At 38.1% G+C, this 125,454-nt stretch overlaps 2 protein-coding genes across 5 annotated transcripts; both read right to left on the reverse strand.

Annotated features, from left to right (window-relative positions):
• Positions 1–7,261: 7,261 nt before the first annotated feature.
• TAF2 (TATA-box binding protein associated factor 2) lies at positions 7,262–97,599 on the reverse strand. Of its 3 annotated transcripts, XM_032316057.1 has the most exons (27): positions 97,209–97,599; positions 96,764–96,818; positions 87,846–88,006; positions 79,342–79,460; positions 77,920–78,061; positions 76,479–76,710; positions 74,162–74,346; positions 72,626–72,739; positions 71,390–71,489; positions 69,719–69,804; positions 67,050–67,185; positions 65,874–66,028; positions 65,080–65,194; positions 64,628–64,737; positions 62,547–62,612; positions 61,118–61,370; positions 59,174–59,314; positions 56,033–56,143; positions 51,225–51,418; positions 50,461–50,600; positions 47,316–47,385; positions 40,286–40,395; positions 30,705–30,934; positions 29,270–29,425; positions 28,677–28,782; positions 19,188–19,310; positions 7,262–8,157 (listed from the first exon to the last, which is right to left on the reverse strand). In XM_032316057.1, exons 1-27 carry the CDS (start codon positions 97,289–97,291, stop codon positions 7,895–7,897), a joined length of 3,756 nt encoding a protein of 1,251 aa, XP_032171948.1. In that variant the 5' UTR covers positions 97,292–97,599; the 3' UTR covers positions 7,262–7,894. The 3 variants fall into 3 exon arrangements, with proteins under 3 accessions (XP_032171948.1, XP_032171949.1, XP_032171950.1); XM_032316058.1 differs by lacking the exon at positions 29,270–29,425; XM_032316059.1 differs by lacking the exons at positions 7,262–8,157; positions 19,188–19,310; positions 28,677–28,782; positions 29,270–29,425; positions 30,705–30,934 and adding an exon at positions 38,108–38,203.
• A 1,051-nt stretch (positions 97,600–98,650) lies between these two features.
• DSCC1 (DNA replication and sister chromatid cohesion 1) lies at positions 98,651–113,626 on the reverse strand. 2 transcript variants are annotated; one of them, XM_032316675.1, is made up of 9 exons: positions 113,126–113,486; positions 110,807–110,972; positions 108,197–108,331; positions 106,856–106,946; positions 105,560–105,698; positions 104,796–104,848; positions 104,458–104,612; positions 101,827–101,975; positions 98,651–99,049 (listed from the first exon to the last, which is right to left on the reverse strand). In XM_032316675.1, the coding sequence occupies exons 1-9, from the start codon at positions 113,302–113,304 to the stop codon at positions 98,941–98,943; spliced, it is 1,176 nt and encodes a 391-aa protein (XP_032172566.1). In that variant the 5' UTR covers positions 113,305–113,486; the 3' UTR covers positions 98,651–98,940. The 2 variants fall into 2 exon arrangements, with proteins under 2 accessions (XP_032172566.1, XP_032172567.1); XM_032316676.1 differs by lacking the exons at positions 98,651–99,049; positions 101,827–101,975 and having other exon boundaries at positions 104,462–104,572; positions 113,126–113,626.
• Between the last annotated feature and the right edge of the window lie 11,828 nt (positions 113,627–125,454).

Consider the following 125,454-nt stretch of genomic DNA (forward strand, 5'->3'; position numbering starts at 1 on the left):
GATTTTCATCTTGTCAAAGAAGCAACTGAGACTTTTCATAAGAGTCAAAGAAAACCACTTTGAAGAACTCTTACTTCCCTCCTTCTGGCCCTGTATTCCATAGAGAGAACATCTGTGTCCCGTTAAGATTTTAGTTCCCCTGCTGAGCAACAGTCTTGCCAGTTTCAAGCCTAAGTTTTGCTTATTCTTTTGAAAAGAGGAAGCCTGAGGAGCGATGATACAAGAGCAAGGCACGGAAGAGGGAGAAACAGCTCGAAAATGTGAGGTCGGAGATCTAGAATAGGGACCTTCCAAGTAGAGGGTTTGTGTATTCCACAGAGCATACAAGAGAAAGAAGACTGTACTCGAGCTCTACTTATATGTATCTCTCTCTATATAAATGGACAGTGAGATCATCTCCTGAACCCTGTGTCAGACAACATTGTGAGGTATTTCACAGCATCAAGGGACTGGGGACAGGGGCGCCTCACCCATTCCTCTATTTTGACATATTACAATTTATTGTGTTCAGTTAAATGGACTTATGGGTTATGTTACCTGTTTTAAACCAAACACCGCAACGTAGACAATCGTCTTTCAAAGATTTCTATAAATCACACCAGATTGAAGACCATACCAATCAGGCGAGCACATGCAAACAAATGAGAAAGAAATAAACCAATGCTTGCTTCATAGCATGAGTTCTACCAAAGCAACACCACTAGACAGAAACGTGATGACCGGCTGCCCGTGTCAGTGCTGCCTAAAAGGACTGATGACAAAATGTTCTAGAGTGGTGCTGTCCAACATGGTAGCCACCACCCAGATAAAGTTATTAAACTTAAAAAAAAAAAGTTATTAAACTTTTCAAATACACATCATGACACTGAAAAACTAAAAATTTTTATTTTTCAAACTTAAATAGCCACTATTTAAATGGCTATTTAAATCTCTAGTGGCTACTATCCTGGACAGTGCAAGTCTAAGAGGTAATAAATAGGGCCAAGTTCTTAGGTTTGAATGCAAATGCTGCCACTTACAAGCTGTGTGACCTTTACCTTAACTTGTCCATGCTTCAATTTCTTCATCATAATCATACTGCCTATGTCATGGAGTTGTTGTTAAGATTAAGTTAGTTAATGCATAGTACTTAGAATATTGCATCATATATGGGGCATTTTTATTGGCCCTTAATCAGACTGGAGAAGAAAAAAAGAAATTCACTTGAAATACAAATTGACAAATGCTTAGTACTAATGAACCTTGAACAAAGTTTATAGTGGGCTGTAAGTTATTAAGTACTATGAAGATATCACAAACTTCAGGACATTTACTAATAATTTGTCTCATATTTATCCTTCCTTGTCTAATTTTCTTACAGATTTTATTTACTTATCTGACAGAGATCATGAGTCAGGCAGAGAGAGAGGGGGAAGCAGACCCCCTGCCGAGAAGAGAGCTCCATGCAGGGCTCCATTTTAGGACCCTGAGATCACGACCCGAGCTGAAGGCAGAGGCTTAACCCATTGAACCACTCAGGTGCCCCCTTGTATAATTTTATGATGAATATTGTAGCTATTAATCCAACTATATAAACTATGTAGTAACTTTAAATGTGAATGACATTAAATACACCAATGAAAAGACAAAGATCGTCAGCACAGATTTTAAAAACCACCATCCAAAACCAAACTATGTTATGCACTAATATATCCTTATAAATATATACACATTAGATACATGTACTTTTTTTTTAAACTAATGGAGTAAACAAACAAAACTGTTTAGAGATTACTGGGCTAAACCAAGAGAAATGTTTATTTTAGCAAAGCAAAACAAAACAAAAAACAGTGCTGGGTCTATTATCATTCAATTACTATGTTTAAGTCATGTAGATAGAGATAAAAAAATTTTTTTAAAGGATCATTGCCAAGAACTTTAAGTCTGTGATCAACAGAGGAGGCTCTCAGTAATTACACTTTGTTTTATTCAACATTAAGGATATTCTTAAGTAAGGTCTGACCATTAAGGGACAATAAATGCTCTAGAATAATTGGTTGAGAAACCTCTATTTCAGTGATAATATAGTCCAAATAGTATAAATACCAGGGAAACATTAAAAAAATCAGACTTATGGAACAGCTTTTTCCAAGATTATAGTAGATGTTCCTTAGATTTTCACAGATGTGACAGAAGAAAGTTCCACATTCAGGTAAGTTTGGGAAAATACTGTGTTAAACAGGGTTCTTTACTACAGAACTTCTTGGAACTTGTGAGGCCTCTGACTGTTAAGTGAAACTGTAAGAGGGCATATGCATTTTCTCAATTATCTCCAATCACAAAAGTCTCACTTTTTTTTTTTTTTTTTTACAGTATCTAATTAGGGAAAAAAAAATTTTTCCTTTTTTATGGTTAGCCCCTCGGCCTGTTCTTCTCTTCTCGTCAGAACTTTTATATTTCTGCTCATAAGCTTTCCAGCTGTCACCCTTTGGGTCTTTATCCTTGTTCTCTGTGACCTCTCTCCAAATATTCCTCTCTTGTAAAATGCTGAGGTGAGGAAAATGAATTTTTAGCTCTTCAAAAAGTAAATAATTTAGGTTATAAAAATGATCAAAATACATACTCATGCCCTAGAAGGAATAAAATTCCAAGATTACAATTCCTTCTTCACAAGTATTCCCAAATACCCTTCATCCAGTTTCCCATTAAGGTCGAAAATCACCATAGTTCATTTGTCCAAACTAAGGAATGAACACCGGTGCATTAACGAAACTCCAGAATGTACTTGGATTTCACCAGTTTTTTCACTAATGTTCTTCTGTTGTAGGATCCGATACAAAAAAACTCACTGCCTTGTTGTCATGTCTCCCTCATCGCCTCTGGTGGGACAGTCTCTCTGTCATTTGTTTTTTTTTTAATTTTTTATTTTTTATAACCATGTATTTTTATCCCCAGGGGTACAGGTCTGTAAATCGCCAGGTTTACACACTTCATAGCATTCACCATAGCACATCCCCTCCCCAGTGTCCATAACCCCACCCCCCTTCTCCCAACCCCAAATTTAAAAGCTTTGAGGAATAACGGTCAGGAATTTTGTAGTGTCCCTCTGTTGGGTTTGTCTGATGTTTTTCTCATGATTAGACCAGAGAGATTGGCATTGTAGGGTTTTATATCCACAGAGGTGTCCTTCTCACCACATCATGCTAATGAGGACATATTAACACGACTTACCACTACTGCTATTTACCATGGTCACTTGGCTAATGGTGCGTCTGTCAGCTTTCACTGGAAAGTGACTATTTTCCCCTTCCATAGTCTATCCTTTGGAAGTGAGTCACTCAGTCCTGCTTACACTCAAAGGCAGGGTTGTCAGAAGTTGAAAGTTTTAAAAGGACAGTTCCACCTGGGCTGGAGCCCATGAGATATGTTGAAATTTCATTTCTTTATAGAGTAAAAGGTTGCAAACAAGAGAGATGAGTTAGGAGAGGCGGATGGGGAAACGAAGGAGCTTCCCAACTATTCACCAGACAAGGATTTCAAAGGAACCATGACACTTTGATCAAAATGTCTTGTTCAGGATTTTCTAAGACTTCAGTAGTAAGGTAGTGTCTCCATTCTCTCCTTGATAATCACCCAAAGGAAACAAATATCGTAAACTTCAACTTCAAACAAGGTGAAGAAGTGTGAAACACAATCCACAACCCATGAAGCAGAGAACGCGAAGCGGGACGCGAGATGATCAGAGACTATGCATCCTGGCAACTCTCAGGCCACTTCAGCAAGAGAAAGAAGTCAGACAAAAAAGTAAATTAGAAAACTAAATTTATCAGGGCGCCTGGCTGGCTCAGTGGGTTAAGCTTCTGCCTTCGGCTCAGGTCATGATCTCAGGGTCCTAGGATCGCGTCCGCTTTGGGCTCTCTGCTCAGCGGGGAGCCTGCTCCCCACCCCCCGCCCCGCCTGCCTCTCTGCCTCCTTGTGATCTCTGTCAAATAAATTAATAAAATCTTAAAAAGAAAACTAAATTTATCAACATTAGACAAGAGGTAATAAAATTATCATCATTTACAGATATGGATGCTTTTAAGTAAAACCCAAGAAATACATGTAATGTCGCAAATAGTGAGAATTTAGTCATATAGTTATGCTGGCTAATTTTAGGTGTCAATTGGTCTGGGCCAATGGATGCCCCCCTACCTGATTAAACATTATTCTGGGGTGTGTTCGTAAGGCTGGTTCATGAAGAGATTTGCATATCGGAATTGGTGGAATGAGTGAAGGCGCCAGCCCTTCCCACTGTGCATTGGCCTCACCAGAACTGCTGAGGGCTTCCACAGAACAGGTGTAGGAAGGTTGAATCCCCTCTCTGACAAGTGGGGACGGAGACCTTCTGCCCTTTACAGTCTTGGTTCTCAGGACTTCAGACCCAGACTAGAATCTGTGCTGTAGGCTCTCTTGCTCTCAGGCTTTGGGACTATACCTCTAGGTTTGCTGGGTCTCTAGCATACAGACAGCAGATTATAGAACTTCCCAACCTCCAAAATTGTCAATACCTTATAACAAACATCTACATATTTCTTGAGAACCCTGATTAATGCAGTAGCTAAGCACAAAATCAGCATAAAATAATCTTATAATGAAAAGACTTCATTTCTAGATAACCAAACAAAAACAAACGACCATATGGTGAAGTTAAAAAGGAACACCGTCCTAATAGATAGGAATACGGACATCACTAAGACAAATCATCAACCTCAAGATACCAATTTTAAGTTCACTCTTGATTTAACACACGACGAATACTCACTAAAAAACAATTTCATGGGAGAGACTAAAAAGCCTAATTCTAGTATTTACGTAGAAAAATAAATCCACAAAAAGGCAAAATTACAGGAATGAAAAATCTGTCAGTGGAAGGCAGGGGTTGGGTGGTGGAGCTGCTGACTACAGAGTGAATTTTTGCAGTGATGGAACTGATGGTTGGAGATACAAGTCCAAGCATTTGTCGAAACCATAGGAATATACAAAAGAAGGGAGTTTTACTGTGTGTAAATTAATAAATCAACTGGAAAAAGAAAACACACAGGAACAGCAAGAAGATCATGAAAAGTAATGAAGGGAGACTAGGCCTACTGTATTGGAACATGGCCCAGTGCTACCATGATCTCATCAGCGTGGTACTGGCAGATGAGCAGACCCATCCATGATACCAGCTACAAAGTCCAGAAATGGGCCCAAGCTATAAGGGGATTTAGTGTGCAAGACTTGAAATCTAGAGAGAAAAGATGCGAGTTTTATTTTTTAATTAATTAAAAAAAATTTTTTTTAAAGATTTTATTTATTTATTTAACAGAGAGAGAGAGAGAGAGAGAGATCACAAGCAGGCAGAGAGGCAGGCAGAGAGGCAGGCAGAGAGAGAGGGGGAAGCAGGCTCCCCACTGAGCAGAGAGCCCGATGCAGGGTCCGATCCTAGGACTCTGGGATCATGACCTGAGCCGAAGGCAGAGGCTCAACCCACTGAGCCACCCAGGTGCCCCTATTTTTTTTTTTTTTTTTAAAGTAAACTCTACATCCTATGTGGGACTTGAACTCCCAACACGAAGATCAAGGGTGATGCACTTTAGCCAGGGACCCCAAAAAGACAGTTTTAAATACATAGTATTGGGTAACATTCTGGGGGAAAAAAAAAAAAAAGGCTGGATCTCTCCACCTCCTATTTTCTATCAAAATAAAATCCAGATGGATTCTAGTTGGATAGAAACTTGAAACATAAAACTTTAAAACCAATAGAAAAAAATGGGAGAATTCTTTTATAATCACAGAATAAGAAAGACATTTGTTAGTACGAAACGAAATGTGTAGTTATAAAAGATAAGCTATACCAAAATTTAAAAAATTTCTACAACTATCGTTTGTTAAAAAAAAATGTCCACACTGCATAGATGTATGTACAGACTAGCTCTGGAAAGACACACGTAATACTGCCCGCAGAGACTCCTTCTGGGGAAGGAGACTGCGGAGACTTACACTAGAACTCTGTGTTGTTTGCATGTAATTACATATTTCAAAAAAATATGAATAATTCTTGTGTTGTCTGCTCCTAACCATCAGTTTAAATAACTGAAAGCTTGCCATTAAAAAAACGTGCCTCACAAGAAACACCCAGTATAAATATCCAATTTAGAAACCCCAGGTAACATACAGTTCCCAGTACAATGCTGGATACACAACACGTCATTAAGTTATACAGCTTTGCTATTATTTGTCACCATCTTCCGACAACACTAATAATTATTTTGAAATACATCCTTACTATTTTCAAAGTTGGGAATTCTGTAAATGGTATCACACTGCACACCGTGACAAAATGTTCCACTTTCCAAAAATAATTTCAGTGGGCCAACACTAAATTAATTGGAATCCTGAAATAACTGCCATGCAGGCCCTTCACCATCTCATCACGTTCCCTTTCGCACACAGCCTCCAAGTCAACTGCACTTCTTTTCAACTCTTGAGCATCCCCTTACTTTCCTCCATACTTTTGGAAAAAACACCGTTTCTTTTACTGAGAGAACTTTCCCCACCTCTACTGAAATCATTCTCCCTAGCAAGACCAGCTCAGATCCCGCCGTAAACAAAGCCTGCAGCTTTGTGGACAGTACGTGATATACATACACAAAGAGAAGGGTAACAAAGATATAAAAAGACACAAAGGCAGAATGGTCAATTTAAAAAGTTATTTATTAAACAAGTTAAACACAACTAAAAGTATATTTACTTAAAAGTCCAATATTACTGGATCCCTTTGAGACATCTATTCTGGAAGAAATACTTTGTCAAGCTAATGGTACGAGAAATGATAAAAATAGAACAGGTATGAAAAACATTTTAAATAAACAAACAATAAAGCACATGGTAAATTCAGAAATAAAAACACACTAACTATTTAAGTATGAAACCAAAATGTTTCATATATTTTTAAATGTTTCTGGTATACTTACATGAGGGCTGACTTGTCTATCTCTGAGTTAGTAAACACCATATAAACACCTTTTTAAGGTATTGGACTTTGCGTTATATAGAAATAATTTTAGATTATGTGTCGGGTGTGTAAACTGTCCACATTTAACAAACATATTCTATATATGAACATATTCACTTATACTTAATGAAAAAAGAACTTAAAATTTAAACATCTTGATTTAAGAACTGTGGCTTTGAGAGTTCTATTAAACATCATAATCCCCAAAAGCACTATCAAAAGTGCTATTCAAAAAAAAAAAATTTTTTTTTAAAAAGAGCTGCTTCTAAAAATTTCAGTGTTTTAGGGCAAAAGAAAATATCATGCCATCTTGTTCACAAATTCTGATGTTTAGCCTCTATGGTTAACACAAAAAATACCATGTAATACAGAAGATTCCTATGGAAAAGCCTCAGTCTTTCTCAGTAGTTCCCAATAGTGTCATACAAGATTTCACTGGAAATAGTGGTTTCACCACAGATCTGGCAGTAGCTTGTTTAAAACATCACTTTGCCCCATAACATCCATCAAAGACTTTAAAACATAATTGATTTTGGCAGTACACATGAAGACCATGATGTGAATGGGAACTGCCAGTGGCTATGAGGGCCTTTACGAAGTTTGGCTGAGGGTGTGTGCGTGTGTGTGCACGTGTGTGTGGTCTAAGGAGGAAATGGGAGGAAACGGTTGATTCGGAACTATAAAACATTCTTCTAATTAGATCTCAACTGCATAAATAGCACAAGTCAAATGTTTAGAACTTACATAGATTCTGAATTTCTGTGAGAAAGGCAACTATTTTTTTGTCGGTTTCCTTTTATCCTTCTTTACAGAGAACAAAGCTTTAGTTACACATATTCTTCAGGACACGGAGGCCAAGTGCCCTCTGTGCCCCTCTCAGTCTGAAAGAGAAGGAGAACGGACAGACCTGCCGCTGGCCGGGCTGGAGAAGGTGAAAGGCTCTTTGTCCTTCTCTTTACTCTCGTGCTTGTGCTTGTGCTTATGCTTATGTTTGTGCTTCTTCTTCTTCTTCTTGTGCTCGTGGTGATGGTGGTGGTGGTGGTCGCTATGTTTGGAGGACGCAGTCTCCTTAGTAAACACTGAGAGCGGAGCCGCTGCCACTGGGTGCATAGCCATCTCCAGAGGGGACTGTTCCTTCCCTTCAAGATTAAAGACACCCAGATGAATCCCACCGATAACAAGGGAAGTGAAATGAAAGTAAGAGAGAGCTGATGGGCAGCACAGAAAAGAGGGTCCCCCAAGTGCTTACCACGTCCGTGAGAATTATTAGGAATGGGAGAAGTAGCTGAAGAAGATATCCAGCCGGTCAGTCACACACAGAGAAGTGTTCAGCATTGTGGCCAGGACACAGAATATTTCAATTCCTTACAGTTTATACCAATTACGATATATACCAGTGTGTTACCAAACCATCTTTTAAAAGTTAGCACTTATGTTTTAAAGTACTATAATGGTAAGAATGATTACATGAGTGTGTTATAAGTTAAGACCCACATTCATCCTTCCACTGTAGCCCGTTTAACTACAGCTCGAGCCTAAGGTACTGGGCGGGAAATGGCAGTACTTTACTTCTGCACCGAAGACCCACTTACATACACACGGAACCACGTTACACTGCTTACGGATAATAACAGTGCAGCAAAAGTTACATTTGGCTAAGTTCCTGAAGGTAAGTTCTTGGGAACAGATAGGCAAAGTAAACTTTTAAGTAGGTTTAGCGCACTTAAGAAAACTAGAAAAGGCAGTTAGTGTATACAAGGAACATCTCTACTTAAAAAGACAAGAGTAGTGTCACACACACACACACACAAGAAACGAAGAGAGAGCGGTGAGAGACAGGGAGACCTATGCTCTTGAACAGATCCGGCTATTAACCTTCAGCATGCATCTTCCTTCTTTTTACCTCACCTAAAAAAAATAATCAAATGTTTTGGAAAGTTCTTTTCATTTAGTATTCTATCAGTCCAGGAATCTACAGCAGGAGTTCGTAGACTCTAGTGTCCAACAATTTCTCGCTTCCTGCACTGCTGCAATCCCGAGGAAGACTTCTCTCCATATGACTCTGGACTGAAGGCACTGCTGTACAGGCAGCCAGCTAAGGCAAGCCCAAGGTTCATCTTGGACACCGGCCTTTCTCAATCCGGGTGGTCACCAAATCTCGTTGGCTTTCACATACAAATACGCCATTCGCCTGCCCCTACCCTGTCTGTAACCATATGAATTCAAACCACCTCGCCTCATCTGGATGGCCACCCCAGTCCCCTGTGAACTGATTCCTCTGCCTAAAGTGTATTACACTCAAACCCGTATTTTGCACAGCTGCACCGAAGCTGATTTCACCCCACAGGTGTTAGTCGGCAGTATCTGAAGACACTGTGGTCACAACTGAGGCAGGACTGGGGGTGGAAGTGACATGGGCCTCCAGTGGGTAGAGCCTCGGGATACACAGGACATCACATCACGCACAGGACAGCTCCTACAACAACAAATTCTCAGGCCCAAAATGTTAATACTCTTTAAGCTGGAAGACCCTGCTGCGTAATGACCTTCCTAAACACAAAGCTATCCATAATTACCTGCTCAAAAACTCAACTGGTTTTAAAAACAACAACAATAAAAAGAACCACTCAGTTGGTTCTATTAACAGAATAAAAGTCAAACTCCTTGGACTTAAACACAACAGTTTCTGAAAATACAGGTTTTTACCCAAACTAGCTAAAAAACCAAGCTTTTCACTGAAATGGACTTTTAAAGTAAATTCTCAGCACTAATTTTGATCCAAACTAGTCCCAAACCATGGATCTTACCAAAACAGACATCACCACATAAGTTTCTTAAAAATCAGATTTTACTGACGACTTACAATCTGTCCTGAACCCACAATTCCAGCCTTATGTTCCCCTGTCACTTTCCATGCACTTGAGGGTAGCCCTTCGTTAACCGTGAATTTGTAAATGCTACTTCCTATGCTCGAAACGCCCTTCCCTTATTTGTATGACCCACAGATTCCCTTAACAAGTAACAGGAACTATAGGGGGAACTGGGGAAAATAATGATAAACTGAACAGATCTCAGTCCTCCTGCCATTTACGAATGAGCTGACAAGAAATTGGGTAGGTATAACCATGGAATAAAAAGACAAAAGAGAGTGAACCAGTAGCACAACAGGAAACTTAAATGAGTTGTGTGGGGATCAGAGGCAAACTTCTGCAAGGAAGTAATGTTTAAATGGTAACCTAAAGCAGACAAAGGGATTAAAAAAAATTTCATGCTCTTTAATGATTTAAAATAGCTCAAATGTCATTTCTTTAAGAAGTGTTCCCCAAACTGCCCAAAAAGAATTTGTTCTTTCATGTTCCCACAACATAATACAGAAAGGAAATTCTAGCACAGAGAACTTAAGTGACTTGCCCAAGGCAGCACAGGCAGCTCTAAACCTGCCTCCAGCCTGCATGCTTCCCTCCCCCACCCCCGACTCCCCACCCGCCCCCTCCCCCACACCCCCACCCTTCTCTGGCACTGCTGTGCAGGCGGCTGGCTGCCCAGCTTTTCCTTGGTGGGTCTCTTTCATTCCACTTCCAGCATCTTGAGAACAGGCAGGTCTTTCATCTTTGTATCCCAGTGTGTCACCCGGCGTCTAGCACCCCTCCATTTCACCTCCCCACCCCTGCCAAAGCTTGCTAAACAAATGAATTCATACAACAGAAATATCTAGTAGCTGTGTTTCTTTTAGAGAGGATGTCCAGTGAACTTAATCCAACAAAATGAAATGTGAAGGTCACTAATTTTGCAACGAGAGGGATAAAGCACAGAAACTATTAAAGACCATTCATTCACCTGGTACTGACGGGCTACTATACTTCTTTTGTGTTGGGCACTGTGCCAACATTTCAGGACAAATGAATAAATCAAGATTCTTGATCTCACGGATTCATATTTTACTACTACAAAATTATAGTTTTATATTCATGATACTTTGGTAAAGACATTACTAATAATGATGCATGAGCTAATAACAGAGATTATTTACATACACAGCAAGTTTAGGGATCTGTATCTTTTGCAATTAACTGGTAACCAAGAGAGTATTCAGAAAAATTTTGAGAGATATCAGCCAAATATACCACCATAAGTAAGATTTTAATTTAGATTTTAAATAAATTACACAAGTAGGTTTCCAAAATATGAGAAAATAAGTCCATACCTAACAGGATACAGAGCAAGGTGATAAGAAGAAGTGGTAAGAGACTTTAAAGTCTCATGAACAAATCCCTGCAGATCCTACCTCATAATTTAGTCAGTCTAAAACAACAGATTATGAGGGTTCCAACTGGCTGTCTGCACTAAGAGTCTAGGTCCTCTTCTGCGCTGAGAGAAGTTTCATCATCCTAAACACCTGCCAAGCTACTTGGATTGCAGAAAAACCAATAATTACATTGGAAACTGTACTTCCTAGCAGAGGCAACTGCCAGAGACAACTGAGCGTACTTGGGTATATTCTTTTCCAAGGAATACTTATAATCACTTCAAAGTCCAATCTCTTGTCTAATGGCCTTATACTCAGTATCAAAGATACACTGAGGGGTGCCTGGGTGGCTCAGTCATTAACCGTCTGCATTTGGCTCAGGTCAGGATCCCAGCATCCTGGGATCGAGCCCCACATCGGGCTCCTGCTTGGTGGGAAGCCCGCTTCTCCCTCTCCCACTCCCCCTGCTTGTACTCCCTCTCTCGCTGTGTCTCTCTGTCAAATAATTAAATAAAATCTTTAAAAAAAAATACACTGATTGTAAATCTGGCATGTCTCTTGATTTGTATTTAGCCTATTAATAAGACAATGGATTAACTTGATCCAAAGATAAAGGTGTTAGAAACCAGGGTTCCCAGGACAAATGACTGATTTTTGACTGGGCAGAATATTTACAAAATGAACTTGAAATATCTGGTATAATGGCAAGGAAGTTACATTCTTCTCAAAAGACCCAAGAGTCAACTTCTAAGAGTTTTAACTGTCCAAAGATGAGAAAAATTTGAATAGTGATAAGAACAATAACTAAGGGACTAGAATTAATTAGCTCACCACTGGAGGATGCTAGTTAGCCAACTTACTATTCAGGAAATTATTAAATAAAAAGAGAAGCCATTACCTTTCTCCCTCTGTATAATCTATACCACTGGGTAATAATAGATGAGGGGGACTTCAGCTTTACAAAAATAAACCAGTTTATAAAAGTGGAAAGATGAATGAGAATAGCACCATCTTGCAAGGCGCCTGGGTGGCTCAGTCCACTGAGTGTCTGACCCTCTTGATTTTGGCTCAGGTCATGATCTCAGTCGTGAGACTGAGCCCTGCATCAGGTTCCATGATCAGCAGGAAGTGTGCTCTAGATTCTCTCTCTCCCTTCGTCCCTCTCCCTGCTCGCACATGCACACGCTCTCTCTAAATAAATTAATAAAGTCTTAAAAAAAAAAAAAAGGCATATCAGCATCTTGCAACCCGTAGTGAAATAATGGATCTAGACCTTAATCACCTTAGCAGCTAACCTCATAAAAGAGTCAATTCTTGGGGCGCCTGGATGGCTCAGTGGGTTAAGCCGCTGCCTTCGGCTCAGGTCATGATCTCAGGGTCCTGGGATCGAGTCCCGCATCGGGCTCTCTGCTCAGCAGGAAGCCTGCTTCCCTCTCTCTCTGCCTGCCTCTCCATCTACTTGTGATTTCTCTCTGTCAAATAAATAAATAAAATCTTAAAAAAAAAAAAAGTCAATTCTTAATCACAGGAAACCAACTGAGGGTTGCTGGAGGGGAGAGGGGAGGAGGGATGGGGTCACTGGGGGATGGGCATTAAGGAGGGCACGTGATGGAATGAGCACTGGGTGTTAGAGAAGACTGATGAATCACTGAACTCCACATCTGAAACTAATAATACATTATATGTTAATTAATTGAATTTAAGTTAAATAATTTAAAATATGTAAAAATAAATAAAATCTAACTTCCACTATTTAAAAAAAAAAATAAAGTCAACCAGACATCATACGTTACCAGATGGAAGAACACGACGCCATCTATAAACCTGAATACAATTAAGCTTCTATACCCAACTACAAATTTACAGGAAATAAAGAGGACTCTAACACGTTAATTATACCATGGTATAGAATTACCAAAACACAGACTTGAAAACTACAATTAAAACCCTCATTTCTTGGGGCGTCTGGGTGGCTCAGTGGGTTGAGCCGCTGCCTTCGGCTCGGGTCATGATCTCAGGGTCCTGGGATCGAGTCCCGCATCGGGCTCTCTGCTCAGCAGGGAGCCTGCTTCCCTTCCTCTCTCTCTGCCTGCCTCTCTGCCTACTTGTGATCTCTGTCAAATAAATAAATAAAATTAAAAAAAAAAACCCTCAATTCTTTAACAATTACAATTATAGAAGGGAAGAAAAGAGAGAAAAAGGTAAAACTTGAACATTAAAACGATGTAAAGGATATAACCAACTGCAATGTGAAGATGTGGACAATGATTCAAAAAATAAAGTGTTAAAAATAAATATCAGAATAACTGAAACTTATACAATGACTGGATATTTAAAAGTATGAAAAAAATTAATTTTTTTAAAGTATAAGAATGTTACTGTGGTTAAGACTCTATTAAAGTCCTCAACTTTTAGAGATCTATACGAAGCTGTTCATGAATAAAGTGATGATATGTGGGATCTGTTTCAAAATAGTTCATGAGAGTGGAAATGGATAAGGATATAGACCACACAAGACTGACATGAGCTGATCACTGCAGAAGCTGAGTAACGGATGGATGGGGTTCATTACACTAGTCTGACACCTTCACAGCTTTCCATAATAAAGTGTTTTTTGTTTTATTTTTTTTTAATTTTATTTATTTATTTGACAGTCAGGGATCACAAGTAGGCAGACAGGCAGGCAGAGAGAGGGGTGGGGAAGCAGACTTCCCCCTGAGCAGAGAGCCTGACTCGGGGCTCGATCCCAGGACCCTGGGATCATGACCTCAGCCAAAGGCAGAGGCTTAACCCACCGAGCCACCCAGGCGCCCCATAATAAAGTGTTTTTTAAAAAGGAGAAGTTAAGGCAGTTGAATACTATCCATGAAAATGCTAAATGCCCATACTTTGTGATTTAGAACATTCAGTTCTAGAAATCTATCCCACAGGGGCACCTGGGTGGCTCAGTGGGTTAAAGCCTCTGCCTTAGGCTCAGGTCACGATCCCAGGATCCTGGGATAGAGCCCCGTGTGGGGCTCTCTGCTCGGCGGGGAGTCTGCTTCCCTCTCTCTCTGCCTGCCTCTCTGCCTACTTGTGATCTCTCTGTGTTAAATAAATAGAAATCTATCCCACAACAAATGTGCTCATGCATATGTTCAAAGACACATCTACAAAAAGATTCGCTGGAATACTGTCTATAACAGCAGAACATCTGATAAAACCTAATGCTACTCCATCACCACCACCAACCCTTAGCTCTTAAAGTTTTCACTTATTATAGACAATATATATTTCTATATACTGAGATTATTTGAGAGAGAAAACAGGTATGTGTGCGAGGTGGGAGGAGGTGGCGCAGAGGGAAGGAGAGAGAGAAGTTCAAGCTTGACTCCCCGCTGAGCCTGACAACAAGGCAGGGCTCAACCTCGTAACCCTGAGATCATGACCTGAGGTGAAATCAAGAGTCAGACCCACCAACTGAGCCACCCAGGACCCCCAACAAAATATATTTTTATGTTTGTTTGCCCAATCTCTCTTTCCTGGATAATTTTACCAGGTCAAAGCCAAGGTAATAAGAAAGTACAAATTCCTTCCCATGTGGAACTGTATTAACAGTTGGATTTGGGACACATAGGAGTTGACTTTCACATTAGCATGAGGTCATGTTTAGAATCTCTACTGAGAAAAATGCATATATTACCATCCCTAAGACACATTTACAAACATAATTTTACACTATCATTTCAGGGGTTTATCAGATTCCTGGGAACTTGAGGCCCACCCAAGGTGAGGCAGCACTCATTTTAAGCTTAAGAAAGTCCTTTCAGTGACCTGAAAGATATGTCTCTATGATAAACAGGACATATATCAAAAAAAGGATATATATAATTCAGAATATATTTTCCTATTTCATGTTATATGAAAAGAAAAAACACATGGTCTTTTCTTTTTTTATAACAATCTCACTTTAATTAACTTTTTTTTTTTTAACTTATTTGACAGAGAGAGACAGCGAGAGAGGGAACACAAGCAGGGGGAGTGGAGGGGAGAGAAGCAGGCTTCCTGCAGAGTGGGGAGCCCAATGTGGGGCTTTGTCCCAGGACCCTGGCATTATGACCTGAGCCAAAGGCAGACACTTAACGACTAAGTCACCTAGGTGCCCACCAATGCTCTGTTTTGTTGTTTTACCCAACATTAAATCTTTCCTAGAGATCTAGTAAAATGCACTATGGAAAAGGATTTTAGCTGCAGGCAATTTAACAAATGCAAAATAAACCAAGGCAGTACTTAATAGAGGGCTAATGTAGAAGATTCTCAGCCCATCTGTAAAGTGTTATTAACAGTCAATAACCTGCTAATTCTCTTAAATTCGTTCGCATTAGGTATATGTTTAAACTTAACACAAAACCTGCAGTTTTTATTAGGAAAAGTATGAAGTCTAGTCTTTGGATACTTTAGATCACTGTAAAAAATAAAGTGAGTAAATTTAAAAATTTAAGTTAAAAAACCAAGTCTGTTTTTCATATTAGAGTTTCAAAAGAAAGAACCAGTACTCTCAAGATATATATGTATCTTTTTGTGGGAAAGAGTTCGTGCACTAGCACAGTGCTTTTCTGACTTATGCTAGTGCTATACAACACAGGAGTCCCAGCTCCGCAAAACTACGGGAACTCTCCTTTCTTTCTGCCCCACAGAAAGCACTAGGGATTTCCCTCTGCCCCTGTGCCTGTCCCTCCTCTGTGCTTCATCACAAGCCTCCCAACTTGGAAGATAGACTGGCATCGCAGCTGCAGTGGGGGAGAAATCTTGGGAGGCTCTAAGGCCTCGGTTCCTTGCCTCCGGGAGTGGCTGGCCGCGGTTGGGGGGAGGTGACAGTAAAGGAAGGAAGGAAAATATCCCTGCCACTTCTCTCTTCTTACACCCAGATGGCTTAACCTGTCACACATATCATCCCTAAAATATTCTTCTATCATAAGCAAGGAATGAGAAAACGGGAGGGAAAAAAGAACAAACCGGAAAATATGACCTCTCCACCACTCAAAAGTTTCCACCTCTTCTTTATTTTACCTACAGCCCCATTTGTTCCCTATCCCCCACGCCCCAGATGACATCTGCAACACATGCCAGTTCTCAATTATCACCGGTTTGTTGGCTCTAAGGGAGCCATCTCAGAATTCATCCCAGAGAAGCAGGGCGCCCAGTCTCAAAAGCCTTGGACCGAAGGAGACAGCATAAATGAGTAAGCACTATTCCAAGCACAACACAAAATGGAAGGCACATGCCAGCTTAAGAGGACCTCTCAGTTAACCCTTTTCTGAGAGAAGCTAGAAATCCACATTTTTATGTGTAATCTCTTTTTAGTAAACTACTTCAAAAATTTTTCCAAGACTTCTATAGACCAAGTAAAAAATGCCTCAGTTGGGGGCATCTGGGTGGCTCAGTCATTAGGCGTCTGCCTTCAGGTCGGGTCATGGTCCCAGGGTCCTGGGATCAGGCCCGAGTCAGGCTCCCTGCTCTGAGGGAGGCCTGCTTCTCCCTCTCCCACTCCTCCTGCTTACGTTCTCTCTTTCCCTGTCAAATAAACAAATAAAATCTTAATTAAAAAAAAAAAAAAAGGTCCCTCAGTTGGATGTGCTGAGGAAGGTTCCAAATAAGGGTCATTTGTGAACTCTAATCTAGAATCCCTTAGAGAACGAAGAGCGGTCACTGCTTCCCTTACTTAAACTGGTTCTACGCCTCCACTTCTCAGCCCTCCACTCACAACCCCAGGCCAGACTAGCTACCACCGCAAGGGACCCTGGCTCCTTCTGGGAGGCAGGAAGAGAGGAAGTTCCTGTTTTACTGCCAATTTTGAGCTGGGCTGAAGTTGTGCTTCTAACATCCCAAAAGATGGAGCTCTAAGTGCCCCTTCTATCAAAAACACTGTTACACACAGTGGCTAAGTCTGACTTTTATTCTTCATGTATGGTGTACCTTAAAAGAGATTTTAACTTTGTAGGCTAGTTTGGGAGTTACCTATCAAATGTAACAATGTGTCTATGGGAAAACCACACTTAAAATTCCAAAATAAATACATGTACAGATAATCTTCAGGAACCATTTGTAAAATGAAGGTTTTCTAAATTCTCATAATATCACTATTGAACTTTAAGACTTGCTCACTGGCCACAGGGTACCAAATAGCCTACACATATTTAAAGAAAATTACAAAAGCACATTAAAAATATATTCACAATTAAGGTCTTACAGATCAGTCTAAATAATATACTGGTATATGTGTTGCCTCGTGTCTTTTATAAAAGGGTCCTAGCAACCAAAGTTAACATTCCTATTTCCCAGCATTAGCCCTACGTATCCTCTTCCTAATCTTCCCACACAATGTCATGAGAACTACAAGACCTAGTAAAGTGAGATTCCACAAAAAAGTAAAGATGGGTTTTTTAAAGCGATATGACACTATGATACAACGGCACATCAGTTGGCACAAAAAGGTGTTAGTGAGTGTGCCACATCACAAAGAAAAACCAAGCATACTCAGATTCTTCTCTGGAATAGGAATTCATGCAACAGGCAGAAACTTTACTCTCAAACTATAGCAAGAGGTCTGAAACACCCTGAGCGCTAATGTAATTAAAAATGTGGGAAAGTTTTCATGTTTAGTAAAATTTTAATAAGTATAACGGTAATAAAGCAAAATTAACCAAAATCAAAAATAAAACCAAGAGAATACAAAATTGCCAAGGCCAAGAAATGTCAAAATTCACTTATCAAACGAAGTGCTAAGATCTCCAGCTGATTTCCTTCTGAAATAAATTCTGTATGAATCAATTTGAGTAAATGCATAGAGCAGCACACAGAGAGATATAAGAAAGCAACAGTCTGGGCTCTCAATACCAGAATATTCTGAGATGTTGCTTTGGTTTGAATTAATCACAGTTGACCTTCAGCTCCTCAAATCAATAAACAGTTACTCTTTTGTTTGTATCATAAAAATATGGTTTATGTAAGCAAAATCCATCTGTTAGCATCTTAAAATCTGACTGATGACTTTTGGAAAAACTATTCTTTAAAAATAATTTTGCTTATGTATCCTGTTTTTCACTCCCTGTTCCTCCAAAACTTGAGGACTGAATCTTTGCTCAACAGCACTGAATGTTTACTCGTTATCTAGATTACAACCTTTTTTTTTTTTTTTAGTATAAGCAACTAAAAACATAGTAGCGGAAGACAATGTAAAATAGAACAGGTAAAAAACACATCTGAACTGGATTATTTTTCATAAACTTAAACCCAATTAGTATTTAATAACTGAAAAGACAGGACATCCTAGTTTCATAGTATAGCATCTAGTTTTCAGGACTGACTATGGATGAACAATTATAAAATTTTCAGGGGGAAAGGAAAGGAGAAATAAGTGGCTGACTTTACCATTTTTCAAAAGTATGTGAAAGGTGCAGGTGTCTACTGGCGCTGGCATTTTTAATGTTATAATACTCTAAGAAAAATCACTGCAAAAAAAGAGCAATAATGGGTATTTTTAAATGGTATAACGAGGGATGATTTTTTTTTTCTCCTTTCAACTCTTTTCTCACTTCCAAGTTTTATATAATAGGAATGCCTATTTTCAAATAGTAAAAAGTCTAGTGTAAAATATTCTTAGGGGTACCTGGGTAGCTCAGTTGGCTAAATGTCCAACTCAGCTTAGGTCTTGATCTCAGGGTCGTGAGTTCAAGTTCCATGCTGGGCTCCAAGCTGGGTCCAGAGCCTACTTACAACTAAATAAATCAAATATTCTTTATGTTAGATAAAACAAAGTCAATGTGCTGCAAGAAAAGCAAGTCCCTAGATCTGTATTTTTCATGTATTTTTTTAAGTTGATAAACTCTGTAAAGTTTGTAGCTTTGTTCTTGAGCAAAATAATAATAGTAATAATAATTTCACCTGTTCCCTTCCGTGCAAGTTCCATACTCCACTGGGGTTTTGTGGTGGGTGTGCCATCGCAGCCTGGTGAGTGTTGGGGTATTAAAGCAGATCGGGAGCTGGCTGGCCGGTATTTAGAGAGCCCTAGAATGGCAAGGAAGAGGGAAAAGAGGTATTTATTTCTTGGTTTACTAAAAGAAGAAAAAAGCTTGACCTGTTTTTATCGGTTAACCTTGAAACCAGAAGCAGTTCAATAGTAGAATTCTAATAATAAAAAGAATACTCCTAACTACTAAAGATCCCATTTGATTTTAATCCTTTGTCATGATTCCTATATGCTTAAGTCTAAGAACAACACATACTCAGGAAAGACAGTGAAGTGTGACTGGCCTGCTAAATACATAAAGTGGATTCTGTATTTGAGGTGGAAACCATATTTTATATTATGTGTGTGGAATTTTGCATATAGTCAAGTTTCTTTGCTCCCCTGAAAATTTGCTGATAAATTCTATTGTAATATTTACTCAAGAAAAAGGTAAAAGTAATCTAGGGGTTACAGAAGACATTTCAAATAGGAAATGTTTTAATGGCATGATGTGGACAGCACTGGAGGAGCTATCAGGAGACCTTGGCTCTGATTCCAAATTATCAACAAATTAGATAATCCAGGTAAGACATTATGTCATCGTGTCTCAAGTCCTTTATTTGTCACTTGGAGAAGTTCTAAGGTCAGTCTAGACCTGAGCTGGCTATGAGTCTAGACCTCAGCTGATACCTGAGTGCATCATTTAGGGCAAGTGACCTAATACTTCTCTCTTAAGTTTACTTATCTATAAAATGGATTGAACAGATAAATAGTTGTTAAGATCTCTTAAATCAGAAAAGATTAAGAATTCATGACCTTTCAGTTTTCAAATGTATCTCAGGCTCATATTCTACCTGAAGTCAGTTCTCAAATTCTACTAGCTTATCTCAGATCACTAAATAGTGAAAAATAATTTATGTCTCAAACTAAAATTTAATAAAAAGCAGACCAAGGTTGGTAAGGAGGCCTTTGCACAAATATAGCAAGTTTCAAAGAAAGGAAGAAAAACAAGAAGAATAAAGAAAAATATCATTCAAACATAAAGGTCATAAAAAGATAACCAGTATGGAGTATAAACAAATACTCCCTTTTTTTCAATAAAAAGAAAACAGGAACAGTACCCAGAAAAAAAAGAAAAAAGAAAAATACTCATATTTCCAATAAAAAATGCATTATAAAGTAAACTTGAGGGTGCCTGGCTGGCTCAGTCAATGAAGCATGTGACTCTTGATCTTGGTATCACTGAGTTCAAGCCCACATTGGGCCTAGAGATTATTTAAAAAAAAAAAAAAAGTAAACTAAACTTGATTTATCATTTACAATTAATTAACAAGTATATTTTAAGTTATTACAGTGGTAACAGTACTATGCATACAAAAATGATAAAGGATAAATAAATGAAAATTAATAAATTCCATCTTACATATCAACATGGATGACTTTAGAAGCATAATGTTCACTGAGAAAAGTTAAGCCACATTGGTATCATACCATTTTCATAAAATTAAAAAAACAAGTGCAAGGAAATCCTGTATTTATGTGGCATACTATAAAGAAAAGCAACAGAATAATTAAGAAAAAGTAAAAAAGGAAACTGAAGATAGTTTTTACTTCTAATGCAAAAGCAGGTGAACAGAACCAGAAAGAGGCACAGAGGGAATGACCCTGGCATGGAGCCCAAGACGCAGGTTAGAATGGAGAGTAGGTTCACTGGTATTTGTTTTATTACTGTATTTCATACCTTACATGCAAGTTACATCAACGTTTTATCCCTGAAAGTTATAAAATGATAACATAAACTAGGTATTTACTCTTCATAAATATTCGGCCCAATATATCAAGAACTGTGAAAATCTTCTGAAGGTAAGTATCTCACAATACAGTTAAAACTAATCTTTTCACCAATAATATATTTTGGGAAATTTACCCAAAGAATATAAAGAAACAAAAGCTTTTGTAAGAAGATATTCAGTGCAGAATTACCTATAATAAAAAAAATACTTGAAACTAGGCCTAAACACCTACCAACACAGAAAAATAAAGTACATTATAGTCTATCAACCCAATACTGTCTCCGATACTATTTTCAAAAGGAAAGATTATGATCTTTGAGAAATGCATGCAAAAATCTCTAGGCAGGCAAAAAGAGAAAGCAGTGTTATGGGAGGCATTGCTTCCAAGTTTAAAATTATGATTACATTATTAAAAAGAAAATAGATCTGGTATTTTATTTTGAAGTTAAGCCAACTATTAAAAAAAAAAAAAAAAAGGTTGGGGGGGAACCCTTAAAGCTACTGGTAGAATTGTTGAATGAATTTTTTAAAAAAACACAAATCCAGGAGGAGGAGTCAAGATGGCAGAGAAGTAGCAGGCTGAGACTACATCAGGTAGCAGGAGATCAGCTAGATAGCTTATCAATCCATGGCAAACACCTACAAATCCAACAGGAGACCGAAGAGAAGAACAGCAACAATTCTAGAAACAGAAAATCGACCACTTTCTGAAAGGTAGGAATGGTGGAGAAGTGAATCCAAAGCCATGGGAAGACAGACTGCAGTAGTAGGCCAGCTCCCGGCAAGCGGCGGAGCAATGGAGCACAACATCAGGACTTTTAAAAATCTGTTCCGCTGAGGGACCTCGCTCCAGACAGCGGCTAAACTGGGGTGAAGCCCACGCGGGGTCAGCATGGCCCCAGGTCTGGCGGGGTCACAGAAGGATCGGGGGTGTCTGAGCGTCACAGAGCTTGCAGGTATTAGAACAGAGACAGAGCCAAGGAGTGAGCTCTCAGCTCAGGGTTACCTTGAACTGGTCCCAGGCTAGGTGAGCTCAGAGCACAGCCAAAGGCCAGGGACACGGGAGTGATTGAGCGCTTGTCTCTGAGGGCACACAGAGGAGTGGGGCCCTGAGCGCTCGGCTCCTCAAGGCCGGAGACCGGGAGGCCACCATTTTCATCCCCGCCCTCCGGAACTCTACGGAAAGTGCTCAGGGGACAAAAGCTCCCAAATGCGAACCTGAGCGGATTACTTAGCCTGGCCCCTGGGTAAGGGCAGTGCAATTCCGCCTGGGGCAAAGACACTTGAGAATCACTACAACAGGCCCCTCCCCCAGAAGATCAACAAGAAATCCAGTCAAGACCAAGTTCACATACCAAGGAGAACAGCAGAATTACAGAGGAGGAGAAAGCAAAGCATGGAATTCATGGCTTTCTCCCCATGATTCCTTAGTCTTGCAGTTAATTTAATTTTTTTTCTTCCTCTAAATTTTTTTTAACTTTTACCCTTTCTTCTTTTAATGTTTTTAAACTAGTTTATCTTAACAATACCTTTCATTTAAAAAAAATAATAATCGTTTGAAACTTCATTATTATAGTCATATTTTATCCTTCATTGTATCTACCTTTTTATTTTTTGTATACATATAGGGTTTTTTCTTCTAAAAAATTTGGGGTAGAACTTCTTCTAATAGATCAAAATATGCCCTAAATCTAGCTCCAGGCTTGATCTAGTCTCCAGTCTGAGCAAAATCTCTCCACTTTCTTTTTCTTTAGTCTCCCAACCAACTTCATCAACTCCTTTTTTAGAAATTAAAAAATAAAAAAAAAATTTCTTTTCATCTTTATAGGCATATTCCATCCCTTCATTGTGTTTACCCTTACATATGTTTTTCATTCTTTAACATTTTGGGAGGTAGTTTCTTCTAAGAGACCAAAATACTCCCCAAATTAAGTGGGTGACCCTGTTCTAGTGACCAGTCTAATATATATATTTTTTTCTTTTTTATATATTTTTAAAATTTGCTTTCTTTCTTTCTTTTCTTTTTCTTTTTTTTCTGAACTTCTTTTTATTCCCTTTCTCCCCCACCATGATTTGGGGTCTCTTCTGATTTGGCTAAAGCACATTTTCCTGGGTTCTTTGCCACCCTTTTACTATTTTATTTGCTCCTTCATATATTCTTATCTGGACAAAATGACAAGGCGGAAAAACTCACCACAAAAAAAAAGAACAAGAGGCAATACCAAAGGCTAGGGATATAATCAATACAGACATTGGTAATATGGCAGATCTAGAGTTCAGAATGACGATTCTCAAGGTTCTAGCTGGGCTTGAAAAAGGCTTGGAAGATATTAGAGAAACGCTCTCTGGAGAGATAAAAACCCTTTCTGGAGAAATAAAAGAACTAAAATCTAACCAAGTTGAAATCAAAAAAGCTATTAATGAGGTGTAATAAAAAATGGAGGCTCTTACTGCTAGGATAAATGAGGCAGAAGAAAGAATTAGTGATATAGAAGACCAAATGACAGAGAATAAAGCAGCTGAGCAAAAAAGACAAACAAATACCGTACCACGAGGGGAGAATTCGAGAGATAAGTGACACCATAAGATGAAACAACATTAGAATAATTGGGATTCCAGAAGAAGAAGAAAGAGAGAGGGGAGCAGAAGGTATATTAGAGAGAATTATTGTAGAGAATTTCCCTAATACGGCAAAGGGAACAAGCATCAAAATCCAGGAGGTGCAGAGCACCCCCTCAAAATCCATAAGAATAGGTCCACACCCTGTCACCTAATAGTAAAATTTAAAAGTCTTAAGCGACAAAGAGAAAATCCTAAAAGCAGCCCAGGAAAAGAAGTATCTAACATACGAAGGTAAAAGCATTAGATTGGCAGCAGACTTATCCACAGAGACCTGGCAGGCCAGAAAGAACTGGCATGATATATTCAGAGCACAAATGAGAAAAACATGCAGTCAAGAATACTATATCCAGCTAGGCTATCACTGAAAATAGAAGGAGAGATAAGTTTCCAGGACAAACAAAAACTGAAAGAATTTGCAAACACCAAACCAGCTCTACAGAAAATACTGAAAGGGGTCCTCTAAGCAAAGAGAGACCCTAAAAGTAGTAGATCAGAAAGGAACAGAGACAATATACAGTAACAGTCACCTTACAGGCAATACAATGGCACTAAATTCATATCTCTCAATAGTTACCCTGAATGTTAATGGGCTAAAAGCCCCAATCAAAACACACAAGATATCAGAATGGATAAAACAACAAAACCCATCAATATGCTGCCTACAAGAAACTCATTTTATACCCGAAGACATCTCCAGATTTAAAGTGAGGGGGTGGAAAACAATTTACCATGCTAATGGACATCAAAAGAAGGCTGGGGTGGCAATCCTTCTATCAGATCAGTTAGATTTTAAGCCAAAGACTATATATAACAAGAGATGAGGAAGGACACTATGTCATACTCAAAGGGTCTGTACAACAAGATCTAACGATTTTAAATATCTGTGTCCCTAACATGGGAGCAGCCAACTATATAAACCAATTAATAACAAAATCAAAGAAACACATAGACAATCATACAATAATAGTAGGGGACTTTAACACTCCCCTCACTGAAATGGACAGATCATCCAAGCAAAAGTTGAACAAAGAAATAAAGGCCTTAAATGACACACTGGACCAGATGGACATCACAGATCTATTCAGAACATTTCATCCCAAGGCAACAGAATACACATTCTTCTCTAGTGCACATGGAACTTTTTCCAGAATAGATCACATCCTGGGTCACAAACCAGGTCTCAACCATTATCAAAGATTGGGATCATTCCCTGCATATTTTCATTCCACAATGCTCTGAAGCTAGAACTCAATCACAAGAGGAAATTTGAAAAGAACCCAAATACATGGAGACTAAACAGCATCCTTCTAAAGAATGAATGGGTCAACAAAGAAATTAAGGAAGAATTGAAAAAATTCATGGAAACAAATGATAATGAAAACACAACAGTTCAAAATCTGTGGGACACAGCAAAGGCAGTCCTGAGAGGAAAATATATCGCAGTACAAGACTTTCTCAAGAAATAAGAAAGGTCTCAAATACATAACCTAACCCTATACCTAAAGGAGCTAGAGAAAGAACAAGAAAGAAACCCTAAACCCAGCAGGAGAAGAGAAATCATAAAGATCAGAGCAGAAATCAATGAAATAGAAACCAAAACAACAACAGAACAAATCAATGAAACTAGGAGCTGGTTCTTTGAAGAATTAATAACATTGATAAACCCCTGGCCAGACTTATCAAAAAGAAAAGAGAAAGAACCCAAAAAAATAAAATCATGAATGAAAGAGGAGAGATCACAACCAACACCAAAGAAATACAAACAATTATAAGAACATATTATAAACAACTCTATGGCAACAAATTTGACAATCTGGAAGAAATGGATGCATTCCTGGAGACATATAAACTACCACAACTGAACCAGGAAGAAACAGAAAACCTGAACAGACCTATAACCAGTAAGGAGATTGAAACAGTCATCAAAAATCCCCAAACAAACAAAAGCCCAGGGCCAGACGGCTTCCCAGGGGAATTCTACCAAACATTTAAAGAAGAATTAATACCTATTCTCCTGAAACTGTTCCAAAAAATAGAAATGGAAGGAAAACCTCCAAATTCATTTTATGAGGTCAGCATCACCTTGATCCCCAAACCAGACAAGGATCCCATCAAAAAAGAGAATTACAGACCAATATCCTTGATGAACACAGATGCGAAAATTCTCATCAAATACTAGCCAATAGGATCCAACAGTACATTAAAAAGATTATTCACCATGACCAAGTGGGATTTATTCCAGGGCTGCAAGGTTGGTTCAACAACTACAAATCAATCAATGTGATACAACACATTAATAAAAGAAAGAACAAGAACCATATGATACTCTCAATAGATGCTGAAAAAGCATTTGACAAAGTACAGCATCCCTTCCTGATCAAAACTCTTCAAAGTGTAGGGATAGAGGGCACATACCTCAATATTATCAAAGCAATCTATGAAAAACCCACCGCAAATATCATTCTCAATGGAGAAAAACTGAAAGCTTTTCCGCTAAGGTCAGGAACACGGCAGGGATGTCCATTATCACCACTGCTATTCAACATAGTACTAGTAGTCCTAGCCTCGGCAATCAGACAACAAAAAGAAATGAAAGTCATCCAAATCGGCAAAGAAGTCAAACTATCACTTTTTGCAGATGAGATGATACTATATGTGGAAAAACCAAAAGGCTCCACTCCAAAACTGCTAGAACTTGTACAGGAATTCAGTCAAGTGTCAAGACAACAAAAAGAAATGAAAGTCATCCAAATCGGCAAAGAAGTCAAACTATCACTTTTTGCAGATGAGATGATACTATATGTGGAAAAACCAAAAAGGCTCCACTCCAAAACTGCTAGAACTTGTACAGGAATTCAGTTAAGTGTCAAGATATAAAATCAATACACAGAAATCAGTTGCATTTCTCTACACCAACAACAAGACAGAAGAAAGAGAAATTAAGGAGTCAATCCCATTTATAGTTGCACCCAAAACCATAAGATACCTAGGAATAAACCTAACAAAAAGGGCAAAGAATCCATAGTCAGAAAACTATAAAGTACTCATGAAAGAAATTGAGGAAGACACAAAGAAATGGAAAAATGTTCCATGCTCCTGGATTGAAGAATAAATATTGTGAAAATGTCTATGCTACCTAAAGCAATCTACATATTTCATGCAATCCCTATCAAAATCCCATCCATTTTTTTCAGAGAAATGAAACAAATAATCCTAAAATTTATATGGAACCATTAAAGACCTCGAATAGCCAAAGGAATATTGAAAAAGAAAGCCAAAGTTGGCGGCATCACAATTCCGGACTTCAAGCTCTACTACAAAGCTGTCATCATCAAGACAGTATAGTACTTGCACAAAAACAGACGTAGATCAGTGGAACAGAATAGAGAGCCCAGAAATAGACCCTCAACTCTATGGTCAACTAATCTTCAACAAAGCAGGAAAGAATGTCCAATGGAAAAAAAATAGCCTCTCCAACAAATGGTGTTCGGAAAATTGGACAGCCATATGTAGAAAAATGAAATTGGACCATTTCCTTACACCACACACGAAAATAGACTCAAAATGGATGAAGGACCTCAATGTGAGAAAGGAATCCATCAAAATCCTTGAGGAGAACACAGGCAGCAACCTCTTTGACCTCAGCCACAGCAACTTCTTCCTGGGAACATCATCAAAAGCAAGGGAAGCAAGGGCAAAAATGAACTATTGGGATTTCATCAAGATCAAAAGCTTCTGCACAGCAAAGGAAATAGTTAACAAAACCAAAAGACAACTGACAGAATGGGAGAAGATATTTGCAAACGACATATCAGATAAAGGGCTAGTATCCAAAATCTATAAAGAGCTTAGCAAACTCAACACCCAAAGAACAAATAATCCAATCAAGAAATGGGCAGAGGACATGAACAGACATTTCTGCAAAGAAGACATCCAGATGGCCAACAGACACATGAAAAAGTGCTCCACATCACTCGGCATCAGAGAAATACAAATCAAAACCACAGTGAGATACCACCTCACACCAGTCAGAATGGCTAAAATTAACAAGTCAGGAGATGACAGATGCTGGCAAGGATGCAAAGAAAGAGGAACCCTTCTCCAGTGTTGGTGGGAATGCAAGCTGGTGCCACCACTCTGGAAAACAGCAAGGAGGTTCCTCAAAAAGTTGAAAATAGAGCTACCCTATAACCTAGCAATTGCACTACTAGGTATTTACCCTAAAGATACAAACGTAGTGATCCGTAGGGGCACGTGCACCCCAATGTTTATAGCAGCAATGTCCACAATAGCCAAATTACGGAAAGAACCTAGATGTCCATCAATAGATGAATGGATAAAGAAGATGTGGTATATAGATATATACAATGGAATACTATGCAGCCATCAAAAGAAATGAAATCTTGCCATTTGCGATGACACGGATGGAACTAGAGGGTATTACGCTTAGCGAAATAAGTCAATCAGAGAAAGACAACTATCATATGATCTCCCTGATATGAGGAAGTGGAGATGCAACGTGGGGGGCTTGGGGGGGGTAGGAAAAGAATAAATGAAACAAGATGGGACTGGGAGGGAGACAAACCATAAGTGACTCTTAATTTCACAAAACAAACTGAGGGTTGCTGAGGGGAGGGGAGCTGGGGGGGGGTGGGGTTATGGACATTGGGGAGGCTATGTGCTATGGGAGAGTACTATGAAGTGTGTACAGACCTGTACTCCTGGGGACAAAAATACATTATATGTTTATAAAAAAATAAACAAAATTTAATTATAAAAAATAAATCCAGAAGTATGCCAAATACTTAAAAAGGACCAAAATGAAACATAATTTTTAAAAATCCTTATTCCTTTGCTAATATGCATTATAATCTGATACAATCTAGTATTTGATACTACCTACTTTTCAACTTTATAGCTGTTCACTTGTAAATAAAGCAAGAGGTCTTAGAACAGCAGTACCAGGAGAACTCTCTTCATCACATCCTGATTACTGTACACCAGTCTTACCTGGAGTCGATGGCCTTTCAAGCATGTTCAAATGATGGGAAATGAACGCCTGGCTATCATGAACTGTGTCCATGTCAATTTCCTCCTCATCTTGAGAATTTGAAAACTAAAACACACACACAAAACAAAGGAGAAAAAGAGCTATTACATCGCTTTACGTTTGGATCTTAGCTCTTAGGAAAGGTAGCAGAGAGGCCACAGAACATACCCCCACATCTTAAAAGGAAAAGTAGTCTTTTTCTCAAAAAGTACTACGAGTAAGAAAAAATTAAGTGGGCCAGCCTTTAAAAGAAGCTGAATGGATATTACTGGAAATGAAATAGCAACTAAAATCTACTCCTATGTTGTAGGGAGAGGGAGTGAGCCATGGTAGACAACACACACATAGTTCCTCCCCCAAAAGAGAGAAGAAGTATGTGATAATAGAAGTTAAATAATCAGATGGAAGATCTTAAATGGACATTTGGGTTCTTTTATGATTCAGTCTGCCCCATCTGTTCCTGCTAAGGAAAAACCATTGGAAGTATTCAAAAAGATTTACAAGAAGGTGAATATCCTACACTATTAATACAGGTTGAACCTGTATTTCTTACTCTGATTTTGAGTTTGACTTTACTGCTATCCTCATTCTTCTCCAGTATTTGACCAGGTTCTAGTGGGGACCCCAGTGGTGTATCAGCCTTCCTCTTCACTCCCTGCTGATGAGCTGACATATTACATGTTGCTTCCTTGGCAAGGTGATCATCTTCCTGCGGCAATATTCAAGATCAAAATTAGATTTCTGAAGACAAGTAGCTCATATTATAGCTGAACACTAATAGCTACAGCAACCATGCAGAACAGAACATGCCCAGTGCCTAAAAATTATCAGCAATGGGCTTAAAATAATCTTCACCTTTTCTTGTCTGCTGGTCTTTTTGGGGAGAGGTAGGAGGTATATAAGCAAACTTCTAGAGCTTTCTCAAAAGAATGTATCTTTTGGTATCATTTCCTCCTCTTCTGAAGACCCCAAGAATGAATGTGAGTAAGTTAACATAAATGGGCAAGAATTAGAAACATACTTATGTCTACAACTTTGTAAATATTCAGATTTGAAAGAGCACATTAATGAGACTCTTTTTTTTCCTATGGAAAGATCATCTTACTTCTTCATAACCCAAACTCTAGGACACATTTCAAACTTACAACAAATTCGTACAACTCTATTCCAGAAAATTCTAGGTGAATAAACAAATTTAAAATAATTATCACTAAGTAGCATGAAGAGAATCTCAGTTTTCAAGTGTCAAAACACCAGCAGGGAATTGCCAGGCAAGTAATCTGGTCTAAATATTGGCGAAAAATGAAGCATAAGTTATTAAGGACATTTTGTTATTAATATGAAAATCATTTCTGGAAAACTTTCTTTGAATTACAGTAAAATGATTCTTCAAGGTCTTTCTGCAAAAAGTCTGGTAATTTTCTAATGCATAGCTAGAAATAAAAGCTTTTTTAAAAGGCAAACACAGACACACATACATAAATAAAAATGTAACATATCAACTCCTCCCATTTACCTGACCATTCACTGTTATGTAATTCGAAAAGCATTTGCCAGGCACTTCTCATATGCTTAAAATTGTGCTAGGTATGACACAGAGTAGCAAAAAAACCAAACCAAAACAAAACAAAAACAAAGTCAGGGCCCTTGTGTTCAAATAGTTTGCCAACAGCATATACAGATCAGATTAACTATTCATTTTATTTTTCTACTACTTGAGGAAGAAATTCAACAGTCAAGTACAAAAACACCAGGTCGTGACAAAAGGGGAAAAGGGACTGGCAGGACCTCATTTGCCACGTGCAGCCGTGCAGCTTGTCGGGAGCACTTTCCAGAGTGCTCTCAACTACTGTCAGCTGGCCATTATTTTCAAGTGGCACATGAAACTCTTCGTGGCTTTAAAGTTTGCCAGTCAAAAAAAGCGATTCTCCTCTCTAGAGAGCCCTCTATGATAAAACTACACCTTCCATAATGCATGGGATTCTTACAGGGTTCGGAAATCCAACTAGCTGTGCGTGACTACTTGGATTAATCGCAGCTTCTTGGTTGCCTGCTATGGCCTCTGGAATTATGGTCGGATTCAAGACAGCTTTTTTCTCTTTTAGATTAAGAACCAACCCAAGCTCTGGTAAGGGCAAGCAGGAAGGTCTACTGAGGCCAAAGAGTGTGAAGTACAAGTCCACAGCACCACACCGTAACCTCCAGTCATGTGACGTTCCTAAGAAGTAAATAATAAAGAAATAAGTAAGTAGGTATATTTATCCACAAATTTTTAACTGTTCCACAACCTACAAAGGGGAAAAGATTATGATGTCAAGGGGCCATCTAATGACCTGGGCTCCGCTGGCAAACCCTCTACTCTCAAGACGCATCTTAACATAGATATTCAGAAATCGTTATGGAAGCAGTAAATGCTTTTTTTCTTAAAAAAAAAAAATTATTTGAGAGAAAGAGCGCACGCACAAAAGTGTACAGGGGTGCGGGGAGGAGGAAGAGAGCATCGCAAGCTGACTGGGGAGCCCACGTGGGGCTCGATCTTATGAGCCTGAGATCATGACCTGACCTGAAATCAAGAGTCGGGAGGCTTAACCAACTGAGCCACCCAGGTGCCCCTGGAAGCAGTAAATGTCAGTGAATGAACCTAATAAGTTTTATAACGAAAAAATGTTATCATTATACCATTTTTTTTTTTTTAAGATTTATTTTAGAGAAAGAGTGCAAGTGAGTAGCAGGAGGGACAGAGGGAGAGAAGCAGACTAACTGCTGAGTGTGGAGCCTGACCAGGGGCTCCATCTGAGGACCCTGAGATCATGACCTGAGCTGAAAGCAAGAGTCAGACGCTGAACCAACTGAGCCCCCCAGGGATCCCCATTATACCATTCTTCTTAGCAAATGCGTATTAGACAGTCACTAAAAATTTAATATTCCCCAAACAGTATTTTTTTCTGGCTTTAAATCTTCCTTTTAATTCTTCCTCCTCGGTAACTACTCCACGTTCATTCATTCTCTGTTCATCTTGCTGGATTTTCTTCTTGAACAGCCCATTAGGAAGACAGCACACCATGAGCCTTTATGAACCCTACCACTTGAAACAAATTCTCCTGTCAAAGTTATTACTTTTAGGTTTAAAATATGGTAAGAAATCCTACAACTACTTAAAATAACATGATTCAAAACTTCATTGAGGAGGAGGAAAATGTTTTGCTAAATGTCTTTATATTTGTGTTGCTCTACTAGGTATTTGTTTAAAAAATAAAAATTAAAGAAAAAAGCAAATCCCATGGATAGCAACAGCTGGTAAAACACATACTGACCAGAAGACTGACTGTAGAAATTCGGTTTAAAGTCATTCAGAGACTAGAGACAAGTTCTTTCAATTTCTCTGATGTATCTCGGTTTTTTTTTTACCTCCAAAATAAGGGTTTTGATCTTAGATTACACCTTATCCCATATAATAGCAGATCAGAGAGCAAATCAATACTAGAGTTCTTTCTCACTTTCCCTTTTTTCCCCAAAAGAGCCCTCCAGGAAGATACTGCCATCAAATGGAACTGACTGAAAGGACAAAATCTGTCACCTACGGTTGAAGAATTGCTATGGCTTCTAGACAGAATCTGAAGTGAAGTACAAAATTTAAAATAAATGAAAAGTGACATGTAAATTCTTCTGGATAAGAAAAATCCTATAAATACTTAATTTTGATCAAGAACTGTGATTTCAAAGGAGGACCATAATGTAGGAAAAGAAGTTGCTACAGCAAATTTTAGACAGCATAAATACTAGGTTTTGTGGTTTTCAACAAATATTAGAATGAGTAAATAAACTGCCATCAGTCATGTAGTGGTTCTGATGAGACATACTCAAATAGGTAATAAACATGACATAAATTTTATGCCAAGGAAATTCATATAGGAAGAATATTATTTCGGAGAGCTCATTCTATATACGACACTGGGCTAGGCACCTTACATGTCTAAATCTGATGTACATGCCGACATGATGTACATGAAACAGCTAACATCAATCCTGTTTGAGACATCTTAACTTTGCTACTATGTGAGAAGGTAACAGACAAATAGCATTGTTAAAAGCAAAAGTAAGCAAGAAAGAGCTCCTAAGGAGGATGAGGTTTTTGCCATAAAAACTACAGAGAAACTAGGCACGGCAAGAACAGTATGGATTGAAGAGTAAGGATTTTATGCTGGAAATCCACTTCTTTCCGCGGAATATGGAGATCTGGACCTTTGAATGGCCTACCGCTGCTTAAGCTTTTGTAGGCATCCACTATTCTCCTCCTCAAAGCATTTTCCACACGTAGGTTCCACAAAGGGCAGGTGTTGGATTCCTGAGGCTTCTATTACGAAGCCTGGATGGGCTCAAACCTCTGAGGAAAAGGAAGGAATCCTGCCAGAGCAGCGAGCACGATCTACTCATGGGCGTCACAAGTAAAGGAGTGAACCTCAGGCATTTTATCAGCACAGAAAACTGGAACGGTTTAGGGTACATTTATACTGGAAGAAAACTTAGCCTTGAAGATTGGCATCACCTAATTACATCTACGGAACTACGTTGTGGATGACATCAAAACCAGCCAGGCAATCGAGTGTGAACTCCTAAGTTAAAAAAAAAATTATTAGCAAATGGAAAATGTACATTTTGATGAACTAGGGTGTTTTGTTTTTTTTTCAAAGTCAGCTTGAAGATGATTAGGCAGCACAGTGAAGGCTGCTAAACGCACTGAGCCCCTAGAGTAAGAACTTTGATGCTTTTTATTTTTATGTGGGCTTTCTGGTTTTGTTTTAAGATTTTATCTATTTCAGAGAGTGGGAGGGAGGGAGAGCATGTGCATGGGCACGAGACTGAGAGGAGGGGCAGAGGGAAAGGGAGATCACCTGCCCAGCAGGGAGCCCAGTGCCCGGCTAGATCCCAGGACCTTGAGATCATGACCTGAACCAAAGGCAGACACTTAACCGACTGAACCACCCAGGTGCTCCGCACTTTGTTTCGTTTTTTGAAGATTTTGGTAGATCCTCATTTGGATGGAGGAATGAATACTGTCTTGTTCCTGAGGGAAATTACTGATAGTGTTTCCTCCCTCAAAGAACTGATGTGTATGTATTAAAATGTAGGGCTGGTAAGGGGGAGCTAAAAAATGAAAAGCAATTACAAAAGAGAAAAAAAAACAAAGCTCTATTCCACTTCAAAATCACAGAACAGAATCTGAAAATGGCTGTACTATACTGTACCATACATATATGTACTTATATGTACATATATATATACAGTGCAACTAAGTTGAAAGGCATACTGGGGAAAACATTTCTGCTAAATGACCTGCTGGCTCTGGGATCTTGGGCACGTCAGGTGCCTGGGCCCTCAAAGGAGAACACAGATCTGAGGTAATGCGTAAGGTCCCCTCAGGTTAAAATTCTATGATTTCAAATCAATCAATTCTATTAGTGAGAAGCCCTGAAACAGTTCTTGACTTCTACCCTCAGTTACAGCATTTTGAAGACGCTCTTCTAGCTTACATGGTTCCAATCACGGAAGCAGCAAGGAATGCTCAATAATATATGAACAATACAGTTATTTGCTCCTCTCGGGTCAAATGCTGTCCCATCCTGTCCCCACTAGCGGTTACACTCTGGGACCCACCCTGCTTACCTGAAACAGAAGAACAACACTCATGAAGAACGGAGTACTGATATTCTCTACTCCAATCACGAAGTTTCTAAAGACAAACTCCCAAAAGGGCAAATCTGACACTATAAGAGCATCCTTTCATTTTTTGAAGTGATTGCTACTATAGCTGATCAAGCCAAAACACTGCTAAGAAGAGAAGGAAAGCAAGCCACTGCTTCCAGGACATTTTTCAAGAAACCCAGCATTTTTTATTGATGAAAGAACCCTGGGAAATCTGAGCAGAGCTGAGTCAGGCAAATAACAACTGCCCTAGGGCAAGTCTATCCTGATCTCCCCATGCCTATTACACTAAGTACAAAAATTTCACTCACAGCCATGTGTGTGTACATGGATGAAATTTCCTACAAAATATATATTAGTGTGTTTTCATTTTCCTGACCATTGTTCTTCCTAAAAAAGAGTGTTTACAGGGAGAACACCAGAAGGCCAGAACTTTGAAATCTTCTGACGTTAATAACAAAACTGTCTATTTTCTTACTCTGAAATGTGGCAAACTCCACAGAACAATTTGAATTAGAAGCTTTCATTCTACCCCCGAGAGTATAGTTGTACACTTCCAAACACTAAAAAGTATGATGTAAACAGCCATCAATGTCCCGAGCAATTTCATAAATGCTCTCACGTCATTGTCACAGTATTGTGCCAAACAATGAAAAGCAACTTGGGGAATAATGGCTAAGATTTCTTTCATAATGACATACAATCTAATGGAGGCATCTATCTTGAGAAATGAAAAAACAGTTAATCAGGAAAGACTTGAGAGAGTACTTATATTTTAAATAAAATGCACAGCACCAATGAATAACTCCAAGTCCTAAGTTCTTAATTTTTAAATGTATTTTTAGGGGGCCTGGGTGGCTCAGTGGGTTAAAGCCTCTGCTTTAACCCAAGGTCCTGGGATCGAGACCCACATCGGGCTCTCTGCTGAGCAGAATCTGCTTCCCCCTCTCTCTCTGCCTGCCTCTTTGCCTAATTGTGATCTCTGTCAAATAAATAAATAAAACTTAAAAAAAAGAAAGGAACTTAAAAAACTGTCATGGGGTGCCTGGGTGGTGTAGTGGGTTTAAAGCCGCTGCCTTCAGCTCAGGTCATAGTCTCGGGGTCCTGGGATCGAGCCCCGCATCGGGCTCTCTGCTCAGCAGGGAGCCTGCTTCCCTTCCTCTCTCTCTGCCTGCCTCTCTGCCTACTTGTGATCTCTGTGTGTCAAATAAATAAATAAAATCTTTAAAAAAAATTGTCATAAAAGAAAATCACTGTCATGTTGGTCTACAATCCAATATCTTACATAAAACTGTAAGAGGTAGGATTCTCCTATGTTCTGAATTTTACAACATTTTTCTTTGGGAAAGGAAAATCATTTCTTTCACTGAGAGAAATACATATATACAGCTAATAGAAGAGAGCCAGGTCACAACTCCACCTGTTCCTCACTATATATGGGATAAAATGCAAACTCCTGAGGGCTCTTCACTTTTGCACCCTAATCTATTTTTCCAGATAACCCTGTTTGCCAAACACCCTTTCAGAACTTCAGGCTTTTTTTAAAAAATAGAATTCTCTTACCTAAAACATCTTTCTCCTGTGGCAAACTCTTCCATTCCTTAAGAGCTAGCTCAAAAGTCACCACCCAACAAACATTCTGCCATTCCAGGCAGGGTTCGTGGTTCTATTTGCAGTTTTCTGGAGTTCTTTGCTCTTTTCCTTATTTCGGCAACTAACTCTTTGTATTAAATTCTTGTACATACAAAACATAGTACAGTGGCTACTGGAAGTGCTCAGGAAATAAATGGTGAATAAATGAATACTTGAAGCTTTAAAAAGAACTGCCTATGAACAATGTTATACTTTTAATTGAAAATAAACCTATTTCTTTAAGATTCTTAAGCAACTAGAGACAAAAATGACACAATGTGAAAGAGGTTTCTCTTTAAAAATGTTTGTTCTTGGGGTGCCTGGGTGGCTCAGTGGGTTAAAGCCTCTGCCTTCAGCTCAGGTCATGATCCCAGAGTCTCGGGATCAAGCCCTACATCAGGCAGCGGGAAGCCTACTTCCTCCTCTCTCTCTCCACCTGCCTCTCCACCTACTTGTGATCTCGGTTTGTGAAATAAATAAATAAAATCTTAAAAAAAAATGTTTATTCTTTCTGAGAAGCATTATTCTTTAAAAAGTATATGAGAACAAGAACAACATTTTGCCATAAAACTAAGGAAATGTGGATACGAGATCTACACTGGAGTAGGGCATGTTACTGATACAGTGGGTAGGTTAGAGGATGTCCTTATTCTTAGGAACATATACTAAAGTATTTTGGGAAGAGTATCATGATGCAACTTGCTTTCAAACAATTCAGGGAAAAAAAGAGGTACGTATACACAAAGAAAGAGAGGGAAAAGAAAGTATGTATGGTAAAAAGTCATCTTAGTAAAAACCAAGATGATAATACATGGTCATTCACTGCATTGTTCTTAAATTTTTTCTAAGCTTTGAAAATCTTAAGAACATAATGTGGGGGAGGAAAAAAGTATGTGGGAAAATCAGAGGAATGGGGTAAGATATCTAATATCTGTATGTATGTGTACATACTTGTCCAGGTGTATATATGTGCAAGAGTTTTCAAAACAAAAACAGAGTAGCAACCCAGAACTTAAGACTGAGTGGAGCTACCACACGCCAGACAGACAGCAGAGACCAGGCAGCCCTAGATCTCAAGGCAGAAATCTGGGAACCTTCCTTCGGGTATGTGGCCACTAGAATGACTCAGGTTCCAGGAGCCCCTACTTTCTTTATCTCTCAGCTCTAAATACCTGTAGTTTATTTCTAAAAAGAGTATTATTAATATTAATGACATATGATATAAAAAAGAGCATGAATATAATTTCATATAATTAGTTCACTTGTCTGTGTAATTTCAATTTCTGGAACCCTAATGCTATGTATCCTACCACAATTACTCTCTTATTGAGAATTTTCTGAAACCAGTTAAGCAAACTTTGATTCTTCAGAAACACCTGATGACCACCTTCTAAGATGAGATTTTCTTAACTGCTATGATACTCTCTGTACTATTTCAAATGGGTTCAACAAATTTTTTAACTATGCAAAGTCAACATATCTCAAATCCACTTCGGAATAGGACAGAAATAAATGAATATAATTAAATCCCCATTGTTCACAGTTTTTTGTTCTCTGTATATTTATCACAAATGACCAAATGACCAAGGAGCCCCAATAGGGAGTGAGGGGCAGACAGATTTCGGTAGGATTTAGGGCCTCAGATGATGGTCTGGCTCCATTTGTTACAAGCAGATTCTCACTACCGTTTCTTAAAAACAATCACAAGTAAGAAGATATATAGTAATGTGAGAAGTTATCATGATAAAATGCTGTTTTAGTACATTTATTTCAACTACAACTATGTATATACAATTTTCTTCCCTAAAGGCTGAATATACTTAAGTGTTAATAGTGGGGATGTAATAAAATTACATAATATTTTGTTTTGGTCCAGATAAAACTCTGTAAATGATTATATTAATGTTACCATTTTTTTAAAAAGACACTTTAAAAATTATGGGGAGCCTGGCTGGCTCAGTTGGGGGATTGTACGACTCTTGATCTTGGGGTTGTAAGTTTGAGCCTTACACTGGGTGTAGAGACTGCTTAAAAATAAAACCTAAAAAAAAAAAAGGGATTTCTTAGATCGGATTCATTCATCCCAAAGGTTCAGGAGTGGAAGGGAAATGAGCAATCCTCTATCCAATCTTCCCTAATATCCAACATCCCTCTGAAAACATTAAAAAACAAAAAACAAAAAAACTATTCCCAACTATTCATGCCACTCCCACTGTTCATAGTACTCCCATTTATTTATAACTCTCAAGAGCTGAGCAATAAATTATTTACAACTACAGATCTGTTCTGTTTAGAGACCTGCCATTGAGAATTCCAAGTCCAACCAACAACTGTACTTTATACTGAACACTACCAAAATTAAATACTAAAACATCAATCTGAGCTTGAATGTATATAACCACAGTTTTCCAATGGGTTTCAAATGTCTTAGAGAAATTGTCCCATTAATCTTAAACACATATTTATTTTGTTCAAGAAATCTTCTCTAGAAGGTGATAAGAGATTCTTTATTTCATTACTACGCTTTCCTCAAGGTTGTAACCCAACCCAGTCATGGAATCATGCATCTTGTTAAGAATATATTCAACACAGCACAGTTTGTGCCACATATTAACTGTTAAACGACCCTTTTCAAGTTCCTAAACTTGTGTATCCATCCCCCGGATCTAAATGACAGTAATCATAACACCCTTCAAGGTACAACAAGTAGTAAAATATAAAAATTATGTAAACAGCAGCAATCATTCCTCTAGGGATTAGGGAAACCATCAGAAAAATAATTTAGGTTTATCAGTAGGAAATGGTTTATGTGTTATTTTCTGAATACTTCGAGGACAAGAGCCATACTACTGTGTTTCAATTTAATACCTGCTACAGTGCTTTTACCTGAGGTGCTGCACTACGATTATGAAACTGAGGGACAGAGTTATACAATTACTTAACATCACAATGCTAGTAAATAAAATAATTGTTTAAAAGATCAGAACTCGGTATTTAGTCATGATTTAGAGAAGTGGCCGCCAATATAATAAGGAGGATAAGTTATTTTCTAATACTCTAGAGAGCAGATAAAGTAACATACATATTGGAAAGAACAGCAACTGCTCTCTCACCATCTACCTGGAACAGTTTATCTTTAAGTAAAATAAATTAACCTTTTAATTGAATTTTAAACCAAAACTAGTACTAATTCAACAAATCAGAGCCATACGGCAAATTTTCTTGAAGTATATACAACATTTACAAGTCAACTGGAAAAGATCAAAAATTATTTAATAGAAATGGCAAAGAGTATGAACGACCTACAAAAAAGGAACTACAAACAGCTCAATTATATGAGACGCATAATGATATCACTACTCTGTTAGCTTAACACCACTGTTGGCACTTAATATGAACTAGATACTATGCTTTACAGATAGTAACTCACTGAATTTTCAGTTTGCAGAGGCAGAAATCAGCACCACCCCCATTTCATAAATGGAGATACAAAGGCTTAGACAAGTCACACCTCATAAATCATTCAGCTGGGACCTGACCCTCATCCCACTGGTTCTGGAGCCGATACGTAGGAGCAATACCTCTCCCAAATAAAGTGACTTCAAAGTGTGATGGTATCCACTGTGCAGAACGGTAACAACATACACTGCTCGTGAAAGGACACACAGGAAACTGGTTCCCCTTGGGAAAGGGAACTAGGTGGCCAGGGAAACCAGATGAGAAGACCTATTTCTCAACGTTTTGTAACCTTCTGAAATAAAAATAACAACAGTAACACTTTGCAGGTCCATATTTATAGCTCTTTAGACATGTGGGATACATCCATATAAATTAATATTTTTGTTTCCTCAACCACTTTGTGATGCAAAGGGAGTGAACAAATCCTTTGTAAATGTCACCACGCTCACCACTGTGAAGGCAGATTTGGTAAATATCCGTCTTAAAAAAAAAAAAAAATTAACCATAGTTCTTTAAGTACTGAAAACTTGTTGTAAAATGAAATTTTTAAAAAAATTCTTACCAGAGGGGCACCTGGGTGGCTCAGTGGGGTAAAGCCTCTGCTTTTGGCTCAGGTCATGATCCCAGGGTCGTGGGAATTGAGCCCCACATTGGGCTCTCTGCTCAGCAGGGAGCCTGCTTCCCCCCTCTCTCCCTGCCTGCCTCTCTGCCTACTTGTGATCTCTGTCTGTCAAATAAATAATAAATAAAATCTTAAAAAAAAAAAAATTCTTACCAGAATTCATAAGTTTCCAAAGTTGATCTACCAAGGCTTCATTGCATAATGGAGACTCCATGTTCTTAGTAAATGGTGGGTTCTTTGTCAACATGTTTAGAATCTTATGTCTGAAAGATAAAGAAAAATCAAACTTTTGCTGACCATGAACTAAAAGCATTTGAAAATTATCTGTAGTATCTCCTTCCTATTTTATCATCTCTTCTTAGATTTATCTTTGTGTTTAAGTTTAATTTAACTTCAAAAGACATTATTTCACACATAATATTTACTATCGTTTTTTCACTGGAAAGTTTCTGGGGGCTTCGTTCTTTCTAAAATTACCTTAGTGACAAGGAGGTCCTTTAAAACATGACTTTATGTATTCCTAACCAACCTTTCCCATTTCATTTCTAAAATGAACCTTTTATTCTCCTTAGAAAAATTTTCAAAGAAAAGACTGGTCAGTAAATACAAAAATCTTAAAATGGGGCAAAAAAAAAAAAATTACATATGGACCGAGAAACCAAGAAGCCTACACTGAGGTAATAAAATGAATATACACTTCATTATTATAGTACCTTTTAAAGCATGGAAATGTGCAGAAGCACTCAAAATATGGAGACCAAAAAAAAGGTTTCCTCAAAATGAGCTGAAGTTTAGAGGAGTTAATTAGTAAAAGCATCCTCATGCTAGTAACAGTTAAACTCTGCTACTGGGAGTTATCTCCTGTGAGAGGCCATCTGAACACTTCTGGAGTCTTCTAAAAATAGGGTTGTGTGACCGAAACAATCTCTGAAAAAGAAAATGTCCAAAGCTATGTGTAGGAGACACTAAAGAAAGAGGATCGAGAAAGAAAACGAAAAGCAAGGAAGCTTTGGCAGTAGTCTAACTACATTTAGTGCAGGGGTAAGAGCCAGGCCCAGGCCTAAGAGATTCAAGACCACAGAGGTATACTTGGATTACATTAGGAATACTTGGATATAACTGGAGAAGAAACTTGGGTTGTAATTACAAATGAGATTAGCAAGACCTTAAAGGTGAACTCAGGCAGTTTTTATATTTAATTGCTGGTGGTAAGGCATCGAACTGGATTTGTACTTGAAAAAGAGAAGGGAGGAAAGTGGAGCAAATAGGCTGCAGATTAAGATACTTAACCCCTTTTGGCTTCAATTTTATGTCTGTAAAACTGGAAGATGTGGACTCCCACTTTAACATCCTCTTGTGCTTTGATATTTTAAGACTGCATAAAATAAAAATACTGAAAAGCTTTGAGAACAAAAAGCGAAATGGAGTTAGAGATGCAATTGACAGGTAGGGAATATGAAAGGGGACACACATCTTCATGGATATTTCATATTCTTATTTTCAAACCTTTATTTTTATTTTTTTTTATTTTTTAAGATTTTTTTATTTGTTTATTTGACAGACAGAGATTACAAGTAGACAGAGAGGCAGGCAGAGAGAGAGGAGGAAGCAGGCTCCCTGCTGAGCAGAGAGCCCGATGCGGGACTCGATCCCAGGACCCTGGGATCATGACCTGAGCCGAAGGCAGCGGCTTAACCCACTGAGCCACCCAGGCGCCCATCAAACCTTTAAAAATAAACACAATTTCTATCCTTAAGGACCTCAGAATCTCTATGTAAGAAGAGATCAATAATACAAGTAAACAATCTTTAAAAATACGGATGAGTTTGTTGTTTACAGCATGTTCATGTCGTTATACTTTAAGTCTGCATTAAGAAGAAAACTTAAGTTTCTATTCCGCTGCTTTCTCAGTTATCCTCAAAGACCAAAGTGGTAGCACCCAACTAATAACACTTTGTGGCATTTACTCAGATCATCACAAACTCTTTAGAGCTGTGCCAATGAACTGTAAAGATGAAACAGAGGGTATCTTTGAAACGGTCACTAAAAGAGCTATAATGATCAGCACATGTATTACTATCATCAATTTAAACATTTCTTCAAAAGCTTTGTGTTTCTCTAAAGTTTAGATGATAGAAGAAAGGATTTTACAAAGAAATACTTATAAATGACTAAAATACCCAAAGCAATACTCAGGAGATGAAGTTTAAGAGAAGACAATGAGAATCTCATGCTTAATTTACAGAGATTAAATATAAAAATTCAGAATACGCTTATATGCTTCAGACAACTGGAACAGACCTAAAGCAAATCCTGAGAAAGTCATAGGTTAATACTATTATTTTCCTAAACAGTTGAGAATCTTCTTGGTGGGCCAGTCCAATCTACTGTAAATCACTATCAATAAGAAACTCAAATCAAAACTAAAAACATGCTCAAAATCTCTCATGAGAAAAAGCACAAGATGTATGTGTGTCTCTTGAGGGACTGATATCCTGTAATCATACGGATGCTTCATTCCAAAACCAGAACATAATTCCATGTCATCTTTAAAACATTCTTATCCATTTTAAAGAATATAATTAATAGTTCTTCCTACCCATATAAAAAGTATATTCATGGATAGAAATGACTGGAAAGGAATAATCCAAAATGTTAAGTGTTTCTGGTTAAAATAATTATAGGCTATTTAAAGTTTTCTTCTTAATGTGATTCTGCATATTTCCAAATTTATAGGAATAAAAAAGTCATGGCCAGTGATGAATCACTAAGTTCTGCCCCTGAAACCAATACTACACTATATGTTAACTAACTTGAATTTAAATAAAATCTTGAAAAAAAGAAAAAAAGTTATGCCTATTGAAAGGAAACTAAAATTTTCAAAAATGTAAATTTCATTTCAGTTCAAAAATACAACACCTAGATTTAATTATTTATATACTGCATCTAGATTTTTTTTCTTTTCCCTTTCTGGATTATTTCTCTGCCTAATCAGACATGTGAAATACACAGCAAACTTTATGGAAAAAAAGCATTAGTAAATGGTCAGGTGATTATACAGGTTACCTAAAGTGCATTTATTTAGTTTCAATTCTCAAGATACCTTAATGAAGAACTAAGCTATAATCTGAAAATCTTCTATTGCAAGAAAATGATACAAATAAAGTGGACAACCCTATTATTATATTTAAAACATCAAGCCAACATGAAAGACTAAAAACTTGCCCAGCATTTCAAGATAAACACCTTAAAACTTTTTTCTGTATACAGTTGTCAACATAGAGATAAAATCACTTCTCTTTAACATATGAAGGAAGTTAAACATACATATGATTAGGGGAAAAGCCATACAGATGTTTAGAGGAAAAAGGAAAAAATTGCATCCAATCACTCATTTCACATGTACTGAACCAACTATTTGTAAGGACAATGTTACGTTCCATACACACAGTGACAAAAGGAAACGCGGTCCCTGTCTCTTTGGAACTTATATTCCTATGGGGGAAACAAAAATAATCAAATAGTTCTAGCTATAAAATTAATATTTATATATACAGGAGGTATTTCTTTAGTATAGGAAGAACAGTAGGATTTTTATGGGTGATTATGATTTCAGGGACATGATCTAGTACAAGGAATCAAGGAAGCATCCTCGCAGAAAGAAATTTCAAGTTTAGCTCTAAAGCAGCAAGGAGTAATTATAGGTAGTTGGGTTTTTTTCCCTCCAGACTTTAAGGTTTCACCCTAAAATTCTTCAGAGCTTTATCTAACGCCACCAAAATCAGTAATTCTGACATTTATAATAACAAACACAGAAAGAGAAAATCAACATATATTTTTAAAATTTAAGTCCTACTGGGATGCCTGGGTGGCTCAGTCGGTTAGGCATCCAACTCTTGGTTTCAGCTCAGGTCATGATCTCATGGGTGGTGAGATTGAGTCCTGTGTCAGTCTCTGCACTCAGAGGGGAGTCTGCTTGGTGGTTATCTCCCTTTGTCCCTCCCCCACTCTCTCTCTCCCTCTCTCTGTCTCTCAAATAAATACATAAATCTTTTAAAAAATTTTAGTTTTTATTGAAGACCATTTCATCATTAGCTTAAAAATCAAGCAGGGCCATAAAAATAAAATGCTGTGTTTGGAGTAGGCGAGAATAATGCCAGTGACTATAAGACAGACACCAATATTCACCCATCTTTAAGACTAAGAATTCTATCCCATCAATAAAGCAGAGTACGGTGTATCTGTACTGTAGTTACTTAACGAGTTTAAGAAAAAGTAATAGATTGGTGGTTCCAGGGGAAAGGGGGGCAAAATGGGTGAATCAGGTAAAAAAGTACAAAACTACAATTATAAGTCACAGGGATATGATATACAACATGGTGTCAATAGTTATTAATACTATGTTGTATAGTTGAAAGTTATTAAAAGAGTAGATGTTAAAAGTTCTCATCACAAGAAAAAAAGTCTGTGATTACGTATGGTGATGGATGTTCACTGAACTTACTGAGGTGACAATTTCCCAATATATACTAATATTGAATCACTGTGTTATACACCTAAAACTAACATAATGTTATATGTCAATTATACCTAAAAGAAAGAAAAGAAAAAGGGAGAAAGAGTAATGATGGGAACAACGAGAAAAGGACAGAGTTCCTATTCAAACTATTAAAAACAAAGAAACACAAAAATATGGACAGATGTGCCCAGATACTAAATACACACATACATTAACTGTTACGTGGTAATACTTCTATCCTCTGGCAATTAACAGTAAAGATTTTTAAAGACACGCTGAATTTTTTAACCCACTGAGCCACCCAGGCGCCCCAGGACACGCTGAATTTTTTAACTACGAATAGAACTATGGGCTAGATGATATTAAGTACAGAATTAGAGCTTCCCTACTACTGATGATATAAATGAATCAGATCAACTAAGAAGAAAAGTGTCAAATATAATCATGAAGTGTATCTTTAAATAAGGTTTTCAGTTCAGACTGTAAATAACAGTACTCTCGAAATTTGAATGCTATTAATAGTTCCACAACAGAACTTCAAAAACAATCATTCAGGTTGTATAATATATAATTTAGAAATACAGAGACTTCAAATATTATACAGTACTACAATCTGCTAAAATGATCTTCAAAACACAGTTCCATGATCTCAGAAATACACGCTTTAATGTTAGTTTTGATGTTGTGAACTGAAAACACAAATATACACGATATACTCTGTTTATACTCTATTTTTAATTTCTGTTCCTACTTGCTGTCAGTAGGATCTTATAAACTTCCAAGTGCATGAACTCCTGTCAGGTAAGAGATGAAGCTGGTTTCCTGCTTCTCCTCTTTTATCTGAATATATACCTGAGAACAGATGATCATTTTATCCATGTCAACCATACCTTTAGTACATATCAAGCAGAAAGAAAAATTATTTAAAATACAATTTAGATCACAAATCATGAACTATGAAATATTAACAGCAAAACTTTGCATGAAGGTACACGTATAACAGGCAACATTTAAAACACTGAAATGGGGGCGCCTGAGTGGCTCAGTTGGTTAAGCGTCTACCTTCGGTTCAGGTCATGAACTCGGGGTCCTGCAATGGAGCCCCACATCGGGCTTCCTGCTCAGTGGGGTCTCTGCTTGTCCCTTTCCCTCTGCCCCTCACATTGCTCATGCTCACTCTCTCTTGCTCTGTTCTCTCTCAAATACATAAAATCTTTAAAAAAATAAATAAAGTTAAAAAAAAAAACACTGAAATGGTTAGAGTTGAAAAAAAGACAGACAGACAGAAAGAAAACACTGAGATAATAAGGTCCCTTAACCAAGAGCTCACTGCTACAATCCATCTCAAAAACTAACACTGGTCAAAGACAATGTTGTTATCAGGGAACTATAATCTCTTACATAGACTCCTCATGCCCTGACGCATTTCAGTAAGGGGAGAGAGCAGTTTGCCTGTACGCCTTTTTGGAAGAAAACAACTATCTGCCATCTTACGTGTAAAGCTGAGTAAGACAACATCTCTAGGTTTATGTTCTTGTTTCTAGTGGGCATGACTATAAGTTACTTACCACAGGTCAAATTTTATTTTATGAAGTCATTATCTTAAAAGAAATGACAAAAATTTAAGCGTCTCATATATACAAAGAAAGGAACACAGAAAAGGTAAAAAATTTAATCCTATTCAAATAACTAAAAATTATATGTTAATTAAAAATACACTATGAAGATCCTACTTTGCAAAAAGAAAGCAAGAGAAGTGAAAGAAATGAAGACTAGAAGAAACAGAAAAATGAAGACTTACTAAGTCAGGACTGGGATTTTCTTCTACTTTCCTCTTATACTTTTTAAATTCCAGGTCTGTGTTTTAAAAACGGAGATTTTATAGGAGATAGAAAGAAACAAATGGGATACACCAAGACACTTCTCTCAATGACTTGTAAATAGACTGAATCAATCAGTACAGATATTATAAATTTGGATATATAAGGGATGTTCCATGTATACTACAAACTGTTATATAAGCTTTTCTTTAAATTACAATGGAAGTTGTATATAAAGTTGCAGGAAATAAACTTTGCTTATTAACAATGTATTTTTTAGGGACCCCTGAGTGGCTCAGTGGGTTAAGCCTCTGCCTTGGACTCAGGTCTCAGGGTCCTGGGATTGAGTTGCACACTGAGCCCCACACTGAGCCCCCCATAGAGCCCCGCATCGGGCTCTCTGCTCAGCAGGGAGCCTGCTTCCCCCTCTCTCTGCCTGCCTCTCTCCCTGCTTGTGATCTCTCTCTAATAAATAAATAAAACCTTTTAAAAAATGTATTTTATTTATTTATTAGAGAGAGAGAGAGAGAGAGAGAGCGAGAGCATGCATGAGCTGGGGGGGATTGGCAGAGGGACAGGGAGAAATAGACTCCCTGTTGAGCAGGGCTCCATCCCAGGACCCTGAGATCACGACCGGAGCCCAAGGCAGACACTTAAACAACTGAGACACTCAGGAACCCCAGCACACTCAATTTTTTAAAAAGCACCTTAAAAAGGACATGAATAAATGTATAACATACTCCTCTATTTTTAAAAAAATAAAAACTTGTTCCATGTATAATCTTCCAAAATTACTCAGTTCACTTTAAGACTTGCAAAATCAAAATATAGCACAAAAACTAACCTTACATAGGGTACAGGGTCACTCTGAATCATATTAAGTAGCCACTGCAGTTCTTCATAACTCCTGTCCACTGAAAATAAAAATAAAGAAATGTGTGTTTTTAACTACAACAAATGAAATAATGAGTGACAAGGAGAGATTTAAACTTAGCAATGCATTGGCCATATTTCAAATCAGAGCTGAAGGCTGTAGGCAACTTCTTACATTTTTTATGAACAGGCCACTTTGTAAACTTCACTGGTATTGTGCTACATATAGCCAAAACATAAAACAGGACAAGTGCCTATTTTTTGCTAATGCTCAAATCAATGACAAATACAACATAAGGCAAATTATAATTTAAGATTCCTAAATCAGATAAGTAACTCTAAATGGACAAAATATACTTAAATAAAATTAACAGGAAAATTTGATACCCAATAGTATCTCAACTATAATTACAGTATACCATATGAAATATTGTTTTTACCCAAGTGGTTTCTTTCACTTAAGACTAAAGAGCAGTCTTAACTTAATAGGATAACATAACATAGTGCTATAAATATAAATGACCTGGATAAAAACACTCATTAGCAATTTCTGTTCACCTTTTCAACAAGTTATGCTTTTATGATTTGAAAACCTTTACTATCAGAATTTTATTTCTGATCTCTTCTATTTTTTTACTTTCTAATGATCCAGATATATGGATAATACTAAAGCACCTCAATTATATTTATTAACTTAGCATTCTTTTGGAAATCATAATATTAGCATTTTATTTCATTTCAGGTAATACTAATTCATGAAATCTTCATATTCATGTGGCAGTAAACATCATTCATGTATTTTGGGAAAGAAAGTTGGGAATATTGGCGTATTTGGTAGATCTCAGGATGTCGAGATTTCACAAACTGGTAAAATGTCCAAACAAAATAGGAGACTGATAGATTACATTATTTTTACTTGACAAAATATCCATTAAGAAAAAATCACTATTTTCACTGCCATTTCTTTTTTTTTTTTTTTTAAGATTTTATTTATTTATTTGACAGAGAGAGATCACAAGTAGGCAGAGAGGCAGGCAGAGAGAGAGAGAGGAGGAAGTAGGCTCCCTGCTGAGCAGAGAGCCCGATGCGGGACTCGATCCCAGGATCCTGAGATCATGACCTGAGCCGAAGGCAGCGGCTTAACCCACTGAGCCACCCAGGCGCCCTCACTGCCATTTCTTAAGAGAAAGATTTGTTACCCTCAATAAAAAGAACAAATGACCATCCTTTCTGAACTTAGCCCAACATATATAATACACTATTTTGTTCTACACCTTTATAATTTCTGACTATACACACACATACTTCTATTGAAATTTACAAAAAAATGATAAAAGATTTGAGTAGATTTCCTCTAATATGTAAAAATTAACCAGTATCTATTAAAGAACTTCGCTCATTCCTTCCTCTCTCCAAAGTCAGAAGAGAAGTATAACATACTCTAACTTCTTTACTCTTCCCAAATTTTAGCATAAATCTGGAATTCTATATGTAAATTAAATTACAGGGTTCTTATATTTGCATATTATTTTTTAATTTTTAAAAAGATTTTATTTATTTGAGAGAGAGAGCATGAGCAAGAGAGGGACAAAGGGGAGAGGAGAGTGGAAGCAGACTCCCGGCTGAGCGAGGAGCCCAAACTAGTTCTCAATCCCAGGACCTGGAGATCATGACCTGAGCCGAAGTCATACCCTCAACCGACTGAGCCACCCAGGTGCCCCTGCATATTATAAAGAATTATTTTGGAGGGGTGCCCGGGTGGCACAGCCAGTTATGCCTCTGACTCTTGGTTTTGGCTCAGGTCATGGTCTCAGTGTCATGCGAACAAGCCTTCGTGCGGCTCCTGCGCAGTGTGGAGTCTGCTTAAGACACTCTCTTCCTCTGCTCCCCCCATCCCACCAAAATAAATCAATCTTTTATAAAAGACAAATTATGTTTGGAGTTTGCATTAAATTTTCTAACCATGCCATTAAAAAATATTTAAGCTTAGTTCTAGTTTTTTGTTTTTTGTTTTTAATAGGCATAGTCATTCATCACTGGGTCTTTCATTTCACGCTTTCTTCAATCTTGAGTTATTATTAGATTCACTTCCAGCTCAGCTGAAAATTCTTTGAGAATTTTGTTTTAAAGAGTGTTACAAAGGAGATGTACTTCTAAATCTTTAAGACTATATGAGTGACAACCTGGCAAAAAAAGAAGGCAGGATTGCACTTTTCCCTAAACATTACATTAACCCTTTGTTCACTATCTTTTGAACTCTTCATATTCTGAAGAAGTCACAGGCCACAGGTAAATCATTGTTTTTTTATCCTGTACAATAACGAGGTTCTGATATTCCTAGGAACTTATACACTTTTTCTTTAACCTTAAAATTTTAAATTTATCAGATTTTAGCTTAAGAAGTTTCATTTTACTCTTTCCAAGTATTCTATTTTGGATTATTGTTTTTCTTCTACCTGTTCTATTCTTCTTGACTGAATTCTTAATATTTTCATCTCTTTATTTTTCTGCCCTGTATATCTTTAAATGTTTTGAATATACAATATTCTCTCAGTCACTTTCTGCTCTTACATTTTTTTCAATTTCATGAAGCCTGTTCTAAGGTACAAGATGTTTTCTTGAGTCCTCAGTTAGAAACTTCCCAAAAATCATCTAGCTTTAATAACATGTAATTAGAGCTATGGAGTAATACCACTGATTCCTTAGAAAAACCAAATATACCAATCTCTAATTTTATTCTTTTCCCTCACTTATTCTTATGCAAGTTCTACATTTATCAAAAATACTTTCTAAAGAATTTAACATTTAAAAACCTATTACGTAATAGGAAACCCCAATAACTAAGATGGTTTTAAATATTTAATGAACATCTCCTTTTAAAATGATAACGCATGGGGCGCCTGGGTGGCTCAATGGGTTAAGCCTCTGCCTTCAGCTCAGGTCATGATCTCAGGGTCTTGGGATCGAGCCCTACGTTGGGCTCTCTGCTCAGCAGGGAGCCTGCTTCTCCCTCTCTCTCTGCCTGCCTCTGCCTACTTGTGAAGTCTCTCTCTGTCAAATAAATAAATAAAATCTTTAAAAAAAAATGATATGCACATATGCTTCTAAAGCATTACCTTTAGTATAATCAACAACTGCTTCCAAAGCTGCTATCCTGATGTCCACAAAGTGGCCATACTCCGCATAAGATTTAAAAAGAGCTGGATCACTTGGAACATGCCCATTCTTCTGAAGCACTCGTATGGCTCTCAAACAACTAGGAAAAAGAGTACTTGCAGTTAAGTATTTCCATAAAAATATATCAAATCAAACTTGTTTCCCAGACATTAGGAATCAATCTGTAACAGCAAACTGAAATACTGATGTGATCTGAATCTTTTAATTTTTTAACATTAATTTTTTGCAATAATTTAGTCAATAACATCATAAAAGTGAGAACTGATGATATCTGAACTACTGGATCAATTTTTTTTAGCAAACTTCTAAAGAAACAAGCTTTTACTAGCCATATACAAACAAGCTGACAGAACTAATGTCATCTAAATAAGAAGCTTAATAATACAGAGATGTTTATACTATATCCAATGGGATAAAAACATTTTCCAGACATCAAAAATAATGCTTATGAAGAACTTCCAATGACATGAGAAAGTGTTGTGATAAAAGCAGAATATAAAAATTTATATATACAATATGTATCACAAAATTAAAAATGTACTTAGTTAAAAGATGAAAAAATTTAGAAGGCCATTCTCCAAAATACTAAAAATACATCTGTGATGGTATAATGATAAAGGATTTTAATTTTCTCCTTTTACTTTACTATATTTCCTATAATTAGAATAATTTCTATTATAAAAGCAAGTAACTTTTATTATACCTGACAGTAATGGTGTGTCTATAACTTGGAAGAAGTTTTTCCATATTCAAAAACCTAGTGATTTCTTCAAGAATGAGTCGCACATCTGGATTTAAGTTGTCCAAAGTTCGAACTTCATTATTCACACTGACTGCAGGCGTAACAGAGTTGGCAAGGGCATCGATCATTTCAGCACGATAATAGTTATCTGAAAACTAAGCCAAAAATAATCGCAAGAAGCAAAATTCACACTTCTGTTCAAAAATTAATAAAATATTTATAACTTCAAAACATAATTTATCAGAAAACATACGCAAGTTCTCTGGTAATTATTTAACTATGTCTTTTGTGTAGTTATACATTAGGAAAAAGAGTAACTCACTAATTAGGAATACATTAGTTTACTCAACTAGTATTTACTGCATATGAGTAACCTAGTTAGATTCCTCTCAAAGGAAGACCACAAGCCACAAAGCCTACTGGTAACACACAGCTTGAAATCAGCTGTTTAGCTCTATTCTCACATATAAATTTATAATCACAAATCACCAGATATTTAAGGAAAGCATCAACATAAAAAAGGAAGACCAGAACAAACAAAAGGAAGAAAAGCAACCTGCTGGAAAGAGTTCACAAGGAAAAGAACACTGGTAAGGGGGAAGAAAATCCAAAATCTATCATGAACACTGTCTGAGAAATAACCAAAGGTATGCCTTCCAACTGCATAACACATTTTAAAAAGAAAAAATATGCAGAGATTAGGAAAAAAAATGCAGAGATTCAGAATCAAAGTTAAATTGGAATACAAAATTGAAAAAAGTTCCTTAAATTCTAAGCAAAAAGGAAGATACAAAGTAAAAAGAAAAGGAAAAGAGGCCTGGTGTAGAAGACATAAGGTACAAACAGGAGATCTAGCAAGAGAAGCAGAGATAGGAGAGGAGACAACCATCCAAAACGATTTCTAAATCCATATCCCAGTCAATTCCCAGAGAAACAATTTATCGAAAGGCAATCTAGGGTGGCTTGATTTAGCCTGGGAATTTGAATATGGAGCAATTAATTTTATCATTAGTGGGAATACGGTACAGTTTTATATCATTGGGAATATGGTTCAGTAACACAAACTGCCAGGGAACTGAGGGGGAGCACCTGGCCCCTGTGACTTCCACAGTGGAGGCAGAAGTTCACATTGACAGTTTTAACGACAGAATCCCAACACGTGCCTATGTTTAGATACTGGGCAGAAAAAAATAAGACACAAACAAAAAAACAAAAATCAAAGAAAAAATACTCTGCACATGTTCACTATGGACCAAGTTTTGTTTTCAAATCATTTTCATGATTGCAAAATTAATCATTAAAACTTTAATCTCTCAAAGTCCTAATCTTTCCCTCCGGAGCCAGGGAAAAAAATCATGGATTTTTATCAGCCTAATTTTGTTTTAACATTGTGGCATTTATCAACCTTTTCTTTTCCAGGTTCTAAGTCTTGTTTCCAATTTAGAAAGACCCTTTCCATTCAGAGATTATTCAAATTACCAGTTTTCTTCAAATATTCTGATCTGCTTCTTATTACCTTCTGGTAACTACTTTGCCAACAAAGCAAGAGTCCATTTACTATAGTAAATTTACTATAGTCCATATACGCTATTTCTGACTTAAGTATTCAAATCACGGAATGAACTTGGAAATTAAAAATGAGATGGGGGAGGGGCGCCTGGGTGGCTCAGTGGGTTAAAGCCTCTGCCTTCGGCTCAGGTCATGATCTCAGGGTCCTGGGATCGAGTCCCGCATCGGGCTCTCTACTCAACAGGGAGTCTGCTTCCCTCTCTCTCTCTCTCTCTCTACCTGCCTCTCTGTCTACTTGTGATCTGTCTCTGTCAAATAAATAAATAAATAATCTTTAAAAATCTTTAAAAATGAGACAGGTGAGTGGGTGAACTAGGAAAACCAAAAAGATTTAATATTTATCCCTCTGACCACGTCCAATTTCCACAGCTACTATATAATCCTAATTGAACAAGCTAGATTATCCCATCACCTTACGGTTATAAGAGACAAAGAGGAAGAAATAATTTGCAGAACACATGGAAGGTCGGAGGTATTCGGTATAGCAAAAATTCCTACAAAAAACAAAACAAAAAAAATACCCTGAAGGCATCAGTATCAGTGTACTATAGCAAAGACTGACTGATGTTTTTAACAATGATCTTTGAGAATCAGGAAAAGTTCAACCCATGTTCTGTGTACTGTAATTAACAAAACAGAAATTCCATAAACATATATTATTTATTAGAAATTCACATATATGTATAAAAGATTATCATAGAAAATGGCTATTCACTAGGCTTTAAGGGGGTTTAATTTCAGACTTCTTGAAAACTTATCCAGAGTACTGAATTTCATGCTCTACCCAGTTTCTACCCAGTTAATGAGATGTTAAAAAACAAATTTTTTTTTTAAGATTTTATTTATTTATTTGACAGAGAGAGAGAGAGATCACAAGTAGGCAGAGGCAGGCAGAGAGAGAGAGAGAAAGAGGAGGAAGCAGGCCCCCCGCTGAGCAGAGAGCCCAATGGGGGGCTTGATCTCAGGACCCTGAGATCATGACCTGAGCCGAAGGCAGAGGCTTTAACCCACTGAGCCACCCAGGCGCCCCGATGTTAAAAAATTTTTAAATATTTTCCACTGATTCTCAACTTCTTTTTGGCATTTCTACACATCTGGCTTATTACCCTCAGGTAAATCTTTATTAGCTTCTAATCTCCTCAAAGGAAAATTGAGATAATAGTCTCTATTTCAGATATCTGATGAGAATCATATTAGATGATACATATTTTGGTACTGGCCATGGAACACACAAAAAACAGTTTATTTTATTATTACTATTGTTATCATTATTGTATTTATTCTATCCTTAATATCTTCCAAGATTAGTATGCTAATCTTACAGCCACTTAACTATAACACCTGATTAGCCTTCTTCTCAAAGTTACAAGAAATTGAGTCTTATGTTGTTCTGCAAAAAAAAACAATGGAAGTGTAAAATTTCAAAATGTCAGTATGCACCTTACAAATATAGCGTCATATAAAGTAGCATGGTGCACTAAAAAGATCACCACATAGATGGGTGGCGACAGCTCACAGCACAATTCCCAGATTACACTTACTGTTAATTTTCAACTCTCAACCTCTGTGTTCTTCTTTCATTTGTCAACTCCAAAAAAAGTAAGGTTTAAAGAAATTAAGGTAGATGAAATCACTTTACAAAGTAAAAGTACTATACTGGGGCTACCATGATTTTAATTACATAAGCAACCCCCCGAAACAAGAACTGACATAAACAATTTTACAAAGTATTTTCCCCTTCCATCTGAATGTAATTTTGATTCGATATCATCTGAAATTCTAACCTTGTATCTTCAAATAAAAGAAATTCATGTGTAGAGGAAGAAAGGAATACTACAAATCAAAGTCAAAACAAACCAGAAGACTAGAAAAGAATCTTATAAAAAAAATTTTTAAAAGATTTTATTTATTTATTTGACACACAGAGAGAGAGATCACAAGCAGGCAGAGAGGCAGGCAGAGAAGGGGAGGCAGGCTCCCTGCTGAGCAGAGAGCCTGATTCGGGGCTCGATCCCGGGACCCTTGGATCATGACCTGAGCAAAACCCACTGAGCCACCCAGGCGGCCCTAAAAATGTTTTAACAGTATTCAAAAATGGAAAGAAAAAGTCTATCAACTATAATGTATTTTTAAAGTACTAATTTTTTAAGGACTCTTTTTAGCTTAAATCATTTGAATATTATTCTACGGACCTGAGGAAAAATTGGTCTTCCTGATTTTCATTACCAATCACCATTTTTTAATAAACATATTTGTCGCTTTTTCTTTACTGTTGTGATGTTTCATTAACTTCCTGATTTCGAATTACCTGCCATATCAGATACATGTGTCTTTACATGTCCTGTTCCTTCTTCCTGGAATAACACTGGGAAAATCCTATTCATCTTTAGGACTCAGTTTGACAGTCACCACTTGTATACAAAACTTCCCTGAGTTTGTCTCTCTATACCCTTTGGAAGGCACTACTTTCTTTGAATTGCTCTAGAAAAGTCTAAACATATTTCCACTATGGATGACTATTAACTGTTTACTTGTCTGATTTCCCCATTAGGTTGAATCTGTGAGGGTCTAGAGTCAAACTGTGAAATAACAGCAGTTGTTCAAGAGATGTTTAATGAGTAAACAAAATTCTGGATGCCATCTACCAACTCTTCTTTCTGTTTAACACAGTATATTGCCTAGCATAGCATGTATTTTCAAAAACATTTGCTGACTGTTAGAATTACAAGATGAAATGATTTTTGAAGCATAGCACTCAACAGCTATTTGCTAAATAAATTAATAAACGTACATTATAGTAAAAAGTTAAATTTATTAATGAATAAATTATCCCCGGAGGGAACTGTTTTCTGTGTATCACATGGCAATAGAAAAAAGAAAAAAAATAACTGGGCTGTCAGACTTCCCCAAATCAAGTTTTAGTTGGATTCCTGAAATCTGATACACTACTATTTCCACATTGCAACAGGTATGAGGAACATGCAAAAAAACAACTAATTAAAACAAACAACTAATCTTGGGTTGTCTTCTACTGGTTATTATAATAAATCATATTTGTGTATTATATAACAAATATATACCGTATATAGTCTCAAGAAATTTCAACTACCATGGACTCAACAATGATTTCACAGTCTAAATATTTCTTTAAGAACAAAATGTCACTAGGTAGTTTCATAATATTCGTTAGAGTATCTTACCTTATTTTTTCTGTTGTCATTGTACTTGATTAAGTCTAAAATGAATGTTAAGACTTCTTTGGGACAAAGGTTGTGAACATCTCTCAATAAAGCCATTGCAACTGGCATAGTCTGCAAAAAAAAAAAGGAAGAAAAAAACTTTTTAAGCATATAATAACCTCTTCTGTTACGACAATTCATTTTAGTATATGCAGAAAAGGGTTACTCCAGGACTGACCCAGGTATCTGGTTGGTGCTTAACCCTCTAGTTCTCACCCCTTCTCACTGGGAACATGGGACACATTGCAAAAGAGAGCAGAGTAACAAACCAAGGGCAGAGTAGTCTGTAGCCTGTGTGCCTATGTCTTCGTTTGATGAAGTAAAGTATATGTCATTATTAATTACGTAAATGCAGTTCTGTGTCTTACAGTGGAAAAGGAATGGGTTTTAACACTAGACAGACTATTCTTCAAGTCCTACTCTACTACCAAGACGATTATTTTAGCCAGCTGCCTAGTTAAGAGCCTTGCTTCCTCACAACCATGTTTAGGATCAGATGATACAGTGGCTGGAAGCATGCGACAGACAGGAAAGAGATCATGAGTCTGAGAGACGCTGATTCTGCAGTACCACCCCACTCTCAACCTAAAGAAAAATGGTATATTACCTAAAATCCAGCCTAACTTTTCCCTTTCCAGATTTTCACAGGGAATTTTCCTAAAGAAGTGGAAACCTGACTCACACAGTGGTAACCTTTACCAGTAAAACCAAGCTATTTAAACTCAAGAAAGAACCACAGATGAAGTCATCACAGTCCTCAGTACTCAGGGAGATTTGGACTATGCTCTCATCTGATTCAAACTAACAGCATCTTCCAAACTGCAGGACAAAAAGGAGGGTAAACTCCTTTGCTTGCATGAAGGAGTAGAAGCGCTAAGACCATCAGTGTTACTACAATGTAACAAAAGACAGTGTCCGCGCCCTAAGAATGGAAGGAAAGGCTCTTTTCCACAGAAATACCTGCCTAATGCCTGTTCTGCCCTTAAGAAACTCAGGTTTGACTTACAGTAATCTTTTCTGTCTTTTCTGGCACCAAAGTATTATGTGAAAGAAACTGGTCTACAAGCATTACTTTTCCAACTTTTTTGACCGCAACCCACAGTAAGAAATACATTTACATCCCAATCTACACACAAACAAATGTCATGTATACTAATTAAAACCACAAACACTTTATACCCTTATAAGATATGTTGCCTTCTGATACTGCCTACTATTTTATTTAAAAACAAAACAAACAAACAAACAAACAAACCAAAACTTACAAACTGATCTCATCCCTCTCACTAATGGGACACACCTCCCAATATGAAACACAATATAAGGTATATGGACACAATGGCACAATGAAGGGAACATTCTGGTTAGACACAGAAATTAACTTGTCTCCATACCATGAATTAGTGAAATGGCAAGAGAGAGCTGGGCAACAAGTTAAGTACTAGAGAATGTTCAGTCCTTTAAAATGACACGTCACCTAGACTTCTTTGATCACACCAATATTGGCTTTCCCAAAACCTGGTTCATCCTGAATCTGTTCTGCTGATGAAATTCATTCTAATTATATCATGACTTCTGCTTTCAGTAGGTATCTCCATGTGGCTGGGTAATCTTTTCCCTCTCCCACTGCCAAATATAAATCTCACCTTACCTAACAACCGCCTCAACATCTATCATTTCACTCACTTCCAATTTGCTTTCCACCTGCCTCAGAAAAAGGAATGTTCTTATCTTTTCTAAAATAAACCTCCCAACTGCGTCCCACCCACTCCTGTATCTTTAGAATTGACTTTGCCTTCTCTTTTTTATATTTACTTGCTCCCACTTGAATATTTCATCTCACCCTTTCCACAGATTCCTTTCTCTGTGCCAAACATGCCTCAAGTTTCTTCTTCCTTTATACAAAACTAACCCACTGCTTTATCCACGACATGTCTTTCTCCCACTCCTCAACACCAAAATCATTAAATAGGCTTTGTTAGTTTTTTCTACTTCAACTTCATTCCTCTTTCTAGTTTGATTTACTTAATCTGAACTCTGACTTTATTATATATTCTGGTTTTTTTTAGAGAGCATACACACACACACACACACACACACACACACAGAGAGAGAGAGAGAGAGGAGGAGGAGGAGGAACAGAGGGAGAGGGAGAGAATCTTAAGGAGGCTCCACACCTAGCAGTCTGATGCAGGGCTCAATTTCACGACCCTGAGATCACAAACTGAGCCAACCAAAATCAAGAGGTGGACGCTTAATTGAGCAGGCACCCCTGCCTTCATCTTCATCATCATCATCATCATTAAACCAATCCAAACATTTTACAAGTGGTTTGCAAATTGCCCAAATGTTGAAAATCTTGCCATTTCCATATCCCTTCCTAAAACAGTGACACCATCACACCACTGTGACTTTCTATATATATATAAAAAATTTTCTTTCTGATATAGTGTAAAAACACTTTATATACTTGGTCTATTTGATTTTTAAAAAGACAAATTTTACAATTGAGTAAACTGAAGCTTACAGGGTTAAGAAACTTAGCCACGTGCAAACTGCTAGTGAGAGCAGAGCTAAGACTGAAACCAGAGATGGGTACTGTACTTGTCTGTTTCGGAAGGGCTGTCCACATTCTGGAAGGACTGCCATCAGAAGGACTCACCCATACCTCCATCCCCTAGATGACCAACCAAAAGGTCAAATTATCCATTTCTGTCTACTTTAGTATAAATGTTGATAGCTACTTACACACAGCTCATAATCTCAATGAATTATCAATTAAAATTTGGGGCACATTTTTTTTTTAAGATTTTGATTTTGAGAGAGAAAGAGAGAGAGAGCCTGAGCAGGTGAGGGGCAGAGTGAGAAGCAGACTCCCCAATGAGCAGGGAGCCTGAATTGGGGCCTGAGCCGAAGGCAAACACCTGACCAACTGAACCACCAGGTGCCCCTGGGGAACATTTTGAAGAACCAAAAATAGAACAAAGGCAAACATTTTATAAAAAAGTAAACATACCTGTTATTTAAATAGTCCCCAAGTTAAACTGAGATACACAGATAACAGCAAAAAAGAATTATAACAAAGTAGAAAGTAAACTGTACCTTTTGTAGAAAATAGCTTTGAAAGCTCATAAAGTTGTTTGTTTTCACAATGTTTGGACAAGTTTTGCAACAAAACATTCTAGTAAAAAGTGATTTCATGGCTGGTGGTCCTGTCCATGTGCTCACCATTGAATTTGCAATCTGCAAATAATTAGAATGAAGTAATTTCCATTACCACTGAAAACATATTTTTAAATAAATAAAATAGCTTCTTAAAATCTATTAATACAATTGGATTTGTTTTCAACAATTTTAATTCTCAGAAATTTAATAATTTTAGCCTTTTATTACCATTTCCAAAAAAAATTAACTCACCTCCCCCCCACTCTTATGTACACTTATATTTTCTGTAATTTCTAAGTTGGAGCATTCTGTTATGTTTTAAAAAAAAAATTTGCAAAAGCCTTCTATTCTGAATGTTTGTCCTTTTCATTTAGGAAAATATAATTCTAACACTTCAAATTATCAAACAGAATCATCACCATGAATTTTAAAAAAGGTTTTAAAGTCTACCCTAACTGAAAAATAAGCCAAGTACAGTGCTAATGTTTAAGTCTGCAAGAATGCTCTACAGAAAAACCATATATTGCTACTGAAACTTTTAGAGTATATAGAAATTATGTCTGAAAAGAATAATTTATAATTTTAAATAACAGTCTATAATTTCATGAAACTGCTAAGAATTTAGCATGCAAGAATCACAAAGATCTTTATAGAAGCAATGAAATCATATCCTTAGCAGATGATCTATCAAAGAATACCATGCTGTCCCTCACATATCTGAGCAGGATGTAGCAATGTAACTTCTCAATAGTGACCATTAAAGACAAAACGAATCTAACCATTATAATCTTCAGAAATGCTGGGCAAATGGATTTTAGCAGTGAGGAAGGCAGGGCAGTCACTAAATGCAAATGAACCTATATCAAGACTTTTTAAAAAATACCTGGAACCCAGTATTTCTGGCCAAATTTTTGTCTGCGTTTTTCTGGTTTTCATTTGTTCTACCTTCAGTTTTTTTGCATCTAAAGAAAAATATTTAGTTTTCTTAATAAATTAACTTTTCTAGCACATGAAATTATAGAACCTATCATTTTAAGTTATGTATCACTGATATTGGTTACTAAACCCAAACCAACATGAAATAATCACCACACAGACTAGTTAAGATGAACTGATTTCCTATAATTTTAACGTAAAGCACCACTCAAACTAAGGAATTTCTTGCCAAATGCATTCTGTGCTTTAACAGAATGGGTTTGGCAATTCAATAAAATGGTGAGCAATCCTCTTTGAATTTAAAATCTGACTTTCGGGGGCGCCTGGGTGGCTCAGTGGGTTAAGCCTCTGCCTTCGGCTCAGGTCATGATCCCAGGTGCTGGGATCGAGTCCCGCATCGGGCTCCCTGCTCAGCCAGGAGCCTGCTTCCTCCTCTCTTTCTGCCTGACTCTCTGCCTACTTGTGATCTCTGTCTGTCAAATAAATAAATAAAATCTTTAAAAAAAAAAAAAAAAGAATTAAAAAAAATTTTTTTTAAACCTTGGTCTGAACTTTTGGTATAAGTTCATTCTGTAGGCAGAGAGGCAGGCAGAGGGGGAGGGGAAGGCAGGCTCCCTGCTGAGCAGAGAACTGGATGGATGTGGGGCTCAATCCCAGGACCCTGAGATCATGACCTGAGCCAAAGGCAGAGGTTTAACTCATTGAGCCACCCAGGCGCCCCGACAATTACAAACTTTTAATGCATTATCTATTTTCAGATCAAAATATTTTCCTTTTGAATCAGTCTTATTAAACATATTTGGAAAAAAGCTTTTGAGGGACCAGCTACCAAGTAAAATTAAAGACTTCAGTAAATGCTAATTCATTACCAGAGTTTTTTGGGTTTTTGTTTTTGTTTTTTTTAATGCAGTAATCATGTTTTCTTTCTACTATGCATCATCTCACCTTTGCGAGGCAGAAGCAAGCGGACATTCTTACTCGGTAGAAACACTGCTCTTGTTCTAATATGTCAGTGAGTGCAAGGCGAGATGCTGGCGTAGGGAACTTCTCCAAGGCCAGAATGGACTCCTGCTGTGCAACGACATCCCTCTCATAGCGGAGCTGATACTGCCACATGAAATCAGCTTGCTCAAATTCTACTTTCCTCAGCACTGACATATCTGGGTCTATCCTTATCCACAGCAAAGGGGAATCAGCACTGAAAGAAAATAAAATTTTCTTTTGTTTCAATTTTATATATTTTTAAAATAAAAACTAAGCATTTATTAAACAGATTCTCTTCTCTATGCAATACTCAAGACTGCCTGAACTTTTACTGTATTTTTTAAATCACACTGACAACATTCTCATTGGATTTAATGTACTTCAAACTTTCTCACAATAGCTAATCTTTACTAATGTTACTTAAAAGATCCCTCAAGGATAAGACGACAGTGGTCACAAAGAAATTCCATCTCAAAATATTAATTTGGGGATTTTGATTTGTGATTATATAATGTGAAAAAAAAGAATGAGATCAAATTTCTTCATTCCATGGCCTACAGCCTAACTGACTATGGCTATAAACGCCATCATTTCTTGGAATCAATCTGTGACTAAGAAATGAATTTATTTTACTAAATTAACTGATTTTTAATACTTAAAAAAAATGTTAGATTCGTGATCATCTTTTTCAAATAGCAAACTCTGAAATCATAGTTCAGAGGCATATCATGAATTTATTCTCCCATACTTGTCAAAGTAACTCCCAATTTTAAAAAATCTAGTCTATGTCAACACCATCATCAAAAGGACACTACCTAAAATACTACTTTAATTCACCAAATACTAGTGGGTGCTTACTACAGGAAAGGCACTTGATATGGAAAAAGTATATATAAACAGCAGTAATATTTGGCAACCAAGCCAGTAAATTACAGATATTTAATAAAAAAAAAAAAAAACAGAGGCACAATATGGATGAGCAAAATGAAGTCTGAGTTATAGTATTTTTAAAAATTAAACACTGCCAATCAGTAAATACTACCACATAAAATTTAGAACAGTGATATTTAAATTGTATTTTGAAAGCACGGGGAGCCTCAAAATGCCCTGAAGCCTTGACCAAAGACAAAAAGAACCTGGATCATCTGAGAGCTCCCTAGAAATACAGACTATCAGGACCCACTAGAGAAGTACTAGATCAGAAACTGTATATTAAGAAGATCTGCACGTGACTGACACGCACATTACAGTTTGAGAAACAATGCACTTCTATGGACTTTCAAAGTTTTAAAAGCACCAATTTCAACGCATTTACATACTTTTAGGTGTGTGTAGTAATGAGACAAATGACAACGCATATAATATTACATCCTTAACTCAAGTAACTTACTCCATCGCAGAAAGATCCATGTCAACTTCTTCTCCATTCATGAGTGGAATTTTTTTCTTCTTATTCCTACATTCAGGGAAAAGTTAAGTTTACAAACTGTGACATTTTCAATTCAGAAAGGAGATAAGAACAGCTGAAGTTCAAAATAAAAACTTCAGGCAATGTTATAAGACAGCTTGAGGAAGAAGGGATAGTGAATGTAATGGAATTTAAACACCAAAAAAAATCTATTTTGAAGCTGAAGGGAATGAAGTCAATGATACTGAAAGCTCTTCCTGATGAAAGCTTAACAAAAAGCAAAAATATATAGCTAAATGGCTGGTTAAAACATGGATGTACTTCTAAAAACTGGTAATCTGCAATTTTATACAGAAAAGATCGATCTATCAACAAATCCTTTATAAAAAAATTGAAAAAATAACCAGGCCTGAACCGAGACAAGGAGCAAGGAGCTATCCCATACGAAATGAAGTATGTGGTTAACTATAAAACATCTTAACAATATTAATAAACATGTACAACTGATCAATATGAAAAAGATTTAGGATAAGTCCTCCAAAAAGCAACTACTTCCATGCAAATTACTCTTGAATGATAAAATCTACTAAAAACTTGGGAGACTACAAATTAAAACAGGAACAGAGAACAGTCTTCCCGTGTTCCTCACACCAAAGAATACCCAAAGGACATACTGTTACTATAGAGAAAAAAACCCTGAGGCAATGTTATGAAAAGGGTAGCAATAGGATGTTCCCAATTTCCAAGGCAGAAACAGAACAAAAGAAAGAGAAATTTCAGCCTAAACTAAGAAAGAATTTTTGCAGAGAAAAAATGGTTTCAGGGAAATTTCACAGTCAAGTTTCTGAAGGCCGTCACAATCAACTGACATCCTCATCTGTGTGACATGACCTCAATGTAGTCGTGACTGTAAAACTTCTGTTTCTGAAGTTCTGATATTACTACACAATCCTCCAGCAAAGCACAAAAATGTTCCCATCTTTTTATTCAGAATACACCCTAATGGCTAACAACAGTGGTAAAGAAAAAATATACTACATTGAAGATGAATGGTTGAATACTTTATTATTTTTTATTAACATATAATGTACTATTAGCCCCAGGGATACAGGTACTTTTTAAGGAAAATGACAATGTGCCTTTTTGAAAAACAAAAAGGGTTTTTTTTGTTTTTTTTTTAAGATTTTATTTATTTATTTGACACACAGAGAGAGATCACAAGTAGGCAAAGAGGCAGGCAGAGAGAGAGGGGGAAGCAGGCTCCCTGCTGAGCAGAGAGCCTGATGCAGGGCTCGATCCCAGGACCCTGAGACCATGACCTGAGCAGAAGGCAGAGGCTTTAACCCACTCAGCCACCCAGGTGCCCCAACAAGGTTTTTTAAGGGGTACCTGGTTGGCTCAGCAACTCCTGATCTTGGGGTCATGAGTTCAAGTTCCATGTTGGGTATAGGACTGCTTAAAATAAATACATGAAGGGGCACCTGGCTGGCTCAGGTGGAGGAGCATGTGACTCTTGATCTCAGGGTTGCGAGTTCGAGCTCCACACTGGGTATAGAGATTACTTAAAATAAATAAATTAAAAAAAAAAAAAAAAAGAATGTTCTGTAAAGGCATACAGAAAAAAGGAGAAACATAAAGCAAAGAAAATGCAGCGGATTTTTATGACATAGGTATTCAGCGCCTTCCTTTATATTTAATGATCATTTCCCCAATGTTTACTATAGATATTAATCCAATGGGACTAATAAACCAAGCAATTTGCCTTGAATTTTTCCTGACTCCAAAAAAAAATCAAACTTCTATTCCACCTCCCAATGACCCTATAAAATAAAATCTAAGTTTTTAAATTAACTAATTCAAAGAAAAAAATGTCAAGAACAGAAAGCAAATAAAGAATATTTGGTAATACCAACTTGAAATAGAAGGAAGAAAAAAAGATACCAGATAATATGTTCTTTACTTGAAACTTGGGTATATATTAGGATTTTTATTTTGGCATTTTAATCTGTGAGACTTTCAGTTTAATTATCAACTGCAGTTTAAAGTTATGATTCAATGCCTACCTTCTGCTTTTAGAATGACAGGGAATATCATGTTTAAGGCTGTTTTCTTCGATTTGCAACGTATGATTGAAAGATCCATCTAACTCCTGCACTGTCACTTTAAGTGGTCCCTTTAAAAAGAAACAGTGTTCAAAGATAATGTTAGAAAAATACTATGTATGTATTCTTACATGTACAGGCATATATTTCAAGATATAAAACTGTACTATGGAAGATTTGTATCAGGAGACACAGAAAGGTAGTTGGCACCAAAGGAGGGGAAAACTGGGGTAACCTGTGCCCCCTGAAATCTCCATCATAACCTCCATCATTGATAGTTTGTGTTTTCTCAATTTCCACCTTTGCAAACAAAATCTCATATATCTTCTAATCAGTTCTCCACCCATAAGCTCTTCCTATATTGAAACAGGGAAGAAAGCAGTAAAAAAGGCCACTTGGAAAAAAAATCTTACCACATATTTCTGAGTTCCAGGGGATGTATAATCTTGCTTTATTTCTAATTCCAAAACATTTCGTTTTCTATTAAATGCAAAACTTCCATAAAATTTTACCACTCCACTCTGGTCTCTACAGAATTGTAAAGGAACTTTTGAATTCTGAGATGAATATGTACTAAACAAAATAACTGACTCATTATAGTAGGTGATAACTTTCAGACACATTCTCACCAGTTCAAGGCCTGAGAACACACTTCAGGGTAAACCAGGTGGCAAAGTATTCAAAATTTTTGTGAAAACTGTTTCCCCAGATTTAAACAAAATTTCTGAAATATTAACAAATTTGTGTTTTGAAAGAAGTAAAACCACTGTACTGGTTTATTAATATAATAGTGCTTTGATATGAAAAAAAAAGTAAAAATTGAAAAGTTCCCAGATAGCACTTAAGTTGTGCCAACCCCTAACCACATCTAAAAGCCACCAGACCGCTACATCTAACGAGCCGTCCTCCAGGCCTTTCTGGTGGATTACTCACCTCCCCCACCATCAAGCCTACTGCAATACTCACATACTAAAAAGCAACTCAAAATATGCCAAATTTTACAAGCATAAACATATATGTGTGTATATCTCAATGATTAATAGGCACCTCAGCAGAAATGATTTACAGTTCCTAGTTATTTCTACTACTGTTTAGCAACTTAAATAGTTCTCCTTTGGTCTCCCAAATCTTTCTTTTGCCTCCTTCCCCTGACACATATAACCTTACTCCCTTCCCCTCTTTGGTGAGCTGCTACTGAAAAGGATACACCCACTGCTTTATTAAAGGCTGGATGTCTTTGCCAGAGACATTTGAGATGGATTTCAAAAATCCAGATGTGGAAACCAACATCTGACTCCACATATGTGACTGGAACTTCTGTGATGAAGCAGTACTAGCCAAACTTAGCAGTTTATTGAAGACCTGTACGGATGAAAAGGGTCATTTAGTAAGTTTGTGTAACACAATATACATTGTTTTTAATTCTGTACTATACCCACTTTGCATTATGACTTAACTATAGTAAATTACAAAATTAATACATTTCATATCTTACTATATAGTTAAAGAATATTAGCAATAAAAGTATGCAAAGATTTAAACAGCCAAACTATAAATCCGTTCTTCCTCAAAATATAAGTCAATTTTAATGATGTCCTAGGCAAACAATGAACACTGTTTTTAAGGATTATAATAACAATAATATGTAACACCTATAATTTATTGTATCATGAACTTTCAAAGAAACTAAACATTTTGCAAATTGAGAACACTCATTAAGACTTACACAGCTCTACAAGTTTCTATATGGACCATCTCTCATTTAATACTGCTCCACTTTAAAGGTAAGGTGAAGGACAGAAAGATTAAAGAAACTTAATTTTAAGGCAAACATAAAATGCTTTAAAAATTACTAAAAAATTTTTTTTCACTCACCTGTAAGAATGTTATCAGTCGAAAAAAAAATAGCTGACCATTTACAATACATCTTACTTCTACTACCTCAACCACTAGATCTCAACTATTTACACCAAAAGTTGCTTAAAATATATGACAGAATTTAATAGTAGCATAAATAAACATCTTTTAGACAGGTTTGGGTTTTTTTATTGAAAATACTCGTAAGTGGCAGTTCACCCTTAATATTTTAAATAATGCTAAATACAAAATCATATATACAAATAGGTTTTACTTTCATTCCCACATTCTAATTTTATAACCATGACAATCCAGCATTAAATGGGTAAGTATTGATACTCATTCTACATCTGAGGAAACAAACGAAAAGCACAGATTACTTTGTGAGCAAACAGCTAATTAGAAACAGAATTCCTGCTACAACCCCAGAGGCCTGACTCCTATTCTACAGAATAGCATTCATATTATATAAATAGAATGTATCTTTTTTTGTAACTGTTAAGTCCTTAACTTCAATACTACTTACCTGTAGCATGAATTCCATACTGATCCTATTTTCAATCAATCTCATCACGAGGTGAGCTTTACACTGAAACATAGTGTAGTATTCCCAGGAAAGTGTATGTGGATGCTTTATTGAAAAGTGTAGATGAGATGCCGGACTAAAAATATAAACAACTGTACTTAATAAGACAAATTTGTGTTAAATAAACAAGTTTCATGGCCACATCATGATAATATAACTCAGTAATTTCTTAGCATGAGAGCAAGACAAGTAGGAAACTTCTAAAAATAAATTTAACTGCAAGAAAATTATGAAGTTTCATGAAAAAACATAAAGGAAAATTTTAGTAAAAACAAATCCAAGCTCCTAGATAAGAACAATGTCCATATTTTAGTGCTCTCCAAATTCATCATTATAATTAATACAATTCTAACCAATTCCAAGGTTAAACCATATACACACAAAAAATTCCAGATGCACTACATAACAAAAACAATTATAAAAGTACTAGAAGAAGGAAAAAATTTCTTGTCCTATTTTAGGGTGGGAAAAGTCTTTTCTTAAATAAATAAAAATAAATAAATAAATAAATAAATAAATAAAATCCAGGGGACAAAGACCAGACTGACTAGGTAAAAATTCTAAATTCTGAAATGATCATCATCATCATCATTAAAAGAAAATCATTAAAAGAAAAGTACAGTCTAGTAAAAAAAAATTATAACATATATGAACACTTAAGATGTTCTTGTTTTCACATGTATATGTTTCTTGTCTAAATTAAGTTGGAACCCAGGGTGTGCTTTCTGTAAGCAAGACCTTGTTTTCACATGAACACTTAAGATGTTTAAAATTTTTCATTATTTTAAATAATGCTGTAGTGAATGTCTTTTTACACATGTGCAAGTATTTCTGTATGGCAAATGTCTAGAAGTAGAATTTCTATTACAACAGAGTTAGAAATACAACTACTGAATCTAAAAATCACCTACTTTAAATGGCTATTTAATTGGTACCAACAAATTACCCTTCAAAATTACTGTACCAATTACACTCTCACAATTAATGTGTAAGGGTAGTCATTACACTTGCTTAATAACATGGCATATCAAAACTTAAAGTATTTGTCAATTTGGCAGTTCCACAGTAATGTATGTATGACTGAACTACATTTGGTAATGCCATACATAAATAAAGGCACACACACACACAGAGAAAAAGTGGTTATGGCTATTTTCTAAGAGGAACTGATGGGAGGGAGGTATATTGCTTCCAGACTTTTTTTGCCTTTAAAAATTAAACATACAAGAGCTAAATAAATGGGCAGAACCAAAGTAAAAGCCTTCAGTGTAAATAGTATTTACACACCATGGCAATGCTCTAATCATATGCTGGGACTGCCACATAGCAGGCAGTCAGGAGAAGAAAGTGAAAGGAACTAGTATTTATGAAACTTGATTTCAAGTAATCCTCACAACCAACCTGGTTAAGGACTATTACCATCATTTTACATATTAAAACAAAAAAGGTTATGTGATTTTCTACGATCACTAAAATACTGACAAAAATCCAAGTTTCCCTAACTTTAAATTTCTAAGCTTTCCTCTGAACTTATTCGTGTCTTGGTGACCATGCTACAACAAAGAAAAGGCTACTGATTATACAACTTTAAATTTCTTAACCTCTGTGGTGATTTTTTTTAGACACTGGGGCAGCCTGGTTAATCTTATACGTCCTCTTTTGAGAAACTGCTTTCATATGCACAAAATAAAATATACAGAATTACATAGAAAACCAATTATAATGAAATGCAGTTATAAAAATATTTAAAAATTATGATATGCCAATATATGTGCTAGTTTATTAATACATTAATGAGATCTGGCAGTGGTCTATTATAGTAATGTTGAGGTGGTGATAAGTGCAGGGTATTTCAAAATATCTGCTAACAATTATAACACGACAGGAAAAGATCTATGATTTCTATTGTTGACAAAGTCACAGATAGTACTGTCCGTTGCCTACATTCATAGTTAAGGAAAATATAAAATGTCAGCTAACAATGAGTGAAAATACAGAAAAACTTCCCCACCCATTTCAATCCACATTCCTTTAGGGAATCCATGGACACTAGAACAAACAAGACTGCCTGCCAGTACCATTATTTTGCTGTCAGTGGCTGTCTTCTTTACAGGGATTTGCTACACAACATAAGGAGAGAAAGGGAAAGAAAAAACGTAGGTAGAGAGGGAGGGAAGTAAAAGGAAAGAAGGGAAACAGCGAAGAGTAAGTAAGTGTTTGGGCAGGTGACCATTCAGACAAACAGGTAGACATAGGATGTCCGGAACTTAAAAACAAGTGGTGGTCCGTAAGCGAAATACTTGTTCCCATTATTTTTAAACCTTTCTAAGAACAGTATAATATACTAGCATCTGGAAATCAACATGGAAAAGAGTAAAGCCTTATATTTTTTGAGAGTCTTTAATGTTTAAATCCATTTGTAGCCATCATATGCAGTAAAAACAGTAAAGTAAGGAAAGAAGTAATGAGAGTATTACCACTATTTGTGGTTTCAATATTACATACTATTATTTTGGTCTGTGTGGGCCTCAACACACATCCCAAGTAATCCTCAAAGACTGAACCCATAATACAAGGTTTATAATACCACCTCTGAAAAACAAACATACTTATCCTTCTCTTTTCCTCCACCAAATATGGGATGTAGTAAAACTCCACCAGTTTTTAGTTCATATGCCACTATTTTGTCTAGCTCCTAAAAAAAATAAAAATAGGAGTCAGTGCAAATTTCTTTACGTATCAAATTTTAGAACTGAACTGTGATTTCTCATTTCCTGGAATCAAAATGTAAATTTCTTAAAATACGTTAAATGTATTTACAAAGTAGTTTATGTTCTTATAAACAAAGCAGACTATACAGCCAGCTCAATAATAAAGCCAAAAGCCTTCTCTCCTTTGTGACTTCAGGGCTGGCCAGCAGCCTGCCAATTTTTCTTAATGGCTCTTCCCAACCTTCTCTGACCTGTGTTCCAAGTTCATTTATTCCTTCTTTGTATTTTGTTTCTGGTGGAGGATTTAGGTAAGTAAAAAGAAATGAAAATAAAATTATGTCAGGAATCTACCATTTTAAAACTTCTTCAGTCTTCTCTAATAGGATACAGATCAAAGCAAAAAAGAAAGTTTAAGTGGAAAAAAAAAGACAACAGAACTGTGTTACAAACTCATGATTAGTTTAAATAATATGTAAGCTATATACAGAAGTGGTAAAAAATCATAGTGAAGTAGTTAAAAACCAGGTTTGAATTCTGGCTCTACTACTTACTAGCTGTGTAACTTTGACCGAGTAATTTAACCTCTCTTCGTTTCAGTTTCCTCATCTGTCAAATGGGAATACTAACAAGCTACTTAGGAAAATTAATAGTTAGTATTTGTAAAATGTTTATAGGAGTTCCCAAAACACTATAAGTGCTATATGCTATTTTTGCTCTTCATTAATAGTTTTTGAAATGAAGAATGGACTCTTCCAGTTTAGATGTATAAATTCTTTTCTGATTTAGATGTGTTTGAAATCCTTTACAATTATCTTCCGGCTTACTTGAGTTTAGGTTGGGATGACGAAGATACATAAAATGAGAAAAGGGGAACATGGAGGGGTTTATTTCATAAAGATATTAAAGGTTGAAATTTTCTCACTTGAGAAGGAAGGAGTTAAGCACAAGATGAGTAAAATGTATATGCACGTGAACAGAAAGGGCTAGGCAAAATACACTTGATTTTTTTCTTTTTGGCCAAACCTTTAATGAATAGGAAAAGGACGTGACAATGACAGAGAGCATACATGCACTGAAGGGCTAGCTGGCACATAAGAACTTGTGATGTACAAGGCATCACGCATACTACATGTATGATGTCTCATAGTCCCCATCTACCCTCCTTATAAAGATGACACTGAAAAAGATTAACCAAAGTCACAAAGCTTGTAAATGCTATGAGGCAGACTGAAAAGTAATCTGACTCCAGAAGCTGGGCTCTAAATCTAAACAAATCTAAGCAGCACAGAGTTATGTCACCAATAACTACAAGGAGCTTGGATATATCTAATGACTAATTTGACGCTGAAGGAGCCTAAATATTTCCTTGCTTATTAGCAAAAGAGTCTTTGGAAGTCAACGCTGACAATGGAATTAGCTAAAAGAGACCATTAGTCTTACTCTGTAAAGTGATTTTCATTTTGCTGGGAAAAATTAGGCACTTTCAAATGACAGTGCTTTACAATTATGGAAAGTAAAGGACAAGTGACTTGTTGACTTCTAAATGGGAATGGATCTGGCTGTTTTTACCTCTTTAATCCAATGGCGGTATTCATTAACACCGAAAGTTTTTTTCATCCAAAGTCCATAAATATAGCCAGAAATTCCCTTCAGTACCCATTCATCAGACCTATACAAAAAGTTGAGATATATTCTTTTAATCATAAAAACTCTTGATCATAAAAATTTTCAGGTAAGGCCAAAGAGGATAACAGAACACATAGTGTGTACTTTAATGCATTCTTTAAAAAAATGAAAAATAATTTAAAAAATGTATTAATAAAATATTTGGTTTAACCACTTCCTACCAGTAAATTCTACTTACCCATCCATTACACCTTCCTCACATCTGCTTTCCAGTCTTATTTCAAGTAATGTCCCTACATTTGCACTGCTTCCCTCCTGGCCAACCCTGTCCATACCATCTGCCTCTAAGGAAACACTTGCCCAAAGCCAGGATTGTACTGCTCAATTTGTAAAGTTCACATTTGCCAATCCCATGCAAAATTATCAATGGGATTCTGAGATCGAAAGTTCAATTACTTATTTTTGGTTTTCCAAGAGGAAAGGGAATTAACACAATTCATTCATCTGTTCATTCATACACTTAAACATTCATTCATTCATTTTTTTCAAACATTTTGCCTACCATGTTCCAGGCACTATTCTCCACTGAAACTATGTTATTCTGGAAAAAATTACAAATCAAGAGAACTTAACCTCTGCCAACAAAAAAGAAAAAGAAACCAACCAATATTTGTTTACCACATATAGCACAGAATGGTCAGAAAAATAAATTATAATCTTAAGGGAGTTTCATGTATTTCTTCAAATTCATCTCAAGTTAAAAAAAAAAAAACCTATGTTCTTATCTCTTACTTCTTTCAAGTATATTAGTACAAAGGTAAACACTAACAGGAAAATACCTACATCATTATCACTACTGTAGAAGAGTGTTATTTTGCCTTATACATGATCTTGACCATTACCAGTTACACTGAACACTGACATTAGAATTCTAACCACAGTTTTCTGCACATTCAAGGACTTATAGTATTCATTCAGTTTTCTAATAAATTGTTGCTATCAAAATTCTTTTAAAAATTATAGAACTACAGTGCATTGATAGTCAAAAATTTGAAGTGAAATTTATACTCATTATTTTTCTCTAAATATACAGAGAGAAAAGAAAATACAGGAAAAAAAAACAAAATCAAACTTTCCCAATTCTTCATCTCAGTAGTTGTAAACTATGAAATTACTCACCAAGACATTCTGGATATGAAACACCCAAAAAACTGCTGTGCTAAGGACTGGGCTAAACACCTTCTAGTCAGAGGCGTCTCATCTATAATCATGGCACTATGTAACAGATTTGTGCTGGAATTTAAAAGAAACAGCTAATTATAACCAAGAAATAAATAATTATTCAGTCAAAATAAAATAATCACACTTTTAAAATAACAGAATTCAAGTTCAACATAAAAGAGAAAAAACAGAACATTCTTCCAAAACTTTCCCATCTTTTCAAAATTTAGGTGAAATCCATAATCTTAATTCACTTTTGCCTAAAACAAGGACTGTAATGTTTCCCATTGATTTCTGCGAAAAATCTAAGTATCTTTTTCTGGGGGAAGGGGAAATTATCATTAGCCTGAAACAGGTATGTTCATCAGAAACTGATCCTCCTATGAAGCACTCTTCTAATTTCAAAAACATTTTCCCAAAAATAACTATTAGTTTTTTTAAAGATTTTATTTGTTTGAGAGACAGAGTGAGTGAGAGAGCACAAGCAGGGGCAGAGAAAGAAGGAAATGGAGACTCCCCTGATGAGCAGGGGGCCTGATTTGGGGCTCAATCCCAAGCCTGCCTACCCCCGTTTTTTTAAAGTAAGGTCTACACCCAGTGCAGGGCTTGAACTCAACAACCTCAAGATCAAGAGTCATATGCTCTACCAAGTGAGCCAGGCAGGCACCCCTATTAATTTTTTGTGCTTCATTGTTTACTTTCAAATACACTGACCATTAAGATCTTTCTAACATACTCCAGAAAATACAGGGGCAATAATATTATTCCGCTTCTACAGATGAGAAAATTTAGGCCCAGATAAGAGAAAATGATTGAACCTAAGGCATAAAATTTATAAATCTGGAACTTTCCAAGGAAAGAAAGTAAATAAGGCAGGAGCAGAAAGAAAATAAATGAAGGGCGCCTTGATGGCTCAGTTGTTAAGTGTCTGCCTTCGGCTCAGGTCATGATCCCAGGATGCTGGGATTCAGGTCCACATTGGGCTCCCTGCTTAGTGGGAGGTCTGCTTCTTCCTCTCCCACTCCCCCTGCTTGTGTTCTCTCTCTTGTCAAATAAATAAATAAAATCTTAAAAAAAAAAAAGAAAAAGAAAGAAAACAAATGGAGTTTTCTCTCTTTTATAATTTGCAAAGAAATTTCCGACATCAGTAAATTTTTAAATGTTGCTAGGAAAAAAAGCCCATTAGACATTTATATAAGCTATGTAACTTATATGATTTTTTTAAATGCATAAGAAGAGACTAAAAAAAAAATCTGTAAAATATCACTATCAGTTACATCTGGATAAAAGTAACAGAAGTGTTTTGGGTCAAGTGGAAATTTTCTTTTTTATGCTTTTCTACATTTTGAATTTTAAAAGCATTAGATTTTCTACAAAATGAATCCTATTTAAATGAAAGGGAAAATGTTTGAAACATATCTTAAAACTGATCACAAAATAACCTGTCTTCATAACATTGCCCTCATTTGGGCATTGCAAATCTTAAATACCAACCTAAAAATGCTCATGGAAGCATAAGCAGCCACTTCAACATAAGCCTCATCAATGAATACAGTCTTAAAACAGGAGTATGGGTATCGACATGTAAGAATTTCTTCATAAAATTCAAAAACTTCATGAAGATATGATGTAGTATGTTTAAGCAATGGAAGAAGTTGAGGTAAACAAAAATGAGTAACCTGAAAATAAAAAGCAGGAAAGTTCATTTAAAGACAATGTTACCTTTAGTATTTTAAATTCCCTAAATGTCTCAATTTTAAGGAAAACTTCATTCATATAAATCCTTTTAACAAACTCATGGCAATGAGGGAAAATGCTAGTGTGAAATCAGTGATTACTTTTACTGATTATGTTTATAAAATATTCACTGTACCCAGAAATTAAATTCATGATGAATTTTAAGTCTGAAATGCTTAGATACACTGAAAATAGAACTTTGGTTCAAAATTAAAATGCCCTCTGCATAATAAGCATACAAAAGAAGAAAGATTTAAATTTCCAAGGCTTATTACAAATCCACCTTCAATTCATAAATATCTCACCTAGTGACTAGGTCCACCTTGGACACAGCCACTCAAGTATAACATATCATCTCACCCCATATCATGATTCTGTGCCAAATAAATGGCATCAACAATGACAGAGATCACTCTGTTTAGAATGACCTACTAAGGTTTCATGTAGAGATTAAATCTGAGCTAATCTTTTTGAACTGGAAAAAGTTTGATAGGAATGAAGAGGTAAAGATGACATTCTCAAACAAAGTCAAAGATAGAAAAAAAATACGGTATGGTTAGGAAAATCTAAGTACCTATATCAAACATAATAAACAAACAGGAAAGTAATGGAGAAACAAGCTAGAAAGGAAAATTAGGGACAAATTCTACAAGATCCTGAAAGCCATACTAAAGAATTCTGATTGTTGCAGGACTGTGGAGACAAGGAAAGTTATTAATGTATGATAAAAATTATTCTTCTAACAGTGTCAGAACAGATTAGACACTAACATACATGAGGGATGAGGATCTATGTACGATTAATGGTCAAGGGCCCAAGGTGCATTATAATTAGCACTCTTCTTGGTATACAAACAAAACCCAAAATACTATTCATCAAAAAAAGATTCTCTTTTAAAAAGACCTACGTGACAGCAAATCCGATAATGCAGTAAAAACCATTTATCTGAGACAGAGAAAGACTAAGTGGGCTCTAAGTATTCAAGAAAAATACTTCTTAACGATCATTTACCTTTCTCCCATCCAATGGCCTGGGAGTGGGAAAAAAATTCTTCTGAAACACAAAGTAGGTACTAACCAAATATTGATTTTACAGCTAACCATTTACCAAAGATAATAAAATTCTCTGCCAATCTTATCAGCGAATATACTTTTAAGAGTCACTGTCAAGCCAGTAAAAGCAAAACCATTCATAAAATATCCTGAATATCTTCCACAAGTGACTTTATAAATCTTGTTTCAGGAAAGCAAATATAAGAACATACTGAGGAGCTTACTGACAGTCTAAACCTAACTGCCCTCCATCTTGCTAGCATAACAGAAAGAAATACTATTGAGACATATAGTCATTGTGTATCTTAGCTTTATATTAAGAAATAAAAATCTAAAATTGAAAAGGTTATAGACCGAGAGAGTAAATAAAAAGAGATTCATTCAAATGTTACTTTAAACAGGTACAGAAGTAGAGAGGGTCAATAACCAATACATCACTTCCTGAACACTAGAAGTCTCACCCTTAGGGAGGCCTAAAAGGGCTAACTGGTCCACCAATTAATATACCTTTTATAGCAAGATATGGGATGGAAGAAAACTACAAGAAGCCTTCATGAGTGTGCTGAATAGAATTCTAAACTCAGCTTCAGCCTTCTCTTTCTTCCTCTGTAGCTGCTTAAGTGAGAACAAATCTTGTTCTTTAATTTTAAAATTGCAGGATTTCAGGTTCCAGAGATGGGACCATAACATTCATAAACATACGCCAAACAAAAAGGTGACACTAATACAAACCAGTTACATAAATCAACTCCTATTCTAATCAAGGTACACTTGAAACTCATTTGGAACTCTAAGCTCTCTGTTGAAAAAAAATCTAAAACTTTAATACACCAACATTTTAAAAGGAATTCATTCAAGCATTCACATCAGTTAATATATCAGATAAGGAATCCTTTTTCTCTCTAGTAATATTCTGGATAATTAGAAAGAAGAGTTGGGAAAAAACTCAGTATTTCTTTATATCCTTCCCTTTATCAGGGTGAAAGGCTGGGAGGAGAAAGGAACAAAAAGCTATGACTTACCTCATGCATATATGGATCTACAAGTATTTCAAAAGGTCCAATGGCCAAAGAGATATTTGATGCAGCTGTTGGAATGGTAAGCATGTAATGGAAGGTCTTCTTCCTCATATCATGGGTATACACTGTCTCCACCAAATCTCCATTAGAAACAGCCACCATTGCGGCATCTACTGTAAATTCTAATTTCCATGTACATAATTCAGAGTATGAATCAACACATGGGAACCAAAATCTAGAAAAAATATCAACAGCATAAAAAAATAGTGCAAGTATATTCCCCCCCCATAAGTTATTCTAACATTTATAGAATAGGTGCAAAACGGTCTTATTTGCCTACTGCTTTTTACTGTGTAACTTGAAAGAATCTGATTAAAGACAGAAAATTTTCACCAAATATTATTTGGCAATATCAATAAAATATATCATATGATACTGCCAGTTCAAACGCTTAAAAAAGAGATAAGGAGTTCTTTGCTTTGAATCTTTAAATTAAAAAATTATTTTCACTTGCATATTCACAATAGTTTTTATGTAGTATTCATTTCCGGAAACTAAAAAAACTTATAATAAAGTCTAAAAAAACACAATATTCAGAATCTGAATAAGTTAGAAAATTGTTTTTGCAGAACATGATGCACTGTATTAATTCAAATGGTGTTAGTAAAGCCAGCCATTAAATTTCTATACCACCTTCTATCAAGGTCAGGTTTTACTGTCAGGGTCTGTACCTAATATTGCCACACAAAGAAGTATAAGACATCATCCTTGGCTTGAAGGAGTTAATAATCTGAGGATTACTAAAAATCTGAAGAGACTATGCATACTATAATATTTCAATAACATACAGTGAGCTATTGAACTCTGGGAAGGAACTGTAAGTATACATAACAATGAAGGTAAATCTCACTACCATTGTGTTGAAAAAAACCCAGATATAAGAGCATAATGCATAACTGCCATCTATATAAAGTTCAAAAACAGATAATTAAGCTGTGGTATTTTAGAAATAAAAACAACAGTTAACCTTGGGCAGGAGGACATCAGGTGAGCAAGTAATAAATGGAAATAGGTAGGAGGGACGATTCTACAATGCTAGTCACGTTCTTTTTCTTGATGTGAGATTACATAGGTTTGTTCACTTGTGAAATTCACTGAACTTCTTTTTACTTACAATTTGTATAATTTTCTGTATGATATTTTACGTCAGTATAAAGTTAAAAAATAAAAAACTGAAGTGATTTTAGAAGCCTTGTTTTTGAGAGGCAAAGAGAAAACGTAAGACAGGACTAAAAATGAATGACTAGTGGAACAAGACTCAGAAGACGTAAATTTGAGGATCAAGCTCACACTTCTCATTTACACGAAACACATGTATTGCACATACACAGAAAAAAATGCAACTGGAAAATGAAATTAACTGAAATATATAAAAATAATCTACCTTGTGGAATTTTGATACCCACAAGAGAAAACATGAGCACCTCTCTCTGCCATACTTCCCTCAACACTGGGTACCACAAAATGGAGACCTCCTTTTGGCTGATCCAAAGAAAAATTGATGTGTATCTTTAGGACCTTTAATTCTGCAACAAATAAATATATATATATATATATATATATACATTGATACATAAATACATAATTAAGTAACAGTGGTCTATATAATAAGGGCCAAGACTTACACTAAACATAAAGTGGGAATCAAAGCTCAATTTTAAATGAAAAAACTACACTAGTTACCCTCGTTTAGGCTCTCACCTTCTCTCCACCTACACGAACTCAACAGCCTGCCTCCATTGAGGTCCTTCCTTCCACTCAGTTCCACTCACTGCTAGCTGTGTTCTCCCAAAATACGGCTCAGGTCATGCCAGAACCCCCTCCCAACATTTCTGACAATGTTATACTGCCTCAAGAAAACAGTTCAAAACTAGATTCAGTGCAAAACTTGAAAAATAAAAACTTAAAAAGCCTCCCAGACTTTAGCTGACTTCGGGGAATAGGAGTAAAGGATGAGTGGGAAAAGCTACCTGAGGATTTACATAATGCATTATTTATTATGTTACCTTTGATTTCTACATAACAAATACATGTTGCTTTCATAAGATTAAAAGGGGTTTCTTAAAATTTCCCTTAAAACCCTACACCCATATGGACTATCTCCAATCCCTGAACATGAAATTATAGCCTTCTATGACTGTCCCCTAAATTGGGCAACTCCCCTTAAGAAAAATGCCCCCCACAAACACACCAACTATTAAAAAAAAAAAAGCAAAACAAAAAGTTTTTTTACTTCCTTATCTTGGTTATAGGTTAAATAAAGGTAGGTGAGTTATATATAGTAATTATAATGGCTGTGATTTTATACAAGAGAAAATGAAGGTTTAGAAATAATAAGACAGAGTGTGCTCAAAAGTGCAGAACACAGAACCCTATGTTCTAGCACTGATTCGACTACTAATTAGTGACCTTCAATAGGTCACTTACTGTCTGGACTTCAGATTACTCTTCTGTAAAAGGAAGAAACTGAACCAGGTGATTTTTTAGGATTCTTCCTGCTATGACATGTTGTAACTCTAAACCACTTTGACACTGCATGGGTTCTCAACTCTTGGCAAACTGTCCCAACCATCCAATTTTTTAAAATAATTTCCACTTTAAAAACAACAGTGAATGGGTTGTTTTGTCACAGCCCTTAATTGCTACTTTCCTCCAGTGATCCTTAAGAAAAAGAAAAGAGCTTCCAACTTCTGTATATTTCAACTTATTAATCTACAATTATGACATCATTAATTTTCATAGATGTTTTCAGTCACTGAGCCTAACATGATTCTACTGTCCAGTCAATATATTTTTGGTATTTTACCATCAACGTGTTTCCATAACTCTGATGGAACCTTAATGCAAAGTTCTCCATTTCCTGCATCGGGATCCACAGCACTAACTGCAGCTGCATAAGCATTGGAAAAATAATTTAGATTTCTCCTGGAAGAGACAAAAAAAGAGCCTGTTTTACTAATAAGCCAAACATCTCACCAACTATTTTCTTAAATATTTGATAGCATTTGTTAAGTATTGTATCATTTTATGTAACCTATGAGAATACTTTTTAGCCAAGTAACTATTACTCAACCCATCATGACAAAACCTATTAAATAATAAATATGTCATATTTAATCTACTTGCCAATGCTATGGTATTATTATGATTATCACATCCTTCATTAACTTTGGAAGGCCAAAGCCACTATACCTTCCTGAGAGAAGTGAAAAGAATATATGTAGAATTATTATTAATTAATAATTAATGAATAAATAAATATTCTTGATCATGCTGGCAAAAATTTCAATGGATTCACAAGCTCTACGATCTGACAGAAATTAAGAAATTAAGATGTTTTAAACAGGTTAGGATGAGTATCAAGTCCTCAAAATATAATACTTACCATCACTCACCAGTGCCTGACAATATAAGCTTAAGGAAGGAGGGAAACTTTGGCTGCTTCACTGTTTTATCTCCTATATGCCAGGGGGCTACTCTATCAATATTTGTTCAATAGTTACTTGGCTTTATTTCTCATTAAATGAAAACAACATAGAGAAGTCTTATGGAAATATTAAAACACTGTTCCCATCCAATTTCCCAATTTTATTTCACTAAAAACAATATATGTATGTGTGTAATTCACTAAATACACACACACACAGCACACACACATAAATACACACCCATAGAGATCTCCTTCCAGTTACAATGGGTTTATGTCCTAATAAACCCATCATATATTGAAAATATTCTAAGTTGAAATACATTGAATACACCTAACCTACCAAAATATCAAAGCTTCGCCTAGCTTACCACAAACGTGTTCAGTACACTTTCGTTAACCTACCACTGAGCCAAATCATCTAACACAAAGCCTATCTTTTAATGAAGTGTTGAACATCTCAGGTAATTTATTGAGCACCATATTGAAAGTGACAAACAGAGCGGCTGTATGGACGAAGAAGGGTTCGAAGTATATAGATTGCTTAGCCTTGTGATCACATGGCTGGCTGGGAGCTATGGCTCACCGCACAGCAACACACAGGTACCACATAGTGCTGACCTAGGAAAGTAATCAAAATTCAAAGTATGGTTTCTACTAACTGCGTATCACCACCTCTGCACTATCATAAAGCTGAAAAATCTTTAAGTCAAACCGTCCTAAGCTGGGGACCATCTATACACCTGTTACATTTTCTCACTGAAATCGGTTAAAGGAATACGGACAAAAAGGATAAAAGAAAAAAGACAAGGAATGATGTAACAAGAAAATGAGATGAAAGACAACCCCATGAGCCATATTCTTGTTGCGCACCTTTAGGCTTATCCTTTGGCCACTAGATGAATCTAGAAAGTAAAGTTAGTTACATTTCACTAGCTTAATAAAATTTTAACTAGTTAAAAGGCAAGATTTATAGACTATACAGAGTGATTATAGAAAAAATTAAATGGGAAAAGCCATTAAAAAAATTAAAGTTATAAACTCTGAAACTGTCAGAAGCCATTCCTCTCCCATTTTCATCTTCTATTATCTAGGAAGGATGTACTAACTAAAGCTTTTAACAACTACACTACATAACGTTTTGGAAGCACTTAATCAGACTTCTCAATAATTTTAACTATTCCGGGTCACCTGCGTGGCTCAGTTGGTTAATCGTCTGCCTTTCACTCAGGTCATGATCCTAGGATCCTGGGATCAAGTCCTACATCAGGATCCTTGCTCAGTGGGGAGCCTGCTTCTTCTTCTCCCTGCGGCTCTCCCACTTGTGCCCTTGCTCGATCTTCAAAGAAACAGTAATAATTTTAACTATTTCTTCCTGTCAGATAAATGTGTAATGTGTGAAATGTGTAAAATAAATGTAAAATGTAAAATGTGTAGAAACTATAGGATCACAATAAAATGAATAAATCTGTGTTCTCACATACCATCTGTTTTGTTAAAATATCATACAGCAAAAACAACTCTTTTTACTTTGGTATATAATTCTGTAAGTTCTTACACATGTGTAACCACTACCACAATCAGGATATAGAAGAGGTCCAGCATCCCAAAGAGTACCTTGCGCTATGCCTTGTGTCAGATCAATGGAGTCATACAGAAAGCAACCTTGTGAGGCTGGCCTGTCTCAATCAGTATGTCTTTGAAATTCACCTCAAGCATTACATGTATCAATAAGTTTTTTTCTTCCTATACTGAACAGTACTTCCAGTATAGACTGGACCACTGATTATTGTTCATTCATTCAGCCACTGAAGTACATGTGGGTTGTTTCTAGCTTTTGGCTATCACAAACAGAACTGCTATGAACAACTGTATATTGTTTTTCATGTGCTTTTAATTTTCATTTTTGTAGTACAAATAGACAAGAGCGGGACTGCTGAGTCAGAAGGTAAAATATGTTTAGCTTTGTAAGAATATGCCAAACTGTTTTCCAGAATGGCTATACCATTCCATATTCCCACCATCAATATATAAAAGTGGCAGTTGCTTCACATTCTTGCCAGCACTTAGTTAACATACCATCTAATTTTAAAGGCTACTTTGTATATCAGAGATTGCAATTTCTTTTCAATAGAATTTCAGAAACATGAAATATGAAAGACAGTGGAAGAGCCCTGTAATTTCCCCCCAGTTATCTGTGAAATTCAAAAATAAAAAGCAATCATTACATAAAAAGCCATATTTAAACATTACATATTAGACCACTCAGGTTTTTTTATGGGAAATTATTCTCACTTAATCTCCTCATTTCCTGAGAAAAGGTAAAGTGGTCCAAATAAAATGGTGAGTCATTTTAAGTGGAATCTATTGGAAAGTTAGTTATGAGGAACAATCTTCTCATGGTTTGGATTTCAGTGTTTCCTTTCATAATATGAATCAAATATGTTTCTTTTCATAATAACCTCACTAAAGCCAAAAACCACAAGGCAGGATTATAATAAGTGTTTTCAATTTTCAGAATAATAGTGACTGCAAAATATTAATATGTCCTTGCCCTGTAACCACGATCATCCCCAAACTCCAGCTCCCAATCCTCATCCCCTCAAGGAGAAAAAGCTTAAAGAAACAAGCAATGTTGTAGGAGATACTGAAAAACTAGTAAACTAGATTAATCAAAAGAATTTTCTTCAAGAACCTATTATAAACATTTATATTAAAATAATCTGGTAATTCTTTGTCAATAACAATATAACAATATACTTCTTTAAACTATAAGTGCAGATTTTATAAAACTTAAGATTCAGTTATTTGTAAACTTCTCTATTTAAAAAAAAAAACTCATAGAAGTGCAATAATATCAGAAAAGCACATACACTCTAAATATACAGCTAAATAAATTTTCACAGAACGAAAGTAGCCAGAATACAGAGCAAGAACAGAACAAAACCAAAGTAGCCATTTGTGAAAGGCTAATGTATTTCAAACTATAGAATAATGAACACAGATAAGGTCAAAATGACTCTACAGCTATGCATCTATCATTTAATTCAAATAGGAAGGACTATATCTAGTTTCAGGGCTACCACATTTAAGAAAAAACAATGACAAATCAGAGTATATTCAAAGGGTGAGAATGGTAATAAATTTGGAAAGAGTTTTAGATGAGGAAGGATTGAAAGTATTTAGATCATATAGACTAGAAAGGGGAAAACAATATTTAATTAGGATAAAACAATACTTAAATGGATAATTTTGTGAATATCAGAGCAAAACAAACTGTAGTTTGATATAATAAGGAATTTTCTAGCATTCAGAAATAATGAAAGGGGTGCTTTAAAATATAGTGAGCTCTCCAGAGCTAGAAGCGTTCAAGCAGAAGGTGAAACAGTACAGGAAAAATTCCTGTTGATGTTTTGACTAAGTCAACTTTAATGTTACTCCAACCACCATAACTTAATCCCAATTAATACTAGTAGAACAACTGGCAGTGAGGCATCCTAGCTGAGTTAAAATATAAAACTATCTTAATATAAAACTTACTAAACCATAATCAGTAAGGCAATCACCTATTTCTACTATGTATTAGTAAAATAACATTTAAAACCTTTATGTAGTAGAAGCCTGTATTAAATAAACGACCCACAAAATCTTTTTTTTAAAAGTAGCAAAAAAATAAAATTAAATAGCAATTTAAAAAAATCAACTCCAATTACTCTAAAAATAATCATTCTAATCACTCAACAGCTACTTCATTTATATCTCAAGATTGGTCATTTCTACTATCATTCCTGAGTGAAAATGAACATAGGAGACAGGAATTAAACTGATGCTTGGAACTCTGGAAGACTGAAGCTTTTCAAGCAAAATAAAAAAGATCTTCTCAAAGTCGCAAAGCCTACCTAGGGAAGGAAAAGAACCAAAGTAAAAAGATGTCAGCCACTGTAGGCTATCCACAGAAACAGCTTCTCTTGCAAAATCTACATTTATTTCATTCTAAGAAAAAAGAATATAGCAAGGAAAAAAAAAAGAGAACCAAAAAGCCGTAACTCCTACAGGACCAACTGTAATTTATCAACAATATATAAGATTCAAATATAAAATATACTTAGAAAAATTGCTGCAATTATTTTACTGGCAGACAATAAGCCTCCCCCCTCCCCGCCCCAAAAAAGAGTGAGAGAGAGACTGAGTGAGCAAGGGCCCTATCCATGTAACATAACAAACAGGGTTTTTAATTGCATCTGGTCATTTAACAACTCAGCTAACACTTAGTTGGGTAAAAGAGGCAGAAGTAGAGACACAGAAATGTCTTTTAGTCTGTTATCTAAATGTTTCCCTTCCTTACATTCTCCCTGCAGTAAAAAGATACTGAATCTCAACCAACGGAAGCACACACTTTCCATTAAAAATAAAAGGGCCTGGCGCCTTACCTTTTTTTTTTTTTTTTTTTAAAGATTTTATTTATTTATTTGACAGAGATCACAAGTAGGCAGAGAGGCAGGCAGAGAGAGAGAGGAGGAAGCAGGCTCCCTGCTGAGCAGAGAGCCCGATGCGGGACTCGATCCCAGGACCCTGAGATCATGACCTGAGCCGAAGGCAGCGGCTTAACCCACTGAGCCACCCCGGCACCCCATCTGGCGCCTTACCTTTAAAACAAATACGAAGAAATGTGACGAAGTAGTATATTACTTTGACTGTTAGGGCATTCTTGTTTGAAATACATTTAAACACATTCTGGTAGTAAAGATCAAATGTTATCACAGAATCTAATTTTCAATTTCAAAACTGCTCTACTTAATTTCTGTTTCAGCTTCAGTGTGAATTTTACTGGTTTATGAAAGTTACTTTAGAAACAAAGGTGACGGAAGTATCCAGGGAGCACAGTAAGGACCTCAACTCTCGGCCTTTCCCAAAGTTCTCTAAAAGTAATATAATCCAGAAGAGAGATTTTCCACATCTAACTTCTAAGGAAAGCAGAATTTCCTCTGAATATCTGGCATGCGTCTATCTTGTGGCTTATCAATCACATAAACAACAGAATTTCCCTCTTCGGTATGGCAGCCAGGAGTACCAAACCCAAGTCTAGTTCTCCCACAGTAACTGTGCAGTAGCTTTTGTTAGCGTGGGCCCACTACCTGACTGCTTTTCACTGTTCATACTACTTTCATTAGCTTCTTTTTAAAACTGGTGTCTAAGAAAATTCTACAACCAATTTCAAACCCTTTTTAAAATGAGTCAGAGAATAAAAACCAGGGAAAAGTAACTAACGTCCTCTCTCTTAAAAAATAAATGAGATTCTAGCACTTGGAAGAAAAGCAGGGGTAGGGAGCAAGTATTTGCTTAAGTGACCATGCCTAACTGAGCTATGGTTCTAGCTGAAAAGATTAAAGTGTATTTTTGAAAAGATTTCCCTTTATAACCTCCTTTCCTTTCCTTATAATGCTGTAAGTGATAAAGCATCTTCCCTACCACTAGAGAAAAATTTTAGGGGATATGATCACCTCAAAACAAACATGGCAAAAGTACAGCTTGCTTCCTCAACAGCTGTGGAGTCCACTGTTCCTGTCATTGGACTGGCACTGATTATATTCTCTGAGACCTGAGCAATAGGTAAAGCAGATGTGCAAGCACTGTTCTGTGACTGGCAGATGGAGAGGCTTCTTACCCTGTCATGAAATGCAGAGTTCTAGTACCAAATGGGTAGTTATTCTAGGCTCTAGGAAGGCAATGGCTTCCCTACCTGCTTTTTTGCAGGTGCCTTTTCTTTTCAATAGTGGTGTGTATTTACTATCCCAAAGGCAAGTCATTTCTACTCCTCCCCCCACCCTCCCCACCCCCGCCCCGCGCCCCCAGGGGGAAAGAGGATGCAAATGAGCAAGTGTTTTTTTTGTTTTTTTAAAGATCTTATTTATTTATTTGACAGAGAGAGATCACAAACAGGCAGAGAGGCAGGCAGAGAGAGGGGAGGAAGCAGGCTCCCCGCTGAGCAGAGAGCCCGATGCGGGACTCGATCCCAGGACCCTGAGATCATGACCTGAGCCGAAGGCAGCGGCTTAACCCACTGAGCCACCCAGGCACCCAGCAAGTGTTTTTATGAGTTCTACAAGTGTGGCTGAAAAAGTAATGTAATTTCAACAACTACTCATCTCTGTGAAATGGGAAGTTAAAGAAGCAATTCAGAGATTCCCTGAATTTTTCCAACAGCATTTCCTTTTCTCTTCCCTGAGTTGTAAAGCTTCTGAACCAATGATAATTGGAACCAAAAATACATCTAAAGCCTCTTTTCTCAAACTTTCTAATCACCTGGCACACTAGTTAAAAAGGCAAATTGTAGAACTATATCCCCAGTTTCTGATTCAGTAGATTTAAGCCAATGCATGGGAATCTGCATTTCTTTTTTTTTTTCTTTCAAGATTTTATTTAAGTTCTAGTCAGCTAACATATAGCGTAGTATTAGTTTTAGGATTATAATTTAGTGATTCATCACTTGCATGCAACACCCAGTGCTCATCACAGTAAGTGCCCTCCTGATCACCTCACCTATCACCCATGTACTCCATCCCCTTATCACCTCCCCTCCAGGAACCCTGTTTGTTCCCTATTGTTAAGAGTCTTTGATGGTTTGCCTTCCTTTCTGTTATCATCATATTTTTTTCCTAACAAGTTTCCAGGTGATGCTGATGCTGCTTGTCTGGAAATCATATTTAGAGAATTGCTGCTTTAAGGCAATGCTGTACATCTAGAGGAATTAAAATACCATCATGACTTAAAAAAAGTTATAATGAAGTTTTGGCACCTGACCCCAAAACAGAGACTCATGACACAATCCAATGCTATCTAAACTTTGAAAAAACATGTGCCCTCAAATGTAGTTGACAGTACTTAACACAAATGTTACGTGGCACCATGAAGTAAAATACTAAGTGCCTTAAAAATAATAAATAATGCTATTTGCCTAAGGAAATAATTCAAAGGAAAATAAACAGATCTGGGACAAAATATTCACTCAACATTACTTAAGATCTCAAAAGTAATACTTTTACTTAGGATACAAAAGCTGAACAGCTGGAAAACATGCGAACTATAGAATACTGAGTAAATGGAATATTAACCTGACCATAAAAATGACAGAAAGTAAAGCGTATCATATTTGGAAAAGTGGAGACAAAGCACTTAATTGTAAAAAGTAGGACACAAAACTCATCACAACACATTTACTGATAAAAAACAGAAGTAACCTCTACAGATCTAGTATTTATGTAAAGTGAAGCAAAGAGGCATTTAAAACAATATTTTTATATGATAGTCTGAAACTGTCTAAGTAAAGTGGTCTCTGGTCCAGGGATTATAATAAACACCTAATCTACTAAGATCACATTTAATATTTATGAAGTAATTTTTAAAAACCATTAAAAGTAGGAAAATGGTTAAAATTTATTTCAAATTCTCAGATAATACTTCTTTAAAACCAGTCTGAAGAAAGGAAACTTAGTAACTTACTATTTTGGGCAGAGCTAGTAAAATTTCAGCAGAGCGGTAAAAGAAAAATTATAATTCGGAAAAATATTGCGATTCGAAGTCTAATAATCAGCTAAGAAAAATCTATCAAAAAAATTAATCCGGGGCGCCTGGGTGACTCAGTGGTTAAGCCGCTGCCTTCGGCTCAGGTCATGATCTCGGGGTCCTGGGATCGAGTCCCGCATCGGGCTCTCTGCTCAGCAGGGAGCCTGCTTCCTCCTCTCTCTCTCTCTGCCTGCCTCTCTGCCTACTTGTGATTTCTCTGTCAAATAAATAAATAAAATCTTTAAAAAAAAAAAATTAATCCAATAATATCGGGAAAATAAAGCTGTTAGAAATATTAACTTTTAATGTATACAACTTACTGTTTTGATTCATTGTGACAGACTTCCAAGGTTGGGTCATTATAAATAAAAGCAGCTTCTAAATCATTTATCCTTACTCGGTATATTCTACACTGTTTGCTGTTCAATTTGATTCTGTTCAAGTTCGCAACTGTGGGAAATATAGTCAGTTCCACGAATCCCTGCAAAGATAAAGTATAATAACTTCATTATAATTAAGAATGGTAGGTTTTAGAACATATTTTTTAATCTCTACTACTTACACTTACTTATACTTTTATTTCTACTATGTATACCACACTTCAGAGACAGAATCTCAAATAGCTACATACAAACAAAAGCTCTCCAAGTATCTTCATTTCAAACATTACTGTCCTAATGAATGAACAGGTGTGAATTATAAATACTTTATCTTCTTTGTGATTCACTATCAGTGAAAATTAGACATTCTGCTAATAGAAAAGTAAAACGACTCACTACTGTCAAATTCAAGAATTTCCATACAGACTGGAACTCAAACAGGGAAGAAAGAAAAAAAAAAAAGAGCAGAAAGAGAATCAAAACCAGATTGGTGAGTAAAAGAACATGGCCCTCCAAAATGGGAATCAAATGGGAAAGATGGGCCATTGGAACATGGCATCTAGTGCACTGACTTTACTATCTCAAGTAAAAAAACTGATGTACTCAAATGCCAATTATGGGAGGCATGAAACAGTAGCCTTTAAGGGGCTGCAGGTGAATAGGAAAACTGGAGAAGCTACAATGGGAAAAGCTAAGATGAAATGAGGCAGCAACATAAAGGACTAAAGCATAGCAAGTAAGATGGCTGCTCTTTAGTGAGCGCTACTATATGCCAGACATTACACGCATATGTTCTCTCCAATCCCACTAACAACCTAACAACCGAAAAAAGTACTGCTTTATACTTTTCACAGATAAGTTAACAAAGTTAAGAAAGTCATATAAGTAGTAAGTGGAGGATTTACATTCAAACCAGATCTAAATGATTCCAAAGGATTCCTACAATGCTAGGTTTCTCGTACAAGGTTTTAAATAATACACAAGAAAATTTTTTTTATAACATTCAGCATAACTGCTCAAATACCTAGAGATTCTGCAGCCCCAATCCCTCTAATTCCCAAATATGAAGAGAGCCGTACATTCTTAAATTATACTATCTATGCAGATCTATGTGGTAGCAAATGAAACAGAAAGAAGCCAAAATACTGCTGATGAAAGCTGTGTTCAAAGGTGTAAACTACTGGGGTGCCTGGGTGGCTCAATCATTAAGCATCTGCCTTAGGCTCAGGTCCTGATCCCAGGGTCCTGGGATTGAGCCCCGCACTGGGCTCCCTGCTCTGTGGGAAGCCTGCTTCTCCCTCTCCCACTCCCCCCGCTTGTGGTCCCTCTCCTGCTGTCTCTTTCTCTCCCTGTTGAATAAATAAGTAAAATCTTAAAAAAATAATAATTATAAAATAAAGGTATAAACTACTAGCTTAATTAGCCTATCAGCAATCCAATGACCAATCTATATGAACAAACTTGGATCAGCTCAAAGAGAGCGAGCAGAATCAAGACAACAGCAAAAGTGAGCTATACTAGAAAAGATTATGGAAAGTGCTTTAAGTCAGTAGCTAGCTACATGGCTGGGACTAAGAACAGGATTTGGCTTTCTAGACCAAGGTTAGCAGTGACAGAACAGTGAATGGAGTGTATTTCATGAAGATAGGGAAAGCCCAGTTTCCATGTATCATCAGGTCTCTGACACCACCTAGAGCCCTAACCTATATTTGCTTACAACATTCAGATCCTTTAATTTCTACATGCCTCCATTCCCTGTCATCTCTGAGCAATGGCATTACTGCAAGCCCCCAGTCACCTAAGCTCTCACTTAGTCTCATCTCCTTCCTGCTCCTTGTTCCCTCCCAAACACTTCACAGTTGATGATACTCCTATCCTGTTCTAAATCTCTCTTTTGCTATTCAACTTTTTCAAATACTTGTTCTATACCTTCTGGCTTTAGATAAAATGTCTCTTGAAATCCCTCTGACAAGAAGTTACTTATTCTTTCATTCACTATAAATTATGGGAGGGGAAAACAGGAGACCTCCTAGTTTCAAATGCTACTCTAGACCGCTCATAGGATTTTATATAGCATATGCTATAAGAGCAAGGGCAGGATAATGTCATGTTTAAATGTTATGCTTTCTGGAGGTAAACTGACTGCATTCAAATCCAAGCTCTACCACTTAATGAGTGTATGATCTTGGATTAGTCTAGCTCTGTCTTTTCCTCATCTGTGAAATAGGTGATCTGACAACTCAGCAATTTAATACATGGAAAGCCTTTAAAATCATAGTGGGGGGACGCCTGGGTGGCTCAGTTGGTTAAAATCATAGTGGACATCCAATAAATGCTTAAGACATGTCTTTATCATTCTTTTCCACTTCTTTTCCTGTACATTCATGCCGTATAGGTCCACCACCCTCTATTCCTCTTTATTCAAATCTCCCAAATTCTTCAACATTTATCAAAGGCTCACACTCCCCCCTTTTTAACCTCTGCCATCATTCTAAGTGATATGAATGTAGATATATTTGATCCGTGCAGTAACAGCTTCAAAGTTCCTTGACCTTAATTCCTACAATCTTCACTTCAGCATTGAGACCACACTCCAAAAGATATATCATTACTGCTGGTAATTACTCCCACGCTGACACTTCAAACTTGAGTGCCTGCCATGCTTATTCTTCTGCCCCTCCTGTTATTTCCCGCCCCAGTCTTCCTGGTCAACCACATGAAGTCCTCCAATTCCTTAACCTCCTCCAGTTTCTTACACAATCCTTCTTCTGCATTTATTCAAGATCCTTTATTTCAACCACTCTTCTGCCATCTACCAATTCTCTTGCCCTCCTGCTGCATGTAGCCATCTTTACTGTTCAAGAATGATCCTTACACTGGTCACTGGAGGCCATACCCTACAGCAGCCTTTAAAATTCCACTCTATTAATTACCCTCTCCTATAATTACAATGCCTCCTCCCTGTAGAATTTTTTCTATGCCTACAAACATGTACAAGTCTCACATATCATTCCTTAAAATCTTGAGATCTATCATACTCAAATGAACTAATTTTTGCTCTCTTCTTGGAGGTATTGTACCTTGATTCTGAAACAATTCCTGGAGTCCCAAAACCTTACCAGTCTACTAGTCATACTGGAAGTCTTTGGAGATCAAGTACTAATGGGGGTAACAGCCCAAGGCTATTTCGGAGTAGGACTCGTGCTTATTTCCCCAGTCTCAGAACACACAGTATATATTTTAGTAACTGACAAATCCCCATATTTGTTCTCTAACCAGCACAGTGAGGACTACTATAGAAGGGCTAGACAGTAAGTCAAAGCAAATAAACATCCCTTGGGGAACTGCAGAGATTCATGCCATCAGATACTTGAAAGATGCCTACTACATCTTCACTTAACTCTATTATTCGGCCTATAGAAAAGTTGAGTAGGTTTTGGAGAATGACAATGAATTATCACAAACTGGCAATTACAACCACAGTTTCAGATATAGTATTTTTACTGCAGCAAATCATCATAGCTCTTGGTAACTAGTATCAAAACTAATTATCAAGCAAACGCTTCCCCCACCCCGCCAATTCTTACCAGGAAAAACAAAAATCAGACACAGGTTTTCTTCAAAACAGCAGAACCCCTTCACTGTCATCTAATAACTAAAAGCTATTATCAATTCTCCTGCTCAATCAAAACATAGTCCAAAAGTCCCTTGATTCCAAGATAGGCTATAAAGAATTACACTAGAATATTATAATGACAGAGTTATGCTAACTAGACGTGATGAGACGAAAAAAGCAAGTTCTCCAAATGCTTTAAGAAAAAAATACATGGATGGCAGAGGATGCAGGTTAAAAAGCATCAAAGTTCAGGGGCCTATCACATTAATAAAGCTTCTAAGGTTCCAGTATTGAGGCATATGAAAGTATTCCTTTCAAAGAAAAGATAAGTTGCTTCATTTCATACTGCTCACCAAGGTGGGGAGGGGGAAGAGGAAAGGACACAAAACTTGGTAAGCTTCTTTGAATTCCGGAGGCAATATCTAGATCTGGGCGAACTGCTTACTAGGCAACCTACTAAGTTACCAGCTTTGAGAGGGGTCTAGACCAAGAAAAGAAAGAAAAGGTTCTGCAGCAGGCCCAGGCGTGGTTCGAGTCAACTTGACACTTGGGCCTTACAAGTCAGTAGATTCGATGGCACTAGGAATGTCCACGACAGACAGAGGTGCTCTACAGACGCTGGTTTTTCCCAATAGAATGACAGTGCAAATTCCTGAGCTTTGAGAGGAAGGCCACAAAGTCTTCTGTCACTAACCATACTCAAACCAACCACTGGTTTGCTACTAGACCCTTCAATAGAAACTCAACACTTGACCATAGGACTTCCAAAGACTGTTACCTGAAATGACCATAATGATAAGAGAGTAAAATAAAGTTCTGAAAAATAAAACTGGGCAAGTGCAGCACTTTTCACTTTTAAATAGAGACAACAGATCTGAGCCAGGGCCAAGCAGGTTCATAAAGGAGAGGCAACACGTGAGCAGGTGCTCAGAATCCAGTAAGACGTCCTCCCACTGCTCCTCTACCTCTCCCTCAATCTACACCCATCGTGTCACTGAGAGCTCCCTATGCTCAGCTAACAGCACAAAGCACAAGCCCGAATTAGAAGTAAGCACGCAGAATGCTACCACCAGCTGGAAGTGGAGGGAACTGCCATTAGAATGCCACTGAAGTGTGGCCCTAAAAGACAGTGGAAGAAGTTCTACAGCCAGCAGAACCTTGGGAAATTTATCTGGCCATACCCACATTGTAGAAGCAGAGATGTCCTGAAGTATACAACTACACGGATCCATAGGCAATTGGATTAGGACTTAGGACTTTGGTAAGAACAAAATTAAAAGACTGAAAACAGGAAGAGGGCAGGAGAAGTGTATGGATGGATTTCTCAGAACAGGTACAATGTGAAATATCCATGTTATTATCACATAAATGACCATCAGAGGGCACCCACAGCAGAAAGGACCTCCCCAAAACCAACGGGCAAGATGAAGTAAATACAGCAGATTCTTTCCCTAGTCACCCTACCCAATGCACAAGGAGGTCATAGTGGCAGAACAGATGCTCTACATGAGCCCTATGGCATGGTCTTCCCTCCATCAGGGATGTGCTGACTACCACCACTGCTGAGGGCCCACTGCCACTAGCACAGGCTCATACTAAGCATTCAGTATGGTACTGGAAGGACCAGTCAGTCACTTGGTAGGAGAATGACTATAAGACAGCACACATCAAGAACATATCTGTCCTTACAAGAGCAGAGATATTCTAGATTTTCCCCCCAACCACAACATACTTGTATAAGACCATACATATCATTGTAATATCTCACACATGCCTCTAAGTATACAGGGAAGTGTGGTGATGGGCTCTTACACACAAAATTTACTCATTTCATCGTGTGCCCTATAATCCAGAAATGCTGGCGTGATCAGCTACTGAAGGCTCAGGTACTGCATCAATTGAGAGACCTCCAACAGGATGCTGTTTGAACTAGTGGACAATATACAAGGTCAGCTTTCCATGGCCAAACTAGATCTGCAAACCAAGGGTAAAAGCTGGAGTGACTCTTCTCACTATTATATTATAAACAAAAAAAACAAAACAAAAAAACACTGAAGGAATCTTTGCTGTCTTTGTAACCCTGGGTTCAGCGTATTTGGCCAGGAGAAACATGCATCCACCAGGGCACATAGTCCTGGTTCCATTACACGGGAAGCTGAGACTGTCCCTTGACCACTTTGGGTTCCTCATGCCACTAAACCATCAGGCAGAGAAAGAGGCCACCATACTGACTAGAATAACTAATCCCAATTATCAAACAAAGAATAGGTTCTGCAACATAGTAAGGACAACAATTCTGTCTGCAGTCCAGGAGGATTCATGGAACACCTCTTATGGCTCACCTGGCCAACAGTCCTCATCGACGGAAAAGTGCAACAACTCAATAAAGACAGGCAAGGATGCAGATCCTACAGGAATGAAGGTCTAGTCAGACCAACAGAAATATCAGCAGAAGAAAAAGGAAAACGGAACGGGAAGGAGAATGAGAAAGCTGTGTTTATCAACTTTGGCCTTGACACCCGCTAAAGAAAGCAGGGGCTGTAGCAATTAATTTTCAGTCTCTTAACTACTTTTCTTTCCACTGTTTTGGATGAAAGATACTGGTGGGAGCTAATACTTCAGTGACAGTAGAGCTGAACGGCCATATCCTCACATAAATTCATGAGATGAGAGATTGGCAAACTCCCTCAAGGGTCAGGCAGTAAATGGGCTTTGTGGGCCACAGAGCCTCTGTCATAGGTATTCAGTTCTGCCAGCGCAGCTCCAAAGCACTGGGGACAATATATAAATAAGTGAATGTGACTGCACTGCAACAAAACTTGTTACAAAAATAGGTAGTCAGCCATTGCCAACCTCTACAAAAATGGGTGAGACTTCATTAAGTTCCCTGTGTTGGGAATGCTAGCTTTTCATCTCAAAAAGACAAAAAAAACAAAAACAAAAAAACAAGAATGTTTTTGGGGGCAAATGGGTAGACTATTCTACATATTCTCCTTTTGCCCCTCCGAATCCACTCTCCATTCTATACCCCAGGATTTACATTAACTGGCCACTAGCTCTTTAGCTTCTAGTTGGGGTGGTCCAATGGGAAGCATGAGGAGAAAACTGGAGAAGAGAAGTGAGCTCGTTACAGCTAAACTTCGGGTTCCCTGCTACCCAGCTGAAGGAGGCAGTAGCTTTTGCCACCAAAGGCCACACATCCTATAAGGTGACTCTTTCCCACAGCTACTACAGTCTATTATACCACAGTACCTTCTTCCTTTGCTTTTTCAGGTTTAGAAGTGTTAACTGTTCCTTGTTGCTAACCCAGCATGCCCCACCAACTCTTGGTTTCTCTTAACCCTGTTTGTTCTAACTAGTCCTTTTACAACCTTCCCTCAATTAACCTGTATGAATATGCTGCTTATTTCCTTATAGGACTCTAATCCATTCACCACCCAACCAATTTTTCTAGTGGGAAACCCCAATTCTTTCACAGACACCTAACATTTTTAGTACGAATCATCTGCAATTCCTTCCCATCTGTTACTTTGGCAAAAAAACAAAGCTCACTAAGATTTTGTCTCTTTTAATACAGGTCGCCCCAAATTAAGCACTTGGGCAAAGACTGTCCCAGACTGGATTATATATGCAGAGGCAGAGGAGGTGGAAAGAGGGAACAGACAGTAAGGAGCTGCAGAAGACTCTTAGGTCATCCTGGATTTTAAAATGGCTCCATCACTTGTTAACTTTATGCCCTGAAGAAAGTTACTTAGTCTCCAGCCTTTCAGCCACTTTAATTTTTAAAATTATGATTAAAATAGTGTCTACTTCATGGGGTTATTGTGATTGAGATCACTCACATAAAACCTTAGTAAAGTCTCATACATAGAATGTACTCAATGAACATTCACTGCAATTCAGTCAATCATGTCAATTCTATTTCTACACCACTTTCATTATTGTTATTTCATTCAGGGCTGCATCATTTCTCCCCAAGATTATTACAGTAACATCTTAATTAAACTTCCTAATTCTCCTATCTTCCCTGCCCAACTAACACAACACAACACAACACAACACAACACAACACAACACCCCTAAGTATCCTTCCATGAAGTACAAGGTAAATCTAGCTGACCCCTGAACAACACAGATTTGAACTGCAAAGGCCCACATATATGTGGATTTTTTTCCTAATACAGGGCGGTACTGTACATGTATTTTCTCTTCCTTATGATTTTCTTAATAACACATTATTTCCCTCCCTTACTTTATTACAATAACACAGTATATAATAAACACACAAAATACATGTTAATCAACTGTTCATGTTACTGGCAATACTTCTGGTCAATAGTAGGCTATTAGCAGTAAGATTTTGGGAAGTCAAAGTTATACCCATATTTTTGATCGTGCAGGAAGTCGGAACCCCTAGCCCCTACATTATTCAAGGGTCAGCTGTAATCCTATGCAAGGAATATTGACAGAGAAATTCCCTAAATAAGGAGATGGAACTTAGTGAACCTTTAAGGATTCTAAGATTCCTATAATAGGTTACTTTTTAATTTAACTATACAGCTCATCTTGAGTAAACTTATGCATACAGCGGTAACAGTTCCAGAAGGAAGTTCATGCCATCACCCACCCCCTGCAAAAACCAAAACAAAACAAATGAAAACAAAAAACAAAAAAACAAAGCTCACTAAAATTTTGTCTCTTTAATATAGGTCTCCCCAAACTAAGCACTTGGGTAGCCAAAAACTGTCCCAGACTGGATTATATATGCAATCTATAAATATCAAAGGAAAGGGGCAAGGTCTGAGAGATTTCAAACACCCTAACACCATACCTAACCCTTCAAAAAGCAATGCTCCTAAACCAGGTCAGCCAAGTATCAGAAAACAAAACCGGCCTCTTAGCAGCCAAGTTAAGTCTGTGAGAGCGCTAACCTTAATTTTTCTCACAGAAAAAATTTCACTATGGGCTTATTCTTGTGTCATGCAAAATTCTAAAATGCTTGGTAATAGAGACTTTCACAGTCCACAACAGATTAAACAGAATAAAATGTTAATACAGAAACAAAAAGAGAGAGAAAGAAGGGAGATTTGAGGCAGTTGGACCAGCAGCAAGACTATGTACCTTGGAGTCACACAGATCTGAATTCTGAATATTACCTAGTCTTGAAGCCTAGTCATCTGGAAGGGAAGATTTCTAAATATTGTAATTTGTTACTGCTTATAATTGTTGAGAATATACTTACCACAACAGATTTTCTCTGGAAGTTTATATTGTTGATGCAGACAACCTGATGGGTTGTATATTAAAAAGAAAAAGGAAATACTACTATCATTAAATAAAAACATAATTCTGCGGAACAATAATCAGGAAGTTCTAAGGTAACTGCACGTTTTAAATTTAGCAACAGCCACGAAAATAGATTTCTTCGTATAAAAATAGGAAGCTAGGTATTTTAAGAAAAACACTTATTGACCTGCAAGGGACATTAAATTTGTTGAACAACACTGCCATTCAAAACCATACATACTGTCCACATAGGGTCCTACAAACGGCATTTCCACCACCGTGAGTGAGCTCTCGTTTCCCACTAGATTTCCCAGGGTCACCAAGGCAGCGTCAAGCAATCACAAAATTTAACTAATAAGAACTAAAGCTAGAAAAGGAAAGGAATACGAAAAAATACTTATAATTTATATGGCCTTGGGCTTTCAAAGCCCTTGTCTCCTTTCTTCCTGTTCATCCTGGCGGGCTCTAAACCAGTCGGCGGCATGAAGCGCTCCCACCGAGCTTGGCTTCCCGGTTCCCGGGGGACTGCGAGGTATTACCAGCCTCCGGCACCTCCCACTCCCCGCTCCCCCACGTTCCCGACAGTCATGCCCCGCGGCCAGGGCTCCCTCGGCGCCCACACCCAGCCGCGTCCGATCCGCCTCCGCCTCAAACTTGCTCCCGCGATTCGGCTCCTTTTTGCCGTCTCCGGCGAGCTTGTCACGAAGATGCTCCTTTCACCAACCGCTCCAAGCCACAGACGGCCGACATCTTGCCTGTCACCTCTGACCTCTGGCGTCAGCGGAACTGGGACGGCGCCGAGGGCGGGAGCCGGAAGTTCTGTGCCGGTGGGTGGGGCTTGCGCGAGCGCACTGGGGGTTTTGCTTTTGCTTTTCCCGGCATTTGGATGCCTACTGTTAAAAATTAGGAAATACATAATGGTTGGGGAAGAGCGGAGCGGGGAATGGGGGTGGGGTCTTAGAACCAGGAGCACATGAAACCAGGAGAAGAGGGTCCCGCCGGTTTGCTGAGTGAAGGGACAGCATGAATTCATTGAGCCCCAGTGACTGTAGCTGTGAGACCTGTAATTAGACCCAGGTAGTCCTAACTCAGAGGCCTCACTAGGTACTGCTGCCTCGGTATTTTTTTTTTTTTTTTTTAAATAATCGCACATAGATACAAAACGTTTATTGAAACGACAAATATTTTGAAACCATCGACATGTGCAGTTTATGTACAAGAGAATAAAACAGTTGCAAATTTCAGGTACAGTCGAATCTTGGTTAGGTAATTGTGGATTACCCATTAACATTTTCTTTTAAACCTTGGATCAGATTTATCTTTCGCCTAACCCCTGAAACTGTCCTGGTGACAAGCTTATTAGCAAAGTTAAAATTAATTTGAACTTTGGTCAAATGAATACAAATCAGGAAAATAGAGCTATAAAGGCATTTTATCAAGCATTCCAAAACCCATTAGACATTACTTGTAGATTTCCAGCATTAGCCGTGTCCCTTTTCTCCATTACAGGATTATAAATTGCTCTATGAGTATTCTTCATGTAAGATTGAGGATCACACCCATTTCATATGGACATCAGCCAGGCAACATAGCAGCTATTACCAGGCCAACTTCATCAATGTAAATGACTAATTTAGATAACAGAGGATCTAGTGACTCTCTGTCTTGGTGGAATGTTGAAAATAGAGGGGAAATCACTTGAGAAATGACATTTTAGTGAACAAATAGTAATACTTTCCTAGAAAAACTATTTAGTTCTCTGAAAAAAGCCTTTAAATTTGTTAATTATTAGGACATCAAATCCTAAAGGAATGCAATTTTAAATATAAAAAAGGCCAACACTTTTCTATAAATAAAACCATATAGACTCGAAATATATTAAATATAGAAAACAAAACTTTTGTCCTTATTTAATTTAGTTTGTATGCATAATAAAAAAGTAACTTGAAAGATAAATGTCCTATTTCATTTAAGGGAAAAAGAGCTGTAGTTTCAAAACACTTAGGATTAGGAGAAAAACGTTTCAAAGTATGTTTTTAAAATCTGTATTTGCAAGTATATGCAATAATCTTTTTCTTATAACCATCAACTTTATGAAGCAACTTCAGTCCCAAAGAACAGACTGTTCTTCTTTTAAGAAATGGGTCTTCTTGAATTGTAAACTTTAACACCATTTTGTATTGACGAGCGAGAATATTTAGTGAGCAATGCACCTATGGTTTGCTTCTCTCCACACAAATCTCTGTGGGGAAAAAAAAAAATAAATGAATAGCATGAATATTCATAGTGCTAGCTATTTATATATATTCACATATATATACACTATATATAAACTATACTCATAGTGCTAATTACTTGTATCTCTCTTAACTATATCCATCTTTCCAACAAGCATAAGGATGTGTGTTTGTGGGAGAGATAGAGTATGGAGTGGTTACTAAGCCTTAATTGAAGTACGTACTATATACGTATTACCTTGTTTAACCACAGAAAGAGTAACAGTAATGTATTACTTAACCCCACATTAGATATGGAACTCAGGTAGTCAAGAATGGAATCAAACTTCGCTGCCAGGTCTGCTTCTAAGTTCAATTTTTTTTCCCCCATTGTATCACAGTCTCCAAATCAGAAATACAAGCCATGCAATATAGGAGGGTCTAGACAGAGACCCTGGGTCCCAGGCTACCTGTGGGTGCTTATCTATGTTACCCACCCTCCCTGAACTTTAGCTTCATCTTCTGTACCCCGAGAGGAGGAGGACTATCACTGGAATGTATGGGTAAAGAAAGAATGAAGGGACAGGAGCTGGAGAAGGGAGCAACGGCAAGGTCATGCAGGCTTTAACGAACATGGAAAGGAGCAGGTGAGATTTAATTCTAAGTATAAAGGGAAGTCACTAGGTGGGTTTTCATTAACGTAAAAGCAGAATATGATCTAAGTTTTAAATAATGGAGGCAATGAGTTGATGATTATGGAAGCTAAGTGGTGAGTACCTGGTGCATTCATTATGTTATATTGTCACTTCTGAACATGTGAAATTTTCCAAAATAAAAAGTCTGAAGCACAGGACAGGAGAAGAGGGAAAAATACAAGTAGGGACACCAATTCAGAGGCAGGTTCTAGAGGACCCATGAGGGTTTGCTCATAGTTTGAACCAGAGAGTGAGAGAAGAAGAAAGACAAGTATGATTCCCAGATGTTTTGCTTGAGTAATTGGACTAATGGTGGTGATGTCACCGAGAGGTGGAAGATAGGCTTAGGACAAGGCGGAACCACAGTTCTGTTGTGAGCATGTCGGGTTTGAAACTCCTCTTAGATATCCGAGTGGACATGCTCAATAGACAGCCAGGGAAAGAGGAACTGGAACCCAGGGAAAAGATCAAATATGAAGATAAAATTAGGAAGTGATTAAGTTTAAATCCAGGTCTAGATGAGGGCACCAAGGAAAAAATTACAAATGGAAAAGCAGATGGTCAAGAACAGTCCCAGAGCTCAGAAGCATTTAAAGGTTGGAAAGAACCAGGACATCTGAGCAAGAGACAGAGAAGGAGGTGCCTTGGGAGAGAGGGGAAAAAACGGTGTGCTTCAAGTAGAAAATGGTGCACAGTGTCCCAACAGTTCTAAGAGGCCAAGTAAATAAGGATAGACGGTTGACCGCTGAAATGTAGAAAGACAGATGCCAACAGGTTAAGGAAAGAATGGGAGACAAAGAAGCAGAAATGAGTGCCCAAACTTTTAAAAGGAATTTCTTGTGAAAAAAGAGCAGAAGGTATGGGGTCCAGTAGGCTGTTGTTTTTTAAAATGAGCATTAGTACAGAATCCCATATGTTGATGGGAATAATACAGCAGGTAGGGAGACATCAATAACAAAAGGGGGGACAGAGATAACTAGAAGATGTACATCTTTAATAAGGCCAGAGGGTTGGGGTGCCTGCATGGTTCAGTGGGTTAAAGCCTCTGCCTTCTACTCGGGTCATGATCCCAGGGTCCTGGATCGAGCCCCACATCGGGCTCTCTGCTCAGCGGGGAGCCTGCTTCCTCCTCTCTCTCTCTCTGCCTGCCTCTCAGCCTACTTGTGATCTCCATCTATCAAATAAATAAATAAAATCTAAAAAAACAAAAAACAAAAAAACAAGTATTTTAAAAAATGAGGCCAGAGGGATGGATCTAGTGCAGAAGAAGGACTGGCCTTAGGAGCAGGGATGGTTCATGCATTATAGAGGAAGGACTGCAAAAGGACGTTTGTGCAGACATAATCCAAGGAGGCTGGCAGATTTAATGGTAGGAAAGACATTGTCCTTGTCTCTTCTTACCTGTTTCTACATCCAGCCTGGGTAAAGAGAGGACAGGAGAGCTGAGACACAGTGAAGAGGTGGCAGCATTAGGACAGTTGAGATTTGAGTCCCGTAAACAGTGACCAACGAGCTAGGTTGTTTTCCTGCAATCTGGCATCTATGGGAAATGTTAAAGCGAGGCAGCAGGAAAGGGGGGGGGGTGTCCATCAGCAAGAGGGCCTGCTTTAGAGCCATAGTGGGGCATGTAGTCTGACTTGGCCTGGAGGAGGTACAGTTTGGCAGGAAGAAGGGCAGAGAAGTGGTTTTAGAGGCAGCATGCGGAAGAAAGACAACACATTCCCACCTCTGGGATCAGAGGTGAATAATGACAGAAAAGACAGCCACCACTTGAAAAAGTTTCAAAGGAAGCCATGTCCTCAGGGAATACTCAAAAAAAAAAAAAAAAATTCCTAATAATAAGTCTCTTTATAAAAATCTCTTTATAAAAAGAACCGTCGCATCCACCTGGGTGGCTCAGTGGGTTAAGCCTCTGCCTTTGGCTCAGGTCATGATCTCAGGGTCCTGGGATCGAGCCTCACACTGGGCTTTCTGCTCAGCAGGGAGCCTGATTCCTCCTCTCTCTGCCTACGTGTAATCCCTGTCTATCAAATAAATAAATAAAACCTTTAAAAAAGAAGAGAGAAAGAAACGAAAATCCTCAAAATCCACTTTGGTAAATTACTTACTGAATATACGGAGCAATGTCTTCTTCTGTCCACTTTTCCCTTAGAGAGAAGAGACTGTTAAAACGTTCTTGATTATCCTCAGGCAAATCATCGACTTTTAGCAAAAATATGATTTCTGGTCTCGAGTGTCGATCCACCAAGGCTAAACCCTATTTTAAAAAAATGAAATGAAAAAGGGCAGTTAGAATAATGGTTTAGTGTCTAAATACAACTCATTCTTTTACCTTTAGGTTTGGCTGAGCCCAAGCCACTCAAGACGTCAGCTGCGTGAAACTTCCACAAACTTCCACCTCCTCTAGGAGAGACCCTCAATAGCGTTTTTCATAAAAAGAGCTCCCTTAGACGGTGAATTCTCGTTTTCCCTTCAACAATCTGACTTCCGTTGCTCAGTTTATCAGGATGGCTCTAGTTCAAGGTCACCAATGACCTGTCATTGCCAAATCTTGGGGCACCCTTCCTTGGATTTGCTAGCCGTCTTCTTTATTGATGTTGTCTCCTCCCTATTTGAATCTCCATCGCTGACATCACCGTCTTATCATTTTCCTCCTAACTCAGCGTTGCATTTCCCTTGGCTCCTACCCTGATACCGCAACTTGGTTCAAGGTCATTGTCCTGGGTGTCTCAACTCACCCCGACTTACCCTCAGACTGCAAACACTACTCGCTAATGACAGCAACACATGCACCTTCAACTCAAATTACTCCTCTGAGGGCAAGAACTCTATACCCTATCTAAACCTATCTAAGAACTCATTTGATACTAGTCCCATTATCCTAGGAAACTGCTCTAGTTTCCTGCTCTAGTCCCATTATCCTAGGAAACCATGAACACTCTGGGCATTATCCTAGATTCCATTATTCAAACCCCATACCTTTGTGATCACTGAATCCTATAGATTTTAAGGCCTCAACATTTCCCTTAACCATTCCTCATCACCTAATTTCTTTGGCCAGCACTTTCTCTGTTACAAGTAACTATAACTGTAGAAAGCCTGGAGATTTCTCCTTTTCATAATCTAGCCAACCTTCCATCCAAACATCCTCAAGGTCACAGTGTTCTTTCCAAAAGGCAAAATTCATCAGGTGGTCTTCTCTTCTGATGTCACTAAAAGGCCCCCAAGAGCTTTCTATCCCTTTGCACAGACCCTAGTGTCCCTCACTGACTCACCAGCACATTTTATTCTAGTCACACATCCCTACCAATAGTGCCCAATTTCTCTCTCTCCATGCCTTGGAACAGGCTCTCCGGGGTCCTCATCCCTGCCCTTCCATCTAGAGAGTTCATAGTTCGTCCTTTCAAACTCGGCAGCTCAAACAGCCATGCCTTCAGGAATTCATCCCAGATCAACCAGTCAGTGAGATGCAGAAGTCCCCTTCCTTTGCTCCCATAACACCTTGTACACACCCTTCCCGTGACACAGATCATGCTACGTTATAAGGAAGGATTTATGCATGTCAGAGGCACCCCCATTGCCAGAGCCCAGGCTGAGGACCCTGATGGCATGTGACATCTTCTTCTCAGCGTCCAGCATGATGCCTGGATGTAGTAGGAACTCTCAGTATTGAGCAAATCCTTCCACACTGTAACAGATACTTACTGAGCATACACGACACTATTAGCAAGCAACAGTGAAGAAAATTCTATCACCATGGAGAGTGGGAAACTCACATAATTAAATATTTTCCCAGAGCTAAGCAGTGAGCGCCATGAAGGAAAAATATTGGGTGCTCCGGTAAAGTCAACAGGAGACATTTTTTTTTAGAGAAAAGAAAAGCCTCCTTGAAGCAGTGACTCAAAGAGGAATAGGAGGTGGCAAGGCAAAACTACAAAAAAGGTTGTTCTAGAACAAAAAGCCTTGTGTGAAGGTCCTCAGGTGGGAGAGAGCTTGAGGATCTTGAAAACCTGAAAGACTGGAACACAGTGAGCAGGAGGAGATGGAGCTCTAGGGGGATGATGAAGCATTTTGCAGGCCAAGATATGGGTCCTGGATTTTGTTTTTTCTTTTTTAAAGATTTTACTTATTTGAGAGAGGGGGCACACACGCACACACAAGCAGGTGGTAGAGGAGGAGGGAGAGGGAGAAGCAGACTCCCCGCTGAGGAGGGAGCCTGATGTGGGACTCGATCCCAGGACCCTCGGACCATGACCTGAGCCGAAGGCAGATGCTTCACCGACTGGGCCCACCAGGCGCCCTCCTGGATTGTCTATCTTAAATGCTACGGGCAACCATTACATCATTAAGCATGACGTTCGTCTCATCCACTGACATTTTCCAAGTCATTCTAGAAGCACTGCAGAGAATGAATCGGAGGGACACCATTGCTCTTTACAGTCACGTAAATATGGCACTTCGGGTTCCAACAGTGCTGGTGGGAAGACAAATGCAGCAAGATGAAATACACCAGGGGCAGGAAGAAGGATTAACTGTACACCGGCCTGAAGGACCTCACCAAGGTGACAGAAACATTCTCAAAGCAGTGACGGACTGAATGCATCGTCGGCTCCTAATGGAAACGGTGCCTTGGAAAATAAAGTGGCTCCCAACTCACAGTGTCAATAAAGATTTCATGTCACCCAGTAACGAATGAAAACCCATTGCGTTATGGCAGCAATCCCCACCGCTAACCTCACCTTAAGCTGATCGAGCCGCGTTGTCATTCCTTCTGGAACGCTCTGTTGCCACACCTCTTGAAACTCAGCCAGGTTAAATTTCACTGCATTCTGAAGGAGCATCTGTGCTGTTGCTCTGCAAATTTTATCAGCACTCAATGCAAAATAAACTTCACCTAAGGAAAAGGTTGTTTCCTATGGTCTTCTGACCATTCAATGCACTACTCCTGTTTCTTTTTCCCCAGTGCAATTTCTCAGGAAAAATTACACCCAACTCACCTCCCGCAAACCCAGGCACACATTTCAGAAAGGTGTACCAATTTGAACACAGACAAGTTAAAATACTTTCCAAATCTTACCTTCCTCTACATATTTCTTTCCGTAACACTTAAGACAGTGTTCAATCATTGCCCTGAAAAATTTAAAACACTCCTTTGAAAAGTTGTCAATATGTTTTTAGGCATTGTATCTTAAACACCATTGCTAACTAAAAACTTAAAATACAAATTTGAGATTTTACATACTAAGTGATTTTGGTTGCCAATTAAAATTTTTACAGTAGGAACTAAGTAAAATATACTGGAAAGCTACTACATGACAGGCCCATACTAAACATTTTTTTTCATGAATTATGTGAACATACATTTATTATCATAAGATAGCTAAAGCATCATTATGAATTGTAGGAAGGACACTGTATTCAAGATTTTATTTATTTATTTGACAGAGATCACAAGCAGGCAGAGAGGCAGGCTGAGGGGAGGTGGGGACAGGAAGCAGACTCCCAGCTGAGCAGAGAGCCTGATGCTGGGCTCCATCCCAGGGTCCTGAGATCATGATCTGAGCCAAAGGCAGAGGCTTAAGCCACGAAGCCACCCAGGTGCCTCTGTCTTTGTATTTTTTAAGGTACGAAAACAAACAAACAAACAAAACAGAGATGATGGACATTTATTCAGCCCAGTGACTAAAATTTCTAAGTCCTTCCTGGTTATATTATTTTTTAAATTTCTGTAAGACATCAAAATATTAATAGTCTACTAAATAGTCTATATTTAGTTCCACTCTGGGAAATAATTTTCTTTCCTTTAAGCAAGTCTGGAGGGACAGTGATTAAAATACTCACTCTGGCTCCAAGGGTCCAAGCTCCTGAAGACAAATATTCAAAGGAACTTTATCAAAAGACCAAGATTCAGAATCCACAAGCTGAGTTACATGATTCAGAAGTTTCATCTCATAATCAAATTCAAGAAGCCTCCAATAACCTACCAATTCCCAAAGTAATAGTTACAAAGGACATTGTAAGCAAATTAATTGGCTAATAGATTAATGAAGAAGCAGTGTGCTCTTGCCCAGTACAAAAAAGACACTAGAATCTTAGTTTTCTTTAGAGGAAACACTTCTTTTTATGCTTTTCTCCTCATCATTACAAATTGTGTCTGGAGGGAAACCCAAGTGGTTTTTAAAAGTACCTTACCTATGACTCACACTGATTTTTTCAAGTGCTTTAATAATTAGTTCAGAGCAATCTTGTCAATCTAAATGGAAATGCGGAAACCTGTAGCTGGTTCAGTGATTTCATTAGAACACTGTACAAAAGAGGCAAAGGTTGTAGGTTGAATATCCCACAGAGTGATTCCCACTCTGGGGCACTGGCATGGCTGTAACTCTCCTCTAGATCTCTTGCGGAGGTGTTCTCGTGCTCATAAAGGGGCCTAGGTCACTCAAGAGTCAACAGACTCAGAGGTACAATATGAATCAATGGCAAGATAAAGGTTGGGCATCAAGATACCTTTCCCTGTTCTTCAGAAAGATCACAAAATGCCAACTGATCCCCGAATGCAACACCATCCCCCCTGGAGAAACAAATCAAGTACAAATCCACTATTTCCAAGGGAGAATGTTACTATTGCTATTCTGAAAAAATAAAGGCGACCTTAGAAAACAGGGTGTGTGATGTCAATCTGAGAAAACGCCAGGAATAAACTATGCGCCCCTCGACACGTACCAAAATTTTAATCCATCCCCATGCAAGAAGTGAAAAACGAAGAGGGTGGCATTAAAATCCATTGGTTTCTAACCTCAACATTCATGGTACTCCTATACCATAGCAATTAACGGCAGGCATCCATAATTTAAAACTTTATTTCCAAGGCTTAGGATCAACTGTGCCTCAAGAAAAAGCCCCGTTAGGAGTGGCTGGACTCACCAGTCGGTTGGACCTCTTCATGTAAACATGACATGTAGCCTCTACCTCCCACCCAAAAAGATAAGTAGATCTTTTTTAACCTTAACCCTAACCCTAACCTAAGCTTTAAGACCAAAAGATAATTAAATAGATAGTATGCAGTGGGATGAAAATGTCCATAAATTTCTTTCTTACATGATAATTCCATTAAATAATTATGGTAAGTAACGCTACCTTCAATCTCACAGGCATTTAGAACTTGCAATTGGGCCATTATTTCTTCCTCGCTTGCCTGAATTTGATCAAGCAAATCTTCCGTTGTATACTGAAACCAGGGGAAAAAAAAAACAAAAAACACTTTAAGGCCTTTGAAGAATATATATTTAGACTCACTGAATTTGGGAGAATAGATACATAGAACAGATTAAGACAGTATTTATACATAGCTCAATTTCTTCTGATAACGTGTAATGATTATTACATGAAATCTAAGAAGAAAATATAGGGTCAATCTTTGTGAGGTCGACTATAGCCACAGTTTTGTAGATAGGATGCCAAAGAGAAAAGAAAAGTTACGTAGGGCTGAGTGGGAGAGGGAAGTAGGAAAAAGTAAGATTAGAAGGTAACAGTTAAAAGTAGGAAGTACGGGGTTTCCTTGGGGTGATTAAAGTGTTCTGAATGTCATTGTGGTGACTGACCACACAACTCTGTGTATTTCCTAAAGCCACTGAATTAAAGGCACTTTAAAATCAGTGAACTGGGGCACCTGGGTGGCTCAGTGGGTTAATAAGCCTCTGCCTTCGGCTCAGGCCATGATCTCAGGGTCCTGGGACTGAGCCCCGCATCGGGCTCTGCTCAGTGGGGAGCCTGCCTCCCCCCCCCCCCCCGCCTGCTTCTCTGCCTACTTATAATCTCTGTCAAATGAATAAATAAAATCTTTAAATAAATAAATAAAATGAGTGAACTATCTGGTCTATAGGAAAAAAAGAAAAAGGAAAAAAAAAATCAGTCAATGAAGAAAACGAGAACTAACATCAATACGGTCTTCAGAACGCCCATACAGTTCTATAATTTTGAATTATATTAAAAACTTGAGAATTTTTTTTACTTAGCTTGTAAATATTTTTCCATACTTCCATGAATCGATCAGTTCTCACAAGAGAATAAGAATACTTTCCACTTCCATAATGTCTTTCCTGAAGAGCCCCTAATTATATTTTTAATTAAATAAAAATAAACTTCTAAAAAATGTATTCCATAGTTAGGAACACGTGAAGCTTTCAGCTATGTAAATGACACCATGATATCTCGCATTTGCTTTAAAGTATTCCAGAAAAAGGAGGGGAAAAAAAAAAAAAAAAGGTGGGACGTAGCAGAGACAGAAGCCACAAGGTTGACAAAATGTTGCTAAATGTTCAACTGAGTGATGAATATATGGGGGAGGGTCTTTCTGTTTTGGGGTATGTTCGAAATTTTCATAATATAAACACTAAAAGTAAGAATGTCACCATTAAGTGGCTCTAATTATATTTCTATTTTGTAAATTTCAAAGAAAAAAATGAAAATAAGTCTTACTTTTGAATGATTTGAATCCTTTTCTTTTTGACTGTCGGGTCCTTCGTAAGTATTTTCCATCAAAAGTTTCTTTAGCTTCTTTAATTTAGGTCTGCATCTTCTTAATTCCCAATAATTATTAGAAAAACCAAAGATCTAGAAAATATAAATACATAACCTTTCAGGAGCCTTTCTAAAAGAAAATTTCATACAAAATTTCAACCAACTCCTGTGCTCTCAGTAAGAAGAAAAGAGAGCCAGGTGATGTGCTTTCTGTTGAGAAGGCCTCCTCCAGCCATCTCAAGGAAATGAATGGGTATATTCAGGAAACATCTTTTCAAACCCCAATTAAGAAGACACTGCCAGCATAGTGAGCCAGTCACTGAGGTCAGTAGCTCAAATGTACTCTGGAAACTAGGGTGTATGCCCAGGAAAGAAATGACCGGGATAGGACAGTTCTATAAACCTGATGGACACAATAGAAAATAAGTATTTTTAGGCTGGAAAACAAAAAATAGAGACGTGATCACTGTCTTCAAATAATGAAGGGATATTAAGAGTGAGGGAGTTTCCTTGCTCTATGTGGCTTATGGTGTCAAAATCTAGCAGAAAGTTAAGGAAGAGAGACTTTAATGCAAGAATGCTGCTAATTCCTTGTTGTGAAACAGCAAGAGGCTCATCACTCCAATCAATCCCGTTGACAGTGGCTACTGGAAGGATGAGTATCTGCTACCCCTCCCTACCCCTGGGACGGCCAGTACCTAGCGTCTGGTAGGTGCCCGGTTAAGTGGTTCACTTAAGTAAGGAGAGAAGGCCGCACTGGATTATTGGCAAGGTGCCCTTCCAAAATGCAAGGTCAAGGATGCTTCTACTTTCAAGCTAGTACAAGGCTTGATTGACAAGTGATGGGGATGCTGCTGAATCCAAGGATTCCAAGGGAGGAGCCTAATGACCAAACCAAAAAGATCGGTTTCAGGCACAGTTCACAAATGGACGGGATGCTGGCTATACCCAAAGCACAGATGTTGGTGACTGCTTTGTGCTGTCCAAGAGGGATAGTCAGTATGGAGTTGAAATTAGTTGCCCATGTGGAAATATTAGAGGAGATTTTTGTCCCAGAATCTAAATGTCAAGGTTTACTTGAAAACAGGAAGTCAGAAGATTGGCCTGTTTTCCCACAAGGCCATGCTATGGCTGCCCGCATATGTGGGACTAGTGTTTTCCAATTTGCCACAGACCCCACCACTCTCTATTACTGCAAAGACTAATATCTGCTAACATTTTAGCAGCAGCAGCCTGCTCTGCCCATAGGCATTCCTCACCTAACCCTTCCAGGCATCTGAAGCGCAACCACAGTTTAAAGCTTGGGGCACCTGGGTGGCTCAGTAAGTTAAGTGTCTGCTTTTGGCTCAGCTCATGATCCTGGCACCCTGGGATCAAGACCTGCAACGGGCTCCCTGTTCAGTGCAGTGTCTGCTTCTTCCCCCTCCCTCTGTCCCCCTGAGAGAGAAAGCACATGCTTTCTCTCTCAAATAAAAGCACATGCTTTCTCTCTCAAATAAATAAATCTTTAAAATAAAATCTTTAAAACAAAAAAACTTCAGTTGGTAGATCTTTGTGACACTTTCCTCAGTCTCAATGCACAGAATTCCCTTAACGAGAGCTCAGAGGTACTCCTACTTCGTTATACACCTGCAAAAACACCTACGAAACAGGTACATGATGAAAAAATAACATCTTTTACAAAAGACTGAACTGCCCATATTTCTAGTTAATTACAACTGAAATACAGAACCACCCCCCCACCAAAAAAAGAAAATTTACTGGAAGTTATTCTGTTCTAGCAACATGATGGATCACTGACATTTCCCAGTATTTTCCTTTATTTCTATTCCAATTCTTAGGCAGTCATTGGCCTAAAGTCATTCCAAGAGAATTAAGGGCTGTGTTTGGATCATGACATGTGTAAGAATCTAGACAGGATGGAAACTTCTATTTGGTATCAGTCATCAGTAGTCTCCATGATAATTAAGAATTTATTATGCATGACTAGAGGCCATAATGAGCTAAACCAACTTCCAAGGTGAGAAACACACCTGCCTCAAAAATTCAAATTTCTTCGTTTCTTCACCTCGTAAACATTACTTAAAGCATTAGTTGTGGCTTGAGGGAGCCTCCTTTCAAACATATCTCCAGCAAGACTCACTAAAAATAGGTAAAATTTTTAGAATATGTCACCTAATCACAAACTTTCCATGTTGCAGAAAATGGTCATCTTCCCTATGACTTAAAAATCCAATAGGGAAAATAAGCCAACTTCACAAGACTCCAAACAATGCCGAGACATTTTAAATTGCATTAGAGAACTTTTCAGATTCCCTGTGATTATACTAAAGATTTAAGATTTATTTATTTATTATTTTAAAGACAGAAGGGAGAGGAGAGAATCTCAAGTAGACTCCCCGCTGAGCTCAAGCCCTAGACCCAGAGATCATGACCTGAGCCAAAATCAAGAGTCAGACACTTAACCGACTGAGCCACCCAGGTGCCCCCATACCTAGATTTTAATTAAAAGCAGTGTTAGCACAGGTGTTGTGATTCTCACATAAATTAGAAGGCAGAGAACAGTACCTCAGCGTGAATAATGTTACAATGCGTTTCCTCCTGGAGCTGGTCCGGAGTTTTACAGTCAGGAATAAAAAGCAACATATTGGAAGTGTCCGCTATTTTCAAGTCATACGTTTTGTCTTTACTGCACAGGACAGCCCGCTCATCTTTGTCACCCCGAATCACAAGACTGCAGGAAAATGGGAAGAGAAAATACAGGGTTTACTGAGACACCAACAGACATCTTCATCATAAACAGTTCCAAAATCCTTTAGGCTTGTAGAATGTAAAATTAAGTCTTGAGGCTCAATCTGTCCCCCCACCCCCACCACCCCAAGAATCTTGTTAAAAAACTGGATCCCAATCTGCCAGGCTGGGCTGGAAGCCAGAATTCTAATAGGCTCCCAGACAATCATTATACTCTTGGTCCTGGTACCCACCTAAGAGTGGTTCTTCTTGTTTTTTTCTGAAAATCCCCGTACCAATCAAAGCAGCACACCCTAACCTACCCATCAGCTCTGCTGCAAAGAAATTGGGACTTTATAAAGAGAACTGCAACGCTGAATGAAAAAAAAGAGGAAAAACATGTTTTTACAAACTGCAGTAAAAAAGTTCTGGCAAAGGCTCCCGGGGGGAAAGAGCCAGAAGAGGACGGGAAGGACAGAAGTGAGGAAGAAGAAGAAAGGCTAAGGACAAAGATGATGGCATTGACAGGGCAGAGGCTCTAGCAGTTTTGTTTATAAAACGTTTAACCCTCCTCTACACTAGTCACCTCTTTTTTTTTTTTTTTTTTTTTTTAAAGATTTTATTTATTTATCAGAGAGAGAGAGGGGGAGAGAGTGAGCACAGGCAGACAGAATGGCAGGCAGAGGCAGAGGGAGAAGCAGGCTCCCTGCCGAGCAAGGAGCCCGATGTGGGACTCGATCCCAGGACGCTGGGATCATGACCTGAGCCGAAGGCAGCTGCTTAACCAACTGAGCCACCCAGGCGTCCCTACACTAGTCACCTCTTTTAAAGAAATAAGAATAAACCCTGAAACAGAAGAATATGTAGAGCCTTTTTAAAATTAAGACTTGGGGCGCCTGGTTGGCTCAGTGGGTTAAAGCCTATGTCTTCAGGTCATAATCTCAGGATCCTGGGATGGAGTCCCGCATTGGGTTCTCCGCTCAGCAAAGAGCCTGCTTCCTCCTCTCTCTCTCTGCCTGCCTCTCGGTCTTCTTGTGATCTCTGTCTGCCAAATAAATAAATAAAATATTAAGAAAACAAAATAAAATAAAATTAAGACTTAATTTAAGTGAAAATAAGTAGGTTTTCTTTTTTGAGTTTCCTAGTGCTAAAAACTCTTAGGTTCCAAGTACCCACTCTTCAACATTTATTTCCACCTTGCACCATCCATGCTTCAATATTTTGTTTAAAGCAACTACCCGTCCCCTGGCAAAAAGGTTTTTAAACGACGTATTTCTTGGTCCTTCTGGATTGCCAGGTGTATGAACAGTCACTGTGTAAGAGCAAGTCCGCACACCTGAAGTCCTTTCTTAAACTCCGCCCCCTCCCCAACTCAGCTGGAATGAAAACCCATGGATGAGGCTCCGCTTAGGCTTCCTTAAAGATCCTTCGAGGCTAGCATCTGCAGATGGCCCGTTAATTATAACAGCGTCAGACGAGTAAATGTGAAAACTGAAAGCCTGAAGAGTTCAAGTTAAAGAAATCTATAAGAGAACAGCCTCATAAGATACAGGTGTTGGAGGTGGGGTGCTGCAGAAGAGAAGCAAACCAGAGCCCCTAACTCCTTTTCCAGAAGCTTGGCGTGCACAAAGTTGAACGACTCTCTAGACGTCTCCTCTGTATTTCTTAATCCATGGCTTTGCAGCCCATGCGTAGCTGACCCAAAATGAGAAAGAGCTTCAGATTTCCATTAAACGGCCCCACGCGAGTCGGCTTTTGGAGGCCTCCCACAATGACCAACTGTGAAGAACGGCTTTCAACTCATTCCCTAATCCGACCTATAGTGGAATATAAGCGGAAGGCAAGGAGAACTCTATATAAATATTAGATAGCAGCACCGGATTTTAAGCTAGAATGGCCAATTGTTCAGCGCAGATCCTGACATCAGTGTTCAGGGCTCCAAAACTTCACTGAGGTTCTATTTCCCCATGTGTTCCCCCCAGATGAGCTGGGCCAGTCCCCTGGATCACCGCAGTCCAGCTACGTGGACAGACCCGCAGTGGCGTGGACCCCTCGTTAGAAAGGCAGCGCGCTGGAGATGAGGCCTCCGGGCAGCTGCGAGCCCTCTGCGTTTCCCGCCCGGTTTCCCCGTCCCGCGTCTCCCCGCGGGGCAGTCACCTGTGCCCGGCCTCCAGCTGCTGGCACAGGGCCGGCTCCAGCTCCAGCAGGCAGAAGTCGCCGGCAGCCGCGCAGGCCCCGGGCCCGAAGGCCAGGCAGTGCGCCGCAGGCTGCAGCTCGGCCGCGTTCAGCTTGGCGATCTGGAGCGTCGCGTCCACCTCCTCGCGGGTCCGCTTCATCGCTGCGCCCGCGGGACCCGCCGCGCCCGGGGTGGGGGGCAGGAGGGTTGCCGCAAGGCTAATGAAAGAGAACGGAGCTGCGCGAGCAAGGGCCAGCCTTCCAAAAGCGCGCCAAGGCGGAGGGGGCGTGTTTCCGGGGCGGAGCGTCCACGGAAGGCTCCAAAGGTCCCCGCTGCTCGGGGGGGGGTGCGGTCCGCGGCGGCCCGTCACCCCACGCACGACCGGGGCTGCGGGAGGAAATCCACGCTTCCGCCGGGCCATCTCGGCGGGACCCCGTGAGAGCTGTGCTGCCACCTCGCCGGGCGCCACGCGGAGCCCTCGCCCTCCCCTTCCGCTTTCCCGCCGGCGCCCCCATTTCCTCGCTTTCAAAATGGTCTCATCCTCCCCCACCCCCACCAGGGGCGGGCCTTATGCTAAGCACCCTGCAGGTATCCTTTGATAAATCCTTCACCGCTACCCTTTAAGGTGGTCCCGGTTCTTCCCATTTGGCAAGTGGGACCAGCTCCCGACCCGCGGTGGCACAGCCAGAGGTAGTGAAGTCTGATTCCAACCCCCACACCACGCTGTTGGGGCTCTGAAAACAAGCAGCCGGGTGTTCTGCAAACACTTGGGGCGGGAGCCAGGCCCTGGTAGACGTGGTCAGGGAATCTCGCGTCTTTGCCTCTGGGGACCGTCATAGCTGGGAGACAATGGCTTGGACTAGATCCTACCACCCACTGAATACGCGGTCTGAGCTGGGTGTCAGGAGAGGAGCCGAGTCCCCTGTCCCGAGGAAAGCCACCTTTCTGGGGCTGGAAAGACAGACGGACTCGCCACTGCAGGGTGTGTGAGCTGTTCACGCAGCTTTCTCTGTGGTGTCTTTCCAGACCACATCTTACGATGAAGACAACGTTTTAAGAGAAGAGCTCGTCCAGATACGCACGCACGTGCATTAGTAGCTCGTAAGGGCATAACGTGAACTCTCCCGGGACCCTGCAGCCTCAGTCTGGGACCCTTGCTGCTCCCTGGGAGCTGATGCAGCCCGGGAGGAACGTTCCACTAGGGATGTACATCAGACCTTGGTTAAAGCAAAAGAAGGAGATGGGTGGGTGGTGAGGGGTTTAACTCAAGGGAAATGAGTGGGCATTTTCTTTCCACTTCTGGGTGAAATTATATGCAATTACAGAGTAGGGCATCCCAGGGGCACGGGCGCTGCTTTAGTTGGTGGCAGAAAGGTTGGTTCCTATGACCTACTTCTTCATTAACCTTTTTTAGTACACCTGAATGCGAGGACTATGATGGAGAAAAATGTTGAATATGTAGGCGGTTCCATGATGAGATATTTACGAATTGGAAGAGAATCGACCATTGCAGGTGCGCTGTTAAGTGGGAGCAGCTCAATGTGTGAAGAATGCTGGCACTTGCCTCAGACACGCCTGGCTTGCAATCTGAACTCTGCTCTCCCTAGTTCTGTGACCTAGAGCAGTTTACTTCATTTCTCTTGTTCCAACTTCCTTGTCTATAAAAAGAAGATGATAATACCTACATTCAAAAATGCATGGAAAGCAAAGGATCCTTTTTCAATGGCAGCTTTTTGTCATGTATTAGTTATTATTAATAAACATCAACAACAATAATAATTATATTAATATATCATATCAAATATAATCAACATATTGATAATATATTATTACTAGATCAATAATTTATGTACTATGTATATTATATATTATTTTATATATTATATATGATATAACATATTATAAATTAATAATTAATAACTAATTAATTGATTATTTGTTTTTAGGTAACTTATTAAATGATTTTACTAATATCATTTGTAACTAATAAATGATATCCAATTTTGCTATTTGAACAGGGAGCTGGGCCTGGGTATTGGTATGATTAAGTGTCTGTCTTTGGCTCAGGTCTAGTCCAGCACTAGGATCCTTGCTCAGCAGGGAGCTGCTTCTCCCTCTCCCTCTCTCTCTGCCCCTCCCTTTGCTCATGCTCTCTCTCTCTCTCTCTCTCTCTGACAAATAAATAAAACCTTAAGGAAAAAAATACATTTTCTTCTTCATTTGAGAGAGAGAGAGCACAAGTCACAGGCAGAGACAGAGGGAGGAGACTCCCCACTGAGCAAGGTGCCCCATGCAGGACTCTATCCCAGGACCTTGAGAGCATGACCTGAGTGGAAGGCAGGCACTTAACTGACTGAGCCACCCAGGTGCCCCCTCATTATTTTTTTTAATTTAATGAACAGCACAGTGGCTTCCAGGCATTCCAAAAGCTTAAAATGATTCATAACCATGGCTTTGGTTTGGGCTCTCATTTCCCACTACTGTGGCCTCCTGAGGTCTAGGCTTTCCTCCCTTCCATCCCTCTTTCCCACTGCCCAGACATCCCCTTGCCACGATGAGTAAATTGTCTAAACACTGAGTTCTCTAATAGCATTACCTTTTGCTCACAGATCATCAACATCTCCCACACCGGAAAAAAAGCTCATATTCCTGCCAGCTTCCAGGACTTTTCACACTGGGTCTGTCCTGCTTTTCCAGACTATTCACCCCCAAGTGCTTTTCACGTCCACTATAATCCACAGATGCCCCTGTCCTCCTCTGGTTTCATGTTTGTGGGTGTTGTGCATGTATTTTTTTTTAAATTTCAATCATAATTGAAAAATTAGTAGAGTTTCCACTAATGTGATTTTTCTTCTTTTAAAAAATCAAGATATCTGGTACATGGAACTCATATTCTTGCATAACAACAGTGAGCTGGAGCTCATGGTCTCTACAGAGATCTCTCCAGGCCTATGCTAGGCCCTCTCAGTCTGAAAATTCATATTCTTCATTTCTGGGAAATGTTCTTACATGATTTTCTTGAGAACATCCCCTCCCTATGCCCCCACGTCTTCTATATTTCTGAGATCTATTAGTTGGACTTTCTTATATACATATGAAAAGATCAACAATAGATATTTGGCTTTAGAAAGATCTTTTACAGGGCACCTGGGTGGCTCAGTGGGTTAAGCCTCTGCCTTCAGCTCATGAGATCAGGTCATGATCTCAGGGTCCTGGGATTGAGCCCTACATCGGGCTCTCTGTTCAGCAAGGAGCCTGCTTCCTCCTCTCTCTCTCTGCCTGCCTCTCTGCCTACTGTGATCTCTGTCTGTCAAATAAATAAATAAATCTTAAAAAAAAAAAAAAAGGAAAAGAAAAGAAAAAGAAAGAAAGAAGGATCTTTCAGGTAGCGGTTCGGAGAGTAGATTAGGAACAAAGGCTTAAACTGGCAAGAGGAGACAGAAAATTTAAATAGACAAGGGCAAAGCTTGGTAAAAACCTGAACTGATCCTGTGGTATCAAGAAAAGCAGAAGGAGAAAAAACAAATATTCAGAAAGTAGGGTGGGTGGGCCTTGTGGATGCTGAGGGTAATGAGAAAGGGAGAAGAGTTGAAAAAGACTCTTGGAAGTAGGACCTCGGCAATGGGGAAGGTGGTAGTTCCCTAAAAGAAGGGAAAGTGCATAGGACATCATTGGGTTATTTGAAGCCGAGGAGTAACTTGATCAGATTTAGATTTTTCAAAGATTATTTAGATTATTATTAGATTTTGAAAGATTATTTACTCTAACAGGTGACAATTTGAAGAGAAACAGGATATTTATAGGATATTTACATGGCATCTTCCTGAATTACATGGTATCTTCCTGCAAAACACTAATTAATTACATGGTATCTTCCTAAAAAATACTTACTAATTACAAAAGACAAAATAGCCACTTCACAACGTTAAACTTGGAGCATGTTGGAGGAGGTCACTGAGAAGACAAGATGATCATTTGACCCCTCCAGCTGGATTACAGCCTCCTCCCCCCTCCCTTGAACTTGGAATGTAAGTTTGGCCCACCGATCCCACAGCAGGAGCCATTCCAAGGACAGAGCCTTGAGACGGTAAGGCGTTGAAACCATCTGGATGGTATATGTAACTGAACCCAGTCAAAGCCTCTGTATAATAAACTTTTAAGATTCTGGTGTGCAGGTGCTGATGTTTCTTTGTCTCTCACTGCCGTCTAAGACAAACCTTGTAAGCAGGTTCCCTTCCTTATTAAAAACTGCCACCTACTGGGCTGCCTGGGTGGCTCAGTCCCTTAAGCATCACGCTCAGGTCATGATCTCTGGGTCCTGGGATCAAGTCCTGCATTGGGTTCTTTCGTCAGCGGGGAGCCTGCTTTTCCCTCCGCTTGCCTCTCCCTCTGCCCACTGCTTACCCCACTTGTGTTCTCTCTGACAAATAAATAAATAAAATCTTTAAAAAAAAAAAACAAAAACCTGTCACCTATCACCCTGGAGTGGTCTGCCTCTTTCCTTGGTCCCACCTTGCCCTCCGTGGCTGGGGGCCAGTGTGCAAACCAACAGAACATCACCTCGATGAGGTGATCAAGGCGAACATCACCAATGCTGGGCTAAACATCATGTGCCTTCTGATAGGATATACAGAGTTATTCCTGCCAAAATACATAACCTGAATCTAAATGTAAGGAAAACCTCAGGCAACTCAAGTAGAGGGACATTCTATTCAAAAAACCAAAAAAAAAGGTGGAGCTTTCTCATCACGGAGCTCCATATCACAACCCTGAGATCATGACCTGAGCTGAAATCAAGAGGTAGATGCTGGGGGAGGAGCAAGATGGCAGAGGAGTAGGAGACCTAAATATTGTGGGGGTTCCAGGAGTTCAGCTAGATAGTTATCAAACCATTCTGAAGACCTACAAACTCAACAGGAGACTGAAGAGAAGGAACTACAGCAGAAGAAGGAACTTCTGTTCCTACAGCAATTGTAGGAACAGAAAAGCGACCACTTTCCGGAAGGTGGCAGATCTGGGGAGACTCACCTTCCTGCCTGGAGAGAAGTGGCATGGGAACGCTGGCAGGAATCTGCTGGATTTGGAGACTCCAAACAGGACCATGCACCAGAGACAGAAATGCTCAGACACAGACCAGGCTACCCCGGACTAATCATACCTGGGAGAATGAAGACCTTGAACCAGCCTCCTTCAGATTCCATTTTCAGGACCCAGAATAGCTTCTGGGGTAGGGCTTCTGTCTGTCAGCGTTATGCCCTGAGGCCTCTGTTGCTTTCAGCCTGACACACTAAATCTTAGGCTGAGTCCCTGGCCACATCATTGTCACAAATTTTTGCCAGAGCAGATGACCATGACTTGCAACCAATGAATCTTCACATCTCTGATTAGAAAAGAATATAAACCCCTCACCAATAAAATGTAAACTCATAAAAAAAAAAAAAAAAACCAAACCAAACCAAACAAACAAAAAAATCCCCAAAACCTGGCCTATATCCTTCTTCAAAAATAGTAGGGTCATGAAGCACAAGAAAAACTGAGAAACTCTCTGATATTATATGAAAGTGAAGAGACATGATAATTAAATAAAATTAATTCAGGTAGGAGCCAAAAGATAAAGTCCTAGATTAGATCTCAGACTAGGAAAAATTACTGCTATAAAATACACTGTTGAGATCAGTAATGAAATCTGCATATGGACTGCGGGCTAGGTCAGAGGTTTTTGGGTTGGTGGTTTGGTTTGGTTTGTTTTTTAATGTGACATTTCCTGCTTTTGATAACTGGGCTGTGATTATATAACAGAATGCCTTTTTTTCTTAGGAAATACACATGGAAATATTTAGGAGCAAATGAGCATGATGTCTTCTTCTTATTCTCAAGAACTTGAAAAACAGGGATGCCTGGGTGGCTCAGTTGGTTAAGCTGCTGCCTTCGGCTCAGGTCATGATCCCAGCGTCCTGGGATCAAGTCCCACATCAGGCTCTTTGCTCCGCAGGGAGCCTGCTTCTCCCTCTGACTCTGCCTGCCACTCTGTCTGCCTGTGCTCGCTCTCACTCTCTCTCTAACAAATAAATAAATAAAATCTTAAAAAAAAAAAGAACTTGAAAAACAGAATATCCATTAGATACATTGACAAAGAAAATGATGGAAGTGGGGCAAAATGTTAACCATCAATGAGTCTGAGTAAAGTATACATTTTATACATTTGAGAGAGAGAGCACGCGCACAAACAGGGGGAGGGGCAGAGGGAGAAGCAGACTCCTACAGAGCAGGAGATTTTTAGATTTTAAGTAAATTGCAATTTTACATTTAGTTCTCTAATTACTTAACATCTTTCCCTACCTTTTTTTTTTTTTTTTTGACTCTAAGAGCCCACATGAGTGATGAAAGTGGCTGGGTTTAAGAAGTAATCTTTGAGGGGTGCCTGGGTGGCTCCGTGGGTTAAAGCCTCTGCCTTCGGCTCAGGTCATGACCTCGGTCCTGGGATCGAGCTCCACATTGGGCTCTCTGCTTGCTGGGGAGCTTGCTTTCTCCTCTCCCTCCCTCTCCGCCTGCCTCTCTGCCTACTTGTGATCTCTTTCTGTCAAATAAATAAATAAATAATTTTTTTAAAAAAAAGTAATTTTTGAGCTACAAGGGACAATATTGACTACTCGATTAGGCATAAGGAATAAGAAGAGGGAAAAGGATCAAATATTTTCAGTTCTGATGTGAGCAACTGCATTTCTCTTACAACATACTGTAGGAAGGGTAGAAACAGATTTGAGATGAGATATCATGAGTCCTGGTTCTATTGTGTGGCAGTTGATGTGCTATGAGAAGACACAAGGGAGAACACACTTTGAAGTTGGATTTAGAACTTGGGAGTTTGAAGAAAGGTCTGGCTAGAAGCTAAAAGATAAAGCTTTTAAATAAACATATATGGTGATTACAAGACTGCCTATAAATGAGATGGCCCATGGAGAGTGTGATGTAGGGAGGAAAAATTTCTAGGTTCTTTGGCTTTTCTTATAATTAAATTGGCATAAGATAGATTAATAGGAGAAAAACAAATGTAATTCATACATATGGGAGATCATAGAAATATAAGACTCAAAGAAGCGACTAAAGCCGGCAGCGATTTTTACCTTTTAGACAAAACGATTGACATGATCAAGTTCGAGCTTGGGGTAGTGAATCAGTGAACAAGTGATAGGGTTTATTTATGCAACATCTGGGCCTTAAACTCCTTTTCTGGTGATAAGGGGATCTCTCTACCTCTTGGTACAGGTGCCTTTCACAAGGGAGATTTATTTCCTGCTTTTAAGGAGACCAAGGAGGGTCAGAGAGGCCTTCTTGTAACAGCTGCTTCTTAGGTTAACTTTAATTCAAAATAAGCAGTATGCCAAAGAGGCATGTTTTGGGGTCAGCCTGCCCTGAACCCAATCAGTGATTTTCAAAACTCAGCTAAAAAGTGAAGCCTCACCAATATTTGAAGCGTAAGCCTTGAAGGAAATACCTCCTGGCGCAGCTGGCTGGCTCAGTCAGTAGAGGCATGGGAATCTCGGGTTTCTGAGTTCGAGCCCCGTGTTGGGCATGGAGCCTACTTTAAAAAAGAAAGAAGGAAAGGAAGGAAGGAAGGAAGACTTCCGTATAGAAATAATTTCATGCAATAGGAGAAATGGAATCAAGTAGTGTCTTGGAAACTGTATTACTTTGTTTTTACTTAAAATCATTTCAGATAAGGAATTTCTGATTTACACCAAGACGTATTTAATTCTACAGGAAATACAGCAGTTTAAATTTTAACTGCACCTTCTTTGTTAAGTCAACTTTTGAAACTTTGCTTAGAAAACAATCAGGACTTTGGCCACTAGATGGTGGTATTGTGTCATGTTTCACAGAGTGGCCCAGTTCTTGTCCTGTTCACTCACTCACTACCTTAGAAAAAAGAAGGAATATCCATTAATATAGTTACCTCATCAAGCACAGAACCGAGTAGCCTGTTCTATCTCAAACCATCTTTGTAGTAATGTAAGTCAGATGATGGCATTCCTTTGTTCAAAATCCGCCAATGTTCTCAATATACAAACGCACAATTCAGTGTGCATATAAAAAAAAATCAGTATGATGTCCTTACACTAGAGTATAAGAAAGAAAAAGAAAATCCTTTATAACAAAATAAAATCTATTTTAATATTTAAGTGAATATAGAAAGTGTAGCGAGATGGTAAGATGTTTACAACTTTTTATAATGAATAATTTTTCAATTAAAAAAATTTTTAGAAGACTTGTTTATTTATTTGAGAGAAAGAGATCAAGAGCACAAGCAGGGGCAAGAGGGAGAAGCAGACTCCCTGCTGAGCAGGGAGCCCAATGCAGGGTTTGATTTGAGCCCTGGGATCATGAGCCTCCCAGACGCCCCTATAATGAATAATTTTAGAGTAACAGAAGACGATAGTTTACTGAACACTGCTATCACTTCTTTTTTATATTTGGAATTCTAAAATTTGGCTAAATAATATCTTCCTATACAAACACACATAGAGTCACCATACAGGCAATCGCTAACAAGTGCAGCCTGAAAAGGGTGTTTTGTACTCACAGCGTGTTTACCACACAAATAACAAATGAAACAATTTTTTCTAACAAATCTTTCTTGGCAAAGTTCTGAGCAAAGTATGATTTTTTTCTCAGTGTACATAATAATTGCATTCCAAGTCAGAATTATATTAAAATTGTGCAAAAAAAAATCTTGTGTTTCTATGTAAAACCAATTTAGGTTCTAAGTTCAGGAACAGGTTTTTCATCTGCAGGAATATCCCGCAGGACCTAGGGAAGACATTCAGGATTTAGGATAATTCTTTATGAGATCGCAGTCCCTGGAAAATGAGGATATCTAGCATCCTTAGTTTCTGCTCACTAAAAGCCAGTAGCACTCCTAATACCATGACAAACCACAATCCCCACCCAAATTTTCCAAAAATGTTTTCTTGCGGGTGGGTAGTCCTCTGGTCCAAGACCCACCGTCATTTGCTGTCATTGCAAAATCATCCACTAAGTGGCAGTATAGACCAACCTATTGAGCATTTTGATGCCCTTACAGCTTTAAGAACTTCTTGGGGGGTTAGCGGGACTGGGATTAGAGGACAAAAGGACTTCACATTTATTTTGTAATGTTTGTAAAGATGGATCAAACGCGACTAATATATTAAAAAGGGATGTGAATGATGACACACGAACATTTTATTTTATTTACATTTATTTTTTCCTTTTTTTTATTTAAATTTTTTTTAAAATTAACATACAATGTATTATTAGCTCCAGGGGTACAGGTCTGTGAATCGCCAGGTTTACACACTTCACAGCACTCACCATAGCACATACCTTCCCCAGTGTTTATAACCCCACCTCTCTCTCCCTACGCGCGCCCCCCCCAACCCTCAGTTTGTTTTGTGAGATTAAGAGTCTCTTATGGTTTGTCTCCCTCCTGATCCCATCTTGTTTCATTTATTCCTTTCCTACCCCTCCCAAACTCCCCACATTGCATCTCCACTTCCTCGTATCATGGAGATCAGATGATGATTGTCTTTCTCTGATTGACTTATTTTTATTATTGAGCATAATACCCTCTAGTTCCATCTACTTATATTTTTTCCTTCTTAAAGGATCAACAGAAATCTCTAGACAGGCTCATACTCACCCATCCATTTGCTTCTATCCACAGAAGGAGAATAAAAATCATGGCAGCTGAAGAAGAGAGACTCCCATTCATGGGAGTAGACCACGCATGGGAGTAGCAACGTCGACCTTCTGACACCATGCGAGGCACAGGGAAGAACAACACAGCGTTTGAGGGAGCACAGGAAGACAGCTCAGAGAAGGTGCGGTTTGAGTTCGTCTTTAAGATCATGTGGGAGCAATATTGGTGTCCACGGAGAGGCAACACCACCACCTAGAGCTACCTGTTATTAAGCTTCAGAGCGGACCATACTCTCTCATTCCTTCTGTTCAAGTTCGTCTTCTCACATTGCAGCTTACCCTTAACCAGTGCTCCTAAAAGGGCAGTCTGCCAAGGTGACCTTTATCTGTATTGAGAGACATTGAGACATACAGACATCAGGAGAATTGTTTATAACAATTTGCCAATCTGCTATCTGTTGGCCACAACAATGACAAACTGGGCTGTGTTTTGTGCATTTAAAAATTCCCTCCCCCCAAAATTCATTTCTGCAATATTTTATCCAGTATCAAGCTTGAGTGGACTGAAAGCACATACACACACGCACAAACATACCTGGTTCTCATCTCCCAAAAGTTTGAGAAGCACTGGCTCCAAGCACGGGAACAGCCAGAAGGCAGGATGCAGGTGAGTAGGGCAAGTCGCAAGAAAAGGCTTACATTTAATAGATCCCACCTGCAAGAAATGTGCTCCTTAAGTGTTATTGAATCCTCCCCCCAGCCCAATGGGATTAGTAGTATGATCTTGACTTTACCCAAGAGAGCAAAAATTAGAGATGATCATGAGCCTACCCCCAGTGGAGCCAGGAATCAAACTGAGGTCTGTTAGAATTTTCAGCCCTTCTAAGATCTTCATGCTTGGTTTTTTTTCAAAGATTTTATTTATTTGACAGAGAGAGATCGCAAGTAGGCAGAGGCAGGCAGAGAGAGAAGAAGTGAAGCAGGCTCCCCACCAAGGAGAGAGCCCAATGCGGGACTCGATCCCAGGACTCTGGGATCATGACCTGAGCTGAAAGCAGAGGCTTTAAACCACTGAGCCACCCAGGCGCCCCGACGCTTGGTTTAATCTCCATGTCAGTGCCCATCCCTCTTCCAGCAACACCTGCAGATCCCAGTCTGTTGTGGAAGAGTGGCTCCAGGGCTGATGGACTCAGCACGGGTGATTGCACGTTTTTGGGAGTCAGACCAAACTTTCCCTAAGTTAGGAAAAAGGATCTGTCCTCTAACCCAGTCTCATGTGCCAAAGAAAGGTTGAAACAATGACAGCAAACCAGTTCGCTCTTCTCATTCACGTTTACAGACACGGAAAACCCTTCTCGTCGAGCAAGAGAAGCAAATTCTGCTCTTTCTTACTGGAGAAGTACAAGGTGTTTTCCTGCCTTGAATTTTTTTTTTTTCCTTACGTCAAGGTGTTTTTTAAAATTGTAAACTTTCATAAAAGCTTTTTTTTTAACCACAGTTTTTAAATCATAAACTATTCAACAAGAAAGTATTCCGCAAAAAAATATTTCTTGGAATTTTTATTTTTCAGATGAAGTTGCCTAAATTTAAATGAAAACACAACTAGAGTGAACGGAAGAAGCAAAAGGCAATTGACAACAGTGATGATTTACAATATGTAGCCAGAGCTTTTTGGATAAAACACTGTTGAACAATGGATAATCAGAAATGTTTTATAGTCTATTTTTAATTTTATAATTTTATTTATGACTTTAATGATAATTTATTTTTTTTCATTCTGCACTTCCAGAAAGCTTAATATCATTAAATAAAAGGGATTTAGGGGGGCCAGGCCTGTACTTCTCCTTTCTTCATTTTCAATAATTATAGTAATTTCAAAAATAATAATTGAGTCAATAATTTAAATAATAATAATTTAAAAAATAATTAGAGATAACTTTGAGAAAAGGTGTTTGGCCTTGCACCAAAACTCCTGGGAAATAATCCGACAAGAATTTCTTCTCTTTCCTCTCTTTCTCCCTCTTCCTCCTTCGTCCTCTTCCTCTTCTTCTTATTACAACCAATAAAGATATCAAAGAGAACAGCTTTTGAACACATCATATGCATGATAACCTTACATACTGTTATTAAACCACACAACATCCCTGTAAGGTAGGAATTATTATTCCTGTCAGGAGATTGAGGCCCAGAGAAGGTAAGTAGGTAAGTAACCAGCATAAAGTTGCAAACTCTTGATATGCTGAACCATGAAGGACAGCCAGCTGTTAAACTCATTAATTCTGGGACCTCCATTTCTGTTAAATGATTTTTATACTTCATGCAGAAGGAAGTTCTTAGAATCACATTCATTTGGAACTATATCTCACTTGCTCCACATTTTTGCCAGAGGTTTATTTAAAGAGTTAAGGAAGTTAGATTATTTCTTTTGGAGAAGGCATTGCCTAATAGCTATTGTTGAATTCACAAGGGAGTTGTACAATTGTTCTTTTTCTGGAGTGTGGTTGAGCATAACCTAGAGAGTCTGCAGACCTAGGGGTCAAGGGCTGCCTAACTGACTTTCCAGGTGTGAAATTTAGGCAAATCTCATCACCTTTCTATGCTTAAGCTTGTCCACTGTAAGCTGACAATAAGA

This window comes from Mustela erminea, chromosome 16 (assembly GCF_009829155.1).
Source record: "Mustela erminea isolate mMusErm1 chromosome 16, mMusErm1.Pri, whole genome shotgun sequence".
NCBI lineage: Eukaryota > Metazoa > Chordata > Mammalia > Carnivora > Mustelidae > Mustela > Mustela erminea.

What these genes read in the sequence shown, in the direction of transcription:
- DSCC1 (XM_032316675.1), bottom strand. Translation starts at nt 113,304, where the DNA reads ATGAAGCGGACCCGCGAGGAGGTGGACGCGACGCTCCAGATCGCCAAG. An exon ending in CTTGGACCCTTGGAGCCAGA is followed by an intron (nt 104,849 to 105,559) that starts GTGAGTATTTTA and finishes TAAATTTTTCAG; the next exon opens with GGCAATGATTGAACACTGTC. An exon ending in AAAGAAATATGTAGAGGAAG is followed by an intron (nt 104,613 to 104,795) that starts GTAAGATTTGGA and finishes CCTTTTCCTTAG; the next exon opens with GTGAAGTTTATTTTGCATTG.
- TAF2 (XM_032316057.1), bottom strand. Translation starts at nt 97,291, where the DNA reads ATGCCGCCGACTGGTTTAGAGCCCGCCAGGATGAACAGGAAGAAAGGA. An exon ending in ATGGATCTTTCTGCGATGGA is followed by an intron (nt 61,371 to 62,546) that starts GTAAGTTACTTG and finishes ATTTTCTTTCAG; the next exon opens with TGCTGATTCCCCTTTGCTGT. An exon ending in ACTTGCACGGAAGGGAACAG is followed by an intron (nt 8,158 to 19,187) that starts GTGAAATTATTA and finishes TTAATCTTGAAG; the next exon opens with GGAAGGAACAGTCCCCTCTG.